We start from the raw sequence: 131,078 nt of genomic DNA on the forward strand, positions 1-131,078 counted from the left end.
ACTATTTAGTAGCAGTTATCAAATACGCATTGAGAACGCTGGACTTTTAACCTAAGGCTTATAACTGAAATGGTAAATGCAAAACAGTAATTAAGGCACTTATTTTTGACAAAATAACACATAGATCAATATTTACAGCATTTATATTAAATATTGGTTTCATTGTATTAATGAAAACACTTTGCTCTATATCAAATAAATCTATTTTAAAATGTATTTGCAGATAACTGAACTTCTCCTTTAATTATTATTTGGTGGTGTGCATTGTTAAATATTGAGTAATATAATTATTGTGCAAAACCCATAGAAACCCAGTAAATCGAACCGCAACATCTATGTACCAATCAGATGCGCTACAGCTAAACACGTGACCTAACACGGAAATAGCTCTGGAGTGTCTAATCTCTCGTGAAGTTCTTTGTTCCCCATCTAGAAACATCATCAGCGTCTCAACATGGCGAATAACAGCACAGGCTAATGGCGAGCTAGCGTCTCTCCCCTCTCACCCGCCGTTAAAGTCTGAAGAATAGCATGCAGCAGCCTTTGAAAATATCCAAGAAAGAATTTAAATAATGGAAACGCGGGGGATTGAGCAGATGTTCGACTTCCAGCGGTAACTTTCTCACATTGCAAGCTTGAAATGATAAAGAGTTGCAGAGCTAATGTAATTAGCCGTAGCATGTTCAACATCAAACTCACAAAACACAAGCGTATAAAGTCTGACACGTATACAATCTTCAGATACATGTATATGAGAATGGATAGTCAATGCATGTTGTCTGTTTATTATTAATATTTTTTTTTTGCTTTTTTTGCTTTTATGTAATATAATACACCATATTTTCCATAAAGGTTATTCATAACGTTATATGCATAATATGGTTAACGAGAGTACTGCGGTACACAAAAAAATCTGACTGTGTTTATATTTCATGAAAATATGTTGCATAATAACAGAAAGTTTTAATATTTGTGGATGTTAACAGTAAGGCCTGTTGCATAACGCTTATCTAAGTTAATTAAAAATAAAAACGAAAGAACGTATATTAGCTGCTTTTCACACAAAAACCAAGATGTTTGCCATAACGCACGTTTGTTAGGTTTGTCTTTCTGATCTCTGAATAACTCAAGCTTGACAGCAGAAATGAAACCCTGGTTAGTACACATTATTTGAATTGTGTGCACTGCTCAGGTCTCTGACATTAGAGATGTTAGTTTCTGGCTAACTGCTCTTGTCATAAATAGATCCTGAAGCTGGTTGCTATTCCTGTCCTCTCTCTTTCCACAGGTTACCAAATGATCGCTTCATCCTGCTGTTGTTGTTGCTGTACTCCCCTGTTGGCGTATGTTTGATGCTACTGCGAATATTTATTGGTGTCCATGTGTTTCTAGTGAGTTGTGCACTGCCTGATAGTATTGTCAGAAGGTAAGATTCCACACTGGAGCATTAATGGTACAATTCAGAACAGCAAAAGGCTACATTTTGCTTTTTTTATTTTATTCGTTTTGAGGGATTTCAAATATTTCTGTTTGGCTTTTAAGTATTTTTTTCCCTCAGTTTTACTTATATATGTTTAACAACTGTTAATTTTTATTTCAGATTTGTAATGTTTTTAGTTAACAATAACAAAAATGCTGCAGTATGACGTTCTCAAGCTTTTTTTTTAAGTGCATTCATATATAATTTTCACACATGCAGATCTGATTAATGTTATTACTACACATGTAGACTATTATTATTATTATTTTTACTTTTCAAACTTAATATGTAACAGACAGGATATTTAATTAAGATTCAAACAAGCTAAAAGGTGTTAAAAATTTACTAACCTTTTATAATACATGTATTTGATTTTTTGTTACTTTTGGTTTGGCCGATTTTGTTTTTGCATTAGGAAGTGTTTTTAGTATTGCTTGTTACACATTTGTCTTTGTTGTTACAGGTTCATAGTAAGAATAATGTGTTCAGTGTTGGGTCTGCATGTCCAGCAGAACAGTCCACGCTTACGGGACAAAACCGCCCGACTTTACATCTGCAATCACGTTACACATTTCGACCACAATATTATCAACCTTCTTACCTCCTGTAACACGGTGAGTGTCAGTGTTTTCAAAAGCATGATGTAATCTTTTTCTCCTCCTCTGCTCTGCCCTTGACCTCTGTCTTTAGTTTTTTTCATTGGTTTACTCACACAATGAGGTCTGTTTCTCCTTTGGCAGCTGTGCTGACTTAATGTTGGGCCAGAAGCCAGTGAATGAGGTTTAGTTCTCTCTGTTTGCTTACTTCAAATGATTCAATTCGTTTGGTTGCAGGGCAGCAGGAATAACTTAAACATTAAAGGGGGGGTGAAATGCTAGTTCATGCATACTGAGTTTTTTACACTGTTAAAGAGTTGGATTCCCATGTTAAACATGGACAAAGTTTAAAAAATTAAGTTGTACGTTTGAAGGAGTATTTTTGTTCCCAAAATACTCCTTCCGGTTTGTCACAAGTTTCGGAAAGTTTTTTTCGAGTATGGCTCTGTGTGACGTTATATGGAGCGGAATTTCCTTATATGGGTCCTGAGGGCACTTCTGCCGGAAGAGCGCGCGCTCCCGTAGAGCAGAGCACTGAGAGCACAACAGACATTGACTGATCAGATCGAGAGCAGAATCTCTGATTCTGGATCATAAATAAACGGCTGAATCTGACTGTAAGCCATGGTTTGTTTTGGATGATGGTTTTGTCCTCACGGTAATGTCACAGCTTCCAAACGCTCTCAACGCGAAAGCCTACTGGCGCTCGTGATTCTTTAGCTCCACCCACACGTCACGCCTCCAGCCGGTCGTGTTTTTCCGGGAAAAATCGGTACAGACTATCTTTATCTTATGAATATAATAAAACTAAAGACTTTTTGGAGTTATGAAGGATGCAGTACTACTCTATAGGATATTGAGTGAAAACGAGCATTTCATCCCCCCTTTAAGTCATGCTTGAATACTGTCTGGATGAGTTGACCTAGGATTTAGTTCGAAAATAAATGTTATTTATATATATACATGGGTAATATGAGTTTATTACTAGCATTCAAGTTTGAGTTCAGAAATATTTTTATTTTTTCATAATATTCTTATTATACATGACACTAAGCTCTATTAAAACTGAGAATATATGATTATACAAAATATTTCTGTTTCAAACAAAAAACTGTAACAGATTTCACAAAAATATTAAGCAGCACAACTCTTCATTGAGAAATAGGGGTCATGATATGACTCATGTCATGACTAATATTTCTTCATACTGATTTTACTGTGTTTTTGATCAAATAAAATGTATCCTTGGTTAGCAAAAGAGACTTCATCACATTAGCATAATAACAGCAAAATATTTTTCCCTGACCACAAACTTTTTTTTTTTGTATTTTAAAATGTACTTTTATTTTCACACAATGTTCCCTACTTGATTCAGCTTCAATAATAAAATAATTAGGCCCAATCCCAATTCTACCCCTTAGCCCTTTCCCCTACCCCTCCGTTTCGCGCGTTCACATGAAGGGGTGGCGGTGTCTCGATTCTCTGTTGGTTGGAGGGGTAGGGGTAAGGGGAAGGGCCAGATACCCCTTCAAACTAAGATTTTTCGGCACCACAATTCAAACGAAGGGGTATGAATTATTTTTGCAACATGGCTGCTACAGTGAACAAAAATACACATAAATGTAAGCTTTTCTGGCATAAATAAAGATTTTAACGAAAATTAATCATTGTTTTATGTTACATTAAATTGTGAGTTCATATTAATGGTCATGTTACTCAAAGAAATCTTTGCAAAAAATCGCTAATATTAACGTCATATCATTACAGACTGAATAATAGTGCCACAGCATATGTCTGATCAGGGCGATAACTGCCGTAGACATTGATGGGGGCTAAGCCACCCAATAATTAGAAATCGCTAAACCATTTTCTCAAATATTGCCAAATCTAGAGAAAGAGAGAGAGAGAGAGAGGGGGGGGGGAATTGCACGTATTTGCGTCTCTGCGTTTATATTTTTAGAGTGAGTTTACTTAAAAATAGTGATTGTATCCTCTCGTCACTGGAAAATATAATGTAGCGATTCAGTTTTTAAACTGTATTTAATAAAAGTTGTGGGGCAGCGTCGACAAGTTTATTTTCTCCTGGATGTGTGAGCTGTGTGATTTCCGATATGTGTGTGTCAGTAAGCAGTGCATTAATACAGAACGGTAATTAAAGCTCTAATGCACACCAGCACACCAGTATATCACCAGTATATATGTGTGTATTGTAAGAGCTAGACGACAAATGATGGTGTGTGACGTCATGATAGTGGTGTCCCAATCCTTAGGGGAATATTTTCTCCCCTACCCCTTGACACTCTGTTTCAAGGGACAAGGTGAAGGGGTATAAAATAGAATTGGGATTGGGCCTAAGATAGTTTTAATGACTATATAACCCTTTATATTTATTTTACACATTTCATTATTGCGGACTTCATGACTAACATAATGCTCTAGTTAATCAGCTACATGTAACCATGTTTTCCTGTCCGTTTCTTTGTGTTTAGCCATTGCTGGAGGGCCCTGTGGGGTTCCTGTGCTGGGCGAGGGGTTTTATGGAGCTGGGTCAAGGTGTCCAGAGCAGGGCGGAGCTGACGGAGACCCTCCGCAGGTATTGCTCATCTCCTGCCGCTTTACCCCTCCTGCTTTTTCCAGAAGAGGACACCACCAACGGCCGAAATGGCCTCCTCAAGTTCAGGTACTCCAGCATCACACAGCTGCCATCAAAACAATATTCCTTTATACATTTGACTATAGTCAAATTAATTTTAAGTGCTTTTTTCAGATTTTAAAGCAGCTTTAAAGTAAATCATAAAGTTAATGTTATATAATAACTTGATGCTTTATAGTCACATTTAGCAGATTACAATCAATCAAGTAGCTAACTGCTATGTTTTATATATATATATATATATATATATATATATATATATATATATATATATATATATATATATATATATATGTAGTGTATATATATTTGTGTATATAAATACAGTTTATCACATGATGTCAAGTGATCACATGAGCAGCGAGAGCAATATCACACAAGTGCAGTTTTTCCTAGTTTCTGAATGAACCTGTATTTTGAACAAGTCATGTAAACCAGTGATTCAAAGCCATTTTATAAAGAGAGCCATTTACTTCATTCCTGAAAATCGAAAATTGACTTTGCTCTTTCAAGCTTTCAGTGGAGTAAGCGGGTGTTTGTTGTCAACAGTTCAGAAGACGTGAAATAAAGCACATCCATGATAAAACATCAGTCGCATGGCTCTGGGGCAAGAATAAAGGTCTCCTGTAGCATCCATGCATTTTCGTAAGAAAATATTTCAGAAGTAATAAACACTTTCTATCACTTCCACCATCTGTCATATGCGGAAGGCGTTTGGGCGGATGATGTAGGACATCATCGCTGCGTGGCTAGCATGGAGAAAGAACAAAACAAATCATTGTTCATGAATTAGAAGCACAAAATGAGGATTTGTAAAGAAAAATGTTGGGTAATTTCGGTATAAGCCAAGAGGTTTTCCTTTGCTGAAATAAGGAAACTTTGTTTTCTTTGTTCCTGCATTTCTCAAGAGGCGCACACAGGACACAAACGTCCTACATCATCAGCCTGAAAGTTTTCTGCATTCCACAGTTAGCGGAAGTGAGAAAAAAAGTGTTTATTACATTTGAAATCTGGATATTTATTTTTTACAAAAAAACATGGATTCACTACAGGAGGCCTTTATTCACCCCCCGAAGCTGTGTGAGGGATGTTTTATTACAGATATGCGCACTTTATTTCATGTCTTCTGTACTGTTGACAACAAACCCCCATTGAAAGGCTTGGAAGAGCAAGACCAATTTTCACAAATCAATCGACAGCCCCCACATTTTAGATATAGATAGATAGATAAATAGATAGTGTATTTGTGTGTGTGTAATGTATTAATAAACAATATGAACTCTTTTTTTTTTAATGCTTCACTTACTATATGTAAGAGTAATATTACTAAAAGATATCAAACAAGTCATTAATTTAATGTAAAAATACCCTGAATACTGTTTGCATTCTCATCTGGTTTTAAATGTGACCATACTGTGCATAGACGGTCAGCTGCCTGATATAAATATTTTCTGGTAAGTAAGGGCTGCTTTAATGCTTAGTCTCTGGTGATTAAATGTGGATCTGTTCTGGGAGGGTTGCCAGGTCCTCGCTAAGCATCCTTGAAGGGTTTAAGGTGTGATAAGTCTTTACCGATCCTCAAGGTTTAGACTTTACTGCCTGTAAATCAGCTGACACCCTCTTTGCCATTAGCTTTTAGAAGACAACATTTCCTTTCTCTTTAGGAAAGACACCATTTTTAAAAGACCAACTTCTACTCTCTCCTCAGCTCTTGGCCATTCGCTGTGTCTGACACCATCCAGCCTGTGGCATTGCTGGTGAAGAGGCCTTTCATAGCTGTGGTAATTACATTCAAAACTTCTTCTGTAATCCACTGTTGACAAATGATCGGTCATTATGGATGTGACCCTTTTATATTCTCAAACATTACAACAAAAAACTGATTGTTGTGGATGTGTATGTAATTCGACCCATAGTTTTTGTCATGGCTGCTCTTGTCATTTCTGCAAATCCCTTTGCTGTAAAACCATCCACCCAGGCATTTAAATGTGACTGAACAATCGTGTCTAGAGTTTCCATATCTTTTTTCATCCTCAAGTTCCTGTTAAAGCACATAAGAGGGTCTTTGTGTTAGTGTGACACATCAGGAGGTTATTTATAGCAGCACTGATAAAAAGTTATTGACTATACAGTAGAAAGATGGACTGTTAAATGCCGACACATCGGCTCATAGTGACCTCTTGCTCCCATTACAGCATTGCAAAATGGGTTTATTTATTTTTGGGTGAACATTGGAGTATGTTTATGATTTATTCCCTCAGCTGCTGTATTGTAGCAGGGTTTTCAGTCTTTTAGATGCCACGTACGTTATGGCCATAATCAAATTTAAAAGGTTTAAGGGTGGTTTTTCTACAGTGGTGAAACCACCCTTAAGGCAAAATTTTATATTTATGTGTGATCCAATTTATGCAGTGTAGGGCTGGGATAAACGATTATTTTTTAAACGATTAATCTAGCGATTTATTTTTTCGATGCATCGATTAATCTAATGATTAATTTTCTCAGACCGATTCGATTTTGATTATCTCCCCATTAATTGACTACTAACAATTTATACATGTTGATTTACATATCATATAGCAATATGTTTATTGCTCTTAAAATTACAAACAAAAGACTGACTAAGAATGCATTACTTTGCACTTGTATAGAGATAGCATTCAATAAAACCTTAAACACATCGCTTACTGAAACAAGCTTACTGAACACATAGGGCCTAGCTTACTGAAAAAAAGTTCTTCTTTCAGATGAAAATAACGTCAACTTGATGTCTAGCATTCAATAAAAAAGGTCACCCAAAATACTTGTTTAGAGCAATTGAAAGAACACAGTAACCAATGTAAACTTGAGGGCTTTAAGCTAATACAGAGAGTGCTTTTCCAAAAATAATAATAATTTACAGTGGGAGCCAGCAGCTTGTCATGGAGAAAAACAAATCTCCGAATGCTCCGCGTGAAGCTTTGGCATTCCGCCCTTTTTCTATCGTGTCTAATGATTTTGGTTAATATGCCCTGTGTCAGGCGCAGCAGTCATTCTATTCTACATCACTCACCGATCAAATAAGGCTTTGACAGCCGCCAAAAAAAAAAAGATCAATGAAGAAAAACCCCTGGATTGGTTATATAATGTTGGACAGAATGTTGATCCGGCCATCACTTATATTCAGCGCACATAAGGTAAACGTTTTGCAAATGTTTTTTAGAGAAATAAAAATAGGTCGACGAATCGATGCGCATAGTTTGCGTCGACGTATTTTTTGCGTCGACGCCATCGATGACCTCGACGCGTTGTCCCAGCCCTAATGCAGTGAAAAATGATCATACTCATGTAAAATTATTTGGAAGATACTTCGTTTCTCTTGTAACATGCCTACACTTTTGCCTACTTTTTTTTTTAGTGCTGTCAGTCGATAAAAAAAAAAAAAATGTTTTACTGAAATTAATTGCAATTAATCCCAACTAATGTTAAAGTTTTTAAATAAAATTTTATATTGTGAAAATTTCACATTGGATCTTTAAAATTAATGCAGAAACAACATAAACAGTACATTTTCTATATTTGTTAAATGCCGTCTTTTTTATGACTGAGGGCGAGTTTCGAGAACAATATTTCTCATGTCTCTATGAAATTGTTTTTCCCCATAATATTTTATGATTGACTATACCCATACACCATTACAGTGTAATTGAGCGCTATCAATTTTAACTTGACTTAAAATAAAAATTTAAGTTAACTTTAAACCATTCTCACATAAACTCATTATAATAAATGTCATATTTAGCTACCTGTGCACTTCAGCTGTAGAAGTGTAAAGAAAAATTTAATAAAATAATCAAATTCGAAATTAAATTGATGATTTCAGAAGCTACAAAAGTAATTTTTATCCAGATTTTTCTTTGATTAACAGACATCACAGCAGCTGGGTTATTTTGTTATTTTAGTGTTTCCACGCTCGTTTGACTACTGCCTGGCGCTGAGGTGGAGTGGAGTGCCGGTCTCAAAAGTCTTCCATTTGATGTGGTTGTAAAAAATTTTTGCCTTTAAATAAACACAATTCTTTTCAAGAAAAAAAGAGACTGAAACAGCAGTAGGGAATAGGGTGGCTCTGCCCATGCGTAAACAGCATTAAATATTTTTAATGCCATTAAACTGGAAAAATTAATTGCCTGATCAAAGTCTTTTGGTTTTGTTTGTCATGTCATCACTTGGTTTTTGTTATTGTATAGTACAGTAGTCATATTCTACCGTTTTTAGTTTATTTTTATTTTCTACCAGGCTTTCTTGCATACAGAGGTTAAACACACTACTGTAGCTTTAGGTCATATATTGAAATTACCTCTGTTACGATTTGCTTACCTGTTTGCATGTGAAAACAGCTGGTGCAGCTCGCACTGTGGTTCAGGATGGCATGGGGGTGATTCTCAATACTGTATATAAGTGTTTTATGGAAATGTGGGCGGTCATAAGTTAATGTGCTTATTGTTGTGATGGTTTTTCCCGGACCATTTTTGAATGACCTAATTTTGAAGCTCTGTAAATTATTTCTGTCAACTGGAAAGGGAAATTTGTATTGTGAAAGTAAAAGTATGTGTATATAATAAGTGTCAAATCATCTACATTCGCTTAACTGTGTTCTGTTAAACACTAGCATCTGGGATGATATAAAAGGTCTTTCTTTGGTTTCTTTTTTTTTTTTTTTTTTCAGAACATACCAGAATCCTCATGGCTGACAGAGATGCTATGGACCTTTTTTGTACCGTTCACAGTGTACCATGTAAGGTACTACATATTACAATCTCTTCTTTGTCCAGTGGCAGTATTTTAAATGTACAACCCTCTCTTGCTGCTGTCGACAGGCCAGCACTGGTAATACGACAATAATGAAGCTTTTTAGTATTTAATAGCCTCAAGAGTCTTAGGCATGCAGCTTATGAGATTGACAGTTTCAGATTTAGTTCTGAATTTTTGTGCATACTTGCCTGTTGCAAAATATATTAATTTAATTACTATCCCTTTTGAATATTTGGTTAGTAAATACTTTCACACCATTGCAAATATTTAGTTTTATATAATGTTGTCGATTAAGAATAGATACAAATGTTTAATGACAATGTTTATTGTTGTAAAATTTAGCTTTGTATCATTCTGAATAGATCTCTGTACAAAAATGTAAGGTGTAATTGTTTTGAAATGCTTTCAACCAGATGGCTTCCACTACTGACTAAAGAAGATGGTGAATCCCATCAAGAATTTGCCATCAAAGTACAAGAGGTAAAACTGTTTTCTTTCTATCTTTTTGTGTTGCATTCTGTTTATTTTTTTTTTCTCTGTCAAACTTCGAATGGTGGCAGTTTGCCATGGTTTTTTATTTAAACAAAACATTTTAGAAATGTGCAGTGATTGTAGTCACATTTACCATACAACGATATAGTTAAAAGTGAAAAAGTTTTTAAAAAGTTGAACCTATACACAACAAAGTTTTCCAAATGATTCACATTTATACATATCCGCAAAAATGTCCAAAAACATTCTTCTACGTATGACAGGCCAGTAGTTGGCGCTGTCACTTTGTTAGTAAACAGTACCTGTAGGGAATTGATAATTATATGTTGTATGTGATAGTTGGGCGATATGGTCATTTTTCAAATCGTCATATCGTCAGCCTGTGAGATTGATGATACACGATATTATTGTGCATGGGTGGAGCAAGAGAGAGACTCTTTGTTCTTGTCATAGCAGAACTATTTGGTGTTTTAAACCATTCAGGTGCGCAAGAGAGAGCCTATGAGATCACCAATAATTGAAAAAATTTACTTCCAAACATACTGATAAACTAATGTTAAATATAAAAATACTGTATTTAAAACAGCTAGTTCATATATAGTCGGACGCAACTGTCATGTCGCGCGTCCTGTGACAGATTTTCTAAATTTGTTTAAATGTTCTTCAAAAACAGTCAACGATGAAAATCAATAGTAGATTTCATTTAATGTCCAATAGTTTAACACTAATATTGGACATAAACGAACATGTTAAATATAAAGTATTCAAAACGGGTAAGTTCATATATTTGGAGTAAAGTTGAATTGAACTGATGCGCCTCATGACGCACCGCAACAGAAACAAGAATAAGATGCGTTCTAACATAGTAAGGGCTAGTTTAAAATATTGCACATATATAGGCCATTAAGATTACTTGTTAAAGTGCAATGAAATACCTTATATTAGTAGACGATGTACGTCTGTTTGTGGATGGCGTTGCCCCATCACCCAATATGAGTTTTTGTTTTCGATACGTTTTATTTCAGATGGCAAAAAGCGCAGCATGTTTGTTTTCTTTGTTTTATAAAAGCACAAAGTTTTGTTGATATTGTGAGTGAACAAAAATAAAAGTAGACCCTTTACAGTTACGAATGATGTATTACTCTTACCTTTTATGAGCAAAAATTATGGCGTATCTACTGAAAAAATGCAACTGATCACGTTGGCGTCTCCATGTCCTGAAGCGTTTCTGCGTAAACTATTGGATATAGTGCACATTTATCTGGGTCTAACATTTAAACATTGTTATATGCTTGGACTGTTTTAGTATATCTATAGATTTTGTTTAAGGCAAGTCATGATGATTTTCAGTCCCAAAAACGCTGTTTTTGTGTAAACGAACAGGCAAAATGCATAAAAAGTTTACCGTTTTTGGCTGAAAACGTGTAAACGGCCCCTTAGTCTGATTAACATGAGCCCCTTTCACATTGCACATTGGTCCCGGAAAATTGCTGGAGTGCCTTTTGTGTGAACGCAAACATGCCCCGGGATTGGTTCCGGGATCGATCCCGGGTTGGGGACCTAGTAACATCGCTGTGTTCAGTCCCAGAATAAGCTCTGTGTGAACAAAAACCAATGCCATAAAGTGTGTGTCGTAGTGATGATGCACGTTATCGTGCGACTCTTTAACTGGGTGTTTTGAAGGCAAATTAACGTTTGCAATGAAAAAATATGTAAAAACTTTAATGTAGTAGGTATCAGGTAGTGCCTATCGTTTGCCAGCTTAAGTGAAACAGAACCCATCACATCGTAATGTCACATGTCTTTACCGATCCTCTGCTTATAGCCTGTTCAAAAATCTGTGAGTCATGCTCCTGTAGCAATTAACACTTTCTGATATGTCTTGAAATTGAATGGATTTGAAACCATTTTCCAGTAATGTCATATTTAGTTGAATTACCATTAAGAAGGTTCAAACAAACCATTATCTTATTGTCTGCTGACATGGCTTTTCATCTGCCTAACCTTCAGATCTATATCTTGTCCAGTTCAAAGCTTTGACTTGGTTTGGTGTGTCGTTTGATATAATGTCCATTGTGTCCCTTCTTCAGCTGCTGGCCACCGAGCTGGGCGTGATCTCCACACAGATCACTAAAGCAGACAAAGCAGAGCACATCAAAAGGAAAAGACACACTGCCGCTCAGACTGCACATTCAAGTAAGAACGGATTCAATGGTGAGAAAGAAATTATGATGTATATCTATTAAGTTAGATAACTAAATGTATATAGTAGATGTATTTATTCTTGTAGTGTAACATGAAACTATTTTTGTCTTTAGATTTGGGAGCCAGACCTCGCACAGTGGCACAGGGTTTCCTGGGCACAAATGCAGGAGCTGAAGACATACGAGTAGCACGTATGGCGCAGCAGGTGAAAGAGGTGCTGCCTGACGTCCCGTTATCGGTCATCACCAGAGACTTGTGTATGTCATCCTCCCATAATGCTTTGAATTAACATGAATTATTATTAGGAGTAAATGATCCAATAATGAAAATTTTCTAAAAATGTACTCAACTATCCAAGACAGGGCTCGAAAAATAAGGATTATGTCATTAATAACTCACCCTCATATCGTTCCAAACCCGTGAGACCTCAGTTCATCTTTGGAACACAGTTTAAGATATTTTAGATTTAGTCCGAGAGCTCTCAGTCCCTCCATTGAAACTGTGTGTACGGTCTACTGTCCATGTCCAGAAAGGTAAGAAAAACATCAAAGTAGTCCATGTGACATCAGAAGGTCAGTTAGAATTTTTTGAAGCATCGAAAATACATTTTGGTCTAAAAATAGCAAAAACTACAACTTTATTCAGCATTGTCTTCTCTTCCGTGTCTGTTGTGAGAGAGTTAAAAACAAAGCAGTTTGTGATATCTGGTTCGCAAACAAGTCATTTGATGTAACTGGATCTTTTTGAACCAGTTCATCAAATCGAACTGAATCGTTTGAAACAGTTCGCGTCTCCAATACGCATTAATCAACTAATGACTTAAGCTGTTAACTTTTTTAATGTGGCTGACACTCCCTCTGAGTTCCAACAAACCAATATCCCGGAGTAATTCATTTACTCAAACATTTCACTGACTGAACTGCTGTGAAGAGAGAACTGAAGATGAACGCCGAGCAGACTCGTTCTCGAGTCAAGAACTGTTTGGGTCAGACTGTACGATTTGAGAACCGAGGAGCTGATGATACTGCGCATGTGTGATTCAGTGTGAAGCAGACCGACACACTGATTCTGTACTAGTGTTATGAGCGCGGGTAAACCGAAGGCTTGAATCAAGGGCAATCATCGCCAAAAAGATTCGATTACATCGAATGATTCATTCACGAACCGGATATCACAAACTGCTTTGTTTGTACTCTCTCTCACAACAGACAGGGAAGAGAAGATAATGCTGAATAAAGTAGTAATTTTTGTTATTGTTGGACCAAAATGTATTTTCGATGCTTCAAAAAATTCTAACTGACCCTCTGATGTCACATGGACTACTTTGATGATGTTTTTCTTACCTTTCTGGACATGGACAGTATACAGTACACACAGGGACTGAGAGCTCTCGGACTAAATCTTAAATATCTTAAACTGTGTTCCAAAGATAAACAGAGGACTTACGGGTTTGGAACAACACGAGGGTGAGTTATTAATGACATAATTTTGCTATTTGAGTGAACTAACATTTTAACCCCCAGAACTGCGTTCCAAAACAGCAGGTTCCGAAAATAAGATAACATGACCTAGTTTCATCCGTGTGCTCTGAAGCTCGCAATTTTTTATTTTTATTTTTTTTTATTATTATTATATTTAGCACAGGTTAATCAGAAAGTGATGATTTTGTTCTGGATGGAAATGGTGCTTCATTCGCAATTGGAAATATTCCATGTTTTGCGCACAAGTTTAATTCGTAATTTGAATGGAAGCATAGCTAGTGGCCCGATCAGGCCACTGCTGCGTCCTCGCGAATATTTATAATTTGCATGTGTTTTTAAGCTTTGCTTTTATTTATTCAATAATAAATTATTATTCAAGCGATTTTATAGAATTTGAGCATAAGACGCGAAAGACATTCATTCAGTACTCATGCGCTATGTTCTGTGTGTAAAGTACACAAACAAAGGAGCATCTCACACCGTGTCCTAACTACACGTGACGTGCGATAAAAGGTATCTTTTCCATGTCAGTCAGTGTTTTTTCCCTAACTATAGGCGGCACATGAAATTTCTAATTTGGTTAAGTAACCCCTTGATATTGAATCTGTACAGTGCAGACCAATTGTGTGGACACAACCATAACCAACCTGCTGGAGAATACTGACCAGTTCACCTCGGAGGTGGCTATGGGCACACCTTCAGGTCCAGCTAAACAAGCAGCTTCTTCCACTCCGTCTGTAACAGCATCCACACCCAATTTAAAGGTACAGTTGACCCTCAAATCAACCATTGAAAAAAACTGCAAAGCAAATGCAGGAGCAAGACAAACTTTAGTCAAAGTCCCAAAGTGTCTTGTCCCATATTAATGAAAACCATTTATTACAACAAGATTTGCAATATACAGCAGCGTTTCCACCCCAGGAACTTTACCCAGGAGCTAGGGACTTTGGGCTGGTACATGGTGTGTTTCCACCGCAGGAACCTGGAACTAAATAAAGTTCTGGGTAAAAATATGCCCCTCAGAAAGTCCCTGCTGGCGAGGTAGTACTTTTTCAAAGTTCCGGAACTTTCTGGGGTGGGACTTGGGCGCTAAACATGCTGATTGGTTGAGTTCACGCAGCATTGTGATTTCAACCAACATTTATTCGGATCATTTTCTAAATAATACTGTTATTGTGTGTGTTGTGTTTTAAAAGTATTTCAGGTGAGAATGTAGTTGTTTAAAACTCAAATCTGTGTTTAATTTATAAAGGCCGCGCCTATTTAGAAATGTTATGCCAATTTCGTAGACGGTGAGCTCCACGCGATCAGCTGGAGCTCAGTAATCATGTATCTGCCGAGAACAGCCTCACCTCAGCTAGAACTACTGATGTGTGGCGCTGGCTCTGATGTCTCTTTAGTGTTTAAACATAAAATATAATTCGTTTTGGGTAAATCTAACAGGTAATCTTCGGCCTGTATTCAATTTATCTATATGTTGAAATTAAAATAAAAGAGGTAATTGATATAATATTTTGTTTCATTGTAATGGCTGTATATATACACATTTCCCTAACCTAAGTACATTTCTGCTGCTATTATTATGTTTAAATGAAAAACTAAAGGAGGCAGTGGTATTTGATATCATAATTCGTTTTATTGTAAATGTACAGTGAGGAAAATTGCAAGCCAAGGCGAGTTGACTAATGTTATCAAATACGCTGCTGTTTGCAGAATTACAGGATTTGCATCATGGTGGACATCACACTCCCGAGACGAATGCGCAAAGTCTGAACGACCGAGGATGCAAGTCTGAAATCAGAATACTTTGTATTTAGAAACACGCGCAGACCTATGTCACCAGTCCATTTGCCTAATGTTCCCGGTACTTTACACCGCAGTGGAAACACAGAAACCAACAGGTCTGGGAGGAAAAAAAGTTCCTGGGGAGAAATTTCCTGATACAAATGTTCTTGTTAATTTCGTTGGAAACGCGGCATACTTCATTGCCCCACAAAGAAACAAGCTCTGTGTTTTAGATTTGGCTTTATCCTGTGCGAACAGCACAATGGCCTCCATCTCGCATGGCCTATATTAGTGCAATTATCTATAAATAGTAATCAAAGCCTTTTGTCTGACAGGATATTTATATTAATATGTCTGTGTATTCATCAACAGCCAGCTGCCAGTTCTTTTGGAAGATCACCCATAGACAGACACATGTCTCTACATGAAAGAAAAGAAGCCTTATATGAATATGCAAGAAGGTAATTGTTTTAAAATCCTTAACATAATAAAATGTGTTGCATTTTAGACATATCTAAAATGTTTGGCACACAAATCAATTCTATGCCAGTTTCCACTAGGGTTTTTTTTATGTGTGTGTGTAAAAAGGTATGTTGCACTCCATTTGTATTTTTTTTTAACTGAGTAATCCGATTCTTTTTTTGTTCACCCCACCCACAGACGATACATTGAAAAACATGGACTGAACAAACAGGACGATCTATGACCGTGGACAAAGACACACCCGAGGAGTTGTTTTGGAAAGACTGCTTAACACAAAATCCACATAGACAAAGAAAAAATTATAGAGTTGACCCAGAATGAAACAATATTTGAGTTTACCAAACTTGCTGAGAGAAGACTGGATTTTTCTTTTCTTGTTTTGTTCCTTTGTAAATCTTCTTGCATGGCAATCATGCATGTCTTTTTATTATTTCTCTCTGCAACAGAAAAAATATAAATATTTTGGTAAAAAATTTGTATTCAGACCCATTGACCTTGGCACACTTCATATTATTTTTATAAGGTCCTTGGGTAGAGATTAGGGGATCAGAAACATATGACAGTGAGCTAAAATAACTTGAGGTTCATTATGTTGTCAAGGATACATGTTGATGCAATATCAGCTTTTAAAGACATTAAAATCATATAGAAATGCAAAGACTCTCCTTGTGTCTATTAATACATCTTATTGATGCCTTTTTTCAATGAAAATGTGGTCGGGAGAGATGGATGTACATTTCTAGGCATAAAGACTGGGCATATAGCTTGTATAATCTTAAACACACTTTTTGGAAAGATTTATTTTCAGGAACCCTTTATAAACGACACCAAATGACTATACTGTCTGTGGTTATCTTTGTTTACACATTTGCACACGCTTAATAGATAAGCTTTAAACCTATTAGCGATTTTTATGTATTTATTGCTGCCATATAAAATAACTCTTTACTTTTTCAACGTGGTGAGCGAGGTGCAAATAGTAAGGTTAAACTCAAAATGGCATTAGCCCTGATTTCATTCTTTACCAGCAACCACGTTTTGGAAAATAATATCCCTGCAGCCCCTCCTATTTCACAAAAACGTTTGATTTTTGTAGATTAGCGTTTTGAATGTCGAGAGCCGTTATAACCGCGCTGCCTTCCAGCCAATAAATATAAATCACTTGTAGTGACGTCAATGCCCGTGCGAACCAATCATAACAACGAGCACACAAAAGAGCCAGTGAGAATGCTGGGGAGGGCGTACAGCAACCAATGAGAATGAAGGAAATGTAGGTGATTTCTCCAGACTGAATAAGTAGGAGCACGTCTGATATTACGATCTCATTGTCGAGGGTTTTGAGTGAGAAGGGGCTTGTTTCAGTTACGTTTTGTGTTGTTAAGCAAACAAATAATCGACAATGAGGGAGATTGTGCATTTACAGGCTGGACAGTGCGGCAACCAGATTGGTGCTAAGGTAAGAACCGAACAAATACATATATTTTAATCGTACTGTATTAAATAACAATTAGGCTTTTGTGGTTAAAAATAACTAATCCGCGGTTTAGAGCAGCGATTTTATTTTCATTTATAGTTTATGCATTTGTTCTTAAATGTATAGAGCATTAACCTTCCTGACTTCGATGGTGGTTATCATTTTTAAATCTCACAATTAAAACCTACTCCAGTCCTGGATTAATCTCACACGCAACAAGTTTTTAAAAAATAAGTTCTCGGTTCAGACGAAAATTGGCTCAATGTTTTTTAAAGGACGTAAATTTCACGAAAAATCAGAGCGATTGGAATGAAGTAATGGTGAAACAATGCGTTAGTTTTAGGGTGTTGGCCGCGCCTGACCGGTGTAATATCCGATTCGCTAGCGAATCGGTTCTTTTGATTTGGTAGAGCCGAATTGCTCGAGTTTTCACTCCTCAACAGATGTCACCCCACTTTACGGAGTGTTGACGCAAGCGAATTGCGAACCGTTCAAACGAGTCGATTCGCTTGGAAGAATCACGTGTCGTAATGTGGCCGGTTGTATCTGGTTCAGCTGATGGAAAAGTGCGGGAACGCTAATATGACGCAAATGCTATTCTGGCCCCATGTAGAGACTTGATTTAAAGGATTCTGTAGCACTGAGCAATAACCGAGACTAATATTCGTGACTCTAGTTTTGCTTTGTCTGCGCTGTTTCTTTAAGCTCCTGGGTAATATAAAATGGCCCCGGTGACTTGGCAAACTCCATTTTACAAGTCCGGAGCTCGACTAACGGGAACCGCTGGTCATTCGATATTGCATTAGGCTTTTTTTTTTTTCTTATCGGAATATTTGTCCAAGGTCCAAAAACGTTTTAAATCTTAACTAACCTGTTCCTACTTTTGACTCCATCTTGTTCCAGTTCTGGGAAGTCATTAGTGACGAGCATGGAATTGACCCGACAGGCAGTTACCATGGCGACAGTGACCTTCAGCTGGACAGAATTAATGTTTATTATAATGAAGCCTCAGGTGAGCAGAAATACCATGCCTTTTGTAAGGTCACGTCACATGACAACTTTCATATGCACACTTTGTTTGACCTAAAACTCTGCTCTTTGTTTTTAAGGTGGAAAGTATGTTCCACGTGCTGTTCTGGTGGATTTGGAGCCTGGTACAATGGACTCCGTGAGGTCCGGTCCATTTGGTCAGATCTTCAGACCAGATAATTTCGTTTTCGGTAAATGTTTTTATATTTTTTAATATGCACCCTAAAGCAGAGTTTGACTGCCAAATGTTTATTGGGACATTCGATTTGGAAAGGATTGATCCTGCACTGGCTCGGAACAAAATTTGAATGGCAGATTGTGACCTGATATGGATCTAGTTTCCTTTTGCACAGATGTAACTAAACTCCCTTTTATTTTTTTTTAAATGTTAGGCCAGAGTGGTGCTGGAAACAACTGGGCTAAGGGCCACTACACTGAAGGAGCGGAGCTGGTTGACTCCGTTTTGGACGTGGTTCGGAAAGAGGCGGAGAGCTGTGACTGTCTGCAGGGCTTCCAGCTCACTCACTCTTTGGGTGGAGGAACGGGGTCCGGTATGGGCACCCTCCTCATTAGCAAAATCCGTGAGGAGTATCCTGACCGTATCATGAACACCTTCAGCGTTGTGCCCTCTCCTAAAGTCTCCGACACCGTGGTCGAGCCCTACAACGCCACACTGTCTGTCCATCAGTTGGTGGAAAACACAGATGAAACCTACTGCATTGACAACGAAGCCCTTTACGACATCTGCTTCCGCACTCTCAAACTCACAACACCTACATACGGTGACCTCAACCACCTCGTCTCTGCCACCATGAGCGGAGTCACCACCTGCTTGAGGTTCCCCGGCCAGTTGAACGCCGATCTCCGAAAACTGGCAGTGAACATGGTGCCCTTCCCTCGTCTGCACTTCTTCATGCCCGGCTTTGCTCCTCTGACCAGCAGGGGCAGCCAGCAGTACCGCGCACTGACCGTTCCCGAACTCACCCAACAGATGTTCGACGCAAAGAACATGATGGCCGCCTGCGACCCTCGTCACGGCCGCTACCTGACCGTTGCCGCCGTCTTCCGTGGCCGCATGTCCATGAAGGAGGTGGACGAGCAGATGCTCAACGTTCAGAACAAGAACAGCAGCTACTTCGTTGAATGGATCCCCAACAACGTGAAGACCGCCGTCTGCGACATCCCGCCCCGTGGGCTCAAAATGGCCGCCACCTTCATTGGCAACAGCACCGCTATCCAGGAGCTGTTCAAGAGGATCTCCGAGCAGTTCACGGCCATGTTCAGGCGCAAGGCTTTCCTGCATTGGTACACAGGAGAGGGCATGGACGAGATGGAGTTCACTGAGGCTGAGAGCAACATGAACGACCTGGTGTCCGAATACCAACAGTACCAGGACGCCACCGCTGAGGAGGAAGGGGAGTTTGAGGAGGAGGGCGAAGAAGAGCTTGCATAAATTAACCATTCTGCTTTGTTTTCCATGTCTTTTCCTTTTTCAAGTCCTGTTACATCAGTTTTTTTTGTTTTTTTTTCCTTACTGCATTTCCTGTCACTTACACCTTCAGTTGTACCTTCTCATGTTAATGTTAATAAAACCAATGTAAGAACCTGACTGGTTTACTAGTGTTTTTATTTGTATTTTTAACGGAAGATCTCGAGTTCAAATGGATAAATTTTATAAATCAAAGCTGAGCCTGAAGTTGTCTGGACTGCATTGCAAGCTTAAAACTTAGGCTCATGATACTTTATGGAAATGCAGCCCAGGTACAAACCATTTTTCTTGTAACTTGATTTAAGACTGGTGCCTGGTCCTGGAGATCTAGCTACCTGCAGAGGTAAGTTCAAACACACCTGTCTGTAATTATCAAGTGTTCTATCAGATCCTAAGTGATTGGTTTATGTATGTTTGAGCAGAGTTGGAGCTGAACTTTGCAAGAAGGTAGATCTCCAGGAGAAGGATTAGACCCACCCCCCATTTAAGATTATGCGACTGGTTAAAATGTACTTTATTTTTTTGGAAGCTATAACTACCTGGTTCTAAACCTTCAGAATTTGTTGGAAACCATCTGCCTGTTAAATGCATACACATTTGATTCTGAAACCATGACTTCGGGGAATTGCGGTCCATTTATCATGGATGACTGGAAAAGTAAAGCTTTTCTTAACTCGAACATGTTCAATCTCAGTTCGGTATCATTATAGAGTTTTCAGAATTTACTAAAGTCATTTGAGAAATGCCCAGAAACTGCAACATTCAAACCTTTTTGCATCTTATACTTTTTTTTTTTTTTTTTTTTTTTAAGGTCTGAATGTAGGCAGAGAAGATTTAGTGACTCCAAGATGGTTTAAGTGCAGTATTTAAACTGTATTTTACAAACATGATTATAGGACATTCCAGAAATATACAAATATACACATACATTGCACACACAAATCCTTCATGGGCATACACATAAATGCACATACTGTGATGAAGTACAAGAAGCCTATTTCATCCACAATCACAGTCTGTAAAGATATATAAAGCATCTTTTATAATTCCCTGATGCGTGTTGAAAATTCATTAAAGGAAACTGGTGTTTCACGTGACCGTCTGCTCTGAGGTGTTCAGCATTTCATCAAGAGGAAGTGTATAGCCACTGTCTTTCTCTAAACCAACCACTTACATTTGCATGGACAAAAGCCCAGGCCACAATCACAGCTTTGTTCTGTCTGAGGCCCTTGGCTACATGATGATTTCTGATGACCTAACCTAAAAGTAAACTCAGCATGATTGGACCACAGTAGCAATGGATTCAAAAGAGAATAAATAGTAATGTTAAGTGATTAAAGTTTCTCTCTGTCCTGAGCCATGTGGTTTGCAGTTCCTGGGATCCATGGGTTCATTCTCAAAAATGTTAAGATATCTTGTTGTTGAGTTGCCCGGGATAATGTTCAAACTCTTTCTCAGCCTCCTCGCTGAATGAATCACCTGAAAGCACAAACAATACAAATTAAGCTGAAATTGGCCACCAACAAGAAAACTGAGGGTAAAGAAACTTCCATTTGGTGCTCATCTAAAATATCTGTGTAAGCAAGCATGTCATTTCATTGCCATCAAATGTTTAATCGCATCAGGCAGGTCTGAAGGAGCCAGCGAACAACAGCCCGTCTCACCGAGATGACATTTATGCAACCAGACACGGTTGCCATCGTATTTGCAGTTGCACCGCATAGCATTGTTGGTGAAGTCGCTCTCAGCTACCTCAAAGTTGGGGTTTATTATGACCTGCGAAAGAGGAAAAAAATGAGACTGATACTAGAAAACCTGGTAGCATAATTTAAATCAAATTTGATCTAGCTAACAGCATAATCAGCAAAGCATGTGGACAAACGTGGTTTTTTTATTAGTTAATCCTAATCTGGGAGGGGTTTTTCCAGTAAAACCTGGCCCTCCCTCTGTGTACTCAAGGTTTATTACATCATTAATCAAACCAAATCCTATTATTCTTCTAACCCTTGCATTCTTGGACAGGATGGTGAGCCCTGTGACGCATCTCCACCACTAGAGAGCAGAACTGCAGCAGCTCTTTGACAAATGTTTGACTTGCTGAAAAGCCCAGACAATGGGGTCCTACGGGACCAAAGTCTGCTCATGTAACAGTCTCTCCTATTAGTGTGCTATATATCCATCAGAAATACATTTCTACCAAAGTACCAAGGTGGTTAATATTTCTGCAACAAGGTAGCACAACTGAATACCTGTAGAATGTAGTTTCCTGGTTTAACATCTGTGATGTCAATCCACTGGCAGTCAATATCATGTCTGTACAAGTCCCAGCAGCCCGCTGTGATGCCCTGCTCACCAAAGTTGGCACACTCGTAGTGTTTCGAAACACCTGTATCAAGATAAGCAACAGGTCAGTGGAGACACAAGCCAGTATTCCTGCTGAAGTACACCTTGAAATAATCAAAGGTGTCGTCCACATGAAACGTGTTTTTGCAATGGTTTCGCATTCTACTGCACTTCTTTTCCATAGTTTTTTTCTATTTAAAGTGTTAGATGGACATCTTTCACCATTACTCTCTTGCCATGCATCCTTGCAGCATCTCGCTGATGACAATTGCTTTTTAAAAAGCGTTTAAAAAAAGGTTATATAAAAACAGGCCTAGAGACCTTAAGCATTTAATAAATAAAAATAGACTCAGTCCAGTGGGATTAAAAACCTAATATTGAGAAATTTTAAATATAACTATTTTTGAAAACATGGCAAGTTCGAGCACAATGAATGAAATTGAAAATCTATGGAGGCCCATCTCCGCCAAAAAAAAAAAAAAGTTAATTGCGACTTTTCAATTCTTAAATTTTTCTTGCAATTGCGAGTTTACATCTCACAATTCTATTTTTCTCAAAGTTGTGAGGTATAAACTCGTAATTCAGAATTTTCTCTCAGAAGTGCATTATATAAACTTGCACTTGCAGGAAAAAAAGCTCAGAATTGAGCAATAAACGGAAGCCCGTTTCCACCACTAAATAAAAGTAAATATTAATAAATAAACTTTCTCAGGATTGCAAGATTTAAATTCACAATTCTCCAAAAAAAAAAATAAGTCAATTGCAAGTTTATATCACACAATCCTTAGAATAGTATAGTATATCTTGCAAATCTGAATTTAGAACTCGCAATTGCGAGTTTATATCATGCAATTCTGAGAAAAAAGTCAGGATTCAGATTTTTTTTTTTCAGGTGCAGAAACAGGCTTCCATAAAAATAAGTGCTGTAGAAAGCAAAAACATTCCGTTTGAAGTCTAGCTTAATCAAAGTTAGAATGAACTATACTGTTTTAGAAGATTTTTAGATAACTGAAGACCAACTAAACCAGCTTAGATCAGCTAAGACCTGCAAACTACCTTTGGTTGGTTTAATGTCTTTAATATTTATTTATTCAGTTCAAAGTATTGAATAACATACCAGATGTATAAAGGTGATAGAGCAGGTTTACAGTAACGGTCACTGTAATGTGACATTATTATAACTGATAAATAAATACATTTCTATACTTAAAAGTTTAGGGACCCCTAGTGGATAAACAACTGACCTGACGCAATGTTACTCTAAAACAGTTAAAGCTGCGGTAGGGAACTTTTGACGCTCTAGCGGTTAATAAACAGAACTGCTTGCGTCTTGCGAAGAACATTGTAGCCGGAACTACTTCTCTCTGTTTATGTCTATGAAGAATCACAAAGGTACTGGGTTACTCCGCCGCGGTATCCCCGAAGCAATCTAAAATAGTCCGAATATAAACACTTATTATAGGTGCACCCTAGTGATTCATGACAAGCTAAAAACACAGTTTGGAAAATGGATTCATGGTGTACTCGCTTATTATGTTCATTTTTCTACATTTTGAACACAAACAAACTTACTGACCGCAGCTCTGATTGGTTGTTTCTTAACGGGAGCGGATGGCTTTATGCAAATGGCAATAGGACACTGGGAGGAGCCAGAGGAGCTTGATTTTTTTCTCAGATTATCTGTCTCATATTCTACTGTCAGGACATAATCACAGGTTTAAATATGTAAAAAATTTATTTTTACAAAAGTTCCCTACTGCAGCTTTAAAGGGCACATATTATTGATAGAACATGACAGAAATATAGTTTTCCTTTATTTTTAGAAAAAAAAATTAGATTATAGTTATGAATGAAACTCTGGTTAAAAAAAAATGTAACCAAAATTTGGGTCTGGTTTCACAAACAGGGCTTAAAGGGTTAGTTCACATGAGAATGAAAGTTCGTCCATCTTCTAATCATCCTCGAAGCATCCTAAGTGTATGTGACTTACTTCTTTCAGAATAATCCAATCGAATATATATTACAACAAACACCCACTTACTCCATTGAAAGTCTTTGGAAGAGCAAGGATCATATTTAATACTTCGATTGGATTATTCTGAAAGAAGAAAGTCACATACACCTAGTATGCTTCGAGGGTGAGTAAAAGATGGACGAACTTTCATCCTCAAGTGAACTAACCCTTTGGCCGTAGTTCAGTTAGGGCATTTAAAATGTACCTTAGAAGGGTTGGTTGGTTAGGTAGGTTTTCATTATACAGACATGTCCAGCATTTGACCTTTGACATCTTTCTTACCTTCATGGCAATCTGTGTCCTCTAGGCAGAAGCTGGCTTTATGTCCGTCTGCCACTTTGGTCCCATTTAGAGACAGCAGGTCATAATAAGTGAAGATATCCATACTATGATAGTGCCTGGAGGTTATAAACACAGTCTGCTGAAATCTAACAGGGTTAAACCATCCCAAAAACCATAAGATATTGCTGAAATGTGACTGGCTGTACAGAATATATCTTTAAAATCAGCTTACCAATATGTATGTGTACAATAACTGACTTTAAGCTACTCTGAATCCTGGAAACAGCAAACTACAAATCTGCCGTTTTCATTGACAAAATGATTTAAACAGCCTTGGAGAGCAGATTCAGTGCTGTAGGCCTGTAGGAGGGAACTGAAGCCATTGAGTAAACACTAGCTTCTCAGACACTGGCCTCTGTCCCAAACCCAACTGTGTGTCCTTTTAGCCTGAGCACATAACAGGTTTCCTCATCATCACTGTGTCAGGCAAACGCATTGGGAAACCTAATGTCTGCTATGAAGCTTGTAGTGTAAACACAGACCACACAAAGAGTTAATGGAGATTACTCAGAGCTGCACTTATTCATTAATCAACACAAAAAGCATGGCGAGGACAGTATGAAATTCACTATGTAACAAAAAAAATGGAAAAATAATTTACTACTAATTTAAAGGGGAAAGTTAATACAAAAATGTTATTTCTGTCATTATTTACTCACCCTCATGTATTTTTTATTTTTTTTTTAATCTCTATGCTTTAATTTTTTCTGTGGATCTCAAAAGTAGAAATTTTGAAGAAGTATATCTTGGGCAGTTCATATCGAACACTAAAACCAATCAGTGAACAAATTATTTAAGTTGGTTCTTGAATTAATTCAGTTGGTTCACAAATCTGTTAAATTCACTTGAGCTGGTAAGTTTAGAATGTTTGAAAGGATTTACTTTTAAAACATCTAGTTTGTGTTCAACAGAATAACACGAGGGTGAGTAAATGATGACAAAGTTTTCATTTTTAGGCGTATTGACACCGTGCTGGTTTTGCAATGGCATTCTAATTAGTGTTATGGTAATTTATTTTCCATCATTTTTTCCCCATTACAAGATCATTTTGAAACCTGTTCCAAATGTTGGAAAGGCATATGGGAGGCCATTCTACAGCTATATTGAGAAAGCCAGCATGATATCAGGCCAAAAACTTCATGAGTTTGACTATGTTTTATAAACGTTGGCCAGTAGGTATCGCATCCACCACCACTACCACCAATGATTCTCAATAAGAGTACTCATTTTAATAATTTAAAATTCAGTTTTAAGGACTGCCATAGAATTCAACGCACAAAGCAGAATAATCATTTTTACAGATGCAAGAAGAAATTGTAACCGTACAGACAAAAAAAATATTAATATTTAAGCACTTAGCTCATGCTTTGTCTCTGTGTAATTAAATGTTAGAACCATGACAAAAAGAAACCACTGTTAGACTGTTATAACCAGCCCTGGATCATGTCGGCACACATGTGTTCATTTAAAGCAGAGACAGCTAGCGTGAACTTTCATTCACCCTGTAGGTTGTCCAGGGTCTTGAAAGCTTCTGCTCTGGTTTGTAAAAAACAAATTTCTATCAGTTTATGACCTTTAGGAATCAGATGTTGAGCCGACATGACCACGAGCGCTCAGTGTTAGTAAAGCCATATGGGTCCTTGTGTCAGGGTTACTGAGGGAGAGGACCCAGATGCAGAGTGAACAAGGAACGTTTATTGACAACCGAGTGCAGGACTGTAGAGGAGGCTGTGCAAGGGACCAGACCACAACACCAGGAACCAAGGGCACTTGACAATAGAGGTATAGCCACACACGTCAGACCTCCAGGCGGGGAGACCCAGTAGCCAGGGAGAAGGCAGCGGGCAAGACAGGAACAGACAGAACTCACAAAACACTAGACAAGACTTAAGACAACATGAGAACAACAACAACAACTATAATAATAATAATAATAATAATAATAATAATAATAATACTACAAGGGCAAAAATCAGACAAGGGTGCTATGACCTAGAAACCAGATTAACTAGGGAAATAACCAAAGTAAACTAAAAAGGTAAAGAAACAAATACAAAACAAAGTTCTAGAAATAACTGGAAGACTAACCAAGAAAATAAACTCAAAAGGGGAAAATAAATACTTTAAAAGAACAAGTCAAACTTAAGTCAAATTAAAAGTGAGATCCAAACAAAAAGAAACACTTAAACTAGACTAGAATAAACAGTGACAAGATAAACTTAAACTAACAAATACCAGACTTAAACTGACAAGGGAAAAACGCTATTAGTTTAGAACAGCTAGCACGCTAAGCAGACACTAACTCACACACAAAACGAACCGGCAAACACAGGAGGGAAATGATCACAATAAGAGCATACAGAGACATGAGAAACAGGTGACAACACTCTGACTAATGGGGACTAAACAAGAGGGCGTGACCAGGGAAAACAAGGAGGTGGGACAAGAGGAGCACGTGGTAGACACAAGAGACACAACCATGTGCTCAGGCACAAAATAAACAAAGACACATTGAACAAAGACAGTACAGACAAGACTGTCAGGGCAGGATCCTGACAGTACCCCCCCTCCAAAGGACGCCTCCAGGCGTCCACCCTGGGTGGAGGAGTGAAAGGGGGCACAGGCATGGTAGGGGGCCAAGATGGTACTGACTTGGGGGGTGGGTGGGATGAAAACCTTGGAAATCCAGGCCTATCAGGGAAAACGGGGGGTGGGCTGGGAGGGGTGGAAAAAGTTCCAGGGGAATGGTTAGGCCAGGGTGCTGCCGGCATTGGGAAACCCGGTCTATACAACTCTGCAAAGGTGGGGGCATGGCTGGTGGCACCTCTCCCTACAGGAACACCTCTCACAGGCAAGGGTTGCCAACTGGACTGGGTATTCAGGGTGGATTGCCGGGTATTCTTGGTTGGCAAGACATGACTAGCAAGGGATTCTGGAATGGCCTCAAAGAGATTAGGGTTCTCTGGACCGGGCTCCAAAGGCGACTGTGGAAGGTTTGTGGGGACTGTCGAAATGCCCTCCTGGGCCACAGGAAGAGACTCAGAAGCTGATAAACTGCCCCCTGGGGCGGCAGGAATGGGCTCAGGGACTGATTCTTGAGGGCCCCCTGGGGTTGCAAGAATGGACTCCGGACTTGGTTCTGGACTGCCCTCCGGGGCTACTGGAACTGACTCGTGAGTGGATTCTTGACTGCTCTCAGGGGCTGCTGAGCTGCCCTCCAGGGCTACTGGAACTGACTCGGGAGTGGGTTCTTGACCGCCCTCAGGGGCTGCTGAGCTGCCCTCCAGGGCTACTGGAACAGACTCGGGGGTGGGTTCTTGACCGCCCTCGAGGGCTGTGGAATTGCCCACTGGGGCCACCAAGATTGGAGTCCTCTGTGGGCTAGACACAGGGGCTGGAGCAGACACTGGAGTGAGCTCTGGAGCTGGCTGCTCACCACTGGACTCCATGGTCATGACTGAAGCAGCAGGCCACTTGAGATCACCCAGGGAACCTGCAGGAGGGATCTCCAGACTAAGGTCTCTAGCTCTCCTGGCACGGGCCCTCCTACCCTTTCGTCTCCCAGGCCTGTAAGCATTCACATCACCTACATCTTGACTTACATGAACTGACATTGACGCAGAATTTTCAGGACTGGACTTGACTGACTTTGAATGGACTAAAATAGGCTTGACTGGCACAGGAACAGGGGCTAACAGGGGAACCTCCCTCACAGCTTCCTTGAGCTTGACTGCTTCAGAGCACTTGGTTGACTCAGACGTGACTGTGAGGGACTCAGCCAATTCGGAGGCTGGAACCAGCACAGAGGCCTCCATGACAGATGCAGCAGCTTTGGCTGCCCTCCTTCTCACTCTCCTTTTCTCAGTGGGAGTCAAAAGATGATCAGGGACTTGACTCGATGGAGTGAGAGTGGGGTGATCACTGTAGGGGGACTCTGGTGGTGTAAGTATCTGCCAATCCTTGCGGTGGTGCAAATAATTGGAAAAGTTCCAAAAGTCCAAGATCCTCAATTGCTCCATCTCCCACTGAGGCAGTGGATCATCCAAACAGAGGTTGAAGACATCCTTAAGGGCTGCATCCTGGTACTCAAGGCCCCTAGACATAGTCCAAAAGAATTGGGCAAAGGCCCTCACCTCTTGTCCCTGCTGCCGAAGTGCACCCAGGCCTTGCTGGCGGGCCAGTCTCTCCTGAGCATTTGCAGGGGGTAGGATCTTGATACTCATTCTGCTGGGTCCTGACTTGGCCGGTTCGTTCTGTCAGGGTTACTGAGGGAGAGGACCCAGATGCAGAGTGAACAAGGAACGTTTATTGACAACCGAGTGCAGGACTGTAGAGGAGGCTGTGCAAGGGACCAGACCACAACACCAGGAACCAAGGGCACTTGACAATAGAGGTATAGCCACACACGTCAGACCTCCAGGCGGGGAGACCCAGTAGCCAGGGAGAAGGCAGCGGGCAAGACAGGAACAGACAGAACTCACAAAACACTAGACAAGACTTAAGACAACATGAGAACAACAACAACAACTATAATAATAATAATAATAATAATAATAATAATACTACAAGGGCAAAAATCAGACAAGGGTGCTATGACCTAGAAACCAGATTAACTAGGGAAATAACCAAAGTAAACTAAAAAGGTAAAGAAACAAATACAAAACAAAGTTCTAGAAATAACTGGAAGACTAACCAAGAAAATAAACTCAAAAGGGGAAAATAAATACTTTAAAAGAACAAGTCAAACTTAAGTCAAATTAAAAGTGAGATCCAAACAAAAAGAAACACTTAAACTAGACTAGAATAAACAGTGACAAGATAAACTTAAACTAACAAATACCAGACTTAAACTGACAAGGGAAAAACGCTATTAGTTTAGAACAGCTAGCACGCTAAGCAGACACTAACTCACACACAAAACGAACCGGCAAACACAGGAGGGAAATGATCACAATAAGAGCATACAGAGACATGAGAAACAGGTGACAACACTCTGACTAATGGGGACTAAACAAGAGGGCGTGACCAGGGAAAACAAGGAGGTGGGACAAGAGGAGCACGTGGTAGACACAAGAGACACAACCATGTGCTCAGGCACAAAATAAACAAAGACACATTGAACAAAGACAGTACAGACAAGACTGTCAGGGCAGGATCCTGACACCTTGGGGCTGCAGCCGGATCCGAACGGAGCAAAAGGAGATCCAGCAAGGCGGCCAGACACTCAAAAGAAAAACACAGTTGATAGATCCCTGTTCAAAACAGTTTCAAGTGCTCTCTGCGAACAACATTAGCATAAGTGAACATGAATCTATTTATGCATATTTCAGTCTGAGTTCAAATCTTGATGCTGTCATGCTTAGACCAGAAACATACTCTTTACTCTCATACTCTTTCTACATATATATATATCCTTATTTTAAATCTGCCTTCGCTGTCTGGCACAGAGCCAGAGACACATATTTTTAAAGTACTGCCCTTTATAACGAATCCCATATGATTCTGTTGAGCGTATGAAAGCAAGGACCAATCAGAGGCGTTCAGATGAGTCACTGCTGAAACATGCTGTTTCGTCACCACTCGCGCTGGCTGACTGAATTGTGAAAGAGTGAAGATGTTCAAATTTAAGTAAGATATTAATTCCACAGTGTAAACAGCTTTAGAGATTACTTTGGCAGTTTCTGAGAGCGCTTGAACTCGTTGGAGTGAAGTGAAAACGTTCCTTGATAATGTAAAAGTTATTTGCTCTCTTTTTGTACAATGAAAGTGTTATATAGGCTAATTAGTAACATGTTTTTATTAAATTCACATTGAATAGAAAGTCAGTCATATTTAAAGTATTTTAGGGTATGACACCCATATCTGGTACTTGAGTAAAAACACAGGCTTTCATGCAAAGTTAATAGATTACAGTATCAGGCTACTTTGACCATTGCCCATTATATATCAACTAACAAAATCTATAAAGGTGCAAAATTAATTTACTTACACATATTTGAGAATCAAGATGTTTCATGATATATTTTGGGGATATATCGAATAAAAACAAAAAACCTTGCTGAAAAAAACAATAGACACCATTACATAATTAGTAATGGTTTTACTTTTTATAATGGGACGTGTATTGGTTTTACCTGTAATGGATCCTGTTGGTCTCTACTGGTAATTGGTTGCCTTCTATTGGTGGCTTGTTAAAACCAATAAATCCTAATGGAATATGTCCCCAAAACACACTACAGAAAACCATTTTTAATGGTTAAAAGTTGATATTTTGTAATATCTGTAATGGTATTTGTAGTGAAAACCATTAAAATGTTTTTTTTTAATGGTGTTATTTTTATTTTATTATTTTCCAGTGGGGACATAAGCCTATATTAGTTATACATACAGTGGTATTGTGGTTACTGTGTGTCACATGACAAATGACAGCCCCAGTGAAAACTGACACTGAAGAGAAGAATTGTTGAATAAAGTTATTTTTGTTTTCTTTGTGCACAAAAAGTATTCTTATAACTTCATAAAATCATTGAACCACTGATGTCACATGGACTATTTTAACAATTTCCTTACAACCTTTCTGGGCCTTGAACGTTGGCAGTTACATTGCTGTCTATGGAGGGTCAGAAAGCTCTCAGATTTCATCAAAAATAATGAAAATTAAAAAAGGTTTTATAGGTTTGGAATGACATGAGGGTGAGTAATCAATGACAGAATTTTTATTTTTGAGTGAACTATCCCTTCAATATTAAGTTATAAGTTAAGTATATTAACAGGTAACATGCAATCTTACATTACTGGGCAGTAACAAATCTCAGTACTGGAATGATTTTCAAGGCATTAATTTAGAAGTCGACAGTTTAACTGAGTTTAATTAGCTTGTCTTTAAATGTTTTGCTTGAAAAGACCAAACTAACAATAGAAAAAGACAGTTCATGGACGATGGCCACTGTATTGCCACTGTAGTCTATGGATTAGACGCCATGAACTAACAATTATATATTTTTTAGATCATTAATTAGTATAGGATCCTAGATTGATAAATGCTGTAAAAGTATTAGTCCACTTTCAGTCTCATTGTGTTAATAGTCATCTATTTGCAAACTATTTCTGTCTCAGACTTTCAGGATTTTTTTTTGTTTTTGTTTTTGTTTTTTTGTAAATACAATTTAAAGAGCTTAGTGGAGGTAAAGCTGAAGTCACGTGACTGCGGCATAATTTGTTTACAGCCTAAATTTTGCTTTTACTTCTGGTGACTAAATTAACCTCATATTAAATGAGCATTCGCATACTTGTGTAGTGTGTGTTTTTGAGTGTTAAACACATGCACTACATGCAAGACTGGGCACTTAGATCAAGTATACAAGATCTAAAAAACAGCCACAGCTCCAGCGTTTACCTATGGCATTCATGCCACACCCAGGAGTGGCGACCGAGCCGTGGCCGGAAGTCAGCCTTGCCGATGTTGTGTATATAAGAGGAGAAGCGCAGCAGGCGGCGGTGGCCATACGGCCAGTCGGCTTGAGCAGCTGATTTGGCCAGGCAGTTCTCCTCTGCTGCGCAGTACAGCAAGTGCAGGGGTCTGTCCTCAATGTAAACCGTCTGCTCCACCAGTGGAGCGTTCAGCACAAGGTCCGAAGCCGCTAGGGATTGTGGGAGAAAGAGACCATTATTACACTCAAATACAATGGAATAACATTAGCTATTGCTTTACCCCTTCTCTTGCGAATTAACTTTTGTTTACAGACTTGCATATGACTTACTGTCTGAGCAAATGACGCCAGAAGAAAACTGTGCTCCCGCTTTTTTGCAGCTGACGACAGAATGATGCTGACAGTCGGTCAGAGTCATCTCATCTCCTTTACACTTTACTCCGCTCAGAACCATCTCCGTCACATTACTGCTGTCCCAGTACCAAGTTTCCTTTACACAGGGGAGAGCTCATCAGTAGATGAATGAATGTATTAAATTACTGAACACGGATAAAGGAAGAAACCCAATACAAAGCATGTCAGCAGCAGGCATTAATCAAACAGAATAGCAAAAAAAAAAAAAAAAACAGCTAATTCTTCCAATTGGTCAAAAAAAACAGATAGTCCCACCCAAATTTACACTATTGGTTGAGTGTTGCTGGTTGCCATATTCTAAGCTACAATGTTTACAATTCAGGATACGAGTAGATTGCTTAACGTTTTTCATACTGTATTTGCACATAAAGAAAAAAAAATTGAAAAAGTTTAAAATTACATTCATTAAGTAAAGAAAATATATACTGTTTGACTAATAAATAATAATAAAAATATATAAAAAAATATATTAATTTCAATTTTATTCAAATATTCCGGAAACACCTCAATGTTTTAGTAACCTATCTTGAATATTTTATCTTCCACTGTTAATATGTCTGTTAAGTGGGAAAATAATTCCACAAAAGTAGCCTCTAGTTTTATTATTATTATTAATATTTATTTTATTTATTTATTTTTCATGTTCTACACCGTTCAGAAGTTTGGGATTTGTAAGATCTTTTTTGTGATTAAAAAAAAGGAAAAAAAGTCTCTCATGTTAAGCAAGGCTCTATTTATTTAATCAAAAATACAGTAAAAATGTTAATATTTTGAAATGCTATTACATTATAAATATATAATATTATAAATATTACTTTCTGTGTTAATATTTGTAAAATGTAATTTATTCCTGTGATGCGAATCCGATTTTTCAGCATCATTACTCCAGTCTTAAATATCACATGATCATTCAGTAATCATTTTAATAAGCTGATTTGCTGCTCAAGATACATTTCAATTTATTATCAACATTGAAAACAGTTGTGCTGCTTGATATTTCTGTGAAAACAAAATATTTAAGTATTATTCAATATAGCATTTATTTGAAATAGAAATCTTTTGTGACATAATTTTTTTTTTTTCTTATTGGCCCCAAACATTTGAACGGTAATGCACACTACACATTTGAATAATAATTCACATTTAAGGCTAACATGGGATTTCATAACCAATCAATCAGAGCTTGATTAGTCCTATAGCTCCTCTCTTACTCACAGTGATAGCATGCAGGCAGTATCTGAGGCCTAACTGTCTGCACGCCACCATGGCTTCTCTTGTGGTCCAGTTGTCACTGCATACAGTGCCCCACCTGGACTTGACCTGAACCTCCACGCGCCCCTCGTGATCCGTCCTGCCCCCCACTATACGGATCTGCAGACAGACCCCCACTGCAAGGGCTTAGCATGCGAAGTAGGCTAAATACAGTGCTAGCCAGGTATGAGCCAGCTATGCTAAAGCTTCAATTACAAAGTTCTATACTATCTCATACTATCCAGTAGTCATTTTAATGGATTATTATGATCATTCACAGAGGCAAGAGAGTATTTTATTTGTAAAGTTAATGTATTGCAGGGATAAGAGGTGTTAGCATTATGCCCCGTTCACATACCCCGAGTGTTTTCATGACACATCATTAATCCGCAAGTCAGCCATGTTGGCTGCACAAAACATAAAAAATTACACTGAACCGAACAGAACTTTCTGATCATTGCTGCTTTTTGGTCAATTATTGTTGCGTTTCAGGCTTTAATAATCAGTCGGACAGGAAAAAACATCTGGAGTGCTAGTCATAACAAATCAAGGAAAATAGTGCAAAACCTGAGAAAAAAAGGCATTTGTGGTTGGCCAAAATGAACCAGGATTTCAAGGGCAAGAATCTTGACAACATTCGTGTTTGTTCTTATAATTATAATTATTATAATTATTCTTATAATTAAATTTCAGGGTAGGTGAAATGTTAGGGTAATATCTTAACCACATATTAACCTTTGTTTGTCAAAATATTTCACCCTTTCCTGCTTACTGCTTTATTGCTTAAGTCCTTCTCTATATTATTCAGCATCTACCACAAGTTTTTCCCCTGGTTTAGACATCCTAAATTATTAGAACGTCTTCAGTAGTACATCAGCTGTGCAATCCATGCTGTTGTTTACATCCAAGTATCTCTTCGATATAGCCACGTATAGGGGTAACTGACCAAACCGTGATGCACTGTAGATGCAAATGCTCTATTATTATGGTAATCAGCTGAAAACTTCCTGTCAGTGTGACCACCTACACTGCAAAAACAATTAAAATAAATTATTATCTTGTTGTTCAGTGCAAATATCGAAACATTCCTAAATGGATATTAATTAAATAAATTAGCCCTTGCAGTTCCTTCACGAATCCCATTTGGGAAACCCTGATAATGAAGTGTTTAATGCCCTTTAGGTCATAAACAGAATATATTTTAATATTAATATGATATAATTTTGGAATCAGTAATGAACTACAATTTGTAAGTAATCTACCCAGTTTTGCTAGTGCTTGAAAGGGAGAAGAAAAAACCTTGTCACTGCTAAAAGCGTGTGTATATATGTGTAAACAATAACTTTCATGCCTTATTACATAACACAAAATAGTTTTCATGGATCAGCCTACCTTCCTTTATTACTTTCAAGAAGCAATCTTTTCTGTTCAGATGCTAAGATCATTCAACAATCTTGTGAATTTAAAGTCTGTAAGGAATTTACGCCCACAGAAAGTTCAGCAGAAACACACATTAATCGTAGAGATTTGTTCCAGATTTTCCCACATAATCAACACAGAAAATGTGGAAAGCATGGATATTCTGTCTGGGTCTACTTATTGTACACTGCAGGCTAAAAAACTGTGCCAGAACCTGCTGTCACCACTTGGTCTGTTGGAACTGCCTAAAAACATCATTTTCAGATTTTGAAAACCCTTGCAATGAATTGTGTGTCTAGCTATCTCTTTACGGTTACCTTCTGATTGATCTGTGTCTCTGTAACTCTGAATTTTTCATATGGTGCTTGAGATGTGCAACCCCCTATATTCACCTATTTATATGTGTGCATGTGTTGTATGATATACAGCGGTTATCTTACTCTCAAGCCACTGCTGGCATGTCCCAAGCCCAGCTGTCTGCACACTACCATGGCCTCCCGAGACGTCCATCCGTCCCCGCAGACCAAACCCCAGTTTCTCACCCTACTGTCTGTAGAGAGCAGCAGCTCAACCCTCCCTTCCAACCGTGTTCGACCCCCTGTCAGGCGGATCTGTGATGGGTTACAAAGCAAGCATGATAATGAATTAAAAGGCTTAAGGACCTTGACTTTGATCATTTAACAGTGCTGATCTAGGGCTGTGAGAACTTGATTTTACCATGCATTGCATCACCTATTTGAATAAAAACATGCTCGTTTTAAGTGACTTTACAAATTCTGGTGGTGCAATGCTTTAGTTAGGATCAGCCTTGAAAAGCATTGTTAGATTTCACAGCTGAGCTAGGAAAACTTTTGCACAATGCACAAAACTGCACTTAAGCGTTATGTTAGCTGCACAGGAAGGCACTTTGATGAGAGCCTTAAAGGTTTTTTGAGTGTTGACTCACACAGAGACAATTCTGGTTAAGTATATTAATTGTTACATGCTGAATAAAAGCCAATTTTAGGCAGTTTTTTTTCTCCAAACACATTATAGTTTACTTTAGTAGTAGACATCATGTATGTTATCTGACCGATTTCTCAAAGCCCATGTAGGGGGTGTTGCAGATGACGGAGGCGTCCTCCATGTGTTTGCAGTCTTTAGCAGTGATGCTCTTATGAGGACAGTCCCACAGGCTCTTCTCATCACCACGACACTGAACTTCATTCATGTAGATGGGACCCATACCTATGGACAAGAGATCATAACAGTTTTTCAATGGGGAGCATGGATCAACTATGATCAGCTGAAGCCCTACTATCTATTGTTATTAAAAGCCCACCTTGGCCCATTCGTGCTCCGGTCAGAGCCTCTTTAGCAGTGCCGAAGCCCAGCTCTCTACACACCACACTGGCGGACTGCAGGTTCCAGTGATCGTCACACACCGTACCCCACTCACTCCCATTTAGGACCTCCACACGACCCTCACCTGTCTTTGCCCCGCCCTTCAGACGCACCTGAGACTGGAGAATGAGAAGGAGGATGGTCACTGGGAGCCTTAATGCAGGTGTTCATTGTTATACTGTTGTTATTACTTTCATAAATGATTTGAAATCAGTTATTAAAACAAGTTTTATTTGATCACCATTGGATTCAGCTTGACTCTGCGAGCTCTGCCCTGTGTGAACAGTGGCCCAGGCACACAGCTGACTACAGCAGCTCCTCCATCGGGACAGGGAGCGCTAGAGTTCACCTTGCTAAACTCCATAGAGCATGCTGAAAGATGGGCCTCATTTCCTGTGCAGGCCACTGAGTGGATCCTATACACAGTCTGGAGACTAAACAGAAACACAATTGATCAAATGAATACGAACTAAAAAAATATACATTGAATCCCTAAACAGTAGGAAGAGATTCAGCTGAAAGAATAATGACAATGACACCAATTTATGTACCACATTCACTAAAATACACCAGAAGATGTCTTTGAAAACTGAACTTTGCAGTGTTCAGAAACCCCAGCCCCCCGAATAGAGAGCATGACAGATTTCTCACGTTCTGTCAGCTTGCTGAGAAATAGTATCCGGTCCAGTGTGAGCAAATAGGGCATGCTGACGTTGCTTTTCCACTGAAGGCCTTGAACAAAAATTTAGAATAATTATATTTCAATGTTTCTGAAAGATGTCTCTTATGCTCAAGAAGGCTGCATTTATTTAAAAAAAAAAAAAAAACACTAAATGAAAATTAAAAAAATACAGTGTGAATATAGTTTAAATATATTTTATTCCTGGGATCCAAGCTGAATTCAGTCTTCAGTGTCTTCAGTGTCACATGATCCTTTAGAAATCATATTAATATGCTGATTTGCTGCTCTCAAGAAACATTTCTTATTATTATCAATGTTCTAATCAGTAGTGCTGCCCAATGTTTTTGTGGGAAAAAAAAACATTATTTAGCCCATAGACACATACATGCATACAAAGTTCTGTCATGAAACTCTAGATCAGCACAGGTCTAACTCAGTCTGACATAGTGATATCATTATTCACATGGCGCAGATGATTGGATTCCTTCACATAAGCAGCCAATGAGCTTGCTTCTCAACATTCAAATACTCAGCTAGTCTTTGCTTTAGCAGGTTCAGCAAGCTTCAGAAACCCTCCACCTTCCCCAGCTCCACTTGTATAGATCTGCTATGGGGTGATTAATGTATTTTACATATAGGGGTTATTTAATAAATATTATATGTGCAGCAGCAGCAGTTTTTCTTACATGATCAAAGAAGCATGTCTGTGGATGTATTGGCAGTAGCAAATCTTTGTGCTTTCTCTGCAACAGCAGCATCAGCAATTTTGCAGATCTATTCTGCCAAGACCCATTAACATTAACATTGCCATGTACATTACCATGCTAAACTCTCTGAGAGTTGTCCTAAAATGGTCCTTAAAAAAAGGGTGATCTCCTATTTCTTTCTATTATCTGATGAAAAATGACCCAGAAATGTTCTTGAGAGCTTTCCCAAGATTCACCCGCAGCATGTCTAGCTCACACTGCATTATTTTCTTTATGATAGGCTAGACTTTTACATTGGTTTGTCTGATTTATGACACGTTCTAGACTCTCACACAGGCGATGACATGACCATGTGAAATCTGGTATGGAGTAATATTATCGTAGTGAGTGGCGGTATGAGGTTGAGTCACCGAGGTTTTATCACACTCCTGAGAGAAAGGATACTTTCCACTCACGTGTGTGTGTTACATATTCGTTCCGAGCAAAGCAATCTGTCCAATTAAATGATCATATAAAAAAATCTAATAAAATATTGGAGAATACAATCTATGTACATTGGCCCCAAAAATATTTACATGCTTACAAATGTCTGAATGTCATTGCATCACAAGAAATAACACCAAGTAAGCAAACAAATCATTTCACTGCAAAATTTCACTTTTTTAAACTGAATTTCTCATCTGAGAAGTGCAAGATATCCACAGTCTTCTGAATGTGCAGAGTGTGCTATTTCTGAAGTGTATCTAGCCGAGCACTTATGGCACAAACCTGATATGAATGTCATAATTACAAAGACGAAGAGAAGTACAGTATTTTATACATTTCCTTTCAGTAAATTGTCTGAGCCCACAATCATTTAAAAGCAATGGAAAAGATAAATGGCATCTTTTTCATCCACTGAAGATTACTTGTGTTTAGTCAGCTGGTAGACTTTAATATTAAACACCATTAAGTGTAAATAAAATGGACTTCTGTCAAGAGAGGATTTTTATCAGTCAGAATGAAGAACAGCCAGCAGGAGTGTGTTTTTGGAGCTTAACTTCAGCATGCTGAGGACTTGAGCTCATGTCTAAGGGGGTATGAGTCACTCATTCAGTTTAGTACACACACAGAGAGCTCATTGGTTGAAATTAGTTATTCTCTTAAACAATGAGGATGCACACGTGAATTCTCAGATGCTTGCTTGTTTTTCTGTCCTGTCACAGACTGCTTACATTTCACCATCTGCTGTGAATCTGAGTAAGTGTCTCAGAGTTCAGATGTGGATAATTGTTCCAATGCAGATGAAGAAGAGAAGCCAAACAAGCAAAGCAGAACAAAGCAATGCAATCACATTCAACCTTATTAAAGAATCATCAAAAACTTGCACACACACACACACCTGAGGGTTGCCCCCCTAAAAACCATGCTGTATTTTACAATTTTAGCTGTATTATTTGTGTCCCCTTCAGGAAATTTCTCTTCAGAAATGTCATGTTTATTGCCCCCAACCCCCAACTGTTAGAGGAATTTAACGCCACTTGGGAGTTTGGTATTTTTGTTTAAAGAAATTGAACAATTGAGGATTTTAAATGGATTTAAGAGATTAAAGAAAATTACAGTTTTTTTTTTTTTTTTGTAATCAGTTTGAACTATTTGCAAATAATATTTTTATTTTAAAACAAGCATACATGTACATATGAATTTGTGCACAATGTGCATGTCGAAAACACAAAATGGCAAAATCAGTTATGAATTACATGAAACATGTAAATGATTCATCCTATATTTTCAGTTCAAATATATTTTCAATTCAAAATGGCAAAATCTGTCAAAAAAAGTTGAGCCGTTTGGTAATTTAAATTTCTATTGTAAAACAGTTATAAAATAATTTACATATTACCTCACACTTTTTCACTGTTTTGATGCCAAAAACAAACAGCAGCAATTTGGCTATTTCTAATTATATATAATATGATATTACTTCCAAAGTGAAATACATTATATATTACTAGTTACTGTCTTTTGAAAGTAATTAGTTACATTACAATAATACTGTCTCTAATTTGTAATGTGTTGCACTACTTTTAGTTACTTTTGAGTTACTTTCACCAAAATATCCACAAAAGTAGGCTATGCATTCTAAAATGCCAGAATATAGCTTATTGTTAAAAAAAATCTAATTAAATCGAAATCACCCTTTTCAAATATGCATATGCATTTGGCCTGAGCTCAGGCTGAACTGCACGGATATGTCAGACTATATTTTATTCTGATAATGAACAACAGGTTTCAGCATTAGCAATGCTATATGTGTGTGTGTGTTGGGCGCCAGCGCAATCAAACAAAGGAAACATAAAATTATCTGTACTTTTTGGTCATAGATTATTCGAAGCAATGTGTTTACTTTTATTTTAGGATGTGCTTTTTGTCATCTCAGTTTCCTTTCCGTGAATTTGTTTTCTAGAGCACCAAGCCACACAAAAATAAAGCAAACCAAAAAAAGCTGCATATATTCACATTTTTTCTTTTTCTTTTGTTGCAGCTCTCAACGTTAGCTTAGTGGTACCAAACACTCTTTGTTACTCGAGCTTTTTCTCCATGTTGAGTTCGGTGTTGCACATAGATTGCACCTGACTATGCATTTTGTCCTTTTCTCTGATGAACCGAAAACAACGGGAGTGTGTTCGTCTCAAATGTAACACGTCTCTGCAATCGTCTCACTCAACCATCGAATTACAGCAACAGGAAACAAACCATTTTACCCACGGAATTTATTCTCTGTTGCTGTTTTGCTGTAAATTTTTAGTTTAAGTATGTAGTTGTAACTTGCATTACTGAGATTGTAACGAGTAATAATATTACCCACATTTTATTAATAATGTGCAAAATGTAATATACTACTGTAATAGCGTTTCTTCCAACTTACCAGGTTACAGCCTGGTTTGCAGTTCAGGATCAGATTAACAAATTAACATAACAACATTTTATTACATATCGCTATGATATTAAATCAGAATAAATCAGAGACAAAAACAAACACCGCAGCTCAGTATGAAATTCCCATCAGGGCCTCACTAATCCATATGGTACATTTTTCACTGGCACAATGATAAAACTTCCACATCCCTCACACAGTTAAAAACACGTTGGCCAGCTGCCCAGTGGCCACATATGGGATGGATTTCACTTTTTTCAGGGCTCTGTAAACATTCGTCAGTACTTCATGTGACAATGCACAGAAACTGCCAGCAGAACAACATCGCCTATGACCCCACGAAACACTGGGTTCTGCAATAATGGATCTTTCTCTGACACTTAATATATTCATCCAGATTTGTGTGTGTGTGCTCACATACGCTGCCAGGTTTCATAACTACATATTTTGACTTGCATAAGCAGATTCTTACAAAAGTCTTTTTGGCAGGAGCATGGAAGTATACGATGATCTATAATGATTCATTGGCCGAGGTTCATGAAATAGAGACAGTTTCCATCTTTTTCCATCTTCTTGTGTATATGAGCTCTTCATTCCAGGTATTTGAAGAAAAACTATCTATAAGGCATTGTAGTAAAAAAAAAAAAAAAAAAAAAAAAAAAAATATATATATATATATATATATATATGTGTGTGTGTGTGTGTGTGTGTGTGTGTGTGTGTGTGTGTGTGTGTGTTTGAAACAATCTTTTGAATCCCTGGATGCTCTGGTTAAAATGCAAACACTAAAATAGGTTTAAAATAACATATACATAAAAAAATGCACAATAACTTCTCCTAAGAATCCAAAATAGTCTAGATCACACAGACAAATGATAATTTAGAGGAAGCCAGTCAGCCGCAAATTAGACAGTCAACGTCGAGGAATTCCAAACAGAGCAGGATGCTTTTAAACGGCTGTTTTGATCACAAAGTGGCTTCAACTAAAATATAATATTTATTTTGATTTAAAGTTATAAAATACCTGAAACTGCCCCATAAACCAGTGCATTATATAACAAAATATCAAGCCAAGTGGTATGTAAAATAAAGAAAGATACCATAAGCACCCTTTTTGAGAAAACATTTCACAAAAAAGATGTTTGTTAGTGATAAAGTTTTCTGTCCAAAAGTGCCAATTTGTGGTTGTCAAACATTAGTGGACCTCATGTTCATTAATTTAATGCGCGAGGACATCTAGAAATTATATCAGACATCCACTAAAAATCACCAGCTGAATTTGGTACTCTAGGTCTAGCCACTTTCTGGGGGGAAGTCGTGGCCTAATGGTTAGAGAGTTTGACTCCTAATGCTAAGGTTGTGTGTTTGAGACTTAGACTGGCAATACCACGACTGAGGTGCCCTTGAGCAAGTGCAATGAACCCCCAACTGCTCCCTGGGCGCCGCAGCATAAATGGCTGCCCACTACTCCATGTGTGTGATCAACGCTGTGTGTGTGTTTGCACTTTTGTACAGTATGTCACTTTCACTTATTTTTAGCGCCCAAGTTACGATGGTGTGAAGATCCTATTATAATAGCACCGTTTCTTCTTCTTCTTCTTCTCCAAAATGAATTGCATTTTTGAGGGCCTAAACATGCTCAAAACTCACAAAACTGCACACGTGACAGAAGTGGCAAAAATATACGTCTGATATGAGTTTCAGAATTAGGTGTGGCAAAATGGCTCGATAGAGCCCCTTTTAAAATTTAAACGGCTTGCGCCTCAAGCTACGTTTCACGTACATGTGACTTTTGTGCAGTTTTTGCCATTTTCAGGCCTCGTACACAGTACAATATGCCATTGTGTGCTAAACATGCTAGAAACATGCTCAAACATGCTAGAAACACTTACTAAGTGCTAAAGCATGCTATTAATGCCATCAAACAGGAAGTTGTTGTAACTCATGATATAATGTCCAATCCACCTCAAACTTTGCGTATGATTAGAGTCCTGGCCTGAAGACATCCACATGCTCACACTAAGAAAGTAAAGGTTATTTTAAAGACTGTTCAATGAAAGCTTATTTTGATAACCAAAAATGGTTCTTCTCCACTGAAAAAAAAAAAAAAATTCATTTAAAATGAAGGTTATAATTAAAAATAGTGTGCATGGTTTATTTATTTTTTTTTAAATGAGGTTTAGTGTTGTAAATTAAATATTGGGAACATTTCACTAACATAACCAAGAGTCATGTTTTCCTAATTTTTAAGGAAACTTGAGCAGTTATGAGGCTTGAACTGAGGAACTGATAAAGCTGCAAAAAATTAAGCAAAGAAGGCTTTTTATTTATTTCAAGATAATTAGCTCAATTATGCAGTTTTATTTTGGCAGTGATTTAAAGTTCCCAGCATGCTTTGCATTTGGCTGGATATGGAGGGTAAATATTGAAATGAACTGCTATTTCATGTGTTTTTGAGTCAAGGCAAACATCTGTTTATGTTTAATGTTCAGTTATGTTTGACATTTGAAAGAGTTTCTGTGAAGTTTCTATCATTACCATTGTGCAAAGGAGTAGAGCTTATGGTTAGGTTCTGGATAACAGCATGAACTAATACTATGAGGCATGATGCATTGTTTAATGATCCGTAGCCTTGCTAATGCCAGAGCAGTAACAAGTCTATTCCTACACAAGCTGTTTAGCTGTATATAGTTTTTAATTTGTATAAGATGACTCAAAGTCACAAACTTTTGAGGATCAACTTAAAATGAATGAGCAGATCTAATAATATTACATTCATTGTGTCATAGATTAAACAATTAAGGAGATGATTCCATTAAATAAATCAAGCTTTAAAAATGACTCAAAAATATTATGTGTAATGTAAGTACATAGCACATACCATTTTTACAGTGTATGGCACCACTGTAAAAAAACAAATGCAGCTTAATTATTTTCAAATATCACTAAGACATCTGATGAATATGGTCTAAGAGGTTTTTTGGACAAGCATACAATCTGACCCTTGTATTATTTAAATGTCCTTTACCTGCTTGGCTTCTTCCCCATAGTTCTCTGCGAGGGGAATCCCATCATGCCACACACCACACGAGAGTTCTTGATGGTCCAGCCAGTGTTGCAGATGTGACCCCATCCTTCCTTAAACTTCACCTCTATCACTCCCTCCATCACAGGCATGCGGCCGGCATGGGAACCAGAGAGAGGACGCAGACGAATGTTCTTCATTCGGTTTTCATTCACCTGCATCTGAAACACATATGCAGAACAGGTCCATTGGATGTAGGGCATATACAGGCTTTGAGACAGGTTTGATCAGTTTTTGTGTACATGCATGTTTGTGGTAAAGAAGTCATGTTTTTCAGATGGTTATAATAAGCATTCGATATGTTTAACTAGTCAGCTACAATCTCCTATTCCATGAGTTTTTAATGAACGAGCCTGTCTCTTTGGCTCATGCAGGATATGAGTCATCTCACATGAGGGTTTTGGATCTTTAATGGCCAAACCGCACCGTAACTGTGCATCGGCTAGAACACAAACTCTCTACACCACTTACACAAGCACTTCCAAATGTCTAGCCAGAACGGTCCACAACGTCTGCTGAGCACCTTGCCATAAGACCATCAACTGAAATCTGAAGTTGGAGTCGCAACCTAAGGCTGAACTGCAAGGCAAAGAAGTAGCAGGCCACATCTATTCCAGTCAGCCTTCTTATGGAAACATGAAAGTTTCCAAAAAAAAAAAAGCTTCTGCTTTTATTTGTGGGACCTTTGACCTCCCAGATGATCTTGTCAGAAAGAAGTTACAGTGAAGACATTTATAAGGTCTGGTTTCTATTTCAAATAAATGTTGTTCTTTTGAACTTTCTTGGAATATTTTTCAGAGAATCATGAAAAAAATTGTATCACACTTTCCACCATAAAATATTAATCAGCAAATCAGCATATTAGAATGATTTTTGAAGGATCATGTGACACCGAGGTCTGGAGTAATGATGCTGATAGGGAATATGCTAATGATTATTAAAATGATTATATAAAGTGATCTAATCATTTTTGTTAAATCTAGTAATATTTGCTGTCTAACTAAAATACTAAGTTGAAATCTATTTTATAAACATCTGCACGTGTGAAAAATCATCATACAAACATTCAAATTAAAATGATGCCAAAGACTAAATGTCATATAGTGAGTCTGGTGTTCTTTTGTTTATTTGTCTGGAAGTGTTTTTGGCTGTGTGCGAGTGTGTGTGTGTGTGCATGTGTGTGTGTGTATGTGGTTATGTCACAAGTCTACACTCGGAGTTAGGTAACTGACATCTAAAAACAGCAGAAAACAAAACAAATGACATTCAGTTTCAAATTAAATTGCATTTCTTTGACTCAAATAGAGTGCAAATTCTAATTCTAATTTGGGAAGGTCTTTGAAAAGAACATTCTTCTTGTCGGTCTGTGTTCTGAAAAACATTTGTACATTCGGAAGTGAAAACAGTCATTTGCACCATTCCAGTAAACTCCGACATCTGTAGTGTAACACAGACTGCTGTTTGCCAGAGGTTCGTCTGACACCCACTTGTGTTCTCTGTGTTCCTTCTGCCTTCCGGACAAGAACACAGAGAAACCTGGCATGTAAACTGAGCAGTGGAACTTCTGCACGTACTCAGCCCTTCCATCTCTTCATTTCTCTTCTGCTGTTCAGTCTCTAATTCTCCAAGCTGTCGTATCTCTACATCTGTCTCTCTCTTTCTGGTGTGGTTCCAGCACACAAGCAGATCATCAGAGACTAATTTACAACAGAGCAAAGACTTTCAGTTGAAGCAGAGTGACATTGGCTGTGGACCTTCATTCTTTGCATGTGGATGAAAGAGGAAGAGAGAGAGAACATGGGAGGGGAAAGAGGCTGGCAGATGTAGCGAGAGAAGATTATGCAGTAGAATAAAACAGGTGAAGAGATAAAAGGTGTGCATAAATTTGACAGAAAGTAAATGCATTTTAAACAATGTGTTATACAGTTATGGGTTGTGCAAAGTGGTTTTTTATTGATCGAGGACACGAAAACTCTAGCTTTGAAAAGTAACAGCCCCACTCTTCTCAAGATGTCAAGAAAACAAATGTAAAATGTAAAAATTTATCTAAAAATCAATTTTTTCCCCAAATTATGGACAGCAATCGAGTATTTTGAATCTCTAAGCATTGCTCCAAAACACCATCTCAATAAGCATTTTCATATTTATCTTTTTTTTTTTTAAGAAAAAGAGGAACAATTGTTTTGAGAAAAAACACAGGCAAACACAACATCAGCAATAAAAACCAGTACAAATGTGCTTTTGATTCTAAATGTCTTGCATGCAGGCTGAGAGAGCTTTCTTATTTGATATGCACTTCTCAATCAGCATAACTTCACATACAGGAGACTATTAAATCAGTTTTCATTGCTACATTATTATGATTTATTGGTGCAATAAAGTGCTGCAAAGATGTCTTATTTTTTGTAGGCCAAAAAATCCCAGAAACTAATATTTTAGCAGTTCCGGTTCCTTCACCTTGAAGTCAGTGTCTTTTTGTTTTTTGTTATATAAATTTTTGGTTAATGCCTAAAATAAGGTCTGTGGTTATCACAAGCACAATATATGTTTTTTAAATCTGTCATTAATTACATAACTAATACACCGTTGGGATCTTTTGAAGCCTTTACTTGTCGTGGAAAAGGTACTTGCTAACAAGCGTCTAAATGAAACTGCAGAGGTTTTTGAGCATGTTAAACATCACAGGTAAACTCATCTACGCACCCATCTACTTTCACAGCCCCAATGTGTTTATAATAACCAAGACCTTGCAAACTATTCTAACTCAATCTTTCATGCAAAACAAAACTGAAAGAGTTGTCAGGAGGTTAATGGCTGAGACATGTGATTGTAGTGTAGATCTTTATAACCTATATTTAGCTTTTAACTTCAGACAATTTAATTTAGGCGAAAAAATTCATAAAAGATTCTTATATTAAGAATCATGAACTTTGTTGGTCACAAAATCTTATTTTTCGCTATGATTCAAAAGCCAATGGAAAAATCTTATTGGGTTTTTGTCGAGGGAGCCAGGGTGGAGCTAACATCCAAATATATCATCACTGCAGCTCTCTAATGGCATCAATGTTATTTTTTTCTCGCTTTGCCAGAATCAGTGGGATTGCATTGGATGAAAGTCTCCATTTACCTCGATGATGTTGGAATCTGCAAAGCCTGGAAGTCTCTCGTCTTTACAAACTACCCCTGCATCCTCCTGGTGTGTGCAGTCACTGTTCCCCCAGCCACGGGACACACATTTCTCTATGCTGTTTTCCGATCCTCCACACAAGACATTATCCAGCCAGATTTTACCTGTAGGTTTTTGAGCACCCAGGTTAGCTTATAACATCTTTTCTACCTTTTTCTGAGAGTGTATAGAGAAAGCTGAATTCAGATGTGAAAAATACATAAACTGCATTACGTTTTGCTAATAAGATTCATTTTTAACTCACCAGTGCCCGGTCCATACTTGGCACTGTGCGACCAGCTTAGTGCCTCCACAAACCCTAGATGGCGACAGAGAACATGAGCGTTGGCCAAGGTGAAGTCGTCATCACAGATAGTGCCCCACTCTCCATTGTAAAACACTTCCACTCTCCCTTCATTGTGCTTGCGAGGGTATCCCGCCAGGCGAAACTTTATTTTTCCATCCTGAGAGGGTGGGGGGGTCTGGCTGAAACAGGAGGGCAGCCAGACGCCCCATAGCACCATGGCAATCACCATATCCCACAATCCTCCTCTCAGCATGGCTTGAAAGTGTAAAAGGTGAAGAGAGCAAGAAAAACTGAAAGAGAGAGTAAACATTCATTTACAAGGTTTTAAAATGTGCATTTTATTACACTAAAATAAAGCAAATCTCACTTTAATTCTCAATGTTTCCTGTTTCCATGAAAAAAGCAGGGCAGAAATAATATCAAGCAATAATTATATTAGAATATGTAGGAATTCAATTCCAAATAGTATCATGTGTCAAAATATATAAGATTGAGAAATATAACTCATTGTTTTTTTATATGTTTATGTCTTTTTGTTCATAATTCATGTTTTTGTTATTTTTGTATTGTTAGAAACTTAAAAAGTGCAATAGTTAACAGGAATGATTAAATATATCAGGCCAAGGAATGAAATCAGTCAATTTTACTCATACTATCAAGTTTAAATCAATTGTATGTTATTCTCATATACTTAGAAACGTAAAATATGAACAAGAGTGCTGAATTTAGAGAGCATATTTAGCTGTGGGATTTACACATATTCCGGACAACACGTTGGATCTTACACTGTAGCTACTAAAGCCAAACCTTCCTCAAATCTTTGAATATCTTCTTAACATAGTCATGTTTATGATGACAACACGCAAATAACAACTGAATTACTGTATAACCAAATCCACAATAAAGTGAAGTTTAATGCTTACTTTATATCCCATATAGGAATATTATTGCATGCAACTATTTTAAGTGAAACAATTGTGTTAATTTAATTTTAAATTCTAGAATAATTTTGCATTTTAAAATAAAATGCATTTAAACTAAATAATCAAATTTCTATAGAGTACATGCTCTACTTACCTGAATCAAGGAGATAGAAACTTGCACAGAATTTCTAATAATTTAATAGGTTTTGGGCTCAGTTGAGATCTGATTGCTAAGTTTGATCAGTCAGTGGAAGTCCAGAGCATCAAGAGAAATCACAGTACGCTGTTGCTGTCTGCAAATAGAGAGAGAGAAAGAGCTGGCGGGATGCAGGGGTTGAGCTGGGACTGCCCGCTTCACAGGTTTATGAGGAGGCAGGTCTTATGTAGAGGTCTCTCTCAGAGTCACTCAGTGGAAATGTCACGTCATGTCCTCTCCATTTCTGGCAGATCTGTTTTTGCATAATCTGGAAAAGACTCTCTGAGGATGCACGTGTGCAAGGAGTAGGAGGGATGATCAAGCATTTCTCCACTCTCTCCTTTTAATTTTCTATTTTCTATTTCACGTGCATTCATATCATTCTAACATAACCTGTAAGCAATTTAAAGGTAACCCATTTTAGATCGCATCTTCTAGGTTTGAAATTAAACATCCCACCTGTGTAGTAAACAATTTTTCCCTCCAGCCATAGACTGCCTTAAACTCAAGGCAGCTGTCAGAGTCAGCTGAGAAACAGCGTCATCTCTTGGTCAATAGCGCATAGTGCATAGAGGTTAATACTCTATAAAACAAACATGGTTTGACATCGTGATATTGATACTGAAAGATACATACTTTAAAGACAATAGGACAAAATTAATTTTTATATCTTAAGTATTTGTACTGCAGACTATGGTTTGTTTGTTTGTTTACTATGGTTTCAACGGTAATGACCAACTTTTAGAATTACTTCTGAACTGTATTATTGATTGATATAAACAAAGAACAATAAAATCAAAAGTTTGAACTCCAAGGCCAATGTTTCGAATGAATAGCTGGTACGTTTGTAACAATGCAACTTTACAGCCGGTCATTGTCGCAAAATAATGCACCAATATTAAGTTACTTAAGATAAATCTCTCAATTTAGTTTTAAATCGTGTAGGTTTTCATTAAAGAAACAATTTATTGATAAATCAGCAGAATCGTTTTACCTTGACACTATCGACAATTAATTCGTGAATGAATCAATCTTTTGAGTCGGTTCTCGAATCAGTTTGGAATCATCCGCGTGATTATCGCGGTGAATCATTTGAGGCTGCGTTTCACTAGTATCGACAAAACAATGAAAACATTAAAGACAAATGTTAGAAAATAGAAACAGTCGCTGAATCAAGTGGATATTTACCTTCAGTCTAACCAAACTCGACAATTACTTCAAACGTGCATGTGAAGCTTGTGAACGACTCTGTGTAGGCTACAAACTGAAAGACTGTCGGTAGGCTACTCTTAAAATACAAGTTATATTAAAGTACATTGATATAACTTTGACTTGGATACGCACACAGCAAAAGGGATATCAAATTTCTGTTATATCTTTATCATATATTGACTGTTTTTAATATTTAATGTATATAAAAACAGAAATTATCTTATTGCTACTTATTACCATGTAACTTGTGTTACATTTTCTGACATGAAAATTAGTCTAACAACCTGTTACCAAAAGAAAATACAATACTTTTAAATAGCTAGTAAAAGTGTGTGTGTGTGTGTGTGTGGTAATGAATAATTGCCATACAGATTAATATTTGCATGCTACTCCAACCTAAATGTCTTTGAAAATTTCTTTAAAATTACTCTTATTCTGCACCTTACATTTTTGCTCTTTCTTAAATGATCCATTGAGACAGTTTGATATGATTGACACCTGTTAAAGGCCTTAAGGTAAGGCAAGCTCATACTGAATTACCTGCCCTTTTTCAAATGTGTCGTGTCATACTGCCTCAAACCTTTTAAATCAGCTTGACAAGTCATGCTGATGACACCTTTCCTCTTCATTCATCTCAATGTGAAGTGTTGACTGCTGGTCTACAGAAACAGTGCTGTTGCTCTGCAGGAAGTCGTCTCACCCCAACCCGTAATTTAACAGCAAACGGGTGGGTGTCGGGGGGCCAGTGTCAGGCAGTATCTCCTCTGATAGGCTTGTCTTCATTCCCCTCACACCGCCGATGGAAAAGCAAGGCTGCAGCAAAGAGCTGTCATTTGCTGCTGTCAGTCACTGTTCAGTTTTGTATACACTCCTCTTCAGGCCCGGAGATTTTTCAACCTCTGCTCTTGAGTGCTTTTTAACATTTTATTGAAAGTGATTGTAACAAATTGTTTGAGCTGCTATATTAATTTTTTTTGTGCTGAATAATTGTGTTATGGAACAGAGTTGGGAGGACAAATAGTAAACAGCTTAAGACAAATAGATTTTTTTACACCGTTTAAGTGTTTTTTTTTTTCATTCAGTAAGATTGTTATTTTAGTATGTTATTTTATTTTTATGTTATTAAAATATTTTGCATTTGCTTTTTTATTTGTATGTGTTCAGTTTTATTACATTTGTTAAGTATAAAGTCATTCTATTAGTTGATATACATATTTAGTACATTTAATCATTTAGCAGACACTTTGATTCATAGTTACTTACAAATGAGGACAACAGAAGCAATCAAAACCAACAAAAGAGCAATAATATACAAGTTTTATGACAAGTCTCAGTTAGCCTAATGCAGTACTTGTAGCAAGGTTTTATATACATGCATATATACAATATAAAACAAGTAAATAGAATAGGGAAAGCTAGTATTAGAGGAAAAAGCAATAAGAAAATGTGTAAGACTAGAGAGCCGTTTATATATTCAGTGGTGGGCCGTTATCGGCGTTAACGTGCTGCTTTAACGCGAGACTCCTATCGGGCGTTAAAAAAATATCGCCGTTAATCTATTCTCAAAGTTGGGTTGGGAGCTAGGTGTTGTTAAGCCTTACCGCTTGTCGATTAAACATTAAAGCATTCAAAAACAAGAAGCGGAGAAGCCGAACAGAACAGCTGGTTACTCGCGGAGCACGCTGTGTTCGGTGCGGAGAGAGAGAGAGAGAGAGCCGCGTATCACGGACACTGAACCGAACTCTCTTCTGCGAAGGTCTCCTTGAAGTCCCTCCTGCACCTGAACGAACAAATAGATGTGAAAGAGCCCGATTCAGTACTCGCGGTGTTCTGGTGTTCAGGGCTCAGGCAGAGAAAGGCGTCTCGAGATGCAAAAAATAAGCATTTTCAAGTGTTTTGATCAAAACACTTGAACATCGAATTTGCTTATTTTCTCTCTAGTGCCGACAAATACATACAAAATATGTCAAAATATCCACCTTGGAAATTATGCTCGAAAAAACTGTCAGTTATTTCTTAAGTGAAAGTAAACAGTCATCTCTTAAAGTGACCACGCCCAATTTAGCTACTGTCTGCTGTAATGATAATCCAAGAAAATGAAAATGAAAATCACTCACTGCTCTTGACTACTTTGTAGTTTTAACAGTCAACCAAAAATTATTCAGACACCAGATATATTTTTTGATATATATAGCAAAACTGTAATAATGTGAGAAATGTTGAAGGTGTCTGAATAAATGTAGGTTTGATTGTATATTTTATTTTTACATTGAAGACTGTCTAGTGCTTTTTTAAATTTAATTAATTAGTTTCTGTACCTTGACACCTACAAACTTGAAAAAAAAAAACTTAAAAATTGTGTAAATAGCACAAATAAATAAAAATAAACGAACATACAAATTAAATTACAACCTTCACCAGGGCCCCACTGACCCCAGCTACTTTGGAAACAGGAGATGTATATTTCTAATGCACCATCTAGCTTGATAAACCCCTTCTCAAAGGCTTACTGTTTGTCCATTTTATTTGGGTAACACACATATTCTGAATGCCATCGGCAGAATTCGAATGAGCCATTTTAATATATATATATATATATATATATATATATATATATATATATATATATATATATATATATATATATATATATATAAAGAAAACAAATAGATAAAAATATAATTAGAATTGTAAAAAAATGCTAGCGTTAGAGGGTCAGATAAAATGAAAATAAAAAAGTGTAAACTGGAAATGTTGCCTTGGCAAATAACTGAAATATAAGTTTTTCATGTAATATTTAAGTTTTAATTTATTTCATCTTTATTTAAAAACAATTGAATATTTTTTTTTATTATTAACTTTGCTTGAGTTAATAACACTACCATCCAGCAGGCAAAAAATGAGTTCCTTAATAGCACACCTCTATTCAACAAGCTGCATAATTTGGGACATCAATTATGTCCATTGCTCTAATGATGCGTAACAAGTTACACACCAAAGCACTTAGTGTAAGAGGTTCGATATTGTGTAGTCATGTCAAACACTGAGTGATTTTATAGGCTTGTGTTTGGTTGCATTCGATCGATGAGATCTGTTAAAATTCTGCATGTATTTGTAGTCAGTATCATGCTAAATATGTTGCGCTATCATAAAATTGTGATTTAAAACATTATATTTCAGTGTCTGTACAGAATTCTTATTTCTTTAAAGGAAACCAGAGCAGTAAAATGTCATTATTCAAGCATATCTACATAGAAATATGTGGCGGTGGTGTTCTTTCTCTGGTTGATAAAGCTGCACGCCCTGAGTATGACATTCAGTATGTCATTCACATGCACTGTGCTGCATATTTAACAGGCGGTTTACCTCGAGAGCGATTATTTCAGATGGAAGGTCAATGTCACTTTTGTGCCTTCCACTGTAAAATCAGCCATGCATGCTGTCTTGAGTGGCTGATGAATAGCGCTGTGTGCAGGTCTGACTGGTGTCTGTCGGAGTGTAATCGTGGAGGGAAGTGTGGCTGTGGAGTCTCAGTGGAGTCGAAACTAAAAAAAAGAGGATGAACAGTGTCATGGAGCGCCATTGAATCACCTGACAGGAGGGTGATAAGGAGAAGTCACACGAGGTGAGACCTTTTCTGAAAGAAAAAAAAAGGTGAGTGGTGATTATATGTAATTGTTTTAAGTGTTTTTTAATGTGTTGATATGTGGTTGCTCGGGTGTTTTTCAATGGTTGCTTATTATGGGACCAGTCAAAAGGGCCTAGTTTCTGTGATGTTCTGATCTCTAGATGGAAGTCTGTGCTCATTTTATCATCCACCATACCTGCTGAGAAAAGTAATTGTCATAATGATGCTTTCCTGAACATACTCCAGAGAAAAAAGGGAGATGAAAAGGCTGAATGAGGAAGATAAGAAGAAAAACTGTGTGTAATATCCACCGCTGTTACATGCCCACATCCATTGTTTTTTGTTGAAAGATCTGTGATTTTCAGCTTACCATACAATTACACAGATAGAGGCCAGCTACAGCATTATAATCTTCACTGCCGTGCTCCAATTACCGTCCTCTGCTCTGTTTGATTGTGGGTATTTGTCTGTGTACGGGGAAATCACTCACCATACATTGTCAGAAATAGGCTTTAAAATTGGAATTACATGCAAATGCTGAATATGACTGCAGATCAATAGGTCCATTCATCAACAGCAAGTAGTATTTAGACACTGCCAAGGCTGCGTTCTTCAGGATCGCAGAAATTACTCATTGTCATCTCTAAGTCAGGTAATTAGCACCTAAAAATAATGTCCCTCTTTTTCATTTTCCCCCTCGAGGAAGCCTGTTGTTCCTCAGGATGACAGAGATAAATAGTAATGCATTGACATCGTCATCCAGATCTCCTGAAAAGCCATGTGGGCTGCTGTCCATCAAGAAAATGTTACCTCCTAGCTGGATATGTTTTGATCCTTTTAATAAGGTTGCTCTAGAATCTACTGTTTTTCCCAAAATTTGACATCTTTAAAAAATGCAACACTCAAATAGGTTAAAAGCCTCATGCAACTGTTTCAATGACCATATTATGTTTCAAACTTTCATTTTTCTCCCAAATTGTCATACAAGTTTTGAATCTGTGTCACTAACCAAGTGGTCTGTGATTCTGACCACATTTACAAACTCAGTCAATGCCATCTCATTTCCCTCTTTCCTAAGAAAGTGCTTTACAACTTTTTCTCATTTTCTTCACTTTCAGTCCCTGTTAAGTTCTTTACAGAGGTGTTCTTAAAGAGTGCATGCAAAAAATGACAGAAAGGATGTTCAGTCATCCATCAGTGTTTTTTCATATTCTGTAAATGAATGAAATGTGTCAGTTACCAGAAGGTCTCTATCAATGTAAATTGCATTTTGCGGGGGTATGGCAGTTGGTTCACGCTTGACACACATTAGAATAAAGGTGTATGCGGCTAAAAAATATTCAGATATTATCCTAATGCCAGATATTAAGAGTTCACCACCATTTGGAATGTGTACCATTTGATAGTTATTGTAAGATTATCTGATTGGTTACCCAAATCGTACTAATCTAAAAAAATAAAAAAAATAAAAATTAAAATATGGGGAAATGTGAATGGGAAAATGTACCAAATAGCTTGTAAATACTCTCCATCCAGCATTTATTTCAATACTCACAATGTTATTAAATGTATCAAGAAATCACTTTAAATCTCACTCTGTTTTGCAATCTGTTGTTCATTCAGAAATTTAAATACAATTTAACAAAACTTGTTATTGTTTTTTACTGCTTATCTTTTCACTTTCAATGACAAACCTGACCAAATACACTTACATATGCCCCCTAGGTGGCGATATAGTCTACTGGGTGATTAATAAAGCGCACTTCTCTCTGTCTCTCTCTTACCCCCTCCGTTTTAATGGTTTGGCAGTGATAATGTGAGAATTACAGCTAATCTGTGTTTATTCCCATGAGACAATCACATTGTGTGCCTGTTCATTATTCACTGTGCCACAACATGCAGACATCTGAGTCCAACTCAATTACACAAGATAGTTATTTAGAGAGATCATTCTTCTACACAACAGCATACACATGCACTTAACTAAAAGAACACATTTCTCATTTTCTTTTTGTATGGGTTTATAACTTGTCCTTCGATGGTAATTCGTTTTTGGTTGCATGCTTTTTGGTAAATCATTGTGCTGCTGTCTCTTTAAAAAGGCAGGACTGTGCAGCTACACCTCCACTCCCTCTCTCATTCTGTAGATGATGTCATTGTGGCTTCCCTTAGACCTTGGACAAATGATGTGGGTCTCTGTTTGGCGTTCCTCCTCTTTTCCACCCCTCTCTCTCTTTCTCTCTCTCTCTCTCTCTCTCTCTCTCTCCCCCCCAGTGTCTCCATCTCGTACTCCACTGCTCTCTTCATCAACAGAGGGATAGCAGCTGAGGAAACTTGATAGCACTCCATCCCCTTCTCTTCTCCTCTTCCCTTTTTCTTAATCTCCCTCTCTTCTTCTCTCTATCCCTCTCTCATTCTCTAGCAGCGATGTAGTTCTCTTTCAAACTTTAACAGCTGTTTGGCAGTGAAGTCTTGACTGAGATCCATCACGCCTGGACCTCCATGGATTCGCTCCCTGCTTCTTTTTGAGATCTTTCCAGAGTCGCCTCTCTATTCATTTCTGTCTTCTGTTTACATTGTCGTGTCGGTGGGTTTGGACCATGGCCATGAAGGAAACCATACTCCCTATTAGTGAGGTGTCGAGTCCGTACCCGGAGATTGTGGAACTCAATGTCGGCGGCCAAGTGTACGTCACCAAGCGCTCCACCCTGGTCAGCGTACCTGACACCACCCTCCACTACATGTTCACGCGGTGCAGCCCGCACGAGTTGCCCCGCGACAACCGAGGGCGCTTCTTCATTGACCGCGATGGGTTCTTGTTCCGATACGTGCTGGACTTCCTACGGGACCGCCAGCTTGTGCTACCAGAACACTTTCCGGAGCGGGAACGTCTTCAGCGTGAAGCCGAGCACTTCCAGTTGGGGGAAATGCTTAGACTTTTGGGCCCACGTGTAGCCAAGCAAGGCTCGCTCAATGACGAAGGCTGCCAGAGCGACATTGAGGAAAGTTCGCAGAGCAGTGAGTTGGTGACTCGAACTGGAAGCTGTGCCACCAACTATGCGACTTCCTCTTCCGTCCTGGACAAGAAGTCTGGGTTTATTACGATAGGTTATCGGGGATCCTACACAATGGTGAGGGATAACCAAGCTGATGCTAAGTTTCGCCGTGTGGCACGGATCATGGTCTGCGGGCGTATCGCCCTGGCGAAGGAAGTGTTCGGTGACACTTTAAATGAAAGTCGAGATCCGGACCGTCCGCCAGAGAAGTACACCTCCCGCTTCTACCTGAAGTTCACCTACCTGGAGCAAGCATTCGACAGGTTGAGTGAGGCTGGGTTCCAGATGGTGGCCTGCAACTCAACTGGAACAGCTGCGTTCGTTAACCAGTACAGAGACGACAAGATCTGGAGCAGCTACACGGAGTACATCTTCTTTAGTAAGTGACAGAGCAGTTCTCGCAAACCTGTCTGTGCTGCACTTTAATTTCCTTTTCATGTAGCCGAGTGTTCCAAACCTTGTTCCCAAGGGACATGTCATACGTTTCACAACCCAACCTACAGCCTTTTCCCCACCAAAAAAGAAAGCATGCACTTTATTTTATGTGTGTGTGCATGCATGTATTGTATTTTGTGGCTTATGTAGAACAGGTGTGACGTGTGTACATTTCACTTTCTGCTCACTGTGTGCAGATTAAATCGAAGCATGCATACTTTTAAGTACCCAACGTCTGTGGATAGTCCAATTATTTTTAATCTTTAATGAAGAAATTCAGATATTGCAAGACCTTCAAGAAGGAGTAATCAGCTTAAAATCATTGCACACTTTATCATTTTATCAATTTACAAGAAGGAAAGAACATAAACATTTCTTTTTGACCTAACCTGCTGTTTTGTGTAGATTTTTTGTAGTTGCCAAATGTTATTTTTGCACGCAGCTAAAAAAAGGTTCATATTTTAGTTTAGACTACTTTATAACAGCTAATAGGTTTCTCTAAAATCAAGTGCACTTGATGTCCCTTGGATAACTCGGATCATTCTTTCCTTTCATTCAGTCTTCTCTTTCGCTATTCATCTGCAATCCTATTTCGCCCTTTAACATGACACTTTTTTTCCCTATTTTTTGAACACCTAACTACCCACACATGCTCTTTCTCCTGCTAGCTCCTCTTCAATATGTTGCGACTTTGATGCTGTAATTCATTGCAGTACATGTAAATGTGTGTCATAACTGGGACAGCTAGTGCCTCGGGCCTGACATACTGAATATAGAAGATAGTAAGGCACACTAGGCAATACCACATACCACTTGTGTCCAATCATAAAGAAGTTGAACAGATCAAAGCCTCCTCAGCCAATGTAAATCAGAGTTGGATTAAACGATTGCTGCTTAGTTAATTCTTATTGGTTGCTTCGGGTTACTCATTCTTAAATTGTACTGACTAGTGCTAATCCACTGCAGGCTGATGCTTTCACGCTGCAGTGACTGTGAGTTCACTTTTTTACGAGGTGTCAACAAAAATGCAGTGTCGCATGAGGTCTCTGACTGAGCCGAGGTGAAGGTGGTGGCCGGACCACCAGCTGATTTGATTGATCTGTGATTTATTGTGTTTTTTTTTTTGTATTATTATTGAATTTGTATGCTTTTAAACTCTTTAAAACATTTAAGCGTGTTTTAGCATGTTTTGTGCATTTGCATAGCTTAAGATAAAGCATAGCTGTGTGGACAGGTAGAGAAGTGTGAAGACATGCTGATAAGGAAAAGAAGGACCCTCTAGGAGTAAGAAAAATCGCACTTTGGTAGACTTAAGCGAGGTAATGAAACTTCAAGAGCTAATCCTACCTATGCATGTCGCAGATAATGAGGCTGTGTGTGTGTGTGTGTTTGTGTGAGAGAGAGAGAGAGAGAGAGAGAGAGAGAGAGAGAAAGTGAGAGTGAATGACTATATTTGTCTTTCACTGTGTTCCCTGTTAGGTTTTAAAAGATTCTTGATGAAGACAAGATATCCACTCTGCCAAGGACGCAAATACTTTATTGACATAGCTGTTTAAAGATGATGTGTGCAGTTATTTTGATGTTAAATTCCTTCTTTTATTCCAACTCCAGACATATTCCAAATATTTAAGTGGGGTTTTTTAGGGTCCTTTAAGTTTTGCAATTTTTTTATATTAGTTTAAATTTAGACTAGGCTTCACATGCACCCCAGAGATGATGAGATGAGATCCTCCAAAACTAAAGGTGGCAGTTTGGAAAAATCTCATTTGTTGAATCAGTAAGGAACAGGAATGAGAGGCAGTTTTCTGAACTTTAGCTACTTTTACCTTACCTATGTGTGATATTAAGTGTTAATGAAATTATCAACAAAAATACCAAACAACTACTATAACTGGCTGTGTATCTCTGCATTTTACAGCATTATGACTTTTGGATTGACTTATGTTTCAAATTTAATTTCGAAATCAAACTATTAAATACACATTTAGAAAAATGCACTGTGAACTCTTTTCCAGATGTATTTTTGTATTTGTATATCATTTTTGCATCTAGTGGTGGTCAAAATTATTAGAACACTAGTATTTGCATCAGCTAAAAAAGGTGTTTAGTCAGTTATTTCTATCTTTTGCTTTAAGGTGTCAGTAGGAAATATCAGAAATTACATTTACAAACCTAAAGAAAATATCATGAAGAAACAGAACAAACTGAGACAGACTACATCCAGAAGAACTGTGGCAACGTCTGCAGAAATCTACAGTGCTACAGTAGTTTTAGGCACTTGTGTAAAATCCTGTAAAGTGAGGATGCTTTCAAAAATAATATCATGAATATATTTGATTTATCAATTAACTTCTATTAACTAAATTCAATCTAAATGAAAACAAAAACAAAAAACAAAATTTTGTGTAATCATCCCTAGAGTTTAAAGCAGCTTTTTGCACAGTGCACTTGTTTTTCAGGTAGCTTTGCAGGTAGGTCTCTTGAAGCATCTTGGAGACAGTTCTTCTTCTGGACTTAGTTTGTCTCAGTTTGTTCTGTTTCTTCATTTCATTCCATACAGATTGGATGATGATGCGGTCAGATCTCTGTTTGAAGCAGTTGTAACAAAAACCTTTTGCATCTATTTTTAAATGCACCTATTAACATCAAACCTTACCTGCACTAATGCATTTTACATTTTTCGAACAATTTAGGATACACTTGAGGTGTGACTTAGTTTTTGAAGTATTTCCTTCATTTTAAGTTTAAATTTGTTTATTATAGAAATGGAGAAGGTGTCCCCCTCTCTCTATCTGTCTCTCCGTCACACCCCTGTCAGTTTATATTGTACCAATTTGTGTATGTGATTGCAGAGGCAGAAGTGACGGAGAGCCTGAAGAAAGGAGGTGAGAAGTAATAAGTGATAGAGAATGAGGGACGCAGTGTGTGTGTTTGGGCTGAGGGGGTGGAACGGTCACCAGTGGTCCCGACTGTCATTCAAGCTTAGCGTGATGTGTGTCTGCCCCGCAGGAGCATCAACACCGGCTCCTTATCTCTGTCAGGATGCTAATCATGGCTCTGTAGGCACAGAGGAAGAATGCGGACATGCCTCAATGTGCCAGAGGGCTTTACAGTACAATAGCTACTACTTAACAATAGCAGAACCCACACCAGTATACAAGGGTCTGTCATCCAGGGAACAGTCAATAATTAGTGATGTTTACTAGGATAAGCGTCAATAGTACTATTGCTCATATACTTAGTTGGCGATTAAACAGCCTTTTAATATACTTTAGTATTAAAATGTGGTGTGAAACAGACATGAATGATTCTTGTTTTGTTATTTAATAAGTGACTTGAGATTTTTACCTGACGGACTGGTGAAACTATCTAGACTTATATTGAATGAGGGATCCGAGTCATGTATAGACTGGTATATACATTTACTTTATGAAATGATTTACATATTATTACAATTGTTACGTTTTCTCATTACTCTGTTTTGGTGTATCATCCTTCATTACATTATTTTTCTACTATTTTCTGTAACTTACAACAGAAAATGTATATGTTTTATTGTTCAAAGGTTCGGAATAGTTACGTGGTTTTCATGTTTTTGGAAAGAAGTCTCTTATGTTCACCAAGACTGCATTTATTTATCTAAAAACTGGAGTAGGAAACGGTAATATTGTAAAATGTTATTAAAATGTCGTTATAAATTCATTATTAATAATTATTAATAACTGATTTCTAATAATGATTAATAATAATTGCAACAAATCAAAACATTAGAATGATATACTGCATGAAGGATCATGTGACACTGAAGACTGGAGTAATGATGCTGAAAATGTATTTTTATTCTTATATTCATAATTCAGTCATATATTTGAAAAGATATTCAAATACACAAGCTTAATAAAATGTTAAATTGAAATAATATTAAACAAAAGAAAGTATTTTTTTATTTATTAATTGCATCCTTAATGAGCATAAAAGCTAATCTTATTTCTTTAGAATGTTTGTCTGGTAGTGTATTTTGGTTTAAATTGGACTTTGACAAGTGGCTGTTACATACCAAGAATTGCACTTGTGAGTTTGCTAAAAAAAAAAAAAAAAAAGCCTAAATAGCTGTTTGGCTGCTGTATAAAAACACCAGCAAGACACCAGAGTTATTACAAGAGCAAGTTGCTGCATTTTAATGAAAGATTATGTACGCAAATCATTTTTTCTTTGGAATAACGTGCACAGAAGAATCATTCACAATAAGACTAGAGATGAAGTAAACAATGTCGAGTTTGATTTCAAGTTGACTTTAAGTGAAAGACCTTCACTATGTCCGTGGACAATTGTGTGTGATCTATGTTTTAATATAGACCATGTTCAGATAGCTGTGGGCAGAATTCGATCATGCATGTTTGCGCTTGTCAGTATGTTTGTGTGTGGGTGTGTTGTGAATGTGCGTGTTTCTCCACACATCCTCATGCGGCGCTGCGGTAGAGATGTGAGTGTGCGCGTGATTCTTACTCTGTCCAAGGACAAATCAAACCTCTGATTACGAAGCCACGATGGCCTTAACTCACTCAGAGGACATGAGTAAATCTCTGTCATCTGTCCAGCGTCGATCTCGGGTGTTCTCCAAACCTCTGGATAAAGGAGCTGGAGCCAGCCAGTCATCTCATGAACCGCTGCTTTCAAGCAAAGTAAACAAGCTCGAAAGAAAATTGTTTTGCCTGTTTTCATCTTTCTCTTTGATTTTTCATTATGTCCGAGCTCCCCAGGCCGACAAAGCAAACTGAAATGTAAAATTTTCATCTGATTCATGTGAATTGGTGCCTCAGCACAGGAAATTGTGAAAAATACTGTAATTTTGACAGTGTTGTGGATGCTGAGTTACATCTCTGCGATTAACTGACTTTTTTTAACTCAGAAAAGCGTAACAGTTAGATCAGTGCCTGTCTATGTTAGTGAGGGAAGCAAGGAGACGGGAGTATGAGCAGGTCAAGGTTGAGTATATGCATCTGACCCCGCATGAATATTTATACAAATTGATTCACATATTCAGCAAATATTAACAAGAGTTTAAACAGCTGTTAGAGAGATACATATAGAGTGAAACCAGAGATGGGATGGATGACCCAGGGGTGTGCCGTTACAGGCTGATGCTCAGCAACACCACAACACATTGATAGTCTTGACACACCACAGACATTTGACACTTACAGTGATAGTTAAACCAAAAATAAAAAATGTCATGTTATTCCAAAACACAATTATACTCTTAGTAGCTCGAGTGACAATAGTGCAGTGAATTTCTTTAGTTATTAATTAATGGTCAATGTAGTTTCATTCAGGATACATAAATGAAGTTTCAGAATCTAAAACAGATTGGAGTCATTTTGACTGATGAAAATTATTACTTGTTAACATACCATGTGGTGTTTAAACTACATTAGTTCCCACTGTCTTTCATTGTACAGACAAAAAACGTAGAAATCAGACATTTGAGGTTGAGTAAATGACAGGATTTCATTTTGGGTGAAATATTCCATGAAAGGGCACATATTATGCCCCTTTTTGCAAGATGTAAGATAAGTCTAAGGTATCCCCAACATTTTTCTGTGAAGTTTTAGCTCAAAATACCCCACAGATAATTTATTATATCATTTTGAAAATGCCTGTTTTGAGTAGAAGCAAACTGTTTTTTTGCATGTCTCTTTAAATGCAAATTAGCTGCTGCTTCCCCGCCCTCTTTTGCCAGAATAGAGCGCTGTGTGCTGTGCCTCAGATACAAAAAACATCTGTTTGGTTTTGATGATCATGAATATTGCACTGAAAGCATGCATTTTAATGGCATTTCAGTTTTAACATCTAAAATATGATGTCCCAAGTTCGAATCCAGACCCGAGGGCCTTTCCCGATCCCACACCATCTCTCTCCTACTTCACTTCCTGTCAGTTATGATCTGTCCTATCATAATAAAAATGGCAAAAATAAATCTTTAAAAAAGTGGATTTTATAATATAATGTAATTGTTTTGTATAATGTAATTAGAAGCTGACAAAGCCCACCAAAGCTCCATGATGGCCGCTCATTTGTTTTTGTCACAGCACAGGGTAGTTGTGGTGTGTAAACACTGTTGATGTTCTGTCATTAGGTTTGGATGGTTTTGTCACATCGTGTAAACAAATTACAGCTGGGGATGAGAGATTACAGTCACTAAATTACTTGAGCATGAATTGATACTGTGAAAAGACAACAAAGAAAAGAGAAGAATAGCTGCATATTCATTAACAGGATGAGAGTAGTCACATCTATTGTTGTTCTTTGTTTTATTGGTTGCTTTATGGATTTATTTGTTTTATTTATTTATTTAAAAATGGAAACTATTTTTGGCCTCAAAAAAAAGTGTGACTATATGTCACTATTATGTCATTTATATATATCACAGTTTTTGTGTTTAATACTTTCTCATAATAGTGATTTTATATCTCAATGTGACTGTATTCCACAACTTGTAAATGTTTTCTTGCAATTGCACCTTTCTCATAAATTGTATTTCTTTTAGTTGCAAATTTATATTTTACAGTAGGACTTTATATCCACTATTTTTGTTTGTTTGTTTTTGCAATTTTATTGAAAATAACACAAAGTATTTCTCAATTTAATATAAGATTTGCAATTTAATATCACACTATGGGAAATATAATATATTTAATATAAATACTATAATTAATATTTAATATAATTAAATTCTTATGTAAAATGTTATCTCAAAATTTCATTTTAACTTTTTTACTCTGAGATGAAAACTGGTTTCCATAGAAAATAGACTTCCAGTAAAGTTTTTACAGTTCAAACCTCAGAGCCTTCTAGAGCAGATACTGTCACTTTTATCTAACAGCTTGAGAAAACCCACTCAAGCTTCATCCATCCTCTGGTGAACTTATAAAAGCTCTCTCCATTTCTAACCCTCAGGGTGAATAAGAATATTCAGAATGAAAGAAATGGAAAAAGAAAGCGCTCTGACAAAAGAGCAGATGATAAGGTAAGCCCTGCTGCCCTGCAGGTGAGGAACTCTGTTCTTCTCTCTACAGAGAAGCCATAAATGACCTAAAAAGAACATTGTACCATAAAATTCTTAATAATAATGTAGGATTTTTACACAGTATGCCTTTGTAATTCTTCTGCTGTACTTTAGAACTGGGTTATGGTGATATTTATGCAATATAATGCCATTAAGTGCATGATCTTGCACTGCATCTTTGGAGAAGCCACTGTCAGGAGTAAAAAGGTTTTCTGACTGCTTTTAAGCATATACTGTAGCTGTTCTGTTCTGTTTTCTCTGGTGTTGCTAGTCTGAGGTGTTCTAGGTGGTTTCTTCTCAAATCTGTTTGATTACTCCGGTCTCTAAATCTGGAGTCTTTCTACCATTTTTATAATCTGCTATGTGAAATCCATTTGTCTTATCAGTTTGAGAAAAGTATTAACATACCTCTCTGCACAATTTTAGATATAATTTTTATAGCACCGACTATGGGATGTTACATATTGAACTTTTAATGCTTAGCTGGGTTTCTTCAGGTCTTAAAAATCTCTTTAATTTGCGCAAATTAAATCATTTAAAAGTTCTTAAGTTTGAGTAAGATATCTTAAAGTCGTGGCATTAAGAAAAAAAAATGCACACACACACACACACACACACACACACACACACATATATATATATATATATATATATATATATATATATATATATTAGTGCTGGGCAACATTATTATTTTTTTAATCGCGAATAAATGCATTATTGTCTGCAATTAATAGCAATTAATCAAATGCAAGTGTAAAAACTGAGGCCAGTGTAAAAAGACAGCCTGCGTATCGTCACAAAAGCTTATCATTTGCACGTGTTTTAATCCTTGCCAATTTAAACATTCAAAACAGTTTAAAGTATTCAAACAGAAAACGTGGAAAAACTCAACTGACAGTTCACGAGAAGAGTTCAGTGTACAAGGAGAGCCATGCAAACAACAAACCGAGCTCTTCTTCGCTTCCTCCCATGCCTGAACGAACAAATACACCTCACCATTTTAAACATACAAGCACAAAAAGACATGAAAAGCTTAATTCAGCACACGTGCTCTGTTTGGTGCATACAGTGTGCATACTGAGAGCTGTGTCTACAGCCCTTAAACACCGAATTAAGTTTTGTCTGTTCTTGCTCTTGAATTGACAAATACATACAAAATTGTCACCTTGAAAGTATCCTCGAAAAAATGGTTGTTATGTCTTAAGTGAAAAACTAAACAGTAAGCGAAAGAAATGGAATGATATCATATTGGATGTATTATCTCTTAAATGGTTACTCCTCACAAAAATTTCCATTTTGTCATTAATCACACCCATGTCGTTCCAAACCTGTAAAAGCTTATTTCGCCTTCAGAACACAATTTAAGATATTTTGGATAAAAACCTGTAGGCTCGAGTCCCATAGACTGCCAAGTAAATAACAGTGTCAAGGTCCAGGAAAGTATGAAAAGCATCATCAGAAGAGTCCATCTGCGGTTCATCCGTAACGTTATGGAGCGACAAGAATACTTTTTGTACACAAAGATTTTTTGTTTTGTTTATGAATACAAATATTGAAATATCCTTAAATGAAGTGAAGTGACATTCAGCCAAGTATGGTGACCCATACTCAGAATTTGTGCTCTGCATTTAACCCATCCGAAATGCACACACACAGAGCAGTGAACACACACCCGGAGCAGTGGGCAGCCATTTATACTGCGGCGCCTGGGGAGCAGTTGGGGGTTCGATGCCTTGCTCAAGGGCACCTAAGTCGTGGTATTGAAGGTGGAGAGAGAACTGTACATACACTCCCCCCACCCACAATTCCGTCCAGCCCGAGACTAGAACCCACAACCCTTCGATTGGGAGTCCAACCCTCTAACCATTAGGCCACGACTGATGCAATATAAAGATATAAAATCTTGTTCCTGAGAAATTGAACAAAATTAACTATCGATTTTCTGAGCCCATTGGCAGATATTTGTTCTTGTTATAGTCATGAAATGACTTTATTTTTATTCAACTTATCTTGTCATTTTGTGTGTCAAATAAATGCATCTTGATTTAAGAATCTTTAAACATTTGTACTAAAATACTGAGGAAGAACATTTTTACAGGTATGATAGAAAATATGGTTATTTCCAGATAGTGGTTGGGAACAAAGGGATTCAAGCCTTAAGCTATTCTTTTGTTGAATTAATTTAAAAGTATTGTAAATCTGTTGAATAGTGTATTTTTAAACGTTCAAGTGTTGCTAATGCAGCTCATTGTGTGCTCCCTATACAGTTATAATAAGAAAATATATTGACATATTGTGTTCCCTTCAGTGTATTCCTTAAATTTTCTTTACTATTTGGTCTTGAAAAATTATTAAAAAGGTGTTTCATTTACCATCAAAAAACCTGCATGGACCTTGCTTATGATTACGGCTTTTGAATAATGCAAGCACCAAAAATTACAGTATAGCTCCTGCTTTAAAATCTGAAATCATGAGCCACATTCCAAGCTATTGTAAAACAGATAGTATTTTCAATGATATACAGTATGTGACTTCACATGTTATTTCTATACTAATGCGACACATTGCTAAATCTTTCTTAATATAAAGTTAATGAACTATATTACTAGGAGAAAACAAAAATACATTCACAGTGCAAAGTGGCTCGGAATGCAGCATTTAATTTAAATGTAATTAAAGCCTCAAACCTAATCTTGAACTTTTCTTTTACTTCCTTGCAAGCAGTGATGTTTAATTCTAGCAATGCAAATCTAGATATTTATGTCCTGTTTATATTATCCCTGCAACAAAATAATGCCTGTTTTTCTTGCACTTCCCCCATCATTTCTACATATAGTCCATCCTCAAACTCACGCCACACATTACCTTTTAAATTGGTAACTAAACATATTTTACACTGTGCATCATGCTTAACAATTGCACTTCAATGCATGACCTTTTGTAATTAATTTAATTATTTCACATTTAAAAAACAGTCACAATGACCATCTTGATTTATAGCAATATAATATAATGCAATTAGAAACTTTATTATAAAAGCTCCATTACAGCTGCAGCCCTTTGCAAGCTGTAATATGTAATTCTAGCGATGCAAATCAACAAAAGTAATGCCTGTTTTCCAGACTGGTTTTTTAATGCACTAACATTGCTCAGACAAAATATTTTAGCACTTTGCATCATGCCCACTGTAATGCATGAACTTTTATGCTTTTGTATACTCAGGACAGAGTATGTTAGAGCAGGTTTGTGTCATGGCCTGATCTCATTCCCCATATCCTCCACTTTCCTGTCTACACCTACTATCCTTTCAATTATAAGCAAAAGCCCATAAATGACAATGAGAAAAAGGTTTTATAATAAAGGAAAGGCAGCCGAGCTCCTCCCGCTGGTTCTAATTAACAGAACAGAGATAAGAGGCACCGCCTCTCTTTCAGCCCACTGGCTAAATTGTAAAAAGCTTCTGGGCAGCAATAAATTTCCTCAATTGAAGTCATTTGGGAAAGAAAAGGAACCTTACACAGAGAAAAGGACAGTCTTCGCCTGCCGTTTAGCTCTAATAAGTTTCATATGTCCACTCCATGAAATCAGTGTTCACAATCACTTCAGTGGTCAAAATGTAGAAACTTTTCACAAAACGATAATGGAATGTCATTCCAGTGAAAAGTTACTGCTGCAAATCTCACAAAGTAACATTTTCTCTCTGGGTAGAAGATATCGCAGGACTATTTCTCATTTATCAGACTACCGCAGGCCTCTATCTCACCACTAAGTAAAGGAGAACCAGGCTGTTGAAACATATGTAATGCTTTCAGTATCCTATCTAAGCTTCTAGACAGGGCTGCATTATCTTTCCCCTGGAAATACTGGATTGTTGTATGTTCTTGCCAAGGTGAAGAATGAGACGGAGAGAATCTGTTGCTCCTGCCGTGTATTTCCGACTCAACCAGACCTTGACATTTTTGGATTGGTTTGGAGATTTTTCCAAGTAGAGGTTTGTAAGGTAAAATATTTTGGCCTATCTGTAAAAAAAGTATCTGCGCTATGTATTTAAAAATACTTGTTATTTTTCAGTTCACTGCCGCTATGCTTTAAACTTGCCTTAGTATGAATATTATTGCAATTTGTCACGAATTACTTGTGATGTTTCTCATTATTAAGTGGATAAAATGCTAAAAGAAAGGACATGTAAAATGTGAAGCTGCAAAAAACTGATGGAGAGAATGTCCTCTAACAAACAAATTTAGAAAAATATGGACAGTTCAATCCTGTCATTTGGCTGTAGCAAATTGTCTAACCTAAATCTCTGTGCTATGGCCAATAAATTTGCCAACTATAGTGATATGGCCAATACTTACTTATTATGTACACTTGTAAGACTTCTACTACCTGTGTGAAATCTGACTAGTTTTCATATGTGCACACCATTGTCATATCACGAGAAAGAGCAAAAGCATGCAAAAGAGCAAAAAAACAATAAATAATAAACATCAAACTACTCTGCACATCTCCCCAAGCACAATCTCATCTATGTTTTCGTCTTGTTTTCATCTTTCTCACCATTCATTGTGAAAGCTTCAGTAAGGGTGGTGTTGTTTGGCATGTGCTCAGACAAGACTCAAAGAAAAGACACTTTGAGACTGAGAGTGATGTGCTTCAGTCTTGTAGAGGGCATTAGGCTTTAGTGTCAACTTCTCAGCCTGAAACTTCAACTCAGATTTACATGAAATAAATCTCTGCTATTGCTCAACATTCCCTAAATCCCTATCCTCATACTTCAGTAATTCAACTCAAATTGTGAAACTTGTGTATTAAATAAATTCAATGCACACAGACTGAATTAGTTTAAGTCTTTGGTTCTTTTAATTGTGATGATTTTGGCTCACATTCAACAAAAACCCAACAATTCACAATAAATTAATCTCAATAAATTAGAATACTTCACAAGACCAATAATTAAATTAAAAAAAAAAAAATTTAAGAATTTTTTGTGAATTGTTGGCCTTCTGGAAAGTATGTTCATTTACTGTACATGTACTCAATACTTGGTAGGGGTACCTTTTGCTTTAGTACTGCCTCAATTCGGCTTGGCATGGAGGTGATCAGTTTGTGGCACTGCTGAGGTGGTCTGGAAGCCCAGGTTTCTTTGACAGTGGCCTTCAGCTCATCTGCATTGTTTGGTCTCTTGTTTCTCATTTTCCTCTTGACAAGACTCCATAGATTCTCTCTGGGGTTCAGGTCTGGTTAGTTTGCTAGCCAGTCAAGCACACCAACACCAACACCATGGTCATTTAACCAACTTTTGGTGTTTTTGGCAGTGTGGGCAGGTGCCAAATCCTGCTGGAAAATGAAATCAGCATCTTCAAAAATATGGGGTTGGAATTGTTGCATTATTCCAAATAAATAGATTATGATCCACAAATAAATGTAACGAGATTCACAAAAATATATCAAATTCACAAATAAATGTTAAGAGTTTCACAAAAAAAAAAAAAAAACTCACAAATAAATAAAATGAGATTTGCAAATAAAAATATATATATTTACAAATGTGTTTAATGTCACAAACACAACTCTACCTGGCATTTATTTGTGAACCGCTGTCTGTGCATTTGTAAATCACTGCACGCATTTGTGGATCGGTTCCTGTGCATTTGTGGATTTGAAACACTTCTAGCGTCAACGTGCAGATAAATCCACAAATTAGTGGACTCCACCCACCATCTACTTAACCCAATCAGACAACGCCCATGTTGCACTGACCAATCGCAGCACGCTCTCTCTCCAACCAATCACGTTTTGCCTAACAATCAGGGCGGGGACAGACACATGAACGCGAGTCACTCGCTACAGTCTCTTCAACATGGCCGATCAAGACAGGGGAGTGATGCTAATTGAACACAGTAATTAACTGTTTTACCAGGTTCTTGATATGTCATCATTTGTCAGAACTAGTGAGGTAGTTTGACAATTTACACCATGATTTCATAAGTTATTATTTGCTCTCAAGCACCATTTCGAAGACTGTCGCATTTTTCGGCCACATACACCAAGGGTGTCTTAATTCTTAAATTCTCTTAATTCTCTTAAATTCTTAATTCTCTAAAAAACATTGGACCAACACCAGCAGATGACATTGCACCCCAAATCATCACAGACTGTGGAAAATAAACACTGGACTTCAAGCAACTTGGGCTATGAGCTTCTCCACCCTTGTTTAGCCTAGTGAATCAAACTGAGAGACCATTTTGAAGTCTCAGGAAATGTTTTGAGTTGATTAGCTGATTGGCATGTCACCATATTCTAATTTGTTGAGATCGTGAATTGGTGGGGTTTTGTTAAATGTGATCCAAAATCATCACAATTAAAAGAACCAAAGACATAAACTAGTTCAGTCTGTGTGCACTAAATTTATTTAATACACAAGTTTCACAATTTGAGTTAAAATTACTGAAATAAATTGACTTTTCCATGACATTCTAATTTATTAAGATGCACCTGTACATTTAATTTTTAATTAATTTGATAATTGCTGTTTCAAAATGATAAATCCTCTGATCTCTGAAAATAATTTCTGTGCAATTCCATGATAATTTTCAAGCCATACAGTTAGGTCCATATATATTTTGACACAGGAACATTTCTTTTTATTTTTTTATTTTAGATGTTGACCAAAATCTCAAACTTTCAAGTTACAGTTATATAATGAATATGGGCTTAAAGTGCACAATCTGAACTTTAATTTGATGGTATTCTCATCACAATTGGACGAAAGGTTAAGGAATTACAGCTCTAAAATGTATCTCCCCCTTTTTCAAGGGACAATAAGTAATTGGACAATTGACTCAAAAGCCATTTCATGGACAGATGTGGGCTCCAAAGCGTTCATTATTTCTGCATCAATTAAGCAGGTAAAAGGTCTGGAGTTAATTCTAAGTGTGCCTTTCACATTTGGAAGCTGTTGCTGTGAACCCACATCATGCAGTCAAAGGGGGGCTCTATGCAATTGAAAAAGACAATTGTTCGGCTTCAAAAACAAAAAAAATCCATCAGAGAGAGAGAGCAGGAACATTAGGAGTGGCCAAATCAACAGTTTCAGTAAATCAACAGAAAAAAAAAGATCCCACAGGTGAGCTCAGCAACAGAAAAAGGCCTGGATGTCCACGGAGGACAACAGTGGTGGATAATCTGAGAATCCTCTTCATGGTAAAGAAAAACCCTTTCACAACATCCAGCCAAGAGAAGAACACACTCCAGGAGGTAGACGTGTCACTGTCAGAGTCTACAATCAAGAGAAGATTCATAAGAGTTAATACAGACGGTTCACCACAAGGTGCAAATAAGGCCTGATTAGACTTTACCAAAAAACATCTAAAAAAGCCAGACCACTTCTGGAAAAGCGCTCTTTGGACGTCTGAAAGATCAGCTTGTACCAGAATGACAGGAAGAAAAACATATGGAGAAGGCTTGGAACAGCTCATGATTCAAAGCATTCAGCATCATTTGTGAAACATGGTGGAGCAGTGTGACGGCATGAGCTTGCATTTATTGATGACGTGACAGAAGACAGAAGCAGCCGGATGAATTCTGAAGTGCACAGGGATATACACTCTGCCCAGATTCAGTCAAACGCAGCAAAGTTGATTGGATGGTGCTTCATAGTGTATACAGAGAAATGACCCAAACATACTTCAAAAACATCCTTGGACTTTCTGAAGCTAAAAAAAGTGGATTATTCTGCAATGGCCAGGTTAATCTCCTGATTTCAATTCATTTCACTTGCTGAAGACAAAACTAAAGGCAGAAAGACCCACATACAAATAACAACTGAAGTCAGCTGCAGTAAAGGCCTGGCAAAGCATCACAAAGGAGTAATCCCAGTCTCTGGTGATGTCCATGAGTTCCAGACTTGAGACACTCAATGCCTGGAAAGGATTCTTAACAAAATATAAAAATTGAACATTTTATTTATGATTATATATCTGTCCAATTACATTTGAGCCCCTAATAATTGAGTTTCTGTGTATAAAAATTGTAATTCCAAAGTTTTTTATGTTTTATATTTTTTCAACCCTTTGAATTAAAGCCTAAAGTCTGCACTTCAATTTAATCTTCATTGTTTCATTTTAATTCTATTCTGGTGGCATACAGAGCCGAGATTATGAAAATTGTGTCAGTGTTTAAATATATATGGACCTAACTGTATATCGAATAAAATATAGAGTTTTTCTTTTAAAATATAACGCTAGTGCCAAACTCTAACAAACAGGCAATCAGATAAGCAGATTTTGACATGGAGAACAATTGATCTTAGAGCTTAAGAGCATTTTCTATGAGTAATTTTACTATCGTTCGTTATTGTTTCACATGTTTCCCAAAAAAGCACATATGGCAATCACACGTATCTGTGCTTTAAATGCTACTTAGAGGAGAAGCTATCCGTTTGTCAAGTGCTGAAATGTGACCTTATAGAATGGCTTGTAATTGTAGTTCATGACCGTTTACTGACGTTAACCTATGCATTCCAGACAGACAACTTGGATATAATAACTATAATACAATACAATATTATATTATATTATAGTGTATAATATAATACTTTACATAATAATATATAATATACTTTATGTACAGCATGGAGAGAGAGACGTTATTTCGGGGTCCAATACATAGCTGGTTTCCATTCACATCAGCAAGTCATAGACAGATTTTTTTCTCCCAGTCTTTGAAGCATTTCCTACATTACTACTTCTTAGGCTTACAAAGTTTTTGGCCTGACCAGTGTAGAGTGTAACTAATTACTTAGTTATTTGTTACTGTAATTTAATTACTTTTCCCTTGTAAAAGTAAAGTAAGGAATTTTTTTTTTAATTATTTAATTATTTAATTATTTCTTTTTTTTCTATAATTTAATTACAGTTACTTCTTATGTAATTTAACGTAATACTGTGTATAGACTCTAAAACGTTTATACACAATACAATAGTAGATTTAACATCAGAATTTCAAGTCTAACCTTAAGATGCATGCTTTTTATGTACCTTCTCACTTTAATAGTTTGAGTAAATAAGAATATTAATTCTCACTGTTAACTGGTTGGTTATTAGCATGAATATTACTGGTATAATGGCTGTTTATTATTACTTAAAAAGCACATATTAATGTCTTATTCTGCAAAACCTTAATCTAAATCCTTAAACCTACCCAATTCTTAAACATAATAACTAGTTTACTAAGTATTAATAAGCAGTAATTAGGAGTATTTTAAGGTAAAAGTCATGGTTAATAGTTAAAGGTGAGAACTGGACCCTAATCTAAAATAACCTTTTCATGTCTATCCTTCATTAACTTGTTGAGGTTAATTAGTAATAAGTAAATAAATACTTTTAGAAGAGAGTAATTTGTACAGTAATCTAATTACACTATTGAAGATGTAATTAGTAACTAGTAATGAATGACTTTTTTAGAGCAACTTACCCAACACTGATCCTGACTTTAGATGCAAGACATGGGGCCACTTACATGCTCCTGGCCTTATTGTGCACAATTATTACAGACGTCCCCAACAGCAATTTCAAAGTCCTTCTGTTTCATATCTTTACTTTCATTAATTGTTGATTGTAAATTTGTTCTATCGACTCTTTAATGTTGTCCAGATGGCCATCAATTAGATTTGAGTCCTTGTAAATTCCCTCTTCATTTCTGTGCGAAGCTATAAGGGTGGATCAAATAATGGTGGGGTTGTGTTTCCTGTTGTGTTCCCTGTTTTTCATCCTTCGTGTTTTCGATCTTCCTTGAAGCTGGCATTAAATAAAGCTGGCTGCAAGCCTTACAATAAGAAAGAAGCTTAGGTTATATATTGATGGTTTATTTTTATATGTGGCTATTGTGGGAACAAAGCCTAATATTTCCTTAATAATTTATATATATTTACATACAATGTTTTATGCATTTGCAGGTGTCTTTATCAACTAAATTTCTGTTAAGAAAGATGAAAATATTTACCTTTTGAATGCGTTTTAAACATTTTCAGAAAAAATGTACAACAATTTGTAACCGTAAATGTCTTTATTCAAATAGCTGATAATTTACTGTGGAATATTTTGTGGTGAAATCATCTATATGCTGACGTGTGTGTGTGATTAGATGTGTAGCCTTTGACATAATCAAAATGATATGGGGAGCATTTTTTCCTTCCTTAAGGTGAATAGCCCTATTCATTTTTTGCAGCTTCTCTATGTACAATTATATGGTTAGTTGCATTTTATTTTTGCATTTAGCATTGTTTTTCCCTGGTGTTTGATCAGAACCCATCTGTGCTTGAGTTAACTGAAATTTCATTATATTCATTTCTGGCAATAAATCCATCGCAGTGTTCCATTATAAAATGAGTGAAAACAAGACCATAGTTGTATTATTTACAGTTTGTTCCATCAAGCTTAGCGAGGCGGATGAAACTGAAAAGAGTAAATCATGGGCATCTGTGTCAACCAAAATATCTCGTCAGAAATATCTTCAGCATAAACCATTTAAGGTTTGCAAGAGGAAATGAGAGTTAGAGTAGAGAGAGGATAGAGAGATTTCTATGACAGTGGTCATGGTGGAAACACGACCACACACAATATGTTTACAATGTTTTGATGCTAATTATGTGTAGTACACGGTACGGCCCGGTACACGGTAAGTCACTTACATAACAACATAACAACAGTTATCTCTTGGTTAACTGCTAGTTAAAACTAAACTAGTTCATAAGTGAATAATAGCGGCTGTGCAAATGTGGCACAAATGGTACAGGATGAGTGTAACTTTTGGAAGATAGTTTAAATCCCATACATTGTGCATTTCATATAGTAATACGTATTTGGCTTGCCATTATAGTGCAAGAGAGTGGACATTTTATTGCGTGGAATTTTAATTGCCATATATTTTTGTTACAGTCCCTCTGGCATTATCAGTTTCACAATGACATCTAGATAAAGCACAGTCTGTTTCCAGTTTCCAGTGGAACACACTCCGATTGGCTCCTTTTATCACAGTTATCACGATTATATCATAAGATACGCCAATCTATTACATTATCTCTGCTTAAACATATTTCTATCAGAGCAAGTCAGTCCTGAAGGTCACTTCCTGTAGTTCTCATGCCCTGCTGTTTGGCCTCCCGGCTGATGGCTAGACTCCTGTAATCCTGTGTTACTCCCTGTGGGATTACAGCCTTATTGAAATCCCTATCAGATTTTTGCCTTTTATCAATCCTTTTCTATTCCTTCTGCAGAAATGCTCTGTGCATCTCAATGATATATCAGCATTGTGTTCAACATTGTGTTTTTTTCCCTCTTGTCTATTTCTTTCTCCAATAATCCATTCTTCCCAGGCAGAGGTCAGGGTGCGTTCAGTTGTGTCGGCCTGGCAGCGCCAAGAAATGCTAAACAGATGAGCACAGGGAGGGGCAGAGTTTCATTCCTCGAAGACATCTTCCAGCAATTGCTAAAAGTTTTTGAGGCATCCTTGCAGTGCTTTCACATTAGTAATTTTATTAAAATTACACACACACACACACACACACACACTCACATGCATATATATATATATATATATATACACACACACACACACACACACACACACACACACACACATATATATTTCCACACAAATGTTATTGCTACAGTATTGAATTATGCAAGTTTTCATTTTTAGCTGAAATAATAAAATAGCCTAAATATTGCTTGATTCTGGTGGGGCGGTTCTGTGCTACCCCAGTAATAAAAAATAAAGAAGAATAAGAAAGAGTAATTTCACTCAGCATATTGGAATGTCTGTAAGAATCCTTCTCAAAAGAAAGGATCCTTCTAAAGCGGCTCGTGTCTCTGCCAAAGCTAATTGGTCTTTATTTCACGAGGGCAGAATGAGGGATAAACCTGTGTCTCTCTGCCAACAGCATTCTGACAGCTGGGAGGATAATTAACATTTTTCAGCAGTCATTATCCAACCTTAATGTGTGGTTTCACATTATTATAAAAAGCAAATATTGTTTAGTTTTTACAATTAACATTATAATATACAGTAGGGCTGTGTATTGCCAAGGATCTGGCGATATGTATCACGATACCGGGGTTACGATACGATATGTTGCGATACACTGCCATACTGTCAGCAAGGCGATATATTGGGATGTTTCTTATTTTAGGAATAAATAAATAAATAAAAATTAACCAGAACACAGTGGGATCTGCATTTGCTATAATCAGTCCCTGTAACATTCAATGTTATTGAACCACTTTTTGTGCAGTACGAGTAAAGGGGGATAAATGAATGTGCTTGCAGGATCCTTTAGTTAAGTGTATAATACATATAAAATGTATTTTATAAAAAGACCATATATATTTTTAGCACTGCTTTAAAGGTTTACAGTTTAAGTTTACAATTGTGACATACAATACCATTCACCCAACGGTTCTATCATGGAGCAACACCCTTAGCAACATAAACTATCAATAATATAGCATCAAAACTTTTTCATACATTATGTATTTTGGCAGAATTAACTGTTTGTTATATATTTAATGAAGTATGATCCCTTCTGGCATTATGTTGCATCTTTCATCTTTAATTTTGCCACAACATCGTGATGTCGATCAGCTAGGGCTGGACAATAATTCAATATTAATATTTATCGCGATATAATTTTTTTCAATAATGGTGATTTTTAAAGACATTTCCGATATTTCGATAAATTACCAATATTTCCCATACATTGATTTATTTGTGGAATTTTACTTTGTTGAATAAACATGAGCACTGCACGTTTCAAAATCAAAACATATAACGGGTGTTTTATATGAATGTATATCTGACAGGAACCGACTGTCTTCGGAAATGTTTTGATGGCATTTTCATTTTATCTGATAGAGAAGTGTTCATAAGCGGAGCTGCTTTGATTACAGCCGTTACTAGAGAAACCGCTGGTACTGCCGCTCTCACAGTGCCTCCTGCTGGCAGACAATCACTTTGCATTTAAGTCCGTATCCAGCTACATATTTTTTTCACTGCAGCAACTCGGAGCACTTTTCATACTGTTTGTACTGCAAAGCACATTTGTTTCAATCTATAAGAAAAATCAGCTTCCACTACCAGTCAAAAGTTTTTGAACAGTAAGTTTTTAATGTTTCTTCTTTTAAATATTTCTTTCTTCTTACCAAGCCTGCATTTATTTGATCCAAAGTACAGCAAAAACAGTTTCATTTTGAAATATTTTTACTACTTAAAATGTATTTTATTCCTGAGATAAAAGCTGAATTTTCAGCATCTTTACACCAGTCTTCATTGTCCCATAATCCAGAAATCATTATAATATGCCCATTTGCTGATTATCAATATTTAAAACCGTAAAGTACATTTTTTTTCAGGATTCTTTGATGAATAGAAAGATCCAAAGATCAGCATTTATCTGAAATAAAAGTTATGTTTTAGTATATAATAGATGTTTATGTTTATAAAATAAAAGTATATAATTTTTTCTTTTGACTGGTAGTATTTACTAGCCCATAGTTATGACTATGATTTCACATTTGTTGTTTTTATGAAGGCTAAATAAAAAAAAACGCTGAACATTAACTTGTTTTTTTTTCTAAAATATAATATGATTTTAAATGAGGTGTCAAAGACTTGTCTGATTAATTTTTCATAAGTTTGTATGCACAGAAATCTGCGTTCTTGCCAGTTTTAAGTAATGTATCGTGATATACATTTTGGCCATATCATTAAGCCGAATGATGTCATCCTTTATCAGCCCAATCCTAATATGTATATATATATATTAGGGTCTTAGAACATGTTTATACTAAAAATTAAAAATAGTTTTATAAGAATTTAAAGGGTTAGTTCACCGAAAAATGGAAATTATGTAATTAATAACTCACCCTCATGTCGTTCCAAACCCGTGAGACCAAACCCATTTATCTTCAGAACACAGTTTAAGATATTTTAGATTTAATCAGAGAGCTCTCAGTGCCTCCATTGGAACTGTATGTTCGGTATACTGTTCATGTCCAGAAAGGTAAGAAAAACATCATCAAAGTAGTCCATGTGACATCAGAGGGTCAGTTAGAATGTTTTGAAGCATCGAAAATACATTTTGGTCCAAAAATAGCAAAAACTACAACTTTATTCATCATTGTCTTCTCTTCCATGTCTGTTGTGAGAGAGTTAAAAACAAAGCAGTTTGTGATATCAGGAATATCAGATTCACGAATGAATCATTTGATGTAACCGGATCTTTTTGAAACAGTTCACCAAATCGAACTGAATAATTTTAAACGGTTTGCGTCACCAATACACATTAATCCACAAATGACTTAAGCTGTTAACTTTTTTTAATGTGGCTGACACTTCCTCCGAGTTCAAACAAACCAATATCCCGGAGTAATTCATTTACTCAAACAGTACACTGACAGAACTGCTGTGAAGAGAGAACTGAAGATGAACGCAGAGCCAGATAACGAACGAAAGATTAACTCTTTCTCAAGTCAAGAAGCGTTTCTGTCAGACGTGTCCGATTCGAGAACCGAGGAGCTGATGATACTGCGCATGTGTGATTCAGTGTGAAGCAGACCGACACACAGGGCGTCTGAACTGAACTGATTCTTTTGGTAATTCTGAATTGATTCTGTGCTAATGTTATGAGCCCAGGTAAACCGAAGGCTTGAACCAAGGGCAATCATCACAAATGATGGCCATTACGTCGAGCGCAAAAGAACCGGTGAATCGTTTTCTTCAACCGGTTTATTGAATCGAACTGTCAAAAGAACTACTGGTGATCCGAAAACCGATGCAACTGGTTCTTGACTCGAGAATGAGTCAGTCTGTTCTTCTTTATCTGGCTCGGCTCAGTGTTCATCTTCAGTTCTCTCTTCACAGCAGTTCAGTCAGTGTACTGTTCGAGTAAATGAATTACTCCGGGATATTGGTTTGTTTGAACTCAGAGGAAGTGTCAGCCACATTAAAAAAGTTAACAGCTTAAGTCATTTGTGGATTAATGTGTATTGGAGACGTGAACCTTTTAAACGATTCAGTTCAATTTGGTGAACTGGTTCAAGAAGATCCGGTTACATCGAATGATTCGTTCGCGAACCAGATATCACTACACTGTTGTGTTTTGAACCTTCTCACAACAGACATGAAAGTTTTGCTATTTATGGACCAAAATGTATTGTCGATGCTTAAAAAAATTCTAACTGACCCTCTGATGTCACATGGACTACTTTGATGATGTTTTTCTTACCTTTCTGGACATGGACAGTAGACCGAACATACAGTTTCAATGGAGCGACTGAGAGCTCTCGGACTAAATCTAAAATAATTAAACTTAAACTGTGTCCCAAAGATGAACAGAGGTCTTACGGGTTGGGAACGGCATGAAGGTGAGTTATTAATGACATAATGGCATGAAAGGGAGTTATTAATGACATAATTTTGTATGTTATGGGACAGTATTTTAGTATTTACCTCATATTCCACGATTTATCAGTCTTACGTCCATATGTCACAGCTCATGGCCTGGTTTGGAGATGTTTTACGATGCAACGTTTTTTCGCCTGTAGAGCCAGTACAGTTATTACCTCTGCTTATTTATGTGTTCTTATGCATTTCATTAACCCCACTGACAGTTTGATATAGACTGTATTTACTCAAAAGAGAGAAGCTATTACTGTTTTCCTTCAGGCCGCTCATGTGTGAGACACACCAGTAAGAGCTCATCTGTGGATCTACATGTGTAATTGTTTTTCAAGTAAGATGGGAAGTCTGTGTGTGTGATTTGAAGCCATTCATTAGCCCGGCTAGCTCGTTTGCTGCAGGCCTTGATGGTTATTGCTGTTGTAGAGATTATGAAGCAACAGGAGCAAGTAAGATGAACAGACTGTTAAAATGCCTCCATTTCACCACATGTGCCGTAATGATCAGCTCACCATATGTTATTCAATGGTAGGATATTAGTAAAAAAAAAAAAAAAAAACACCCAGTCACACATAATGACTTTACAATGGACCATTCAAGCTAAAATGCCCCCAAATGGAAGATGTTCTGGAACGTTCCAGGCCTGTAGACAGTGCTCATGCTAATTCAGAAAGGCAGGGGAGTGTAGAGGGAACATCTGTTGGGTTTAATAAGGTCACGCTACGCTATCTACAGCTGCATCTGAGGCCCCTTGACCTCAGCAAATGGATACGCTGCTGCTTCAGATATGCAGCTACCCAATTTACAGCATGAAGGTTGCATGTGGTCCTCTGACGGTCAATTATGGTGAAAATTGTTTTTTTATTCAACCCAGTCAGTGGGTTTGCTCAACAAGCTCAGGTTTATAACAAATGTTTTTAACCTATCATTTTATTGTTTCTGAAGAAAATATGATTCCTACATAGTTTTGGATAGTTGTTAGATTGTTGCTAATAAACCCAAGACAAAAGAGACTTACTGTCTTATCTAGACATTTTTAAGATATTCTGGTCTTTAGGTTTGGGCCCCTGTAAAGAATTTTGTCATTAGCTTTATATGTTCTCTACTAACTTTACCGTATTAAAGTACACTAAGAAACATTTGGTGTATGTATGTGTGTATATATATATATGTTTATATATATATATATATATATATATATATATATATATATATATATATATATATATATATATATATAATAGCATAATAAAGCGAATAAAGAATTTTAGTGAGAAAATGATTATTAAAGAACCTTAGCATTGTCATGTAAGTCTCATTTCTATCCTCTCCTCTTTTTTTTTTTTTTTTTTTTTTTTTTTGATGACCCGGGTCGCTCATTTTTTTTATTTTATTTTTTTCCTAGTCTGCTGACTTTTCTTGTTAGATCTGGCAACAAGTGCACCTTTACAAATTTTAGATCTTTACGTTACTTTTCCCACCTCATCTGAATATGCAGAGACGCCTGCAAGTAATCCATTTATATGATGATTGTGAGAAGTATAAAAAAGATTTCACAACTTCTCATTACATTTCTTTTCCCTTTTCTGTTGCAAATGCAAAGTACCTTTAAAGGAAGATATGTTCTGTCTGCATTTAAGTTAAAATGTTGATTACTCAAAAAATTTAAAAACGGATATCAAATGTAAATAATAGAGGAATACTCTGGAGTTATTCTCCCTTGTCTGTTAAAAGTTTATATTATTTGAGTTGTAAATCGAACTTTTAAGATTTAGGCATTACTGTACTTTAGCATAAAGTTTTGAAATTTTATATAATTTTAATTTTACTCAGAAAAGTTTAATAACACATTGTTAATGTATTTTGGCTATAATATTGGAAAAGTATTTAAAAAAGATTTTAAAAAGATTGATTTTTTCCATTATATGGAAAAATTCATTAAAATTAATTTTTATAAGAAGGGATCTGTTAAAATTACATTTTGTGTTAATTAACCTAATGCCTTAAATGCTGCCGATTTAACTTATACCAAACCCAGATTATTCCTGTAAGATGCTATTTGAACTATTTTTATTTTCATCAGTGTTAAAAACATAGTGTATACATTTCGGTTTTACCATGGTGTGCAGTTGATTTTACGCTGCCGTAGTCAATGTCCCAGAGGTCTGTTGGTCAGGGATCTGTGTCCAGCCAGTGGTCAGATGTCCTGTTCCCAGAGGGTCTCCTTCAATGATCTGTGTCCAGAAAAGCGACTGATGGAGTCTTTGTTTTCAGCTACGCCTGCATATCTACATTTAATCACCAATTAGCAGCTCTTCTGCATCACATTAAGAGACTTGCTGAAGCATGCAGTTACAGCTTGCTCTTGATTCTCTGCAAAAATGTGTTATTTCATCATTATGAGCTAATACAGAGATAACAGACAAGAGATTAGATGTAGTTAGTCGAGTTAGTTGTGTTGGTCATTTGTAAAGCTTAATTTTTATTTCAAAATGAGCTACATTTTCTCTTTTGCAGGCAGAGAAAATAAAAGCTATCTCAAAGAACTCTGAAGCCTGGACAGCAAATGACTTCTTATGAGGGAATTAAAACATTAACTTCAGGACTTGTCTTAATCTGTTCAGTGTAAACCACTTTTATGTCCTCTGAACATATCTCTTATGTGTGTAATCACCACTGAGGCCTTGATATTGCACTAAAATGTAGTCAGTTACCATTTATGGACCACATTTCCATGTTTCTGAGCCGGGCCAAAGAGCTTTGGTGTTTTGTTTGAGGCTGAACTGAGAAAACCTCTATCTGAGAACACATGTATGACATCCTCTCACAGACTCCTTAAATCTGTGGTTAAGACGGAATGCAGTATGGGTGGTGTTTTGTTTTGAATTAAAACAGATATACTGAATTAATCTAGTTTTCTGGGTTGATGAATAATAATCATGTGTCCTTTTAGTGTACTTATATTTAGTGTGACTTATATTCACAGTCCCAAATTGTAGGGAACATTATACCATTATATATATATATATATATATATATATATATATATATATATATATATATATATAGTTGCAATTGTTCCAAACCTGTATGATTGTTTACTGTTGTTAATATTAAACACAAAAGAAGATATTTTGAAGAATGTTGGTCTTCAAAAGGTTGTTGGTAGCTAATTGACCGTCACATTAATTTTTCTATAATATGGAAGTCAATGGTTATCGGCAATTGTTGGGTTACTCGCATTCTTCAAAAAAAGATTCATATTTTGAGAAAACAAACAAACAGAGTAAATGATGAGAAAATTAACATTTTTGTGTGAAATGTACATTAAAATTTCTGAATTTACTCATTAGCTTACATTTACGTAACATTAACTTAAGCAAAATTGCATTAGAAAACAAGTCAAAGATAAAGTTTAAGTTTATATTTGGTGCTGCTGGCATTTTTTTTTTTTTTGTCTTGTAAGCTTACATTTAGTTTGATTTAAAAAGCAAGTCCTGATGCAGTTTTTTGCTTATCAAGTAAACATCTTTTTTTTTTTTAAGGATGTTTGGATATTTTTGCAGTGTACGCATAACAAAACTAATGAAAAGAGAAAAAGCAATGGATATTTGGTGATTTATTGCAAACGCTAACACAAAGGAGCTAAGCATTTCATCAATTCAGTCTGTGGGACTTTGACATTGGCCTCTAGGGGTTTCTATTGGTTTATCAGCTATTTTTTCTTTATCTGTCCAGGACCAGCCTGCAAGTCAGCATCCCCTAAACTGGAGCGTGAGGAGCCCAAGTCCGAGAAACTGCTGGATAAGGCCAGTGAGAGCGGAGCCTCATTGAACGAGCTCTCCACATCCAGCTCCGAGACCCACTCAGAAGCCACATCCCCCCAGGACGGGGGTCCCATCCTAGTGTCACGTGGTGAGGTTGTGGGGGGCTCGCTGGCTCCATGTGGTGCCCTGCACTCTGTATCTCGACCTCCGAGCACTTTCACTCTGGGCCGACCGCCCAAAAAAGGTTCCTCTGTGCAGTGGATGGAGCTGCCGGATAAGAGGAGGAACAGCGAGTTGTTCCAGTCCCTCACCAGCGGGGTTGGTCCGAGGGAAGGTGTGGGAAGCGGTCTGACCCGGAGGAAGACTCTGGAGAGGCCCAGCGTGGAGGAGGAAATGAAACAGTGCATCCGAGAATTCCGAAAGATCAAGATCCCTCCGGCGTTCCCAGAACGCAAAAGGCAGTGGCAGTCAGAACTGCTTCAGAAATACGGGCTTTAAAGAAAACTCAGAATAGGCGGTTTAAACTATCCAACTGATTCACAATCTCACACAATAGATTGCCCAACAGACTTTAAAGTCCTCAGAGGTCTTGATTCACACTGAGAAACCAAACAATTGAGTATCAGAAAAGAGAAAGAAGGAACTTGAGTCATTAAAACATGTTCCACTTTGCTCCATTTTTATTCAAAATTGACAGCACCATTCATATCTTTGAACTAGACTTTAAAACCTACCAAAAAGTGGTGATGGAGCACATTTCGATGAAAAGCCATTCCATCTAGACTTATCTAAATAAACCTTTCCATTGTTCAGAAGGTCTGCAAACAGGGCTCATAGTATATACTATTGTACTGACAGACAGACAGTGTTTACTGACAGACAGCATTGGCTTCTTTGTAGACATATTGGGAAGTAAATTCTTGTTGTGTCCAAAAGAGAGATGTCACTGTGCGTTAACTAGTTGTTCAGTTTGGTTCTATACAAATGATGTTAATGTAAATGTTGTTGTCTCTACCTACCTTTGTTTCAATGATTAATTTAGGTTTGTTTTTTCGTATACATGTATTAGGGCTACCAAAATATTTCAAATGCCAGTCAAATTGCTATATGCTGATTATTTCATCAAATTGCAATTAATCACATATACGGTGCATTCAGAAAGTATTTAGACCCCCTACAATTTTTCAATTATGCTATGTTGCAGACTGATACTACAAAAGTAAAAAAAAATATATATATATTCACATTGATCTACACTCCGTACCTCATAATGACAAAGGTGATGAGCAGTGCCTGGTTTCCTTCAAACATGATGCTTGGAATTGAGCTATATCAGAGCAGAGTCTGAGGGTCCTTCGGGTGCTTTTTTGCAAACTCCAGGCTGGCTTTTATGTGTTTTGCACTGAGGAGAGGGCTACAGTGATGGTTGTCCTTCTGGAACTTTTTCCCATCTCCACACAAGATCTCTGGAGCTCAGTCAGAGTGACCATTGGGTTATTTATTGGTCACCTTTCTTACTAAGGCCCTTCCCCATAAATTTCAGTTTGGCTGGGCGACCAGCTCTTGGAAGAGTCCTGGTTGTGCCAAACCTCTTCCATCTGAGAATTATGCAAGCCACTGTGGGAACCTTCAGTGCAGCAGAATGTTTTCAGATTCTTCCCCAGATCTACACTGTAAAAAATTACTGTAATTTTAATGGTAAAAAACTGTGAAAAATGCTATAGTACAAACCTGTTCAATGGTTATGTAAAATTTAATCGGGAATTTTTTCTTATTTGTTATGTTTATTAGGGTTTTATGTTACTTATAATGTTGCTAAATTTCATTTTAATGAGTCTCACCATGATGGTGTTTAGTGCTTGTGTGAATGACTCTGTGCACCTTCTATGTGTATTATTATTTAAAAGCAGCTTGTGATGGACTTTGGTTCATCACGTGACTTTCTCATTACCAACTGCTTTTGGTAGTTTTCAGTGTATTACAAAGTTACAAAACAGAGTTCAGTACTTCAATAGTTAGGTATATTAACATTATATCAGTTAATGAAATTACGGTATTTAACTGTAAATTTAACGTAAAACCTAAAACGTTGTTAACATATTTTCTATGATAGAATTCTGGGAACCACATGTGGCTCCTGTTTTTTTTCTGTACATTTTACAGATCTTTTTTTTTTTTTTTTTTTTTTTTTTTTTACAGTGTATGCCTCAACACAATCCTGGCTCTGAGCTCTGCAGGCAGTTCCTTTGACCTCATGGCTTGGTTATTTTCACTCTAATAGCATTGTCAACTGTGAGGCCTATTATAGAGAGTTTTATAGAGTCTAATCAATTTAAGTTAATGCAAGTGGACTGCAATCAAGGTGTAGAAACATCTCAGCAATGATCAAGAGAAATGGAAAGCACTTGAGCTATACTTTAAGTGTTGTTGCAAAGGGTCTTATACTTGTGTAAATGTGATTCAGTTTTTTATTATTAATAAATTAACAGACATTTCTAAAATTATTTTTTTCACTTTGTCTAAGGAGTGTAGAATAATGAGAAATATTTTTTTATTATTTAAACAGTTGTAGTATCAGGCTGCAACATAAAAAAATGGAAAAAAGTGAAGGGGGTCTGAATACTTTCTGAATGTACTGTATATCAGCATTTGTTAAAGAAAGCCCCCATTTTTCAGTCAAGTCTGTCAATCAGTATGTATTCAATCAGTCTGTCCTAACAGACCTTTCTTAATTTTTAGTTTATGTACACAAGTTCCAGATGGGTGTCTTTGGATGTTGAATTATTTCTTATGTCATGTATGTTTTTTTTACAGCATGTGTCACATTCAAAACAGTTTTATGTGTCTTAAGACACTTTCTTGAACGTCTTGAACTAAAAAAAAAAGTCCTTTTTAAAGAGCGACTCTTTAGTCGTTCTGTGCTGCTTGCTCTTGGTTAAGTCTGGTGATTAAATGTGTTAATTTTTTAAAGAATGAATTACACTATATGGATGTTAAATTGACAGCCCTACTATATATACCTCTATACAATAGAAATATATTAAAAAATATATATAACTGTATATTTGCTGAGAATCATCAAACTAGGATTGGAAGGTATGATGAATGAGTTAACATATGATCTTAAATCTTAACTGGAATATGAGGTTGTTGGAATTTTATATTAGCTAGGTTTAATGAGCACAGAAATATAATATAATGGATAAATTATCTTCTCATTCCATCCCTTTAATTGACCCAATTTTTGCATTTATTGATGGACTACTATGAACATCTGCACAGTGGTTCTTCTCTGTGTGAGGTTTCTCTGACTGATGCCTAGAAATTGTCCATTGTCTGGGACGGTTTTGCTATGAGTTCTGTGCCATACATTTTCTAAATGTGTGTGTGTTTGTGTGTGTGCTTCTGTCCATATTTGTGCACACACTTTTCTTTATGTACTTTTCTATAGTGTCATTTCTGAAGGAAATTTCTGATTTTGAATCACAAAAAAAACAAAAAAAACAAGGATTGCTACAAATTGCTATTCATAAAAAACATATTGTTGGTCCAGAGCTGATAATGGAGAAGACCAGGAGTTGACCTCCAATGATGCATGCCCATGTTGGTTCCTTTACAGTTTTTCTCAGTGCAAAACCTTAATGTGAAATCATCTTTAAGAATTGATCGTCTTTACACAGATTTATCTATGTTTGAGCCTAGCGAGATTTATTTTTAAATGAAAATAGCCATGGCGTCAAGCCAGTAGCCTAATCCACGTGCTGAAAACGGTTCCAAGAGATTGTTTATGGCAGAGCGTCATTCCAGACTCGGGGAATGATCTTTCCATCTGCCGTAGGCTGCGTATCAAATGTCAGTGAGCATTCGCAGTGCATTTCCATCTCCATAAAGACTTGTATTTGAGATATATTAGATGATTGCCATCTAATTGATGTGTGCGGTGTTCTGTGCACATTTAAAGCACAAAATTCAGTTAATGCCGGTTTGAGACATGATATGGTCTCAATCCAGGACACAGGTTTGAAAAGCACAAGGCGCAGTTGACTCTTATTCTAGAAATATAATGTTTAATTGGTTTAAATCAGGACTTAGTGTTAGTCTACTGTGAAACCTGAATGCTCCCAAATTTGTGAAGATGTTGTTATATCTGTTGATTTGCCTCAGTGTCCTGTAATAAAGGTGTCATGTTATGATGGGTAATTTAATGTGCAATTTCCTTATTTCATTTAGAGTGCTATTTATTTGCTTTTTTTTTAATTCCATGGTAATTTTCTAAAATATTCTAGCACTTTTTTTTCTCATTTGTTTGATTTATTTATTTATTTGGTCAAGAAAAGGTCAATACCAGCCTTTTCCTGTTTTTTTTTCCTGAGACAACAAAGCATGTGCCTGCTATTCTTCCTGATAGAACAGTGTTGCCATGTCCTCTTATTATATAGTTGCATTTAATGGCCCTTTTTTCCAGAATTGTCACTCCTTTTGACTCACTATAGCATAGTTCTTGGTAGATGTAAAACATCCCCCCTCTACATAATGTTACTCATTTCATCCTGTGTTTCTGCCTTTTCCAGAGCCTCCCCACTTGAGTGGTGCATAAATGCATGCATTTTCCATTCCTGAGAGGGAATTATCTTATTGATTTATATTTATATATATGTCCTCTTTCCATATTTAACCTCCAACAAGGCCTCACATCCTCTGGTGAGTTTTGTAGTTTAAAAAAAAAATCATTTTAAATATTTATGTTTGCTTATATTTTCTGTCGGCTTTGTCACACAAAGTGTAATGAAACTGTTTGAGATGTTTTCTCAATTATAACTTAAAATTAAATGGTATATATATATATATCAGTGCTAATATGACATATTGTTGACAGGAGGTTGCATTAAAACAACCAGCAGTTTGGACAAGCTAGAAAAGCTGGTGCCAACTTCCAAAACACCTTAAGCTGGTTTTGGCTGTATTTTAAAGCAGGGATTGCTTCAACAGAAACGTCATGGCATTTCCCCTGTCTCAGATAGCTGGTAAGTCCTCAAGAGCATAATTATGCTGAGAAGAAGCAGCCAGTTTTATTATTCTTATGAGTGAAGACTTCATTTAGGCTGAGTCTTAACTTTGTCATCCGAGGCTTTTCTCTTCAGCTCGGCCTAATCATTTCAGACATCTGAAATGATGCTTGTCACGGAGTTGCTGATACTTTAGCCGTGTAATCAGTCAGGCAGATCTGACATAGTTTATTCATACCTGTCAAAATGACGCCTGTCTTATATTTGGGATCCGGTAATCAGTGATTTAAAGTGAGTCGTCGTCCTTTCATTCCTGAAGCTCTTTCCTGGAAGTGTTTCTGCAGTTTGGTTTGAGTTCCTGTCAAAAATGCTACTAAATGCTATTTTGCCATGTATAAGTTATCCGTAAATTGGATGTTGATGTGAGGGTTTTTACAGGTAAGCTTGATCTGGTTAGGCCTGCTAGTTTACACCATCCACACACAAAATGCTCTTTTTCTTCTTCATTGATCCAGTAAAAGAAATTCAAAAGTATCAGTTTATAACTACGTAGTACAGTATATAAATAGCTTATGTTACCCTGGACCACAAATACAGTCATAGGAGTATATTTTTTTTAAATTAAGATTCTATTCCATCTGGAAGCTGAATAAATAAGATTTCAATTGATTTATGGTTTATTAGGATAGTATAATTTTTTTGCTAAGATAACACTATTTGATAACCTGGAATCTGAGGGTGCAAAAAAAAAAAAAAAAGATTCGGCTTTAAAGTTGTCCAAATGAAGTTCAATTCATATTACTAAATAAAAAATTACGTTTTGATACATTTATGGTAGGAAATTTACTAAATATCTTCATGGAACATGATCTTTACTTAATATCCTAATAATGTTTGGCATGAACGAAAAATCAATAATTTTGAACCATATAATGTATTTTTGGCTATTGCTACAAATATAGACTCTCCGTGCTTATGACTGGTTTTGTGGTCCGGGGTCACATGAGGATTAGTCATGCTAATATCTTGAGAAGAAAATACAGGCCTACTTAAAAAAAAAAAAAATTCTTGAAAAATATTTCTCAAAATCTTTGGAAATTAAACAGAAAAGACTGGCTTTCAAAGAACTAAAACCTTCTGACGTGTGTGTTAATGGAGAAAGAACTCTGTCTAAATGTTGTTCCAAATGGAAATTAAATAGAACTATTATTGTGTGGAGTCTGGCATTTTAAAGTGAAAGATGGAGAAACACTTCTTGGAAAGGCTGAGCACTTCTGCTTCCATTAAGTACGAGTCAGTGAGAGAATGAATAAAATGTTCAGAAGGCCTATGCGAATTAAAGCCGTGACACACATCAGGATAGGCCTATTCCATTTCATCAATATCAGCCGTATTCGAGCGCACAACACCAATCTAAATGCAAACGCACGGCGTTTAAAATGCTGCCGTTCAGCTCTCTCAGATCAAATATGGTGATATGTTCTACAAGAACGCCTCGAGAAGTAGCACTTTGCCTGCTAAGCCCTCTCTCGCTGTCCTCTTTCCTCACAAAAGCAAAGCACTTACATTTACAAATGCACGACACGCCACTGAAAGGATGGAACATTTAAATATATTTGAATAGAAAACAAAAGACGTAAAATTAGCGCCGTTTTCTTCCCAGAGATCTCCATGGCAAGCCCGGAGTAAGTGGCTTCCCTCACCTGTTTTAGAAAGTCGGTGTCCGAGCGATCTCGAGGGACGCATACATTATGCCTCACGGTAAACTGCTCGTTTCAGCAGTGCTGTCTGTCGCGCGTGGCTACGGTATAGAGGGAAAATGACAACCGCAATTACGAGCCACTCAAAAATCCATCACGGCAAGTAACGGAAAAAAAAAACAGGCGAAATGTCCAAAAGAAAAAATGTCACGCGGCCTTTTAGGCTGTTCACTACCTGCGAAACAACCTCTCGTGACTGCTCCACTTGAAAAGTGGGATTCCCCATGTAAATAACATTTAATCCTACAGTATGGATGTGAAAAATTGGCCAACATATTTTCAAAACAGAACCTGGACTTAAATGTATTTATTTATTTATTTTTAAGTATCCAGTGACAAACAGAAGTTGAGAAAAGTTAACCTGTATGCAAATACAGAGCGAACTAATGGAGCTCACGTGATCAGTTTCTTCAAGTGTCAGCAAGATGAATTTAAACTTGTAGTAAACAGTTTATACATGTCACGTCACATGTTTTAATACAAAGCTTATATGTTGCTTTATAGCTGTTATTAAAAACATTATAACATATGTTTATATTAAAAAGTAGCATGTCTGAGATATGGACATAACCTACAGCATATTATATTGTAACTTAAATTTTTTTACATGATTGTACATTGTATTAAATTATTAAAATTGTGATTATAAAAATTATTTTATATTAGAAAGTAACATGTCTGACATTAAGTGTATTATATTATCCATACATTTCTACATGAATATATATTGTATTGTATTAAATTATTAAAATAATCATGACATGATAATATAAATTATCTTACATTGAAAAGTAACATGTCTGAGATCATTTTTTGCGTTTTATTGTTGTATATGTGTCACTCAATTTCACATGATTGATTTATTCAGTTATTACAAAAAGCACAATATAATTATTTTTATATGAAAAAAAACATGTCTGAGATCATGTGTTGCATATTATTGTGTGTGTGTGTGTATATATATATATATATATATATATATATATATATAGTTTCGTCTCCATATCTGATGTGAGCATAAGTATACAGTTGGGACAGTCTTTCTAAGTATTCAGCTATGTCCTGTTGCATTCATTCTTCAGATATTAAAAGCAGGGAGTGTGTCTTATCAGTTATATCCTTTGCTTCATTCTGAGTCTTGCATTCGATGACAACACACTTAAACCAGGATGAAGACAAGGGAGCTGACTTTGAGAGAAAAGTAAGCAATTTGGATGCTAAAAGAAAAGAGGAAGTCATAGGAAAAACAAAGGGCATGGAGAAATCATCAGCAACCAATGACGACCTGATCGGCTGAGAAAAACAACAGTAGTTGATGACAGACAAATCATAAAAGCTGTGAAAATAAAATATGGGTCTGTAAAATCACTGGGGTGAGGCACTGACAATCTACAGTCCGCAGGAGAATTTGACACAGAATTACAGAAGCTACACAGCAAGATGCAAACCTCTGATCAGCATGGAATTGGCTGAATTAACCCATGTGTGGCCAATTTTTTCTGAATGGTTTCATGCATATAGTTATGTTAATAATGTCCTATGTCAACATGTTTTGCATTTATTTTCCCAAGGTGTCTTCTTTAAAAAAAACTCTTATTTGAATGCATTTATTTATACGTTTTTTTTTTTCTTGAAACTCGTATTTGAATGCATGGCAGTTGCTGGTGGGCAGATATGCTGTATTCACTTGGCATCTAACTCAAAATAACTGCTTTCAACAGGTCAATCTTTATTCATAAACAAATTTATTATGCATAAAAGTTTAAGAACATTGGATGCAAACCCCAAAAATGGCTGCATCTAATCGCTTGAATTTGAAAACACAACATATTCATTAGTCATAAAATGGTGGAACAGTGCAGAACAAAGTGCAGCCATTAAGTTGCCATGTGGCAAAGAAGAAAATATTTCATATGTATAATAAAAAATGTGTATCTGAAAGAAAATTATGCATTTCACTGTTTGGTTACCAAAATTCAGCAAAATATAATATTTTTGCTCAACAAAAGAAAGAAAGATAGGTTTGCAACTTGAAGATGACACGATGAAACAATTTCCATTTTTGGGCGAACTTTCCCTTACTTAGTGAAGGTATAAGTAGTTTTATAGATTTTCATAAACATGTTTGCTTGCTATACTTTGTGATGTAAATCAGATGGATTAACCCAGAGAAAAGTCCTTGATATTAATTAAATGAATGATATTCTTTTTAAAATATATGCTTTTTTAAACAAGTATCACGTGTAGGCTACACCCATTATTGTTTTTTTGTTTGTTTATTTAATTATTATTAAACATGAAAATATTTTCAATCTTAGAGGAGTATTAGATCTATTTACAAATAAATAGAATGAAGAAAATATTACGTCTATATAATAAAAAAGGTATACCTAAAAGAAAATATTTATTTTTTTAGGTCTCTAGAATTCAATGGCTTACTGTAATAGGTGATTTCATATAATAGTGTAAATATAAACTCATTACTAACTCATTACATTATAATGGAATCATACGCTACTAGTCATAAAAAGAATTAGGGTCCTTGACCAATTAGAATGAATCGCATCCAAACTAAAGGGGTCTCAATACAAGACATGATGCATAAAGGGAGAAAAAGATAATCTACATCAGTTAATCCCATGTGTTAGCTCTATTATCTTTCCATTTCCACTGAAAACTTGAAATTCCCACCCCTCATGTCTAAAGCAGACACAGAAGAGGGGCAGTATAGCTGTGGAAAGATTGCTCTCTCATATTCTCCTTTTGACAGATTTATTCACTATTAAATTAAGGTCTACTGTACAGCAGAAGTGTCAGTTAAGGGGTTAAGTTTATGATTTAGATGGGATATTATGAAAGCAAACAGCAGAAAACAAGGCCAATAACCTTGATTTATTAACTTATTAACACAGTATATCCTATTTTTCCATGATATGTACTCGCAAGTCATTTGCCCACCGGCAATTATAGCTGCTGCTTGGACTTTTTACTAAGTATATATAAGATAATTATTAGTAACAGGAAAATTCTTTGGGAGGGTTTGCCTTCACCATGCTTACTGGAAGTAGAGGTAGGAAGTTGACAGCCTCATGTGACAGGAGGTAAGTGGATACCTTTTTTAAATTTAAAAAAAAAATTTTTTTTTGAAATCCTTTATTTGGTTATTTGCTTGTATGTCACTGAGAAATAAAACATGGATAACATCTAGAAAAATACTTACAAAAGGAAAGTGATAACTATAAACTGAGGCAACTATAGTTGCCGGTAGGCTTAAATTGATGATGAGACCATTCAAAGGATGAGACCAGAGTCTGGTGATGTCTGTGGGTCGTAGATTCACTGCTCTGATTGCACACAAGCGATCTGCAACAAAATAATAGCTTTTCTGTCTCAGGTTCAACTGTTTCAATACTTCTGCTCACATCAGATAGTGTGATGAACTCTAAAAGTGCTGTCCTTTTTATTTGGTAAAACTTGTGTTGTGTTGAAACAGCTAATAATAAAATGTGACATTCTGTAGTTTTGCCTCCTATTCATCTTTAAATCATATTTGCAAATGTCTTGACTCCACGGCAATTTTGTCATTACTGTACTTATGGAGGGCGCTGATATCACTTAATTTAATGATTATATATTCCTTTGTATTATATTATTAAAATAAGCATGACCTTATTTTTTTTATAGTAAAAAAGTATCATGTGTTGCATATGTATATATATTATTTAGGGCCGGGACTTAATTAAGTTAATTGAGATTAATTAATTACACAAAAAATAACGCGTTAACTAAGATTAATTAATTACAGAAAAAAAATTCCCGCGTTTCTCACTGGATGCGTTTCAGCGGACCGATTATACTGGAGCACCAACTAGCGTTCGCATATCACTGCAGCACATTGAGCCTCAAGTATCACCTCAACGCAAAACATATAGCAGCTAGCGTGGACTTTACACTTTATGTTGAACTATGTATTATTTTGTTGGTGCAACAGTTTATGTTGAACTCTTTATTGTTTTGGCCAAGGTTATTGAGAGTTGGACTTAGTATGTTATGGCCTCTGAAGCAACAGAGAGATGTTTTCTAATAGTCAGTGTTTCCAATGTTCTGAATGTAATTGACAGTATTGTGTTTTACTTAAAAAAAAACACCTTACAGAACGTTCCAGCACCTATGAGCTTCCTGAATTTCTGAAATGTAATATTTCTAAATTGTTTCTAAATATGCTATTGCTACACTTCATGGAAAAAATTGCACTGGTCTGCTTGACTTGGTTGAACAAAAATAAACAATATTTTGTTGCTTAAGCTTATGTATTCAATCATTATTCAATGGTGTACTATAAATCCATGTGAAAAAAATTACTTCTCACTGTTCTCAGGTCAAATATTTATATGCGATTAAAATGCGATTAATTTCGATTAATTAATTACAAAGCCTCTAATTAATTAGATTAATTTTTTTTATCGAGTCCCGGCCCTAATATTATTATGAATATATTTTATGAATAATTTTATTATTAACTGTAGTATTGATATGCAAAAATGGACTTTGGCATGTATATGCTAGGCGATGGGTAGGATTAGGGTTGTGGGTTAGATGCATTTCATGTATGCGAAAACTGCGTATCATATGCATGACAACAAATTTCGTATCATATGCATGCCAAACACGTGCATATCATATACACTCCAGTCCAAAAACCCTATCAATACCAAAAGTATTCATTTTTGTTTGGCATACTATTTATAGGCATTTTCAAGAGACCAGGCTCTGCTTGCACTAGTAGAACTTATAAACCCTTCTCCCTCTGAAATGTTCATCTTTGTTGTGTTTAAACTGATTTGATATTAATAAGGAATGGCATGAAATTATATCTGAGCTGTAGTGATGTTCACAACAGTTATTGGTGCAACCAGAGCTAGGTATACCAACTAGTGAATAATGGTGTAAACAGAGGCTCTTGAGATCTTTCTTGTGTTAAAAAAACAGCAAAACAGGTTAGAACCAAAAAACACATTAAAACCCTATATTTAAACATTGGACTATTTATTGATTAATTATTTAACTTGATGCAGCAAACAACAACTGTGGCCAAAGATGTTTGTCGGCTTGGCAGTAGCTGTGATGCTTTCATATAGATTTTTTCTAGGGGGATTTACTGTGAAACAGCTAAAGCACAGCAAGCTGTCAGCCTACCAATTAAAGCACATCGCTAAAAATATCAAAACTGAAGAAAAAATAAAAACCTAGTCAACCATCATGACCCATCCGTATCCTATAATAAGAAAGCTGTTTTACAGCTGCAACTGTCCATGAATGCTTTTCAAGAACCAGTCTCTCTTTTAGACACCAATCTCTCATTTGCAGGAATATTTGATCCATTTTCTCAAGGATCATTTAAACCACCTTGAGCACCTGCCACGTTTGAACAGTGTTCAGGAACATCATGAAGACAAGTGTTTGTGTGTGTGTCCCTGTGAGAAATGAATGCTCGGCGTCGTGTTTCTTAATTGTGGTATTTATTATGCTCAAGGACAGAGATGTCACTCTTCTGCTGTTTAACATGGAGTCTGGGAATACGGCGCTCTAATGAGAGCTTTTCAATCAAGAAATTAATTGGCAGATTTTTGGCTTGCAGCACGCTCACATATAGTCTGGGATTCATCTCAGTCTTGGGCCTTCGTCGCATGGGACAGGAATAGCTTGCAAGCGATTGCCACCTGTGTTCAGTGCAAGGGGTGTTACTGATAGAGCTATGATTGGAATGACAATGGAGATGCTGAAAAATCATCAATAGCTTCCTTGTTCTGTCTAGGAACGGTGCAGAGATGCAACTGCGGGAAGACACATCTGTCCTCAAAGTAAATGCAGGATTTAAGGCGTTCATTGATTGCACCTCCAGTCGAACGCTTTGAAGGCTCATGTATGCACCTGCTATAGAGGTAAATCCTTCAATTGTTCTTGCTGATTGGTGCATTTCTGTCCCAAATTTGCATATGGTAATATGTGCAAATGAAGCACATATGCTTTGTCCTGCACTTCTGACTGCTAGATCCTAAACCAAACATACCTTTCCACTAGTCAAGCCTGTTGAAAATCAATTTACACTCCATCCTAAATAACTGTGCTTAAACACTCCCTCTCAAGGGAATAACAACATTTCAGATCTAAAGTCCCTGTTCTTAGAGATTTAGCCCCTGATAAAGCGGTACTCCTACAGCCTAATATCCTAGATTGCTTTGAACAGTTTGTAGCTGTTGCTGTTCTGTCAGAATATAAGATGAAATAATAATAAAACTCTAGCCTATTCATTCCAGTCTGATGTTTACTTTGGAATTTATAAAAAACCGAGCAACTCGCGAGTTGTGAATCACTTGATCTGGGGGGCGAAAACACTGTAAATGTGTCCTCTAACAGACTGTAAATCTTCTAAGGGGGAGTTCTGAAGTAAAACAACCTCAGCAGTTTTAAGTATTCTGCATCAGTAAGCAATAAACGGCAGAAGAAGAAAAAAAGATGCGTCTTGCTGAATTGATACCCTCCTGCTCAACGAAACTTTAATCAAGAGCTTTTAGGTGCACGAGTCAGCGCTGTTATCCTGAAATGATGTTTGTTTCATAGGGCCTGTTTATATGGAAATTCAAATGAGAGTTTTGTGGCTTGTCTCTTTGAAGTCATTTATATTCCAGTGTACTCCTGAAAGTTGACACTATATTTATATCTTTAAAGACAAGTATTTGTATTTATACTACTAGTCAAAAGTTTGGAAATCACTAAGATTTTTTTTTATGTTTTTGAAAGAAGTCTCTTACACTCAGTGAAGCTAAATTTATTTGATAAGTATAGAATAAAAATGACAATACTGTGAAATACTATTACATTTTAACATGGTGTTTTTATAGTCATTTTAATGTATTTTAAAATGGCATTTATTGCTGTGATGGCAATGCCTTAATCCCTCAGAAATCACTCTAATATGATGATTTGCTTCTCAATAATTATTTCTGATTATTATCAATGTTGAAAACTGCTTAACATTTTTTGTAAACCAAGAATCGAAAATATTGATGACTTTTTTTTCAGTGGGATCCAACACATTGTTGAACATGTTGTTGTTGTCTTTGTCGGGAAGTAGGAAAAAAGAGAAAGAAAAATGAAATGGCTACAGTGTCAAAAATAACTTCCCAGGAGGACTTAAAACATAAAACTCTTGTTTTGGTGCAGTGAAGAATGTGTTTGCTGAATAGACAGCCTTGTGACTCACTAGGATACATTAGCACTTGGCTATGTGCAAGTGGTTTGAGTGATTGGATCACAAGATGCATTGGACCCCATTTCTATCTGTATTTATAGCTGACCACTTGTGGTTGGATGACTAGAGACAGATGTTAATACCAGGTGTAAATGGGGCCATACTACTGCATTATTAGAAAAAGAGTGCAACACAGAGAGCCAAAAGTTCAGCTGTGAATGTGGACAAAAAAGTTCAGCTGCAATTGGTGTGGACATTTAATTGAGCTCTGAGGGACAAACTGAGAGGTTGATTGTCTGTGGGCCATACTTTTAAAGAAATAGTGCACCTAAACAAATTCATTATTTACACACCCCATTCTGTTCTATATCTGTGTGGCTAAACTTAAAAAAACACACAGAGTATCATACAAGTATTTGACTTGTGCACTATATTTCAATCACTTTTTGAAGAAAAGCATGATATTTAAGACACTGTTCACAAACAATCTTTATCGTGCAGATTGTAAAAGGAATAGTTATTTTTTGTAAAGGAAAATTATCATTTGCTGATATTTGCTATTTTTAAAGTGATGAAAGCATTCTTGTGAAATACTTGTGGATTATTGTGATGTTTTTATCAGCTGTTTAAACTCTCATTGTGACGGCACCCATTCACTGCAGGGGATCCATCGGTGAGCAAATCATGTAATGTGAAATTTCTCCAGATCTGTTCCAATGTAGAAACTCCAAAATTTGTGAATATATTTTCACTTTTGGGTGAACTATTTCTTTAACAAAAGCAAACTGGGTGTCAAAAATGTCAGTGATAACAAATTAAATGCCATTATGCTTCTCACATAACGTTCAGTGACATATGTCTGTAAAGTTTTTTCATTAGTGAAGCAACTGTGATTTAGTTAGTACTTCCATTTGTTTGTGAAAGAGAGAAACAGTGGGAGATGGAGGGAGAGAAATTGCGAAAATGTTCCTTGCACTCTGCAAGCCATCTAACCTCAATGGCAGTCGATTATGACATCACACATTGAAGATGAAGTCCACTGCTGGAAACCATCATCTGCTCAGTACCCAGAGTGTTTGAGTGTTTGCCAGTATTTAGCCCGAGCATTTATTCAGCCAGTCAGTAATCATGCTTACATAACTAATTATTGCCTGGATGTCGCTCCCCTGGAAGGGCCTTTTCTTTCAGCTGATTGTTTAGGGAAAATGAAGAGACGGCTGATTAGATTTACTACGCTGCTTCAAGCAACACTCCATAATTTCACCATGCTCCTTCGCAAGGAAGGACCTGTTAAAGGGCAATCATCCTGATATTCATAAAATCATGGGCTGTAATATCACGATGAATGCATATTTCTTTCAATTTACATCTTTTTGAAGCAGAAAAAGGAGCATTATGGTTGCAGTGATGGAGCGATGTGCGATGCGCCCACACCTGGACCGCTGCATCCTCTTCACTTGATCAGTGCTGCTGATGGTGGGATTGGTGTGAAAATAATCATTGTGTCATTTTGCATCCATTGAACTGATGTGTGAAAATACGCCCCTACAAATGTGAGCATTTGGTTATCACAGTGCTCCCACACTGATGTGCATTCATTCTGCCACCAGAAAAGAGAAAGAGGTTCATTAGGCCTGTCTCGCACGTACTGTGTCCACAGGGCCGCGAGCATAACAGCGCAAATAGTACCTGTTTTAATACATTTTAAAACATAATTGTGACCCTGGAACACAAAACTTAAGTTGCACAGGTATATTTGTAGCAATAGCCTAAAGTACATTGTTTGGGTCAAAATTATCGATTTTTCTTTTATGCCAAAAATCATTAGTATATTAAGCAATGTTCATTTTACATGAAGATATTTTTTAAATGTAGGGATGTAACGATACACTCAACTAATGATGCAATATGATTCACAATACTGATTTCACAATACACAAATCATAAGAGAAAAGGTATCCTATTATTATTATTTTTACAAAGTGTTGCCCATTTCTTTGTGAAACTGAAATATGTCTTATAACAAAGCGAAATTGAAATTTGAAAACAAATCAAAATCAAATATATAAATAAAACAAATAAAAGAAATCTCTTCATATAAACAAAACACTTCTGAATGAAACAAAAACAGCAGACGAGCTGAATGAAGATGTAGATTCTCTCTCTGACAGAAGATGGCGCTTATGGAACAGCAGCGATAGAACGTTTCCTTGGTTACAGCAAAGTTGACTGGTTAACAAAGCAGTGCTGCGGTGTATAATTACCATTTTAATATGCATTATACAGAGGCGAGATAAAAAGAAAATACCATTTTACCGTTTCCTTAAGAGATACATTGATGTAAATTCCTATTTAACCGTCCATTTAACTGACAAGAACTGTAACATATCCTTATCGATTTTTTTATCGACTCAAGGTGAATTGTTACATCCCTAATTAAATGCAATATAGAGTAATAAGATGTTTTGTATTGCATGGATGAAAGAAAGCCATACAGAAAGTTTGGAATAGAAGGATGAATAAAAATGCTGAACTTTTATATTTTAAGTGACCAGTTCCTGGTTCCGTATTTTTCGGACTATAAGTCGCACCTGAGTATAAGTCGCATCAGTCCAAAAATACGTCATGATGAGGAAAAAACCATATATAAGTCGCACCGGATTATAAGTCGCATTTATTTAGAACCAAGAACCAAGAGAAAACATTACCGTCTACAGCCGCGAGAGGGCGCTATGCTGCTCAGTGTAGACTACAGGAGCAGTGAACAGTATAGAGCGCCCTCTCGCGGCTGTAGACGGTAATGTTTTCTGTTAGTTCATTTCTCTTGGTTCATGTCAAATTAATTTTGATTAATAAATCGCACCTGACTATAAGTCGCAGGACCAACCAAACTATGAAAAAAGTGCGACTTACAGTCCGGAAAATACGGTATTTATTTTTGCCGTAAACTTACTGGGTATATCACGTCAGCATTACCCATGACACCCTGCATGTAATAGTATTTCAGTAAAGAAAGATGGCAAGATATTACGCCCATCTATACTGCAGGTAAACAACAACATGACATAAACACTAATAGAGAAGATCATAAATCATGAGACATGAGTATTTTCAGGCCATTCACTGCAGTGGTTTGAAAACAGCATGACATGATGGATGCTTTTCAGTTATTGCCTCAAGCACACAAGAACACAAACCCCCACACACAGCTTCCTATTCCCTCCCTATTTCACTTCCTCTGTTTTATATCAGTCTACATTATTTCTTTACGCCTTGTGCCTTGAGAAAATCCCTCGCCTGCAAACTGCAGGACATCCACCATGTGGAACGGCATCCAGAGACACAGGGAGAGTCAAACATCTGCTGTAGCGTTCGGCTTCTCTTCTCAGTGTGAGCCTGTGGTGTCTTGAGTAATGACTGTACCGTTGTCTGACAGAGCGACGTATACCCTCAAACTGCTTCGCCTGCTCCTGCAGAAGAGATACAGAAACACCTAAACAGGTGTGTGAGTCCTTCATTTACATTCCACAACTGATTTGTATTAACACGTGTTTTTTAAGGCCATCCTTGCAATTATAATTTGATATCAGTAAGATATTTTTTTACGTTTTTGAATCAAAAATGCAGCAATATTGTTAAAAATAATTACTATTCAAAATAATTATTTTCTATTTTCATCTATTTGAAAATTTTCAGTTCAATTAAGTTAAGTTCAATTGTATTTATATAGCATATTTAAAAACAACCATGTGCTTAACAATGTGCGGAAAAACTTATTCAACTTATATATTAATTGTGTAGTATTTTAGCAGTCATTTCAGATAATTCCTTTTATAGTAAATTAATATACTATATAAAAATAATGTTATATAATATATACTTTTTTAAAAGGTACCACATAAATGCAGACCATGTTTTCATGAATTCAGCTGTCAGTCCGGCCCCTACAGCTAAAGGCAACATGTTTTATCAAACCACCAAGAGCAGACGGAGCCGTTCACACATGATGTGTTCATGCATTCAAAAAAAATAAAAATCTGGACAGAATGCAACAGACTGGAACCGAAAGCAAGATGCATTCTTCAAAGTTGAACAACTTATAGCTTGACATGGCATCTTACAAACATGCTGTTTATGATGCGAGACGCTAAATAAACAGCCAAGCGTGACGCAACAACCAAAGATGTCCATCTGGTGAATGTGTGCATAGGCAAACTATTATAAAAATAGCCCAGACAGAAAGCAGGAACAAGTGCTGTGTGAACGGCCCATGGAGAGCCTGACAAATGTGATTGTAAATAAACTTTCAAGTGTGCTTTTTCTTTGAATATCAGTGATTGCTTGTGGCCAAAGCACTCTATTCAGTCAGTGCAACATCTGATATTTTAATAGCATTATTTAAATCTCAGTTTGTTTGTGTTTGTTTGGTTGCTAGAATTCCACATACTGCCGTCCTGTCTTCTGTGATCGCATGAGCTAATCATAAATATGTCTAACAAGTTCAATTACATTCCCTATCGGCTCAGGTAAGAGACCGAAGCTTTTCTGACTCACTGCTACAGAACATTGGATGAAACAGTTTATGTTGTCTTTTCCTTTTTCACAAAATAAGCTGCTTAGCTTTTTATTTGAAAGTGTTTCTCAAGGAGAATCAATGGATTACTGTGGATCTGTATTGATTATAGTGATTAGGCTCACACTAGAACAGCAAACAACATTTTAAGAAACACATGCCTTTTTAAAAATGCACTTGATTTGGGGAGGGAATTGTAATAATTTTGGCAACTTGCTCAAGAGTCTGATTATTTAGCTTGTGCTACAAATTATATAAGCTATACAAAAAATTAAAAAGACGATTTCAATTTTTTATAAAAACAGCTATTATTGTAGTAAAATTTTACACTGCACTTTCTATTTTTTATCACTATATGTAAAAAAATTAAAACAATTATACTTACCTTTTGTTGCTTTTTACTAAATGAGCACAACATTTTAAAATCATATTTAGCCTACTTAAAAATATTAAAATAGAAATATTACAGATACAAAAAATATACAAAGTGCAGTCAAACGTTGTGGTTATTCCTACACATTTTTTACAGTTACACATTGTTACTTACAATGAAAGAATTTGCAACAGTGTATTAAATGAGAGCTTGCGTGTTTTAGGACGTGCCACTGATACATTTACACAACTCTGATTGGCCATTGCTTTCAACAGACATGTCTGTGATTGGCTACGATGCTCAACGCTGTTAAACATGTTGTAAATAAAAAACTTATGAAGCGCTTAATAGAAGCTCACACAAATATAAACCATGCTGGACAGTGTGCATCTATCGGCTGACATAGTGAGACCTTTTTTTTTTTTTTACTAAATTTAGGATGACCACATTGTTTCTAGGTTTGGCATGCACTCGTTTTCAAGTACTCTGGATTACATCAAGCAGAAACTCCTGATGCATAGTGTTTCTATTGGAGCTTTGAGGTTTAGCCAAAACACTGACTCCATTAGTCATGAGCATCATTGACTGGCTTTATTAACCAGAGCTTAGACGTATCTTACGGCACGCTGAGTTTTGAAGAGAGAATCTCTGTTTAGCAATGCTGAAGCACCAAAGCTTTGAAGGCAAAGTCTCGCTGAAGGGCAAAGAGTCGGTATAGATCTGTTGCTTCTGACGCCTGGGAGTTTGAAGTCTCTCACAGTAATTGGTTAATGATCTCTTAAATAAGTGGGCATGAAGAATTTTAATCATTTTTTTTGAGCAATTGAGGCTCAAATGATTTATTGATCTATATTGTGTCAATACTTTGAGACAACAAACAAATGAGATGACACCTTAATGCCACGTAGCTAATGCCTAAAGCACCTTTAGCGATTAAATATTCATTCTGTTAGGCATTTTTATAAAAGACTGCAGCAGCAGATAATATATCAGGAACAGGATGATTGATTATCAATGCATGAATCAAACTCATTTGTTTTCCATGCATCATTTTGAGTCATTATGTCCCTGTAGGCTATGCATTATTAAGAACAGTAGAATCCCTCACAGTAACTTCTCCATCACAAGATAGATCACATGAGATAAAGTGTCTCCTCTACCACTGGTAGTGGCAGTAATGATGCCATTCATTTGCATAAAAATAATATTTTATTAAGTTTTTTTCGTATTGGACATGTCGCTTATGTCACTAGAAATTGCACAGAATCAACAAACCCAGCTTTCTTTCATGTATAGACATATTTCCTATTAAAACAGCAAATCTCAAACTCAATATTTGTCAAAGTAATACCTTGCTACTTGTTAGTCGGTTGCAGGTATAAGGTGGCGGATAATTCTTATTCTAAATAGCATGAATAAAAAAATCTGTGTAGTGCAGGATGAGTCATAAATATTTTTGTTCGATTTCCTGCAAGACAACATCTGTAAAAAAAAATATAATAATTTTAAATGTGTTTCTCTGTATATTTTGTCAACATTTAGTTGAAATTATTTTTAAAGCATTTGAAAGAGGATTCTTATGATCACAATGGCTACATTTTTTTGATCAAAAATATTGTAAAAACAGTAATTTTGGTAAATATTATTATAATTTACAGTGGCTGTGTTCTGTTTGAGTGTATTTTCAAATGTAATTTATTCCTGTGATGCAAAGCTGGATTTCCAGCATCATTACTCCAGTCTTCAGTGTCACATGATCCTTCAGAAATCATTCTAATATGCTGATTTTATCAGTTGAAAAAAAGTTTTGCTGTTCAATATTTTTCTGGAAACTCACATTCTTTGATTAGTAGATTTATTTGAAATCAAAATCTGTTGTATCATTCTAAATGTCCTTACTGACACTTTTGATTAATTTAATGCATCCTTGCTGAATAGAAGCAGTAATTTAAAACTTTTCAATGCAAGTGTGTAAATGAATGTCTTTAAGAAAGATTATATTGGCTCAAATTAATGTCAGTTCTGCGATAGGGTTCATATACAGTTCAAAGATCTGAAAAGTTAATTAGCTACACATTCAAGCAGAAATGAACCCATCACTGCCTTCACTTCAGAAAAAACAACAACAACCATACCTGCAATTTACAAAGATTGTCAACGTCAACAAAGCTCTTCATTTCTAAACTCTCATATAGAGGAGATTCTTCTAAAGTCTTGCTCAAACTCTGACTCTTAAGCATTCATTTTTACATGGCAGTGCATTTTATTTTGACTTTCTCACAGGATGCTCAGACGCGGATGCTCTTGTGTTCTCCAGTGCTTGGACGGCATGCTGAAATCCTGCAAAGTATTAGTGTCACATGGGCTGCTCAGGATGCAGAGCGTGTTGGCATAATCTGACGGTGAGTAGTGTTTCTCTCTCCAGAGACGAGCACACTCATCCCACTGAACCACACAAGCAAACTGCAAGAGTCTCACCTGCATTAATCACGTCCTCTTTTAAACCCACACATGTTTGTGTTTGATGACAAACTGATGATGAGGTCCAAAATATTCAATTCACTTCATTATTTGTAAAATCCCTGCAGTACAGTGATCCGTGCAAAACCATATTCAAATTATTGATTACTAATATACTGTATGTGGTTGATACACCTTTTTATGTGTGACCCAGGTGACAATTAAAAAAAAAATATATTACTAAAATATTAAAATGTCCAATTTTTGTATCGCAATTCAAACATTATTTAAATTTTACTAAAAGTGTTTTTTTACAACATTTTTTTACAACATTTTTTTACAACTTTAACAAAATATGTGATTTAAATATTTATTTGTAATATTCTAATAGCATTAAAATGTCCAGATTTCTAATTTAAGTGGAATGTTATTTAAAGGTTACTAAAACATTACTTACAACATTCCTTCTTTTCATATAAAATATTACATTTAATTGTATTTTTTAACATTATAACAATGTTTTCTCTCGACATTAAGAACATTCATCAAGTACTTTAGGCCTATAAATATAAGGATGTTTTTAAAATGTTGTTTGATGAATGTTTTCTCTTAAAGGGGGGGTGAAATGCTATTTCATGCATACTGAGTTTTTTACACTGTTAAAGAGTTGGGTTCCCATGCTAAACATGGACAAAGTTTCAAAAATTAAGTTGTACGTTTGAAGGAGTATTTCTGTTCCAAAAATACTCCTTCCGGTTTGTCACAAGTTTCGGAAAGTTTTTTTCGAGTATGGCTCTGTGTGACGTTAGATGGAGCGGAATTTCCTTATATGGGTCCTGACGCACTTCTGCCGGAAGAGCGCGCGCTCCCGTAGAGCAGAGCAGAGAGAGGCTGTGCACAGACAATCACTGATCAGAGCGAGAGCGTCGTGAAATGTCACAAAAGCAGTGTGTTTTTGGTTGCCAGAGCAAGAAAATCCTGCACAGATTACCAAAAGAGAAACAGCATTAAGGGACCAGTGGGTGGAGTTTATTTTTACAGAGCATCAACGGAGTTGTGCAAGTGTTTGTGTTTGTTCCCTGCATTTCGAAGATGCTTGTTTTACAAACAAGGCCCAGGTTGACGCTGGATTTGCACATCGTTTATTTCTTAAGGATAATGCAATCCCAACGAAAAAGGGTCACGATCGTGTGTTGGAACCGCAGGCGGTGAGTAAAACTGCTTCAAATATCTCTGTGTTGTTAACTTAGATATCAGCGCATAAGCACATCAAGTAAACAACATGCGATGTTGTTATCAAACTGCACTTTCCACATGTAACGTTACAGCTTAAAAAGAAAAAAAAAAAAAAAAAAAAACGACAAAGTGGAACTTAGTCATTTTCCAAAACCGCTAAGCAAATATATACAGTTTCAGTACATACCACATAGCATACCGCCTTTGCTGATGCTGCTCTTGTTAAATTTCAGCCTCTGGATCTGTGTCACAGCTTCCAGACGTGCTCAACACAAAATCCTACTGGCGCTCGTGATTCTTTAGCTCCGCCCACACGTCACGCCTCTAGGCGCTCGTGTTTTTCTGGGAAAAATCGGTACAGACTATCTTTCTCTTATGAATATAATAAAAATAAAGACTTTTTGGAGTTATGAAGGATGCAGTACTACTCTATAGGTACTCAAGATTAACAGGATATTGAGTGAAAACTAGCATTTCACCCCCCCTTTAACATTATGAGAACGTGTTTTAAATATTAATAATGTTCTAAGAATGTTTCATAAACATTTTAAGAACATTTTGTCCTAACATTTAAAAAACTATTCTCTTCTGTTGCTCTTCTCTTTGTGAGTCTCTGTGTTTGTTTTGTGGAGTTTCCGATAAGGAGATTCTGTAGATATAAGGACAAAAGAGAGAAAAACAGACTAATTGTTTTTACCCAGTGGGGAAAAGAGACTGTTGAAAGTTTTTTTCCCATTCACTCAAATCTTGCGTCTCTATCAAAAGTTCATGATTAGCAGATGATTCATTGCTTTCATTGAACCTTCACCAAACTCAGCCAACATGACTGAAGGGAAAACAAATGAAAAGTTTATCGTCACTATCCGGTCATCCCTCAAAGTTTATTTATTAGATTATGTGGTTGATAGAGTGGATGATGCAGTTCATTTTCAAGACCTCAAGAACAGTTCTGAGGAACTGTTTTTTTTTCTGTTTCTTTTATTTTTTGTGCTCATAAAGTCTTCTCATAGCTTCATAATATTGCGGTTGAACCGATGATGTCTCATGGACTATTTTTAATGATGTCCTTACTATCTTTCTGGGACTTGAACGTGTCAGTTGTGTTGCTGTCTATGCAGGGTCAGAAAGCTTTCGGATTTTCTGAAAGTCAGAATTGTGTTAATCAACACAGTATATCACTGGATTTACGGGTTATATATATATATCTGAGAACACATTGGAAATTTCAAAAATTATATACATATACATTTTTTTTTGCCTATTTTTGTTTACTATTATTTACATCGTACATTTCAGTTATTTATCATCTTTATATTATTCAGTTATTTATTTTAATTTTAGTTGAAATTTGAGTAATTTTATCTTGTGATTTTTATTTTTTTTACATATTTTTTATATAACTTTAATTTTAATACTTCTATATCTTTAAAACTAATTTAATTTCAGTTTCAATCATTGTAGTGCTTCTACTTATTTCGTTTATATGTATTACACTTCAAATTTGATAAGCTTTTTTTTAAGTTTGTCCTTGTTTTTTTGTAATTTATGTATTCTTTATTTCATTTGGCAAAACTAATTTTAATAGGTTTAGTTTATAACAACACTTGTTTTAAACTGAAGTAAATCAATAGAAAATTTCAATGAATTATTAAATCATATTAGAATGATTGATAAATATTTAATATTCTTCACTATATTCCTAGGTCACCATTTAACCTGTTAACTGTCACTCACGTTTTTGAAGATAGACTTGAACATGAAAACATTTTGTAACATGATTTTGATGTACCATTTACATGGTAATGCAATGTCTGATTTTAAAAAGGGTTTTAAAGGATGAATTTTTAGATTTTATGTTTTCAAGTGATATATAACTCCTGATGATTTCTAAAATGTGATAGAAAAAAAGGCAACGAGGAAGTATTTTTTTTAAACAAAGGTCAAAACTCCTGTTATGATGTAGATTTCTGAGGGTGCACTCTTGTCATAAATTAATCTATTACTTTTCCTACATAATTTTTAACAGACAATATTGGTAAAATATATATTTGGGGTCTTAGACCTTTCCAACGATATATAGTTTGTCAAGATTAGATTAGATTTGATTGTAATATAGTATAGTCAACGTAGGCGTCCCGTATACGAGACGGGGTGACAATTAACAGGTTAAACATAAGAATATTAGTGACATTCTGACATTAAACTTTGGGCCCCAATTGTATTGAAATTACTTTTTTTTTTTTTTTTTTTTGGCTACATCAATTAAAATTCAAGCCACTGAAATGTTTCCAATAAATTATCTTCTTCTTTTAGGGAACTCTCCCAGACTTCCTACAGACATTGCCTTCATTTCCATGGCACAGTCTGAGGGTTATACTTTTATCTATTGCAGTAATTGGCATAAAATTGCATATTCTGTGGCCGTAGTTTTCTTACCCCCCTCAAATAGCAGAGAAATAGCAATTATGGCTTCCCTTATTGAGCTCCTCCCTGGTCTAGGGCCAGAGCTCAACAGAGGAGAAGAACATTTCTTTTTCTCATTCAATGAAATTGGCCACATATAGGGCCAAATGGGCTCTTTCTGTTCACACGGAGAGGCTTGTGTGTTGGTTTTTCTCTTGCATTTTAGCTTGAGATCTTCCTGAAAGTCTGTTCATCAAATGCAATATTTGACTAAGTGTCTTGTCTCTCTCTGAGGAAGACGTCTGCATGTTAAGCATTCTTCAGATAACGACCCTTTCTTTGTGCTTTCATTCCAAGGATACAAAAGCAATCACAAGTAACCATGGTTACAGATGTACGTCTTGCCAACGTAACAATGCGTTTGCAGATATGGCATTATATCAAACATTTATGATTTAATTTGTGACTGGAGCAAATTTAATATCATGCAACTGAATCTTATGCTTTAATATGTGCGCTATCCATCGCCTCGCAAGACGTGTCTTGAATCCTCAGAAGCTGAGAGCTTTGCCTGACAGGGTGCATATATAAAGGTCTGTCCTGTGTGGCGTATGAGATTAAGGTGTTGGGATTCTAAGCTGTTTCACGGCTAAAGGGAGATGGCTAATCTCTCCTCCACAGGCTCAAGAAAATCTGTTCTAGACTGCTAGACGGGATCCTGTTAGTTTCTCCAGCAAAAATCAGACTCCCTTTGCTGCTCTCACCACAGGCTTCAGTGTAAGGAATACAAATAATTCTTGTTTTTTGAACAGTTTTGAGTTAGTTACTCACATATACTGTACTTGCATGTTCAGTGTAAAAAATAAACCAAAGAAAAGAAAGAACTGCCAGCATTTCACCATCAAAAATATGGTAGCAACATTTAAAGTTACATTTACGGTTAAAATAATTGTTTCATTAACTGATACAAGTGACATCTGTATCTATATATATAGCACTTTTAAGACTGTTAAATGCAATGTAATGTATGCAAAATTATCCAAGAACCGAACATATCCACTCCTGTGCATCAAAAGGTTGAGTGGCCTAAAACCATTAGTACCATTTGCAAGAACTAATTTGCTCTCACTTATATCAACACAGAAACAATTCAACAATTCAATTTGGAACTAACAGCAATGATTATAAGAACTTTGTTTTTGACAAGCTACAGCTCGAAGCACAAGGCCGGCTCTCTCATTATACCTGGTGAGTGCCAGTGGAGCGTGGCCCAAATGTGGTGTTATTCTTAAAGAGGGAAATTGCCCGTTATAATTATGCCTGTGAGATTTTCAATTCTGTGACGTGGGTGGGGTTGTGGGCTAATGCATGCATTATGGCATAAAAAGATTATAGACTCTAAGAAAGGTTTTCAAATAGGTCACAACGTACTGTTAATATATAAAGACTTTTCTGTACTGGTTTTTTAAAGGTGTTTTACCTGTATTTTGAATATTAAACTCTAAAGAGAATAATACAGCTTCAATTCAAGATGAACGAAAAAATAATAATTTTACATTTTTGGTTCGAAATCATTATATTGTCTACGAAACAAGCCTTTTAAACAAAGAATGGGTTTAATTGCTTTTGTACAATTTTATGCTTCACGTTTCTGCATTTAAATACTCCAAGAATGGCCCCCATTTACTTCCATTGTAAGTGCGTCACTGTGACCTTGATTTTTGCTGGAATTGTTTAATAAAATGAATAACAAGTCCAAATTATCTTTCCCTGGTATTCAACAGTATGCCAAAAATGCTGTTGACTGAGCATCGAATGTCTCTTTAAATTATTTATTTATTTATTGTAAATATTTAAATTTATTTATTTATTATTTTTTTGTAAGATACATGCCTGAGATTCAATAGCCTCTTTGTGCATAAGGATCAACATCAAATAACAAATCTTCCAAAAGTTTCTTGTAATGCTAATTGGAAACTGTCTGAACAAGAACCAGCTTAAGGAGACCTTTAACATTTAGCATACAAACAAAATTAAGTTAGCTACACCAAGTAGTCTGAGAACAATTGCTGAGAGAACTCAGTGCATGGTGTTGCATGTGATAATTTACGTTTTTTTACAACTTTGAACAGTGTCAAGTTGCTGTCCCCTTCATCCACGCATCCATTATTAGTATTCTTTCCAGACCCAGAACAAGGTGAGACAACTTGCCATTATTATGAACCCTTTTAACACATTTTGGCAGGCTGCTCTTGGCAAATGTGGGTTGAATTACAAATAGTCCTAATTATGCACATCACAAGTTTACAAGCCACTACACGCGCTCGTTTAAACAGATAAGCACGCTGTGGCTATATAATCACTTTAATTATATTACAGCTATTTTTTCCTCCATTGTTATCAGTAATCTGGGCACAGATATATCTCAGACCGGGCCAGTAATACTGTAATAGGTTTCACCATGCTTTATATAACAGGAGCGAGTGATTAAATATTTGATATGGCTGCTGTGCTAACATCCATATCCCCATCTGCACCACAGGGGAACAAGATGACTCTGGGAATCAGTACTTCAGAAGGGCATGACGGGAATTAGTCACGAAACACCTGCTCTGCCTTGATAACACTTTACTTTTGTCTGTCAGTATAACGTCCTGGAACACGTTTGTGATGTCACAATTGAACACCACATGTTCCTCAACAACACAAACGTATAATTAGAATGAGCAGAAGAGGCATATAGCACGATTGTGATTTTATTTGGTATGAATAAAATCCAAAAGCAGGCTGCTTCAAGATTGAAAATATTTTCCCTCTGAAATATATATTGAAATCTATTTTGGTTTATGGTTGAAAGTCATTTCAATATATACTATATATTGCCATCGTTATATTGGCTATAGCCATACTTTTGCAATGGACAGTCATATTCAATAAAATGTTATTACATTTTGGACATTCCTAATAAGTTAATGAAGTTCTTGAACATGTCACCTTACAAACAAGCAATTTTGTACTGTAGCTTATTAAAGTTTATGCTTGTTGTAATAATAAAGAGCAGGCTAGTCTGATATTTGTGTCCAACTGCTGTGCTAATTGTTTCCTCTTTAACAAACTCAGTTATATTGATAAGTATTGGTATATATATATATATATATATATATATATATATATATATATATATATATATATATATATATATATATATATATATATATATATATATTAAATTAAAATTACAATTATGCATTTAGCTGACGCTTTTATCCAAAGCGACTTACAGTGCATTCATGCTATCAATTTTTACCTATCATATATATATATGATATATATGATTCTAAATTCCTCATGAATGCCTGAAGCAGCCTGAAAAGTTATATACATGATAATAAAGTTCAGATGAATCATGTTAATGTTCAAAATTAAAAGCGAATCAAGCCTAAACAAACATTAGTGCTAGATGAAATAGACTAAACAAATTATATCCAATATTAGTCAATATTGATCATTTTAAAAAAAAGATTGAAATGATGATTAGGAGATTAGGAAAAATGGATTTTCTTTCCTGTGGGGGTTAAAAGATTCTATTGTGACAAACTGTGACAAAAAGGTTTTGATGTTTTATGGGTTTGTGATCTAGAAAGTTTATTTTGCTTTCATTTTATGTTTCTAGTTTTAATGTTTTCCATTTGACAGTCAAATCAAGAATATTATAATTAAATGGACAATATGTCATATTCACAGGCTTGACTACCGAATGTCTTTTAAAAGCTTCTGAACTTTTAACCTCATCACATACTAAAACACTTATCCTGCTCTTCTCAAAATTCTCTCTCTCTCTCCCAACTCTCTTTCCCGGGGAGTTTTGACCCAGCAAGGGGTGAGTAAATACATGTATTCCCAAAGTGATTTCACAGGCCTGTGGTCCAAAGAGAGCTGCGTCTGTGCTCGGGATTAGGAAGTCATGATTGACAGCGGCTTGAGTGCTGGACAACACGACTGGCAGGAAAGAGAGGATATCTCAGAATGTGCCAAGACTTTCTTCTTTATTCCTCCTCCTACTTCCTCTTCCTTTCATCTCATTTACTGGTTCTTTGCTTTTGCCTTTTATCCTGCCTTCACAAAGATTAACGTTTTTTTCTTTTTAATAGCTTTTTTAAATTTAAAATGTCAATTTATAATTTTACTAGAAAAAAGAATGTACATTGAAATTGTTAAAAAATCAAAGATTTTCGGAGTACGTTTTACACGAAAATACTATTTCTACTTCAGAATTGTACATTTCTTCTTAAAAGAACCATTTTTATTTGTACATGATGATTATTTTAATAATACAATGAAAAAAAGTCACTATAAAGAACGTTTTGTGATTTCATGGATGTTAAAGGATCTTCATGGAACCATCAATGCCAATAAAGAGCCTATATTTTTAAGTGTATTGTCTTTAAAAACAGCTTCTTCTTCTTTTTGAAAGTGTATATTTTTTTATTGCCCTCTTTGATGACTGAACAGACATCCTGTTCTCTCAGATAATTCGTTTATGGTTCACTTTGCAAATGCTGCATTAAAGTCTCCTCACAAAATTATATCTGAGTCTAAAACAAACTTTACTGCAGAAAAAAAATGGCCGTGTTTTTACCACACAAGCTGTGACAGTTACAGACTGTTGCAATATGTTGAGAAAACTGTGCTGAAAATAAAAATAGATCCTCTGCACTCAGCAGCCTGACTATTCTTGACAACTAGATGCTTTCTGCCATCTATAACTCTATTTTCTCTCTCTCTTCTTTTTTTTCTATCTGTCCTGAGTCTCATTGATCAATGTGCAAACAGAGCAATTTCTCACCATCCATCATTTTATAGTCAATAACAGCAGAACACAAGGCGGCGAAATGGAAAATGGTGTCTCAAAATCACTCCAACTGCATGATCCGATGCATACTGTAATAACTCAGTTAATCATTAACTCCCCATAAACATAACACACGCTGACACACATGCACATACACACGTCACTGGTTGGCCCTGTGCAGCATCGCAGCGCTCAACTATTGTTCACATTTGTGCTTTAAATAATATGAGACGCCCACTCTTCTGCACTGATGTCCTGTCACTCAGTCTGCTTCTGCATTGTGTTTCATTCAGTTCTTTCATGGCTTTTGGGAGAGCTTAAATCTTTGCTTTTGTTTAATTCATTTAGTTTAAAAAAGCATTCAAGTGGTAATATAAAAGGATTATTAAACAATTATGTTTTCTTTTACTAGTATCGCTACTGGTGAAGATCATGTGATCATGTGAAATGATGCGAAAAGGTGCGACTCAATTAAACTGAGATTGTAAATATTTTGCTAAATAAATGAGTGTGAAATAAAGTTTAAAAGTTAAAATAAAGTTTCAAGGTTATTTAAAAAAAAAAATACAAATATCTGACAATATTACAGTTTAGGTTTAACTGCATTTTTCATCAAATAAATGTAAATAAATAATTTTTTAAAAATCTTTATTTTTTCCTTATTAACTTTTGGCCTGTGTGTGTAGTGGTACCGTTTATGTTTACTTTTATGGTATGTACTTGGTCATTCATTTGTTTTACTTCCAGAAACCATCATTTTACATAACAGTATTTATTATTGGTATTCTTTTTTTATTAATATTTTATTTTATTAATATTAATTTTTTTTTCTGGTTGAAGATGCATTCAGTATCAGCTTGCTCCCTCAGTTTAAATGAATGTGAATCTGCTTTTTGGTTTTAATATGTTTAAATGGGGAAACAATTATTAACATGTTCACAAATGAGATCTTAGTTTCCATTTCTTTCTGAACTTCTCCTGTTAGGGCCAACATCTTGAAAGCAAGAGATACAGACACAGCTTCATTTCCTAAACAGGCACGCTGCCATTGCTGCTCTGGCCGGACTCCAGCCCAAGAGAGGGTGAGTAAGGAGGACACTGCTGAGTGTTCAAGGGCATTAACAGAGATGCGCTTCTTTCTCCTATATATATAGATACCTCACCTCAGCTAAAAAATAAGGTATAATAAAGGTTCATGACACTAGCTTTGTTCTGAAGCCAAGTTATCTGCCTCAGTGCCTTTGGACGTCATAGGCTGCTGCACTCCAATGTTTTGGAATCCTTTTCTAATATTCAGATTATTATTATTTTTTACTTTAAGTTTCTTTCTTTTCAGTACTGAATTAATTTTATATTTATAATGTCTAAAGCATATTTAGAATGTCTCCAACATTGTCTGATTGTTGCACTGCATTATGGGAGTCAAAAAAGGCATCTTAGAAGCATCACGATTAACGTTGTATTCTTTAAAGGAACAGTTCCCCAAAAATGAAAAGCTGCATAAGATTTAGTCACCCACAGACCATCCGAGATGTAGATAAGTTAGTTATTCATCTGAAGAGATTTGGAGAAATCCTCTGCAGTAAATGGGTGCCATCAAAATGAGAGTCCAAACAGCTGATAAATGCATCACAATAATCCATGAGACTCTAGTCCTTCATTTTATGTCTTGTGAAGAGAAAAGCTGTGTTTGTAAGAAACAAGAACATCATTAAAGTGTTTTAACTTTAAACTGTTGCTTTCAGCTAAAATCCATAATTCATAATAATGTTTCCTTCAGTGGAAATGTCCATCCACTGTTGTCTCTCTTGTTCTGGACTGTCAGTGCCGATAGCCTCGTGGTTAAGTGCACTACCGTGTTCATGGAAACTCAAATTCAGTTCCGGTCCACTCCCGCTCCTATCTTTCTCCATTTAATACTTTCCGGTCATTTCTTTGCTGTCCTATCCCATTAAGCATAAAAGCCCATATATATATTTATATAATAATGTACTACTTTGGCTTGTAAATGGTGCTTGATCTGTGTATATTTCTCTCCTGATTCAGACTTTTTCACTGGAGAAAGCAATACTGTAGATAGAGGACTTGTAGAGGATCGAAACAATCGTTTGAAGTTAAAAAGATGATGGATTTGTTTATAACAAACACACAGCTTTTCACCTCACAAGACATTTATGGACTGGAATCGTGTGGATTACTTGTGGATAATTCTGATGTTTTTATCAGTTTTTTGGACTCTCGTTCTGACGGCACCCATTCATTGCAGTGGATCCACTGGTGAGCTAAATCTGCTCTGATGAAGAAACAACTTGGATGGCCTGAGGGTGAATAGAGTTTCAGGAAATTTTTATTTTGGGTTAACTTTTTCCTTTAAAATCTGCCTACTGTGTGTGAGAGTGTGTGTGAATTGTGTTTCCCTTACCTTGAAGTCAATAGTAATGCAGTGACAATAGGCCCACATCAAATTTTACACCGTAAGCAAACATGGAATCAATTAACGGCATGGTTTGCATGTTTCACCCTGTTCTTTTGAGGTGTTGTGTCTCGGAGCGACACACCAGCAGAGGCTTTTCCATTCATCCCGGGCTCTGAAAGAGTAAATAAACATGCACGCGGGCCTTTCACCGTCCGCCGTCTCTGTAATCTCTGCTCCCCAAACTCTCTGCCCTTTAACATTTCTAAAGTGTTTAGAGGGGCTGCACACTGTGCATGGAAATGTTAAGTATCGATTGGTGGGGGGACTACAAAGGGCCCGGCAGCTGGGATAGCAGGATGCTTGAAAACCCTTCCTAATGAAACTGGCATTTGGAGTCTACAGCAGGACGCATGGGCCGCCCGGCCGGCATTTGTCATCCTGTTTAGAGCACCCTCAGGCTTTTGGGATGGAAAATGTGTGACAAATGCAGAATGTAACCTTTTAGCATCGTAGGTGGAGATAAACTGTCTCTGATAAGTTATTAGCAGTGCAGTCACTATTGATGCAGAATGTAAATATGTTCCTCTTCAGAGTCCAAAGACACAAATTCAGTTCTTACAGGATATACAGTAAGGATTCATAAGCCTGAGACCACTGGTGAAATTGCTTCTATTTTGTATATTTTTTTAATATTATCAATTTTCATTTTTTTTCTAACGCATTATCAGCTAAATGGTTTGAGTGATAACCTGATACTTTATTCTGTATTTTTTTTTTCGCTTTAATGACAGCTAAAATGGTATTAACAAAAACCTGATGATCCCGTTCTTTAACATGATTTGTGGATTCAAATTATAGTGATTAAATACTGTATATCAACTGTATATACAATAAATATTTGATTTATTTGATACATATATGTGGGATTCATCTATTTTTGTTTAATATTTGCTTTTCTTTTTCCTCTGCACCTTTTAAATGTCTCGAATTCATTAAACTTTGTTTATTTCCATGTTTAGGAAGATTCATTCGTATAAACATTGAAATAAATTAATTTATTAGACTTTTGGATAGCCCTAAATGTTGTCAAATATGTTGCGCCTGCTCGTGCTCATCACAGACCACAAACACAGGTAGAAATCTTTTCATATAAATCTAACTTTGAGACAGAGTGATTGAGCCGGATGAATATGAGCATGTTTAGAGTGCTGTAATTACACACTCTTAAGTTGATTGTGTCCTGTGATTACAGGAACGGAGAGAGTGCCTTCTTGTCTGATTTGGGGGCTGTTTCATGGTCATTAAGGAGCATTCAGCTAATTAGCAGGATGTGTCTGCACTTGCCTGGAGAATCAGCTGTTATTTGAATCAGATTGGGACATGAGTGGGTCCACCCTGTCTGACTTGCTATGTCATGCATTATAACAGTCTCTTTTAGTGCCATAAACTCCTAAACAAACAATCCAGACAGTACAGAAAAAAAAAAATTCCAGTTCTCAAGCTTAAATGATTGCAGTTCATGAACAATAACATTACTACTGCTCATTTTCCATCTGTAAATATTTCTGGGTGATTACAGATGTTTTAAAAACAACTTTTCATATTAAACTTTCCTGACAGACCTCTGATCTGAGATAAATATATGATATATGAACCACAAAACAAGCCAAGGGTCAATTTTCTGAATGATGTATTACTACTCTGAAACCATTATTTATTTGTAATATTAAACTTAAATATGTTGCATTATATTTATACTGTACCATGGTTTTTGATTTGATTGTTGTCTCAGAGTTGGATTGTGTTGTTCTTACAATTCTTTACTGAAGAATATTTTGAATCACTATGAAGAAAATGAATGGAGAAAAATACTTGCGGAACCAAGACCAGGCGCTCAGTGTTGCACTCTATTTGCAGTCTTTTTGAAGATAAAACTCAGTGTGACAGACTCTCTAATGTGTTTCTTATGGGTAGGTAATGTCTGTTTTTCCACTTCCATTCAAATGAACACATTGTACTGCAGATATAGTAATGCCAGCACAATGAGCTGACTATGGTTAATCTGATTAGGAGAACCAATTTTCCACACTTCAATGCTGTTCCTGAAAAAAGAAATCATAAAAGAGGGAACTCAATTATGTACATTTTAATAATCCACACTGTAATTAATTAAAATAGAAAGAGAGACTGGGAAAGAGAGCGAGAGCGAGAGAGAGAACAAATAGTTAGAGATTAATCTAAAATAATTCTGTTTCTGTTCACAGATGATTTTTTCCTGGGGAAAATATAATAAATAAAAGTTCAACTATTCTCACATTTTTATATTATTACATTGCAAATGAATATTACATATTTGTTTTATAACATTGATGGCCGTTTTTATACTCATTTTTACTTTTGTCAGCATGAGAGTAAAAAATCATTACCAATCAGAAGTTCTCTTAGAATTTATATTCTTTTCTGTCGAGTAAAGACAATGGCAAAGATTTCATCTTATAAAATACAAAAGTAAAATGATGAAATAATCTGAGACATACTGACATATTTGATCTGATATTGAAGATGTTGGGCTTTCTTGCTCACCTTAACATATTCATGAATGATGGCAGATCTTTTGAAGTTGTGGTCACACTGCACATCATTAGAAGAAAAAGTTTCTATAGGTCACAAATCCCAAAGGTCACAAAAACATCCAGAATAGCAGCATGAATATTAAGCCATGTGTGATTGAAGGAAAAGTTAATCCAAAAATAAAGATTTGCTTAAATTGTAGTCACCCTCAGATGACCCAAGATTATGGTTAATATGTTTTTACCAGAACAGATTTGGAGAAGATTACATCACTTGCTAAACAGTGGATCCTCTGCAGTGAATAACTGTCGTCAGAATGAGAGTCCAAAACAGCTGATAAAAATATAATAATCCAAAAGTAATCCACATGACTCTAGTCCATCAAGCAAAAAGCTCTGTTTGTATAATTAACAAATCCTTAGAGACTGTTGCTTCCAGTTAAATATTAGTCCCCTATAATATTTCATATAAAGTCTTGTCTGAATCAGGAGAGAAATACGCACCTATCAAGCACCGTTCCATAAGAGAAAATAGCTAAAACAGTTGTTTTTTAAAAAACTAGGATTTTTAGAAACAACTGGGGATTAACTTTTTCACCGTTATTATGGATTACCAGCTTCTAATTTTTGGCAAGAAGCAAATATTTTAAATTGCACAGGATTTGTGTGGATTACTTGTGAATTATTGTGGTGTTTTTATCAGCTGTTTGGACTCTCATTCTGACGGCATCCATTCAATGCAAAAGATCCATTGCTGAGCAAATGATGTAATACTTAATTTCTCCAAATCTTTTCTGAAGAAGAAACAAACTCACCTATATCTTGAATGTCCGGGTGACTACATTTTCAGCTAATTTTAATTTTCTGGGTGAACTGTTCCTTTAATGTCTTTTGTGCCTATGGAACTCCATAGAATCGTTTTTTTAAGAAGCTGTCGGCGAATTATGATTTCTCCTTGGATCCTTGGATTCTACATGTCCAGTATGTATGCATGCACACGCTTTCTCCTTCCTGCTTTCCATCATGCACCCTCACACAAAAACACCCAAGTAGCCTTATATCTGTGCAGAAACACTCACACACATAGTCTTATCTCCTTCTAGACAGACCTCCTCATATCCTAGTGGAATTGTGCAAGACCTCCACTGCTGAGGATTAGATCTTTTAAGAGTGTTGCATTCTGATGCAGTTCCTGTTTTAGGTTAGCGGTCCTCTGGGATACGGGAACACTTTCACGCTGTGCTCACAGTTGCACCATTGCGAGGTTAAAATGTTAAAAGAGCATCTGCTGTTGAGGGGAATCTTCGGCATTAAGCCCATGGGACCACTGTGAAGATGGACAGCAGATAAAGATGGATCAATCTAATCTCACATGTTATGTCGCTCTTCTTCTTCTTCTGGAAATGGATCCTTGGAACAATTGGGCTTGAACATTTTCTGAGAAGTTTGTAGAGGTTTACAGTCTTTTAAAAATGTCCTTTAAGATGCTGCAGGAAATGAATGGTTATGATGGGATGCCCCGCAAGATAATCTTGTCCAATTGTGAAGGAGTGCAGCTGAACCATTTAATTACTTGCTAGTGCTTATCAGCACAGTCCATCTTTTTATCTATCCTTTGTTCATTTCACCTACCTCATTTCATTTATTGGAATATCTTGTATAAACTGGAACTCCAGTTAGTCAGACCAACTGGGTGATTACTTAAATGAAATGTGAGGGTTTTATTAGAAGATAAGGGGAGTACAAACTAAATTTAGACTTGAATAATCTCAATCTCATATTTTTCCTCAGTACAGACCAGGCTGGTCAAAATTTTGAGAAAATTAATATTGATGAAGTGTTACATGACAGGACAAACAATATTGATTTGATCCATCCATCACAATAAAGCTTTATATTGTGTATATATCAACATAAGTGAACTAATAATACATAAACAATAATATCAGAAAAAAAATGTCTGTATGTATGTTTTTCTGGAGTGAAATGGAAATTAATGAATTCATTACACGTACAGAAGTTATGAGAATTTTAAAACATTTATTACATTTTAATTCTGCTTCCTTTAAACCAATTTATAAAATAAAAATGAGATATATAGGCTAACTCTTGATTGCATTCTAAGTTGCTTTGGATGAAAGCATTTGTTAAATGCATAAACATAAATGCATCCTATTGGATTCTTCAGATCAAATTCAAGAATTGAAATTGAATTGGATTGAAATTGTATTAATATTCAGTTCAATTCAGAATGGTCTAGAACATACACAACATACACATCTACCTCCTATTTGACGGGACTAAAATGAAGACTTTCTCCTGTAACTGAGGGAAGGTTACAAATTATGATTGATCAACCTCAAAGCCCTCCATTTTCTAACCTATTGAGTTTGATTTGCATCGCCCAGCTTTCATTCACAGCTGTGACCCATGTGGAAATGAGGGGATCAGCGATTAGCCAAGCGTCCACTGGATGTGTCCAGCAGGCATCGCAGAGAGGATGCTATGTGTGAGCTTTTTGGGTTTGTTCAATGCATTGCCATTCATCACCTCTCATTACAGAGCCTGGCGACTGGTGACCCAGCGATTCAGAGCCACAGATACAGAACTCTTCATCCACCCCCATCTGTTCCAGTCCATTAGCTTGCGAGATGGGCCTGAGCCTGTGGTAAATGCTTTCCAGAACATTCTAATTCCACTCATCTCTGTGTCTCTCATTGCAACGTACCAGCTACACCACAGAGATCCATTCCATCCCCATGACAACAGCGACAACATCCCGGTTCCAGATTCGGGTCTGTTTGCACATACTGTCATGAATGGGGTGTTTAAAAAGATGTGAAAACTGTCATTTGTAAGCCGCGTGCAAAATAGCACTAATTCATAATTATTCTGAAAAAGAGCATGACATGATATGTGACACCGTAACTAAATCACTGCAGAGTAATAAGTGGGATTTTCTAAGGAGAGCATTGCTATTTCTGTTGCTCATTCTTATGTTAAGGGTCTAAGTATTACAATTTGGCAAACAATTTATCCTGCACCATTTTTTTGCAACAGACTTAAAAAGGTATTAGCAACTATAATTTTTTGTTTTTTTATAATTTATAGTGCTGTCAAATGATTACGGTAATTGCGAATATTTGCATCCAAAATAAAAGTTTTTGTTTACATAATATGTGTATACTGTGTATATTAATTATGTATATGTAAATACAAACACATGCATGTAGATATTTAAGAAAATGTTTATATATTAAATATATTTATATATAATATAAAATTTAAGAATATGAATATATCCATTTAAATATTTTCAAAATATATACTTTATGTATTAATGTATACATAATAAATACACACAGTACACATATATACATTATGTTAACAAAAACTTTTATTTTGGATTCGATTAATCGAGAATAATCATGTGACAGCACTAATAATGTAGCACAATATTGTAAAAAAAATCTGGTAATAATTTAAAACCAATTTATTTAAATTGTAATTTATTTTTTATATATAACAATGACATAAGACACTGTTCAAAGAATTATACATTGTCTAATAACATAAGAAATCTATTAATAATTGAACACCATATCATTTTTTTAATTCAACTATTTAATTAGATTTTATATATATATATAAAAATGACAAGTTTATACATTTTCAAAGAGTAATAAATGTATAAAATAAAATAAATAAAAACAAATACAGAATATTTTTCAATAAAGCAATACAAATAAATATATTATGTTATATATCATGGCTAAAATAAATGATGTTGTATATACTATGAAGATTATTCTATATTAATTGTTCAGTTACTTATAACTATTTAAACTGAACCAGTATATTTTACAGTTAGGATTAGGCCTTGTTTTATATTTGTTTTATCTTTCATTTTTTGTCTGGCTCTGTCTTCAGCTGCCTCTGCAAGGATGCATTTTGTGGTCCTCTGAGGAACATACTGATGATTCATCTCTCCTCATGTAAGGCAAAACTCCTCAAATACATTCACACGCTTTTATCTATTAACAGAGAGCAGGTTTGGCATTTTCAATAGGCTGTGGCCGTTAATGACACCATTAAGACAGCAAATCTGCTCAGCCCACACTAATTTATTCATGAGCACACCAGGAACTCATCCTTTGAAATGTGCAATTGACCTTTCCACTGGCTTTTAGTACTAAAACAGCCATCGTTCGACCACAGTCAGGCTTATTACATGTTTTAACACATTGGCTGCTGTTGTATAGTAAGTGTTCATTCATTATGCGACTGAACCCTCACCCGGACCATGACTAGCAAAGGGAGTTGAAAAGAATCTGTATTATCTGACTGCAGGCTTACAGATGAACTTTTTGAACAATGAACAGATGAACAAAGCAGCATCTGCCCTAAAGATGTTTTTAGATTGTGTTTGTTACCAGAATACTTCCACTCAGCTGCCCTCTCTCTTCCTGGTTAATCAGGGAGCCAATTGAGGAGTGCACTTCCCTTTTTAATTTGCCTTCTACCTCAGATAACTCATTTGACTCCCTGCAGACCTTGTGTAGTTTTAGTATGAGCACTGAGAGTAGATTGAGCACATGGTCCCATACTCCCAGCTGGGAAAATGTGTTTTAGCTTCTGTTTAAATATTGTATTGATCATTTAGAGGCAGCCTCGTTTGTTTTTATCTAGTCACTGCTTTAGATCACTCTTCAAAAACTAATTAGAAAAATATGGAAAACTGTGGTATGTTAATTTAAAATGTAATAACTTTAGATTATATTTAGGTAGTGTGTAATGGTGCATTGCATTTGTTTAAGGTCATAGTTGTAGTTCATTTCACTAAATATAGATAACAGTGACTGTTTAATTTTATGCTCTGTTTAATTCGGGTAAGTGTGTACAATGTATACATTGTTTTAAAGTAAAAAAAAAAAAAAAACCTTTGGATTAAAGAAAACATGAAATCTGTTTTGATCCCATTTACTTTCTAAATGCATGGTCATGGTCGTGTCTTATTCCAGAGAAAAATAAATTGTGTGTCACTGGCGGTTTTTAAAGGAATAGTTCACTGAAAAATTAAAATTAGCTAAGAATGTACCATCGGGCTATCTAAGAGGTAGATGACTTTAGCATTACATCACTTGCTCACCAATGGATCCTCTGCAATGGATGGGTGCCGTCAGAATGTGTCCAAACAGTTGAACAAACAGCTGATAAAAACATCACAAAAATACACAAGTAATCCACACCACTCCAGTTCATCCGTTAATGTTTTGTGAAGTGAAACGCTATGTTTATAAGAAACTGATCCATCAGATGCGTCTGGCCATCATCTATAATAACGTTTTCTCCAGTGAAAGGTCCATCTCCTATTGTTCTCTCACATCAAAATAGACAGACATATTTGTTTAAACTCTTTAGATGATTTATGCTTGTAAGTGTTGCGTATTTCATTGCATATTGATCTGTGCATAGTTCTCTCCTGATTCAGGCAAGACTACTTTTTCACTGGAGGAAGCAGTATTTTGTATAGAGTGCTTGTATTTAAACTGTTAGAAACTGTTTGAGGTTAAAACATCTCGATCTATTTGTGATCTAATGTTAAATTTCTCCAAAAGTGTTCTTGAGATTAATGATGAGAAACAAACTCATCTTGGACGGCCTGAGGGTGATTCCATTTTCAGGAACTTTTTCATGTTGGATTTTATGTTGATGATATATTTTAACATTTTTAAATGTAGACTATAAACAAAATAAGTACAATGCATCTGCACATATTTATTGTAAATTTAAAATACCGCATCAAAGATCTGTTTCAAAAAACACAAGCTGTTTATGTGGATTTCTTGAAAAAATACACCACAACGTTCAACAAAAACGTTTTCTGTAATAATACATTTTTTAAAGCTCTGCCTTTTATCCATCAATCAAAATTTCACTATATTAGACAGTGTAATCAAGCAACAAAGTTCATATTAGAAATGATGCTGAATTCCATTTGTGTGTAGAGAGCAAAAGGGATTAGCATGTGCTAATGAGCGTTTGATGAGCCAAACAGGAAGAATCCAGGCCAAATTATTTGTGCCTGGCATTGGATACGGCCACCAAGCACTATAACTCAGATGTAAAACAAGCACAAACAGAACTCCTAAAGAGAGCAGAAGAGACAGACTCTCTAAAATAATAAGTGCTACATCAGTACAGTGCAAGCCGCTAAATAATATCAATATCTCCTATTCAAGGTTGTAGTGCTACTTTGAAGGAGCCCAAATCACTCACTCACTCACTCACTCAGACTGCAACATCAGCTCATCTATAGGACGACTTCTGAAGGATCAGATGAGAGACAGTCCTTCAGGGTTTGAATAAAGAGAGCGAGAGAGAGTGCAATCTGCCCCACCGCTGGTATCAAATGACCTTCACTGTGCAAACATATCCATCTGTTATGTCTGCAAAGACGATGACAGACAGCCAAATAGTGCCTTATAATTAAGTAAAAATGAAGCAGACATCAAACTTAACGATCCAGCTCCATTAATGTCTGTGCAGGCATTTACAGGATTTTATTAGCAAAAGCTCCTGAAGGACAGACACACAGCCAAACATTTACGAGCATTAATAATGTATTGATTGTTTTTTAAGACAATGTACTGTACAATGTTGTGTTTATAATTATATATTTGGCATATTTACTATCACAAATGATGAATACAGTAATTATTTCACATTTCAGCTGGCACTCATAAGAGACTCTTTTTGAATAAAAGAGTTTGACAGATGATTTCTGTAAACAGAAATTCAACTGAATTACAAGTTCTCAGTTCAGCAGAGCTGTCCGTCAAAGTTGAATACAAAGTGAATTGTCTTGGCAAGCTTGAAAAGTCTTTTTTTGCTTTCACTAATTAGCCAAAAAATATTTTTGCAGCGTGCATTTGCTGATTGAAGTATTTTTTTACACAATGATAAAATCACCAAAGAACAAGAACAATTGGCAGTAATTGCCAGGAAAATGAAAGCCATGCTCATCTAAATGCTGTCATGAAAGGTTTCACTGTCATTAGGTGGACATGATGGACGGTCAGAGTTGGAAGGGCATTTTATGAAACATGACATATGACCTTTAAATGTTAGTGTGTATTAATCAGAGGCTGAATGAATGCATGTAAGCTCATTAACAACATTTGACCTTCTGATACCTAAGCATTTTTCTACCAGCCTACAGGTAGAAACTCAAATCTGCTAAACCTGTAAGAACTGTAAGGAGATGGACTGTTAAAGCAGAGAGGGGTTCACAGAGCTGCTTTGAACTTAATGATCGGAGTGTTTTTGAGGCTGCAGCTACTGATCTGGATTACTATACAGCACGTCCTGATTTTGCGAAGTTAGATGTGTTCCTAGGTCAACATATTTTGTTGACCCTGGAACAACATTTTACTCCAAAAATATATTCTTGAACATATCCCTACACCTAAACCTAACCCTAACCATGAGTAATCCCTAAAATCAGAGGAAATGATAGATGAATGACACTGATGTACAAGCACCAAACTTTGATTTTAAGCGTAAACTTCACAAAATCTATAAACTGGTTCTTCAAATCTGATTCGCTAATCACAATGTTGTTCCAGGGACAACAAAGATCTTGTCCCAGGAACATGTCTCACTTGATAAAATCAGGTTCTGCTTACTATACATCAGTTTCTGTCAGGATATGGGTTTTCCCAGCAGGACTTGACTTATTTAACATTTAACAATGACAAACCTTGGTTCAGTGCAAAACAAACAGCTTCGTCAGGCCTAAGAGGACGCCTACAGGACTGGGGACACATCACAGTCCCTTCTCGCCCCAGACACAACCTGTTTGCACTTCTCCCCCTCAGGCAGATCTCTTTGCACCAGAACATCTAGGCATAAAAACTGTTTATCCCCCCATGCCATCTCCAGCTTAAACAGCTAACATATGAATCATTATATGTGTTCTGTAATTCATTTCTGTGATTCGTTCTCCATCTTTAGTTATTGCTTCTTTCTCAACTATTATGTAAATACATGTAAATATGCATACAAAATCTCTTTATTTATACTGCTGTATGTAGAGTAAATGTACAAATCTGTACATAAATCTACAGTTCCAGATTCACACACATTAATGTTAAGTATTTCTATTTAAAAGTTTTTCTGTTCTCATGTCAGATATGTATGTATGCATGTACCAGGAGAACCTTAAAGAACAACAAATTCCTCGTGTGTTTGCGCATACCTGGCGAATGAAGCTAATTCTGATTTCTTATAGCCATAGGGGTGACTAAAACATTAGAAGAATACATTTGTATAGTTAATACAAACCCAAGAACACATTTTAAAGTAGATTAAAGCATGCAAAACTGCATGATTCTAGAAGGGTTGATGGGGCATTTTTCTGTTGCTAAGGTTTTCTGAGTTTTCTTCCTAAGTGGTTGCTAGGGTGTTCTGATTGGCTTATAAAGTTAAAAGAGCCCACCCATGTCTCAATGTTATTCTGACTCTTAAGTCAATTTTTGGCTCGGGGGGCCTCGACAAACTTTGAGGGGGGCCTCAAATTTATTTAAAGTGATAGTTTTAAAAAATGAAATTTAAACCATGATTTACCATCCTATGTACACTTTCTTCTTACAAATTCAACAAAGTTATTTTAACACAAAGTGTGAAAAAATGTCCTGGTTCTTACAAGCTACAGTATATAATCGCAGTGAATGGGTGTTGAGATTTTGAAGTCCAATAAAGTGCATCCATCATTCATCAAAAAAATACTCCACATGGCTCTGGGGGTATAATAAAGGACTCCTGAAGTGAATCGATGCATTTGGGTAAGAAAACTATCTGTATATAACTGTATCTCATCCCTTGAAGCACCACTTTTTTGTGAATGAGCATACGACAGTTTGTGGAAGCTAGAGACTACGGTTTACACAGTAAATATGGGTATTTTTCTTAGACAAACTCATCACTTCCCTTCAGAAAGCCTTTATTAAACCACCAGAGCTATTTGGAGCAATTTTATGATGGATAGATGCACTTTATTGGACTTCTAAATCTCAACACCCATTCACTGCCATTACAAGGTTTGGAAGAACCAGGACATTTAATTTAACTCAGACTGTATTTGTATGAAAGACCAAAAAAAATAATATACACCTAGGATGGCTTGAGGGTGAGTAAATCATGGGGCACTTTTCAGTTCTGGGTCAATTATCACTTTAATATTGTGACCACTTATAAATCAGTCCTGTTACTATTAGATCAGATCAAACCTGGTAGCCCTTAATTTAGTAGGCAGAACTACTGGCTGATTTTCCATAGCTGAAATGTTATTCCTCCTGCTTTGCATGAAATGTATTTGGTTTTAATGGAGACTGAGCTGCTTGGCTCAACACTGATCCAGAATGATTGACAGCAATATCAGCACTGCCCACACATCATTTACATTTATTCACTCCCATTATGTATGCCTGTCACTATGCATCAGGCTACAATCAATGCTGTGTGTGTGTGTGTGTGTGTGTGTGTGTGTGTTTGTGAGATTATTTTGTGCAAGTATGCATGCATGCATTTATGTGTGTGTGTGTGTGTGTGAGTGCACACATAGACACTACTTTAACAAGGCACAAAAGAGCAACAGATGACTGACTGTTCAGTGGGAATGACCCAAGACTCAGTATGATGTCATCCACCTGCAGGTGGACAGCATCGAAGCGTTCTTGAGAGCTGTAGATTCACGTCTTCTCCTTTTGTCATTAATCCAGCACTGTGCACCGATCCAAGCTTGCAAAGGCAGAAAACATGTGTGTGTTTTTGTCTGAATGTGTGAGTCAGAGCATTTGAGTGTATGGAGACCATTCTAGCCGGCAGATGGCCACCCGGAAGGGCTTCATCTCTGGCCTCATTGGCTGCTCACATCACAGGCGTGCTGGGATATAAACACACCTGAGCCAAGTTTCTCTCCCCCTGACTGCAGCGAGAACAATTGTTGTTCTGCAAACTACGTTTTATGTGTCAGTATTAGTATTTCTAATGCGTGCGCTTTAACAAATAAACCCAGTAATCCAGTTCGATTTTTCGTCTGAGGTTCATGTGCGTAATAATCTCTAATTACAGATCAGTAGGATAAATAAAAAACCTAGAAATACCCAGGCATATGGTGTTTGCCTCATTTTATTAGACTGGATCTGCTTGCCTATAATTCTCCTGGAGTTTACAGCACCTTGTTTTGCCTCCCAGACTTATTGTTGAGTATGGAAAGCCTGGTGACACCTGGTCTGGGTGTTTGCTTGCTGGGGCAGAAATAATCAGCATGTTGTCAAGCTGAAGCAGGTCTCAGCAGAAAGATCAACATCTTTGGTATCAGACAGGCGAAGAGACACATGCTGTTCCCTTTAATTTGCTTTGTCTAGGGATCTTCTGGGTCTGAAAACCCCACTTGAAAGGATAATTTAATCATATTTATAATGTTTAATTTGTAATTGATTGATTTATTTAGGGACAGTACACATTAATAATAATTTAAAAGTCTGTAAAAGTGACTGTGCTTCTTTTGGGATTCTTTGGGAATGTTCATTTGCATAACGCAAGCTTCTAGAGGGCAAATTAGTCTCATCTTGGTTTATTTCAAAGTCCTCCAACGTTTTTCATTACAAATCCTTGTTTTGTGCTTCTAATACAGGACCAGCATTTTATTTTGTTCTCTCTCTGCGCTCATCACTAACCACGCAGCTTTGACGAACTACGACATCCACCTGCACGTCTTCCAGTTCCCAACAGTCAGCAGAAGTGAGACAAAAACAGTTTATTATGTTTGAAATCTGAATATTTATCTCACAAAAATGCATGGATTCACTAAAGGAGGCCTTTATTCACCCCCAGGAGCCGTGTGAGGGATGTTTTATTACAGATATGCGCACTTTATTTCACGTCTTCTGAACAGTTGACAACAAACACCTTTTTACCCCCACTGAAAGGCTTGAAAGAGAAAGTACAATATTTAGTACAACTTCTATTGGATTATTCTGAAAGAAGAAAGTCACATACATCGAGGGTGAGTAGAAGATGAATGAATTTTCATTCTCTGGTTGGATGCTGCTAAATTCATTAAAGTACAATAAATTTGTAGTCTCATGTGTACTTATTTTAAAGAAAATTAACATTATTAGACAGTATACCTCAGAAATAAAATAATTTTGTGCGCTGTGTTTTATAATGTTTTTGAAAGAAGTATCGTATGATTTATTTAAGAATAAATGCAGTTAAATAAAGTAATATGGTGAAATAAAATTGCAATGGTTAGTATTTGATTATATTTTAAAATGTAATTCATAATTCAAAGCTGTATTTTCAGCATCATTAATCCTGTCTTCAGTATCACATGACCCTTCAGAAATCATTCTAATATACTGATTTACTGCTCAAGAAACATTTCTTAGTTTTTAAAAAGTTAAATTAAAAGTTAACTCTAAAAAGCTAATCTAAGCTTCAGGTTTACGTTTAATTCTTTATGAATTAAATGCCCTGGTGAACCTGTTCTCCGTGAATAGAAATTAATGTAGTAGTAGCCTAAATATGATTTTAATTGCACTTTTAAGTGTCTGCCTGCTAATGCTGTGAGTTTTGGGGAAAGGAATATTTGTCTGGCTGACCAACAGCAGACTGGAGTGAGTGTTGAAATCATTATTTTTGAAAATCCATTTTCCTACAACTAAGGCTACTTTTACAGTTTTCTCGCGGGATGTTTTTCATGTCCGCGGGTTGAAGCGACCCCAATAATGTGATATTTAGCCCCCTGGAAGGCGACTTTTACCAGGGGTACCCCACCAAAAAAATATTATTTTACCCCCCAGAATGGGATTTTTACCGTGAAAAGCAATTGGGCTAGTTTTGAGTAGCAATTGGGTGGGTTTTGCTGTGATAACCTGGCAACCCTGCCATTTGGAGCCACTAATGGTAGAAACACAAAACACGGTTCATCTTTACAGAAGACTCCTGTTGAAAGTCCTACGGTAACGAGAGCAATTGAAGGTTTTAAAAGCCCAGGTATAAGGTCTTATGTAAATGACCTGGCAAGAAATTGCCACCTTGATTCAAATTGATCAGAAATAGCAAAATTAGCCTACCTCCTCAGGCCCGGAACATACTCTTTGCAAGTACACGAGTGCGAATGCTTCTTCTTATGCAAGCTCAATTTCATGCACCATTGAGTTCAGAAATGTATCAGAACACGGTGTATAATCCAAGACAAGTACACATTGCATTCACAGTTTTGCCTCAGAGGGTGCTATTGTGGCGTTTAGCATTTGTGTAAACCGTCTCGGTCAGATTTTTTTAAGAATAAACATAAAGTATACACTGGATCAGCGAGCTGGCAATACTTTGGCCATGCAATCATGTCTATGTATGCTTGAGTGCTTCCTTGCATTTGTGAGCCTTCAGATAGCATTCTCTTCGTACAGTGTCCTTCAATAGCAAAAATTGAGAAAGAAACTGGGATTATGAAATGCAGTGCATTCAGAACAGTATTTGAGCAGATACAATTACAAAATAACAATGTTTTTGCAGATTTGAACACCCATTTTCTTTAGAATCACAACAGCGCAACAGTCAGACAAGGGCTGGTTAATATAGAGCAAGGACAGATAGAGAGACGGATAGAGAGAGATTATGAGGCGTGCTAAAGAGAGTAGAGGTCACTGATGGCTTTATTACTGTAGTGTAATAAGAAATCATCCGAATGGAAAGAGGACACCTGCCATGGTCTCATATAAAACATTCACTCTCCCAAAATACAATAGTGGATTTAGCCCATCTAGATCCAATACAATGTTTCTGGAAAGAACTTCTGAACACATTATTAACTTTTTCATTTAAAGCCATTGAAATTGGAGTTTTGTGGCTTTGGGCTGTTGGCTTTGAGTTTATCTGTACTGGATGCTATAGTGTACTGCTGAAAATTGACTAAATTTGTTTTAAAGTTGCCATGAAATAAAAATT

The 131,078-nt window shown here is 36.4% G+C and overlaps 4 protein-coding genes and 1 long non-coding RNA gene across 7 annotated transcripts; 4 read left to right on the forward strand and 1 right to left on the reverse strand.

Annotated features, from left to right (window-relative positions):
* The first annotated feature begins 424 nt into the window (after nt 1–424).
* On the forward strand, nt 425–16,624 carry aup1 (AUP1 lipid droplet regulating VLDL assembly factor). Of its 2 annotated transcripts, none has more exons than XM_052573689.1 (12): nt 425–613; nt 1,289–1,426; nt 1,944–2,094; nt 4,566–4,756; nt 6,438–6,510; nt 9,435–9,508; nt 9,934–10,000; nt 12,103–12,226; nt 12,331–12,474; nt 14,311–14,462; nt 15,856–15,944; nt 16,144–16,624. In XM_052573689.1, the coding sequence occupies exons 1-12, from the start codon at nt 573–575 to the stop codon at nt 16,187–16,189; spliced, it is 1,290 nt and encodes a 429-aa protein (XP_052429649.1). In that variant the 5' UTR covers nt 425–572; the 3' UTR covers nt 16,190–16,624. The 2 variants fall into 2 exon arrangements, with proteins under 2 accessions (XP_052429649.1, XP_052429650.1); XM_052573690.1 differs by having other exon boundaries at nt 12,103–12,208.
* Nucleotides 16,625–17,253: 629 nt separating this feature from the next.
* On the forward strand, nt 17,254–20,078 carry tubb4b (tubulin, beta 4B class IVb). Its single transcript, XM_052573688.1, has 4 exons — nt 17,254–17,422; nt 18,344–18,452; nt 18,550–18,660; nt 18,862–20,078. Exons 1-4 carry the CDS (start codon nt 17,366–17,368, stop codon nt 19,920–19,922), a joined length of 1,338 nt encoding a protein of 445 aa, XP_052429648.1. The 5' UTR covers nt 17,254–17,365; the 3' UTR covers nt 19,923–20,078.
* Nucleotides 20,079–20,810: 732 nt separating this feature from the next.
* loxl3a (lysyl oxidase-like 3a) lies at nt 20,811–48,789 on the reverse strand. Of its 2 annotated transcripts, XM_052573686.1 has the most exons (15): nt 48,496–48,789; nt 47,377–47,708; nt 47,073–47,236; nt 43,889–44,106; nt 36,796–36,988; nt 36,493–36,673; nt 36,244–36,398; nt 35,612–35,782; nt 33,717–33,872; nt 32,418–32,577; nt 32,054–32,297; nt 24,598–24,713; nt 22,208–22,344; nt 21,623–21,734; nt 20,811–21,437 (listed from the first exon to the last, which is right to left on the reverse strand). In XM_052573686.1, exons 2-15 carry the CDS (start codon nt 47,669–47,671, stop codon nt 21,364–21,366), a joined length of 2,376 nt encoding a protein of 791 aa, XP_052429646.1. In that variant the 5' UTR covers nt 47,672–47,708; nt 48,496–48,789; the 3' UTR covers nt 20,811–21,363. The 2 variants fall into 2 exon arrangements, with proteins under 2 accessions (XP_052429646.1, XP_052429645.1); XM_052573685.1 differs by lacking the exon at nt 33,717–33,872 and having other exon boundaries at nt 48,496–48,786.
* Nucleotides 48,790–55,624: 6,835 nt separating this feature from the next.
* On the forward strand, nt 55,625–87,360 carry LOC127970970 (BTB/POZ domain-containing protein KCTD8-like). The gene is made up of 2 exons (XM_052573687.1): nt 55,625–56,812; nt 83,132–87,360. The coding sequence occupies exons 1-2, from the start codon at nt 55,978–55,980 to the stop codon at nt 83,656–83,658; spliced, it is 1,362 nt and encodes a 453-aa protein (XP_052429647.1). The 5' UTR covers nt 55,625–55,977; the 3' UTR covers nt 83,659–87,360.
* A 13,109-nt stretch (nt 87,361–100,469) lies between these two features.
* On the forward strand, nt 100,470–114,621 carry LOC127971925 (uncharacterized). Its single transcript, XR_008156969.1, has 4 exons — nt 100,470–100,679; nt 101,614–101,704; nt 104,408–104,526; nt 114,061–114,621. It is a non-coding gene; the product is annotated as an uncharacterized LOC127971925 (long non-coding RNA).
* Nucleotides 114,622–131,078: the final 16,457 nt, after the last annotated feature.

The sequence above is a fragment of the Carassius gibelio genome, chromosome B14, assembly GCF_023724105.1.
Source record: "Carassius gibelio isolate Cgi1373 ecotype wild population from Czech Republic chromosome B14, carGib1.2-hapl.c, whole genome shotgun sequence".
Lineage (NCBI taxonomy): Eukaryota > Metazoa > Chordata > Actinopteri > Cypriniformes > Cyprinidae > Carassius > Carassius gibelio.

Excerpts from the sequence above, each read along its gene's own strand:
- aup1 (XM_052573689.1), top strand. The coding sequence starts at position 573 with ATGGAAACGCGGGGGATTGAGCAGATGTTCGACTTCCAGCG. Across the intron at positions 2,095-4,565 it reads TTCTTACCTCCTGTAACACG|CCATTGCTGGAGGGCCCTGT; the intron begins GTGAGTGTCAGT and ends CTTTGTGTTTAG. Across the intron at positions 14,463-15,855 it reads CATCCACACCCAATTTAAAG|CCAGCTGCCAGTTCTTTTGG; the intron begins GTACAGTTGACC and ends ATTCATCAACAG.
- tubb4b (XM_052573688.1), top strand. The coding sequence starts at position 17,366 with ATGAGGGAGATTGTGCATTTACAGGCTGGACAGTGCGGCAACCAGATT. Across the intron at positions 18,453-18,549 it reads TTATTATAATGAAGCCTCAG|GTGGAAAGTATGTTCCACGT; the intron begins GTGAGCAGAAAT and ends TTTGTTTTTAAG. Across the intron at positions 18,661-18,861 it reads ACCAGATAATTTCGTTTTCG|GCCAGAGTGGTGCTGGAAAC; the intron begins GTAAATGTTTTT and ends TTTAAATGTTAG.
- loxl3a (XM_052573686.1), bottom strand. The coding sequence starts at position 47,671 with ATGCTGAGAGGAGGATTGTGGGATATGGTGATTGCCATGGTGCTATGG. Across the intron at positions 32,578-33,716 it reads ACTGCCTGCATGCTATCACT|GAAACTTGGTACTGGGACAG; the intron begins GTGAGTAAGAGA and ends CCCTGTGTAAAG. Across the intron at positions 24,714-32,053 it reads GTGTGGCATGAATGCCATAG|GCACTATCATAGTATGGATA; the intron begins GTAAACGCTGGA and ends TATAACCTCCAG.
- LOC127970970 (XM_052573687.1), top strand. The coding sequence starts at position 55,978 with ATGGCCATGAAGGAAACCATACTCCCTATTAGTGAGGTGTCGAGTCCG. Across the intron at positions 56,813-83,131 it reads CACGGAGTACATCTTCTTTA|GACCAGCCTGCAAGTCAGCA; the intron begins GTAAGTGACAGA and ends TTATCTGTCCAG.